This window comes from Nycticebus coucang, chromosome 7 (genome assembly GCF_027406575.1).
Source record: "Nycticebus coucang isolate mNycCou1 chromosome 7, mNycCou1.pri, whole genome shotgun sequence".
In the NCBI taxonomy this organism is placed as follows: Eukaryota; Metazoa; Chordata; class Mammalia; order Primates; family Lorisidae; genus Nycticebus; species Nycticebus coucang.
The window spans coordinates 135,029,810-135,152,895 of record NC_069786.1 but is presented as its reverse complement, the minus strand read 5'-3'; the positions used below and the strand labels follow the sequence as shown (position 1 = coordinate 135,152,895).

The window sequence follows — 123,086 nt, the reverse complement described above, 5'->3', positions numbered from 1 at the left end:
GGGTCAGAGTGGACCTCTGCATGCTGGATGCTAAGATTAGTGCCTCATCTGTGCTTTGGCACTGAGGTGTTTGCATCCAATCCTGTGAGTGCTGTCAGGGCCTGTCCCTGCTATCCAGGCCTTCACTGGTCCTGGAGTTGCTCGTGCAGCTCACATGGCCCATCAAGGTTGGGGCAGCGAGGCTAGGCTCTGTGTACAGAGTGCCAGACTCGTCTCACCCCAAGCTAAGGGTCTAAGTGGGAGGTAGAGCAAGGACGATGGCCCCAGCAGGGCCGTGGCAAGCTGTGTGCCCTGCCTCTCTGCCTCCTGCCATCCAGGGCTGCTCTGCCAGCCCTCCTCTTGCAATGGCCCTGACCTCTGGCAACACAATGTCCTCATTTTAGTCAGTGGGTTGAAGGCATTGCCAGGGTCCGGGTGAGCTCACGTGAGACGGCCTGCAGAGGTATTCACCGGGTTCAAGGAGTGCCAGGGTCCAGGGTGAGCCCATGTGTGGCGGCCTGCAGAGGTATTCACCAGGTTCAAGGCATTGCCAAGGTCCAGGGTGAGCCCGTGTGTGGCGGTCTGCAGAGGTATTCACCGGGTTCAAGGAGTGCCAGGGTCCAGGGTGAGCCCGTGTGTGGTGGCCTGCAGAGGTATTCATCAGGTTCAAGGCATTGCCAAGGTCCAGGGTGAGCCCATGTGAGATGGCCTGCAGAGGTATTCACCAGGTTCAAGGCATTGCCAAAGTCCAGGGTGAGCCCGTGTGTGGTGGCCTGCAGAGGTATTCACCAGGTTCAAGGCATTGCCAGGGTCCAAGGTGAGCCCTTGTGTGGCAGCCTGCAGAACGGGTAGCACATTTAAGTATGCCATTTCCGGTGACAGAAATAGCCTTTCTCAAGAGCCCCCGGGGTGATACAGGACAAGACTCCACCCAGGCTGTGCCTGCAGCTCTAGCCTCTTCCCCAGGGTCCCTCTTCATACAGGGGAAGACCCACCAGGCTAGCCCATGCCTGTCCTCTCCAGATAGCAGGTCCTTGCTCTGAGCATCCAGCCAGGGTGACTATCCCCAGGGAGGGCCACCCACCTCCTCCTGGGCACCGGGGCACACCTCCCACTAAAGCTGCAGACTTCCTCTGGTCTCTGTCAACCCATGAGGCTCTGGGCCCATCCCCTATGCATGTCAGTGGCTGCCGACCCCAGTGAGCCCCCTATGATTGCACTGAGTCTTGTTGGTCTTGCCTGGTACCCCAGCCTGAGGCCATGTTGCCTACTTGAGGCTGCCATCCTGTCGAGGAACCCCTCCTGGATGGAAACCCAAACCCAGGGCTCTGCCTGGCCTGCCCGGACACCTTTCCACACTGGCCTTGAATGCTAAAGCCTGGTGGACATAGGGGTCTTGCTGGTGCCAGCTGTCCCACAGGCCTGCCCCCCATCTGCACCCAGGACACCCTACCGGACAGGGTGAGAGTGATGTGGGTTTGGGGTGGGTTTTTCCCTCAGCTGTCCCAAGAACACTCCTGTTCTGAGGACCCACAGGCCTGCTGACCAGAGATGTGTCCTGGACACTTATTCACTTCATTCCCTGTGGGTCTGTTCTCAGGGTCACCACTGGCAAAGGCCCTAGCTGATCCCAGGAGCATCCTTGAAGCCCCAGTACAGGAGCTACCCCAGGGTAGCTGCCCCACAACAGCCCAGGTGAGGAGGGGCCGCCCAGCAGAGCTGAAGCTACAGTCCTGCCGCCGGGACCCAGTGGGTCATTACAAAAGCGTTTACACACCCACACAGGCCTACATGAGTGTGTGCACACACCTGCCTATGTATTCCAGGAAGCCAAGCTCTCTCTGCGCCCATCCAGGGGTGGAAGCAGGACCTGAGTTCACCATTTGTGGCCTTGCATTTCCACACGACCCGAGGCTGCTGACCAGCTCCAGGAACTCCCACAGTCAGAGATAAAGCCTCAGGAGAGACCCCAGGAGAGGCTGGCGCTGGAGGGGATGAGGCCTGGATGTGCTGCCCCGGGCGTGTAGCAGGTGGGCCAGGAGCAGGCAGCAGCTCAGACACCCAGAAGTGAGGCAGCTTCAGGGAGGCTGCGTGCTGACCCCGTGGACAGGGTGAGGGTGAGACTCCCCTCGAGTGTGCAGTGGGGGAAGGGAGCGAGTAGAGAGGAGGGTGTAAAGCCCAGGGACAGCTCTGCTCTTAACTTGGCCTTTGGCCTGGGTGTCACTTTGGTGGCCCACTGACCTCCATCCTTGACGCTCATATGAGGCCAGGGTGTCCACTCACTGCATGGGGACATGGGGGTGTGGCCTGGGGTGGGCTCCCACAGGGCCCATGGTGGAGACAGGCTATCCTCGGCAGGGATCCAGGCTCAGGGCACTGGGAGGAGGAAGGGATTTTGCAAAGCGTCGAAGTCAAGAAAGAGGCTCTTCCTGGCCCTCCTCTCAGAGGTTTCCCGTTGCATGACTCGGTGGAGTTTCCATGTGAGTCACTTCCGGAGGGAGGCAGCTGTGACCTCTGTCTTCTCATGACCTCCAAAGGCCTCCAGAGGAGCCCAAGGGACGGTGAAAGGCAGGGCTGGAACTCTCCCTTCCCGGGCTACAGCCGCCCCATTCCATCTTCCTAGTGTCTCTGCAAAGGGCTTAGGTGTGTTTCCCTGTGTGTGCACAAGAGTGCAGGTGTTCCTGTGTGTGCTGTGAGTGTTCGTGTGTGAGGTGTGTGCACGTACAATGTGCATGCAGTGGGGTCTATGCTGTAGGGAGCTGTCCTCTAGGTGGTGTGCAAGTCCCTTCTAGCTGGTCCCAGCCCCAGGGGTGGCCAGTGCTGCATCACAGAAGGTGCTGCCAGGTGGTGGGCGTCGAGCCCAGGCTGGCATTTCTGGGTTCCTGCCTTTGCAGATGTGGGCCTAGAAGCGGGCGTGGAAGGGGTCAAGAGGGCTTTCAGGCCACCGTGGGCTTGCAGAGGCCTCTCTCTCAAGACTCCTGTCTGGGAGCTGGGGATTGGGTCTTTGTTTCCCCTGTTCCAGGGGGAGCCACATCCAGACGCTGGCTCCAGGTGGCCCCCAGAAGATATGCCTCTGGGGGTTCAGGGTAGTGAGCTGGTAACTTGTGGGAAGCCCCCACCCTGGGGGTCATGGCAAGTCCTGGTGCCGTGGGTACCAGTGTGGCAGAGGCAGTGGCAGGTATAGAAGTCCTTGTCCTGGTGCAGAGGGGCCTCCTGGACCAGACCCTGCCTGACTGTCCTTCCTGGCTGGGCGGGAACCCACACTTACCCCACCCCCCACCATTCCCCCACGTCCAGCCCCCCATCCTCAGACAGGTGCCTGGGGCCTCCTGATCAGCATGGAGCAGCCGTGTTCACAGCAGACCCTGATGGGTTTGGAGAAGGGGACAGGGTGAGGTGTTCGTTCAAGCTGGAGTAAGGGTGCAGAGGGCAGAGGGCATTCATTCAAGCCAGGGTGAAGGTGCAGAGGTGTAGGGGGTGGCATTCATTCAAGCCGGGCTGAGGGTGCAGAGGGCTCTTGGAGCAGGCATGAGGTCAGGGCCAGCTAGGGCCGGCACACAGTGCGGGCATGTGTGGATGTCCAGGGAAGGGAATAGTCTCCAGACCAGAAGTCTCTGCAGCTGAGCCTGTGGTGGGCTGGGCAGAGGTCAGGGTTGGCTGGGAGGGGCTGAGACCACCACTGCCTCCCCAGGCCTGGGGCTGTTAACACTCAAACCATGTCAGAATTGGCAGTTTCTGGAAATTCCTATAAGTGTGCACAGCTCACAGTGCCTTACACCCTTTCTTGTTCCCTTTAAAGTGAGGGGCAGCACTTTCCGGCCTGCTCTGACTCTCTGGCGGCTCCTTGAGCTTTGAGCAGTGATGAGAAGAGAGGGGGAGACCAGGCTGCGTGGATGTCTTTATTGTTCTGGGCGGGGCAGCGTACACAGCCACATGGCAGTCACTTAGCTCGTAAAAATATCTCAATAAATAAGACAAATAAGCAACATATACACTGAAACAGAAAATATAAAAACAATGGTAGTCGAGCAAATCGTGGCGAGAGTAGAAGGAGAGCAGTGAGAGAAATCCAGGCAGAGGCTGGGGGCGGGGAGGGCTGGGTTCCTTTTCTCAGAGCCTTGGTCCAGTTTCAACAGAATTGTACAGAATGCATTTCTGTTTTATTTAAAAAAATACATTTAAAAAGGCACTTTGAGGGAAATACAAATCCAAATCCTCATCAATGTGTTCCTGAATCTAGAGATTTCCAGAAAGAATAAAACCTCCCCCCAGACATAAAACCCAGAGGAAAAGTCCAGACAGTGACGTGGACGACGATGACGGTGTCATTGGCAAGAGGGGCCGTGAGTGCCCTTCCGGTCTGGCCATCCGTGGGAGGAGGCTGGAGTCCGGGTCCTCAGGTGCCGCCGGAGCCACGGCTGGCCCTGCGCTGGGGAGCAGAGGTGGGGCCTCCTTGAGGTTGCTCAGGTTTCAGAAGTTACAGGCTTGGCTTCGCTCCAACTCCACCGCGCCTTGGCGCACGGGACAGTCTGAAAGGTAAGGCGGAGAGGAGATGAGAGCCCAGACTGGACAGAGGAGTCCTGGACGGCATAGGACAGCACAGACAGTTGGGGCTCTGTCCTCGCTCAGACCCTTCTGTCCCCCTGCGGAAACAGGACAACCTGCTGCTGAAGTGCCCAGGCCAAACTCCCAGTGCCCACCCCCCGGGCCACTGCCCTGTCCCACAGCCTCCAGCCCCGTCCGTGCTCAAGCCCAGGCCGCCTGCACACTGGGCAGCCCACAGGGGGCCTTGTGCAGGCCTGTAGGCCAGGGGGTTTGGCAGCCACAAGCTGGCCAGGCCGAAGAGGGACCAGCTGTGGGGTCTGTCGAGGGAGGGTGGGTTTTAAGTTGTGCTTTTGATGTAATTACAGAGTCACAGGAAGACAAGACTTAACACAGAGAAGCTGCCCAGTTTCCCCCACGGCCTCACCTCACAGACACTAGTGCACATCACACCCTGTCCAGCGCGGACTCACCGGTCACTCGGGAGCCGAGGGTGTGTGTGGTCTGGAGGGTATGTAGTGTGTATATGAGTTGTGTATGCTAGTGCATGGTGTGTGTGCTGTGTATGTGTGGTATGAGCATATACACATGGTGTGCATTTGTGGTGTGTGCATGTGGGGCGGGTGTGTGTATGTGGTGTCTATATGTGGTGTGTATGTGGTGTGTCTGTGCTGTGTATGTGGGGGACCCTGGTCTCAGCAGGGACCCTCAGGTGTGCCGTGGCCCGTCCCCTCCCGCCCGCAGGCAGGTGGTGAGCGCTCCATCCCACGACTGCTGAGCCGGGATGGGGCAGGCGGCCGTCTGTGAGAACGTGCTGGCCCCTCGCTGTGCCTGTGTATGGCAGCTGTGCGCCAAGGGCACACTGACCAATGAGCAACATACACACTGAAACAGAAAATATGAAAACAATGGAAGTCGAGCAAATCCTGGAGAGAGAGAACTGCCTCCCCAGAGAAGCTGGCAGTGGCGGTGGCACCAGCCACCAACCCTGGCACGGAGAAGGATCTGTGGGGGTGGGGCAGCAGGGCGGGCTGTTGGGAGTGGCCTCCCTGGGGGGTCCCTCCACAAGGCTGCCGGGGGAACCTGCGGCTGAAGAGAGGTCGAGGGAAGCCCCCAGGGACGGGTGAGGGCATGTGAGGCACGGGGAGGTGGGTGACTTCGTGTGTGCACATCAGTGTGTCTGGGTGCGTATTCATGTGAGCACGTGCATCAGAGGGCGAGTGTGCAAATCCATGAGGGAGTTCAGTGTGCATCCATTAGAAGGTATTTGTGTCAGTGTGAGTATGCACATCCTTGTGGGAGTGTGTGTCCATGTGAGAATGTGTCCTCCACGGTGTTGGTGCGTGTCCGTGTCACTGCTCTGTGTGTGAACATCTGTGTCCTCCGTGTGTCATTGTGTGTCCACAGGTGAGTGCATCAGGCTGTGTCATGTGAAAGTGCACGGCAGCCTCCCCAGCAGTAGGGTGGGGCAACGTGTGACCCCCACCCCCGCACCCTTCCATGCCCAGCTCCACACTTGACCCCGAAGTCCTTTGTCCTCAGAGAACTCTAGAAACTTTCACTGAATCCGGACACAGGTCTAAAAGGCTAAGGTGCGTTTTCCCTAAAACTCATGTGCAGGGAAACACACATGCGCGCGCGCACACACACACACACTTCTTTTTTCACGTCACAGCACTTCAAATACTGAAGCCTTTTTAAGTGGCCCTGGGCAGAGTGTCAAAGGCTGCTCTCTTGGAGAATGTGGTTGTAATTAGATAATTAATAAGGCGGGTGGACAGAGAGCTCAATGGAACCTTCTTTGGGGGGAGGAAGTAATTACAGCAGCGTCTGATACATGAGCTGAACCAGCACTCGAGGGGAAACATGGGATCATCCATGAAAAGCCAGAAATGACAGAGGCCGACCCCCTGCCATGGTGGGTTTCAGGGTTTGCTTCATGTGCCAGAGGAGGCCAGGACTCAGGCAGGAACGCACAGCAGGTTCATTACTCTTCTGACTGAGGGTCCTCAGGCCTGGCCCCCTCCGTGTCAACCTGACCCCAGCTGTGTCTGCTGCCAAGGGCGGTGTTCTCTGCAGCAAATGTAAAACATCTGGGGCTCAAGACTGTCTCTTGCATATGAGGGCCACCTGGACCTATGTGCACTTGCCCGTGTCGGTCTTCCTGGCCCAGGAGCCGGTGGTGGGCAGAGCTGCAGGGCAGCAGCTGGACCAAGACAGAGGCGTCCTTCCATGGCTCTCCCACACTGCACCAGACTGTCAGCACTCTATGTTCCTGGGGCCCAGAAAAAGGCATGAAGGTCACTGAAAAGTCTCCAGAGAGAAAGGTAGGGATGGGCGTTAAGGGGAGAAGAGTTTCGTTATAGCTGTCTATCCACCCACTCACTCTCCCACCCATCCACTCACTCACTCATCCTCCCACCCATCCACTCACTCACTCATCCTCCCACCCATCCACTCACTCATCCTCCCATCCATCCACTCACTCACTCATCCTCCCATCCATCCACTCACTCACTTATCCTCCCATCCATCCACTCACTCACTCGTCCTCCCACCCATCCACTCACTCATGCTCCCATCCAACCACTCACTCACTCATCCTCCCATCCATCCACTCACTCACTCATCCTCCCATCCATCCACTCACTCACTCATCCTCCCATCCATCCACTCACTCACTCATCCTCCCATCCATCCACTCACTCACTCATCCTCCCACCCATCCACTCACTCACTCATCCTCACATCCATCCACTCACTCACTCATCCTCCCATCCATCCACTCACTCACTCATCCTCCCATCTATCCACTCACTCACTCATCCTCCCATCCATCCACTTACTCACTCCTCCTCCCATCCATGCACTCACTCACTCATCCTCACATCCATCCACTCACTCGCTCCTCCTCCCATCCATCCACTCACACCTATCCATCCTTGCATTGATCCTCCCCTCCCTCTACTCACCCATCTACTCACCCATCCACCCATCCATCCATCCATTCATCCACTCACCCACCCACCTATCCACTCACCACCCAGCCAGCCAGCCATCCACTTGCCCACCCACCTTCCCATCCAACCATCCATCCATCCACTCATCCATCCACCCACCTGCCCATCCATCCCTCTATCCACCCATCCATCAATCCATCCATTCATCCTTACATCCATGGATTTATTCATCCATAATCTACCTCTTTCTTCCTTCCAACCATTTATTCACCATCCTTCTTTCTCTCTCTCTCTTTCCCCCTCTTTCTTTCTTTTCTTTTTTTCCACCCATCCAGCCACTTATCCATGCATCCATCATTCGAGCCTGCCTACCTGCCTCTCTCCCTCCCTTCCTCCCTCCCTCCCTTCCTTCCTTCCTCCCTTCCTTCCTTCCTTCCTTCCAAAGCATCTCTCATGTGCCAGGAACGCTGCTCAGAAAACACTAAGAAGAATCAGAGAAATCTAGTGGAGCAGAAGAAGCATATCTGCAGACAGCTGGAGCACCACATGGGCCTGATAACTTCCCTGAATAAGTGCAAATCAGAGTCTGCAGCAAGATGGGGAAAGAATGCACTGTGGGCTTTGTCAGGCCTCTACATGGGAAAGGCTGGAGAGAGGCTGGAGTGGGGAGCAGGTTGGGGGTCTTCTCTAGTCACAGCCAGCGTCACTCTCAGACACACAACCCACATCACACACACCCCTCACTCCCGCATCGCACAGCCCACGTCACATGTGCACACGCCTCTGAGGTTCTCCTAGTGGGGCTCAAGGTCAGAGGTGTGGATCAGGAGACCAGGCACCAACCACAGACACATGGCTGTGGCCATTGTCTACAGCGCAGAGCAGACACCTGAGTTACCTCAGGTCTTAGCTGCCCCCTGCCAACCCGGCCCCAGCACAGGGGTGGAGAAGCCTTTGTTTCCACAGAACCCAAAAGCACCCTTTGCTCAAAGGGTTGCCACCTCCTGGGCCCTTTGTCCCCCATGTTGCCCCTGAACCTGCTGCAGAGACCCTCTCAGCCCCTGGGCTCTGGTCCCACTAGGCTGAGGTGAGCAGGGTACACGTGACAGCTGCCATCCACCTGGAGGGTCTGGATGTGTTGAGGCCCGCACTCTCTCCCAAGAGCACTTGCTGGGCCCCGTCCTGCAGCTGGGACTCACTGTCCCTCCCCTGGGTCTAGACACAGCCTCCTGTCATTCTGAGCACGACTCCTCAGACACCCACACTGGTCCCCATAGTTGACTACAGGGACAGAGCCGACTCCACGCCATGAAAAGACCATCCCAGAAATACAGGCTCACAGCAAACAAGACGTCGGGCAGCCTCCAGGTCCAACACCTGGCAAGTGGCCTTGGAACAAGGACCAACCTTCACGACAGCAGGACTTACCATCCAGGGAGACCCAGATAAAATGGGAACAGTCTGCATTGAAGGGACAACCAGGAAACACAAGGACTCTTGAGATACAGAATGTCTGGGAGGAGAAATTTTAAAAAAATAATGGAAGTAATAAATAGCAAACTAGACACTGGTAAAAAAAGAAAAAAAAAATCAGTCAGACACTGCTCACAGCAGAGCCCAGCACGCTGAGCAAAGACAAGGGAGATGGGATGGGGCAGAGTCTGTTGTGGAAAATAGGACTGAGAAACGTGTCCCCAGGTTTGAGAAAGGGCGGTGTCGGCAGAGAAAACAAACACCGAGTTCTGAGAAGGAAAACCGAAAAGACAGCTGCAGAGCTATAGCCCCAAGCACGTAATTCTAAGAGTAGACAGCCTTCTACCCCTTATCGGCTTAAAAATGACAGAAGACCAGACCCGTGGTGGCTTCCCATGAGCTCGCCCTGCCTATGCGGTGGCACACCCTGTTGCCCAGGTCTTTGATAGTGAAAGAGGGCGACCCTCCAAGTCTGTACCCAGTGAATCCATAGACTGTGAGGGGGCGAGAGGAGCCTGCTCAGGCGAGTGGGGCGAGGGGCCTCAGGACGTGCACCGCTCAGCTGCAACAGTGTCTCCATCCTCCAGAAACCAACTAGGGCACCTGTCTCTGCATGTGTGACAGCAAAATCCGATATTCCCCCCTCTGCAAAGCAAACCAGTACGAATGTCAGGGAAGGGAAAAGGGTGAGAGCTGCAAGGAGAGTCGCCGGACGCTGGGGCTGCAGCCATGCTGGGCACTCTGGGGGCCCCCCAGCATCCCCAAGCTTACGGCTGCCCAAAGTCACACAACGAGTGAGTGACGGTGCCAGGTCAAAACCAGACAGTCTGATTCATGGGCTTTTACTCCTAATTCTTGAGCTGTCTGGTTTACCAGACTCACCCAGGAAAGGTAGAAACTGGATTGCATCAACAACCATCAGAGAAAGGGACCAGGTTGCCGCGGGCCTGTATCCTCCCCACAGAGAGTAACAGACCAGACTGTTTTACAGGAGAATTAAATAGAACCTTCGATGAACGGATAATTCCTATCTACATTCCTAAAACTATTCTGGAATTTAACGATGATTTTATTACACTCCCTATTTTATTTATATTTACTTATTTATTTATTTTTAAAGGCTTTAATTTTTTTAACAGAAGTTTTAGGTCCCCGCTAAATTGAGAGGAAGGTACAGAGATTTCCCATCCTCCCTCTGCTCTAACCCTCCCGGCCCCCCAATAAAATATGGCACAACTCCAACACCCATCCAAATGGCCCCAGGACTGAAGGTTAGAAGGTCGTTGCCTCTGAATCTAAATGCAGAAATCCTAAGTAAGACATTAGCCAATCAAGTTGTGTATTTAAAGAATCAATTTCACGGGACCAAGAAGGGGCAATTCCAGGAACACAGAGCAGTGGGCACTCAGAAAGCTGTAGAAGGAACGGCGTTGAAGGCACACCTCTGTGCCACCCAATGGGCACGTGGCCTGCTGCAGAAGCTCTGGGAGACAGACAGGCTGGGCCCCAGAGCTGGGAGCCCAGCTGCAGCCTTGAGAAGATGGCTTCACCTGCTTTCAGACACTCTTGTGGGGATCACAGTAAGGCCTCCCGCATCTGTGCTATGAGGGTTAAATGGGCCATATCACAGGCTCAGCCTTTCCAGGTTTGTGGGGAGCCAGAAGGGTGGGGAGCTGTCTTCTTCCCCAGCAGGACGTTCAAGGTCTAGAGCAGTGCCTGGCACATAGTAGGTGCCGTCATACTGTGGTGAGGCACCAGGGACACCCTAACCGTCCAGAACTAGCAGGGTGCCTCTATCACCAGTGGGCATGGCCACTTAGCCAGGACTGGACAGACACGGACCAGGGGTGTAGACACTGACCATGGAGAGGGGAGTGTTGCTGGGCAGGGATGACCACTGAAAGGTGCAGGTGCTTACAGTCTGGGGGTGCAGTCATCAGTGACCCACACTGTGGGAGGCCAGCCAGGGGCAGGTGCAGCTGACCAAGCCTGGCCATAGAGAAAGGCCACAGACACGGAGACTTAGGCTGTCTGTCAACTTCCCCCTTGCCCCATCCATGGCTTTGCCAGTCCAGCCCCCACCCCAGAAGGAGCCTCAAGGGCCTCAGCACCAGAGCAGCCTGCAGAGATGGGCTGGCACCAGGGCCTCCTCCCAGCCAGTGGTCAGAGCTCTCACCCCAGGTCAGGGGAGGGAAAGAACAGGAGCCAGTCCAGGTCACCAGAGTTCACGCCAGCGTCACAGTAATCCTGAGTTGTGTCTGAGAGTCATGTGCAGTAACACACAGTACACCACACGCTGGGAACTTACTTTTTCTATAAATCAGAATAGTTGCACTCTCTGCAATCACGACTCTGATTCAAGTGCATTCTGAGTCTCTGCCACCCCAAAACTGTTTCCTGGACCAGCAGCAGAGTCGCCGGTGGCACAGCCTCACACCCTGAGAATGTAGAGATGTAGGCTTCCCCCTGAGCCTCCAAACCAATGTCTGCACTTTGGCAAAATCTTCAGCTCTTCCAAGATGCCTCAGAGCAGAATCAGCTGAGCACCGTGTCACCATGCACACCCTATGACAGCCCAGCCCTGCTCAGAGGCTGAGATGTACCACGTCACACACACCTGGGCACCCTGCTGCTCCCTGTCCAGACTGGCCCTCGGCTCCAGCCCTGTGACCGTGCCAGCAGGCTGCCGGTCTGCCCGAGAGCCTAGATGCACAGTCCCCAGTCCTCTCGGGATGGCTGTCGGCTGGCACGAAGGCTGGGGGCCGGCAGGACATGTAATGGACACAGCTGTGCAGCCAGGCCAAGTCCAGCCTTGGGGGTCACACCTTGACGATCACCTACTGAAGGATCAGTATTGGGGTGTCAGTGGCAGGGTCCGAGGGGTCTCTGAGAAGAGTCACCCCATTCTTGAAACCTCTGGGTGAGGGTTCAAAGAGACCATTGGCCACCGAGTGCTGGCTGCCAGGGCAGAGTCCACACTGCTGCCTACCAAACTGGACTCAACGGTGCCATCCCCACAGCCGGACCAGCCTCCAGCCCGCCTCCCCTCGCACTGCCCTCCCTGGGTGTGCTGTCTCTGATGGATGCCTTGTGCAGGGGCAGGGGAGAAAAGGCAGCGTCTGCTTTCAAAGTAAAGGATGTGAGTGTCCTGCCAGGCCAGACCCACGCAGCAAGCTCCCATCAGGGCAGGGGTGCCGGGAAGGATGAGCAGGCTGCAAACAGCCGGCTGGCCGGGCAGGGCCATCACCACAAGGGCATCCAGGCCAGGCTCACCTGGGTTGGCAGGGCCCTGGCTATCCTACCACCTCACTGGCCATGGGAGTGTCCCCCAGGGGACAAAAGCAGGTATCCTTGCCAGGCTCCCTCCCTCCTGCCAGCCTCTCTGCACCTTTCTCAGCTGTGAGCTGGTGCTGGGAGCCCTGGGCAAGGCCAACAGTGGAAGCTGCCTCAGCCCAGCCCACCACAGGCCTGTCTGAGATCAACTTCTAAACCTGGGTGAGCCATGGCAGGAAAGGCAGAGCGGCACTGTGCAGGCTGGACCCCACTGCTTCTGACTCCATTTTCGAAGGACTTTGAAGACGCTGTGACTGTGGGGACAGGAAGGAGGGACAGCAGGTAGCCTGACCTCTCTCTGAGGCAAACACACATCAAGAAACAACGGCACTGCTGAGATCCGCTGGCGTTAGGTCTTCCTCCAGACAGCTGTGCCAGTGCCCTTGGCCTGTGCCTCCTCCCCCCGGGTGTCCCAGCTCTTGAAGGGGCTGCCTGGCACACCCTCGCCGAAATGAAGCAGTGACTGTCACCGGCTGGGCCCTCTGCTCTCTCTTCCGGCTCCTGGGCCCTTTTTCATAGGGAAGGATGGAAACTTCACCCATGGGATTCTCAAGAGGTGAGTGGTGAGCGCACCACACCGCCCAGGAAGACCCATCACTCCTGTGTGCTAGGCCCCTCTCCTCTGCAGACTGGGCTTTCCCAAGAATAACACCCACAGCTCCAAGGGCCCCCACAGACTGACCTATGCCTGCTGCCCCAAGAGACACATGGCAGCTCTGCCCACTCTGGAGGCCCCTGCAGGACCTCAGTGTTTCCGGGGCTGGTGGCTCAGGACGTGGTCAGGTGCAGATGCAAGGCCAGCGAGCCGGCACAGGCTGCTCTGCCCCAGTGTTTGCTGCCAGTGCCAGGGACATCTTCTGCACCGGGTCCCTCTGCTTGGGTGGCACCCAGTGGGCTTTGGTCTGGAGGGTCATCAGGCAGAGTGGGGTTAACGATAACAGCGGGACCCCATCTCCCCAAGCCCTGCCCCTCTGTCCCAGCTCCACAACTGGAAGGGAGGAGGGCAGCCCTGCTGGGAATGGCCTGGATCCTCCAAGGAAGGGAGAGCCTCAGGCCAGCTGGAGCAGAGCTGTCCCTCACCCTGGGCTTGGCTTGGGGCACTCAGACCACGTGGCTGGAACACCTGCCTAGGGGAGCAGCTGGCTTTAGAGCAGAGCAAGGGAAGGTTGCGCTGGGGCCAAGTCAGCTCCCTCCTGCTTTGTGGCCCACATCACTGCCTTGAAGGGACCATCCTGTGGACAGAGCCACTGCCTTCCCACCCCTGCCACCCCATGGCTCCTGAGGTTGGCTATGCTGTGGCAGCAAGACCTAGCATTCTGCCGGTGGCCCTCAGGGCATGCTAATCCATCTGGACCTTCCTGGTTCTTCACGACACAAGGCTGTGTCTCAGAACGCTGCCAAGGGCACACCCAGGTTTCAGGGCTAGTGAGGACTGGCAAGGAGTAGCCAGGTGACTACTAAGGGAGTTGACCTCTTCTTGTTCCCTGGGGCGTCCAAATTCAGGAACTGCTTCCCCTCATGAGTTCTGACCTCCAGATGGCACCAAACTCAGCTTCCAAACAATACTGCGTGTGGAAGACGGTCAAATCAAAAATCACCCTACAGGGCCCCCTTTCAAGCTGATGGTGCCAGAAGTGCCTTCAGGGACCATTCAGTTGAGTGATGCCATTTCACAGAAGGAAGGACCAGGCCATAGGAGGGGCAGGGGTCTGACGCATCCCAGGTCACCAGGCAGTGCAGAGTGGCTGCTGGAACTTGGGTCTGCTAAGGCCTTTCTCATCCCTAGCACCTGATGCACGGGTCCATCCCCAGGGGTGTGAACTTCATAAGGGGAAAAGGGGGCCTGAGAATGGGCAATTGAGTAAGAGCCCCAGAAGGAGGATAAGCAGCACCCCGGCTAGAGGGTGGCCAGGGCTGGGACTTCAGGGATCGAGCAGTCAGGAGCATGCAGACTGGGGTGCGGTCAATGGGTCCCACAAATAGGATGGCAGACATGCCAGAAACCACAAATGATGGCGGCCACACCAGGCACTTCCTGCATGCCAGGCCCACCACACGCCATGTGTGGGATGGTGGGAGGCTTGAGCTCATCTAAAGTGGCACCCCCAAGCTTTAACATGAACATGTCAGGCTCTTCAAGGACAACTTCTCTGGTCACAGGGCAGAGAAAAAAGCTGGGCATTAAACCCGGGTGACGGGGCCCAGGGCCTGTCCCCCAAACGGTGCCACCACAGGCTGTGTTTCTGGGCAGACGAGGCCAGGAAGTGTGAGAGAACCAGGCTGCTTCTATTTCCCATGAACGGTTTATAAACGGGGGCTGTGAAACTGTCCCAGGTAATGAAAGGACTGTGATGGTGAACGTCATCCATCACCAGTGTCCAGTTCCCAAAGTTAGTCTGGAAAAAATAGGGAATTTTTAAGATGCCAAACTATTAACTGAAATAACTGTATCTCCATCTACTGTACTGGGCAATCTTTTTTGAATGACTCGGATAAAAAAAAGCTAGTTCTGAAATTAGAACTGCATACAAGCTCCTGTATTAAGAAGAAGGTATAGGCTTGGTGCCTGTGGCTCGAGCAGCTAAGGCACCAGCCACATACACCTGAGCTTGCGGGTTCGAATCCAGCCCGGGCCCGCCAAACAACAATGATGGCTGCAACCAAAAAAATAGCCAGGCATTGTGGCGGGTGCCTGTAGTTCCAGCTACTTGGGAGGCTGAGGCAGGAGAATTGCTTGAGCCCAGGAGTTGGAGGTTGCTGTGAGCTGTGATGCCACAGCACTCTACCCAGGGTGATAGCTTGAGGCTCTGTCTCAAAAAAAAAAAAAAGAAGGTTTAAACCTCACTAGGGATGGGAGAGCTGTGCTGTGACCCCCTACTCAGTCCCCCAAACTTCTGGGAACCCCAAGATCGGCAGACGTATGAGGAGAGGTGCAGGTGCCCTAAGGCACAGCAGAGGTTCTGCAGGACAGTGGGGGCTGTTTAACCTCAACCTCTAGCAACAAGAGGGCCTTTCTTCTCCCTCCTCTGGACTCAGTTACTTTTGGTCCATTTCAGATTCTCAAACTTCTGCCCCACGTGAGCAAAACTGATCTCTGTTGCGAAACATGATATTGAGAAATCAACCAAACACTCAGGGTTGAAGATTTTGCCTGAATTGAGGTGAAAACAGCTCATAGAATCTTGGAATGATGACTAAAAATAATAGAGGAAAAAGGAATTTCAGATGCAGGACGGGGTGCGTGAACCCCCGACAGACAGGCAGGCGGTGTGCAGGGGAGTGACAGGCCCGGGGAAGACGGGCTTTCCTGGTGGTTGCTGGCAACAGGCATGTGGAGTGGGGGTGCAGGGTCCCCGGAGCGGGGCTTAGTGGCCGCCACGGTGGGTCCCAGTCAACACTCCAGCACATAACAAGTGAAACAGGTGTGCACAGCTCGACAGCAGGTGAGCGCTGAATGAGAATGGGCAAGTGGTGGGCTGCTCCGTGAACAAACCCCGGGGTGAGTTTCAGCGTCCAACCGGACAGGTGCTTCAAGCACAGCTCTCCCCAGGTGGTCTGATTCTCCTGCATGCCATGGCTTCTACTCAGGTGGAAAGACATCTTAGTGATCTCCGTAGACAAGCACTTGGGTTTCTCCAAGGACAGAGAGAGCGGCTGAGGCAGCAAACACACCCAGACAGACTCAACATTCGTGTGGAAATGGTGCGAGCCCCTGATGTCCTGGCTCCCGGCTCCCAGACGGAGACCCAGGACAACTCCTGCCCTTCGAAGAGCCACGTTTTCTTATCTCGGGGCCTCTACATGCCTGTCAGGACCTCTGCCTCCCCCTTGCTCAAATACCTCAGAGATGTGCCAGGGAAGGACATTTGATAAACTGTTCCCCACCCTCTGGCTCACCCCACAGTGGGGCTCAGATGCCTGGGAGCCCCCACACAGGGACAGCACAGACAGAAGCAGAGGTCAAGGTTTAAACGCAGGCCCACGGTGAGGAAAACACACCGGACTCCAGTCGTCACCTGCCAGGACTGGGACGGAGAGGCCGCTGGATCCAGAGGGTGTTAACAAGCAAAGCTCTCCTCTCTGCTGACGAAGATTTACCAGGAGTTGAGTCCTCTGGATACGGTCAGGATTACCTAGCTGATCTTAAAAGCACCTGGAGCTGGTGTTTCCTCGGGAAAATGGATCAGGAGGTTCTCTCTCGGCAAAAGACGTCCTCCAGATGCCATCAGACAAGAAGCTGCAATTCCTGACCTTTCATTTTTGAGATTCCAACGTCTAATATCACAACCCACAAATCCGAAAGGCTGCCTTTGCCTGGAAGTGGTGGGCTGAGGAACTGAGGGGGCTGGACAGCAGGGAGTCTGGGAGGATCTGCCAGTTGCTGAGATCCCCGCAGTCCACAAAGGAGCTACAGTGGCACCTGCTTTGCCAGTAGGCCTGCACCGTGGCATCTGAGAACTTGAAGGAACTGAATGTTTTGGTGCTGTTTGCCATGGTGGTTCCAATGTGGGAAGGGTGGAAATGTCTCGCACTCTGTCCCTGACGCAGAATCTGGAGAGCAACCCTCTTGCCTCGGATGGCTCTCAGCCTCAAGGGCTGAGGAAAGAGATACAGAAATGTGTTCATTATTGCTCAGTTTTTTTTAACATCAAACATTCCCAGATTGGCACCTCACATTTATAAATTGTAGCACACTCAGATAATTTTTACAGCATTTATTTTATTTTCAAAGTGTTTCTGAAGAGGAATAAAAATACCCAAATTATTCTCCGTTTTCCTAAGCAGTGAATTTTTTCCAGAACATCTGCACATGTACACACATCTCTAGTCACATTCCTGGAAGAACAGAAACCCCTATACACCAGATAATTCCATTTCCTGGATTGTTTGGTATATAGAATGTGCTTTATCTTTTAGAAAGCTTTGTGAGAGTGTGGGCTCATAATAACCAACTACTACACTAAAGACACAGGGGCAAAGCATCTGGAAACAAACACCTGTTCACATCCTGATGGAGAAGCCCTGACCCAAACAACAATCCAGACAGACCCGGCTGCTCCTCTAGATGTGACTTCTAAGATCGCCTTCATGACCTCTGCCGGGTCCCGGGCTCCAGACTGGCCACAGGCACAAGGGGTAGGTGGAGAGGGAGCCTCGTGCACTCTGGAGCCTGTGCCAGCCCTGGGAAGTGGGGGCTAGGAGGTGCCCAGGAGAGCATCAGAACTATTTTAATCGCTCATGTGTCCTCCTGTCTGGCAGAATCGGCCTGTATAGTTATTTGTGGGAATCATATATGCACATGTGACGCACATAGCTGTGTCTTTCCCCAAATACTCCCCAGTATTTTTTCATTGATTGCCTGAGTTTGGAACCCAGAAAAGACACTTTCACTCTAAAGACTGCAGAGCTAAGATCTAGAGTTCTTGAACAAGTCTCCAAATTTTGTTACAATATTTCTGACTAAAGTGAGGCTACTACTCCTTAAGCGGGAACAATCTTTCCCTCGACTTCCCATTTTAGTGCATGTAATTAGGATTGAACTCCATCTTAGCATTTCAAGGTAACTTCTTTTGCCAAGACACACCCCATGAATATGCAAAGTGGGCATCAGAGTCCATGCTTAGCCTACGAGGGAATTCAGCCAGAAATCTGCCTCCCCTTCCAGGCTCTCTTTAATCAAGTTTTGTCAATAAGTACATGTGGTGCCGATGTCTGCACAGCTTTAAAAAACTCAGGTTGAATCCACTTTAAAACAAAACACTACTCTGCAACCAAATAAAAAGTATGAAAGTAAGCGGAAGACGATGTGGACAAAACCCAAAGTGGAGGCAGAAGTCTGAAAACACGGGATCAGACCTGAGCCAGTAAGGAATGCAAACGATGCCAGGGGAAGTGCACAAAGATCAAAACTGCCCCACATCCTACCACGAGGGCTGCAGCGAGACTGGTAAACAAGTAATCAAAGCCATGGTTACACCCTAGAAGAGTTTTATCATTTGTGAAGAAGCTTTAGTGAAAAGTGCCTTCAGAAACTGAGCTCCTCTGGTGTGAATTTTTAATAACTCACTCATGCGGTTTTCCCAAGGAAATACCCACTTCATGAAACCAAGCGCACCTGCGTGAGCTGTCATGACAACCCCAGAGGCAGCTGTGACTGTCTTCTTACAGGGTCCTGTTTCGGGTAGAATGCGCCAGGCTTTGTGGCAACAGCACATAGCCCCTCAGTCTCCAGGGTCTGATGCGGCTCTTGTTTCTTGCTCATTCTGATTGGCAGGGGCTCTGCCCTGCGTGGTCACCACGGGCCTTCCTGGGGCTGGCAGAGCCTCCCTGCCTGGCCGCTGCACAGCACAGTGGGGAGTCTTCTCAGCATCTGGGGCAGCGGCAGGGAGGTGGGTGCCCTGCTGGTGCGTCTTCTCTCTTCCTCCCCAACCTCGCCGGTGGGACCAGGTTGTGTGGCCCTGCCTCACCAAGGGGCCTGGGGGGGTGTGAAGAAGCCATTTGGCTTCGGGTAGACCCCTGAGTCTGCCTCCAAGTGCCAAAGCAAGTGTTTTAAATAAAGAATTGCCTAAACAAAAAGAAAGCATAGGTAGTATTTGAAAAACTGATAATTTAATCACTCCAACTTCAGCCAAATGCTGGAATTAGATTCTTAGAAGTGCACAGTGCGGCAGAATCATGGGGGAGGGTCCCCCATTGAGATGGAAGCGTGGTACTGAATGAGCCCCAGGAAAACAACTCAGTAAGAGCAGCAATAAGGAGAGTGTAACAACATTTATGCATCTTAAATTAGTTACAGTGGAGTTCCAGCCATGGGTCACAGAGACTGTGGTGGGAAAGAAGAGAGGAAGGTGGGTTGTTATTGGGCTGGGAGATGCCCCTTCTCTGTCCTCATCCTGCCTCTAGGACAGGACAGCGCCAGTGTGACAAAGGCTTCTTGGGGCACTGGTGGCTTCAGGGGCTGTTTGATGTGGGGCAAGCGTCAGCCACTGCTCAATGGTCCCAGGCAGGTGGGGAGCCTGCAGCCTTTAGGCCACACACATGGCCTTCCAGGTCCTTAAAGTGTTGTCTTTTGAGTAAACACAAATTTTACAGAACAAATCCTTTTATTTTTATTAACACATTTCGTTCAACTTTCATATTTTGATTTTATTTTTAAAAGGAACATATTTAAAAAAGCAAAGAATAAAATAAGTTTCAACAAAATAATCCTCTCAGATTGGCCAGGCCAAAACAATGGCCGCTACCTTCATGATTCAGTCCCCTGCGCAAGCTGACTGGCACCGCTGCTGCAGGAGGCTGGCAGGGAAGGGTTTGTGGGGTGGAGCACGGCAGGCTCCCATCATCTTTGGACAGCAGTGCACTGTGATTCTGTTTGAAGTAGAATTTGTGAAAGGTGCACCACTTGACGACATCACTTCCTCCTCATTATCATCATTTGAGACACAGTCTTATTCTGTCGTCCCGGGTAGACTACAATGACTTCTTCACAGCTCACAGCAACCTCAACTCCTGGGCTCAAATGATCCTCTTGCCTCAGCCTCCCAAGTAGCCGGGACTATAGGCAGGTACCACAATGCCCAGCTAACGTTCATTTTTTTCTATTTTTAGTAAAGATGGGGTCTTGTCTTTGCTCAGGTGGTATTGAATCCCTGAACTCAAGAGACCCTCTTGCCTCAGGCTCCCAGAATGCTAGGATTACAGATGTGAGCTCCCAGGCCCAGCTGACAGTATTTTTCAATTCTGTCTGCTTAACAGCCCATCATGTTAAAGAAGACCAGGAAAACATGGAAGGAAGGAAGGAAATGAAGTTTTTAGTGAGGATTGTGAATTGCAGTATGATCTTGTCTCTGTTAAAGATAAGATGATTTGCTTCTGTGGGATATTGCAATATCGACATTAGAAAAATTCAGTGCTCATCAGCATTATAGCATTCATAAAGACACAAATATTTTAAATTAGAGGGAGAGGCACAAAAGATCGTATTGTAGGAATTAAGAAATGAAAAGCAAAAGCAAAGACAATTCTTTTTTTTTTTTTTGCAGTTTTTGGACGGGGCTGGGTTTGAACCCACCACCTCTGGTATATGGGGCTTGCACCCCACCCCTTTGAGCCACAGACGCCTCCCAGCAAACGCAATTCTTTAAGTGGCAATAAGACCTAGAAATAATGTCACTGAAGCAACTTATAAAGTAGCTTATATACTCAAAAATAAAGAAAACCCATTCAGTGATATAGAAATCATGAAAGACTACACTGTCAGTGGTAGGATGCTGAGACCCCAAGAACATTTCAAAGTCCAGGCAACTGCCTTCTTCAAGGAGAACCATAACTGATCAGCAGCATGAATTAGCCTTCAACTTACTGGAACCACCTTATTCAATACTTAGAAAGGAAGATATGTATTATTCAGTTGCTTTGGATCAACGGATGCTGCTGACTCAGTGCAGGCTTCAGACTTCATTCAGGTCAAACAGAAGATTTTCTTTGCTATGGAGAGTTCCTCAGTTTGGGCACTCTTGCAAACAGAATACAAGCAATAGATACCTTGAACAACTTTCAAGATAAATGTCACGAAGTTGGACTGAATTTGGTAAAGTTAGTGAGGGTCTGTCTATACAGACAGTGCACCTTCCAAGACAGGAAAACAGGAAGGGTTTATTGGACAGATAAAAAAAGTACTAACAGATCCAGACGCTCTAATTTCTTTTCATTGTATTTTGTGCATCTGCAAAATCCCAGGCTAAGGCAAGAATTTTAAGTGACACTTTGCAACAAGTTATAACTATTGTTAACTGTGTTGCAACACAGCATCCTCAGTTTCAAACATGAGCTACTGGGAATGGCTCTGCAGTGCATGGGCTGTCTCAGAGTCAGGTGTGAGCCAAAACTTCATCTCTGGGAGAACAAACAGTAAAAATTTATGAAGAACAGAATCAGCCGTGTGAATTACTGAAGAAGGTGCTATAGAAATACAGCGTTTCTGTGTGATACCAGGTCAAATCCAAATGACCCGAATACTTCTTTGCAAGGTTAAAACTAAGCCTATATATGATATGTGGAAAAAAAAAATACAAGCATTTTGAAAAAGGATGTTGTGGCTCAATGAGTAGGGCGCCGGCCCCATATGCCGAGGGTGGTGGGTTCAAGCCCAACCCTGGCCAAACTGCAACAAAAAAATAGCCGGGTGTTGTGGCGGGCGCCTGTAGTCCCAGATGCTCGGGAGGTTGAGGCAGGAGAATCGCGTAAGCCCAGGAGCTGGAGGTTGCTGTGAGCTGTGTGACGTCACGGCACTCTACCGAGGGCGGTACAGTGAGACTCTGTCTCTACAAAAAAAAAAAAACACATTTTCTTTGAAAGGAAATTTCAGGTGAACGTTTTCCCCAGTTAGCAAAGGTAACGATTGACCAGGATGGTATGTGTCAATCATCTGAACATAAGTAGAGACCACAGTGAAAAGTTTCTCTGACTTTGAGAATCCTGACATCACACTCAAATTAGCATTTCAGCCTCGCCCAGTGGGTGTCACCAAGGCTCCCGGAGAACCACAGATGGAGTCGACTGAGCTGTTGATCGCTGCCATTTCAAAGTCATCGTTTGATGCTGAGAAGAACCAAGTGATATGGAAATATGGGAAAATTCAGTAGAATATCCCTGCCTTCAGCAATACACCTGCAAAAATATTTTCTTGTTTTTCAACCATTTACTGCTGCAAATCTACATTTTCCTACCTGACCCGAATCAGAACGCCCTTCAGGTCACAACTGACAGATACTCATGTAGAGAATCCACTGAAACCGTGGATCTCCACCCTGCCACCAAATATTCAAATGCTTTCCAACAAAAAGAAAACACAACAAAGTCATTAAAAGGCTAGTTAACTTTAAAATTAATAAATAGTTTTCATCTTTTAAATTATTAATGCATAGGACTTTGCTTTTTATAAAATAATGTATGTTTTTTAAGACTAACTGAAATTTCTTGAATGAAGGCTTACTTTATCACAGCTAAATCAATGTTAGCTTGCAACAAGAAGAGGTCCCCACCCCTGGTCCAGACGCCAGTGGCCTGGCCTTTCACTGACGCCCTCCCGGTCCTCTGCCATGGCTGCTGCAATCATTCAAGCTGTTCTCAGACTTTGCTAATATGCTTTCTTGGGCCAGGTCCTCAGGGCTGCCCTGACCACATGCAACTCCTCTGTCCCCTTTGCTGTCTTCAGCAGCTGCACTTCTGCCATAAGAAGATCTGGTAGTGGGAGCAGTGGCTTGCGTCTCCTCAGCAGGAGTGTCTCCTACTAAGGACATCTGTGCTGAGAACAGATCCCTTGCTGACCAAGAAGAGGACACTTACAAGGTTGCACCTGCCCTCCTGCTCAGCTCACAGAGTCCCCTGCCCTCCTGCCCAGTTCAAGGACATCCCTGCCCTCCTGCCCAGTTCAAGGACATCCCTGCCCTCCCCCTCAGCTCACAGAATCCCTGCCCTCCTGCTCAGTTCAAGGACATCTCCTGCCCTCCTCCCCAGTTCAAGGACATCCCTGCCCTCCTCCCCAGTTCAAGAACATCCCTGCCCTTCCCTTCAGCTCACAGAATCCCTGCCCTCCTCCCCAGTTCAAGGACATCCCTGCCCTCCCCCTCAGCTCACAGCATCCCTGCCCTCCTGCTCAGCTCAAAGCATCATCCAGACTCACCTGTGGCTGAATGTTCACAGCACAAGGTGGTGACATGGAGTCTCCAACATGCAGCATCCCTGGACCTCCAGAAAATGGCCCAGAAGTTTTCTCAGATTTTGGGGTCAAGCAAGCTCACAGTTGGGAGGGACAATGCTGTGTACACGTGTGCTCATCTTAAAGCCCTGGCAACCCAACGATGTCCTCTGGGGAAACGTTTGAATTCTCCCCCGTACTGTGAACAGCAGCTACACAATCATAGTGAAATGTTCTAGTGAACCGAAAGGACGCGGAAGGAAACCTCTCTCCCTTCAAACAGTCCATCTCGAGTTTCAGGCATTTGAATTGTTGGGCTGAAAGTGTAGTTAATGCTCAGTAGAGCTGTGCCCCGGACACCTACTGTTGGCTGCAGCCTGAACCCGCACCCAGGAGAGGGTCTGGGCAGGTCATACACGTGGCAGCCATCCTGTTGGTCTATAGAATAAAGTTCACAGCACATTTTATGTCTTAGTGGGAAGATGATTAGTAATGGGACTTTAAAGTTCAGATCACAAATATACTTTAAAATGTCAAAAAGAAAAAAATGGTTCCCTTTAGGCTGTGATCCTGGGAAGCATCCCAGTCACAGTCCCTTCTTCTCATTCACTGTGCCATTTGCTGGGTTCTTGGATGTCTCCAGGGTAAATACATACCCTCTTCTGAGCACCACCTGGGGTGCTGCAGGCCCTGGCGCCACCCGGAAGACACTGGCCCAAAGTGAAGAAGGTCCTCCCCGCCCAGGGCCGACCCTGGTCCCTCTGTGGTGCTCTCGCAGGGAGGAAGCTCCACGCACCAGCCTCCTCTCCAACCTCTCACCCGGGGGGCTGGAGTGGGAGGTTTGGGGAGAATAAGTGGGGTGTGCACAGCTCAGCCCAAACCGGCATTTGGCTTCCAGAAGGCTCCCTCCACTCTCCACACTGGGGGTGCACTCAGTCCAGTTGTTTGGCCCCTGGGGAGGTGAGTCTGCTGGACTGTGGGACCCTTCATCTGAGCCCTTATCCATAATAAAGAGGGTGCTCTCATCAGCCCTCCCATTGCCACCTGTCCCAGCACCAGGTAGGCACCAAGGTCACATTCTCTTCCCAACCTCACCCCCCAGCCTGTACCATGCCATGGCCTGTGCCACAAGGACAGCCACACCCCTCGATCCAGGCCTAGAATCTTCCTCTGGGGCTTGAGCCTGGACACCTAAGGCATGATGGGGGCACATGGACCCGAGAACCCCACACTGAGAAGTTTGCAGGTTTAGGATGTGCCCATGAGGGTAGGGGACTTGCACAGTGATCTTCCCCAGGGCCAGGCTGAGCCCTCTGCTCTCACCTAGGCCACGTCCCAGCCCCTTCTCCAGGTGGAGGTAGAGGGACCTGCCCTGGGCCTCCTGGTTTCTGGCGGAGACCCAAGATCTCACTCACACATCCTGCGTGGGCACAGTCTGCGTCTGGCAAGTCTGCCCCAAAGAACTGGCTTCTAGGCATGGAACGGACTCTCCCAGGAGATGTGGGGCCTTGTGCCTTCTGGGGAGGGGCCCGCAGCTCATGGAAGTTTTCAGGGTCGGAGGACTCCCAGGAGCACGGACTGGGGACTGAGCTCTTACTGGCCCGGACCTGGCTGGCTGAAACCAGAGCGGGGCTCGCCGACCACACCTCTGCCATTGCTCACTGAAGCCTCCCGCCGCACCAGGAGGGAAAAGCCACAGTTATGTGCATCTGACAGCCGGGAAACCAGCGAAAACAAAACCCTGTCCGCTTTTCATTCCTGAAAACCACCTCCCTCTCCACAGGGCACAGATTCAACATGTCCCTCCACAGTGTCCTCTCAGGGTCCGTGTGGCTGGGAATGCATCTCACTCAACTGCCTCAGCGTGCTCACAGCTCCTCCCCCTCCAGGCTTCTAGAAAATTCTTTTGCACAGATGCTAGATGCTAAATGCTTTCCCTGATCTGTCTTCAAAACCCCAGTCCTTTCCTTCTGTTGGAAGTAAGGGAGCGGAGAGGGAGGCCAGCCCAGGCCCTCTCCACCCCGTGTCGTGGCTCTTGTGTCTGCTGTCCCTTCTCCCTTCATGTTCTGGTTTTTCTCTCCTTATTTTTTCTGTTTAATGTCAAGTAAGCCAGCCCAGCCCCTCAGAGACAAGCAGCTGTAGAAATGAATGCGAGAGGATTTTCAATCAGCAGAGAATTAAAAACTGAGTAACACAGTAAAAGGGACCGTCTCCAGCACCCGGGGCTCCGGCAGCTCCCACTGTGTGAGGGGCGCTGCTCCTCTCCGTGAGGAAACACAGTCCTCTAGGGGCAACTTCCACAGAGGAAGGGCCCGTAGCCAGCCCAGCCCGAGGAATAAAATAAGTCGCATAAATCCCGGGGCTCCTCTGGGCGTGCTTAGAGCACTCCCCAAGTGAGTAACAAAGCAGAAAAGGGACGGCCAGAAACGCAGAGGCCTCGCTCAGGTTTCTAGAACAATTAGCAGAAAAACAGAGCAGGGGGAAATCATGGAAGGAATGTTCACATCCATCTCCCCAGAACTGGAGGGAGCTGTGTTAAAACCCAGAGGGGCTCAGACACTGGCCTGCAGGATGGCCGCTCCCCTGAGCCCTACTGTCCTGGGGGGTGCACAGCTGCATCCCACCTACCTGTGCTCAGCTCTGAGCAGCCGGGACCACCCGGGTTTGCCAGGAGAGCAACTCAGAAATACTGTTCTATCCTGTTATGGGAAGCTGTGTTCTTGGAGGAAGACAGCTGAAATCAACTCATCACGCCCAGGACTCCAAACAGATGGACTCCTAGGAGTCCCTCATCCTGGGGCAAAATGACTAAGTTACAAGCAAAGTTGCCCCTTTCAAGAAAGAGTTTTTCTCATAAATTTAAGTATTTTTACAGATCATTAACTCCTGGCCAGGAAGCCAGGGCACAGAGACAGCTAAGCGGGCGTGTTGGTGGCTGCAGCCTGGGAGACCAATGGGAGTCAGGATGACAAGGCCCAAATGATCATAGCAGGAGGCAACGTCACCCCAGATTAAATTCACACATGCTCGGCAGGGCCGTCTGTGCCACGGGCCGGGCACCCTGGCACAGCAAGGGACACAGGGTTTTGCATTTCTGTTTGGGCTGCAGCATAAAAGGGGAACAGAAGCACTGACCTGTTTTCCAGGCGCCACCTCATTTAACAGTCTCCGTGCCTCTGAGAAGGCAGTTAGCACAGGTAGGCACCTGGGGGCGGGAAGGAGGCTCGGGACTCCCACACTTCTGGGAAAGATGGTGTCTGCCCCCCACCCTTGGGCTTGGGAGACCCAGGCCACTGCCGGGAGAGGAGGGAAAAGAGTCCCCCAGGAAGAGGGGGTTAGTGGGCCTCAGAGTACAAACAGGAACCTGGGAGCCAGAGAGGCCCAGACTGATACCCTGACTCAGACTCTGCCCCTTACACAGGACAATGGGGCACAGAGAGAGACAGAGGAGAAAGACAGGCAGAGAGACGGGAGATACTCGGTCCTTTCGTGGTAGGGCTGCTGTGTACCCAGGGCTCAAGTGCACGGGAAGCCCAGGCCCAAGATGGGGACACCAGCTCCTCCCTGCAGCCCTGTGATGCCCGGGCTCCTATCTGAGGGCCAGTGGCTCCTCTGGAAAACGTCTCCTTGCCTCAGTGCTCTCAGACACAGGACTCCTACTGCGACGTGAGCAGGGCAGTGGGAGAGACTCCCCAGAGCAGCTGAGATAGAGACCACGCACCCTCGTAACAAACACTTTGGGCAGCATCCTCTGAACCAGGCTCAGGCAGGAGCCCTGCTAGGGGATGTCCTTGCTGCTGGGACGCCTCTCTGGGGGCCTGGGCAGGCTGAGGGCCCGCGTGAGGGAATGCCTGAATGAGTGGGAGGAGGGGCAGTGAGGGGCACCGAGATGGCAGTAGAAATAACCCTCTCCGAGACCCCCCACAGGATGACGTGAGCACAGTCAGCCCGAGCTGGCGGGAAGGACACAGCGCCCTTGCGCCGCCCGTCTTGACGTGGCCACACGCTCACTTCATACGTGCGCTAATGGCCAAAATGGCCTGAAAACTTGGTGGGCCACAGCTCTGTCCGAGGTCCCTCCTCCAACCATAGGGCATGAATTCTCCATTGGGAAGTCATTCCCTCTGGGCCTTGACTCACACCCTGCCCAGCGATTGCAGTGGGTCCCTCACAAGTGAAAGCCACACAAACCTCTCTGCTTCTCCTGCCTCTGGGAGCATGGCCTCTCTGCCTGTCCTTCTCCTCTGTCTCTCTCTGTGCCCACTGTCCTGTGTAAGGGGCAGTGACTCAGGCGCGGCCTCTCTGGCTCCCAGGTTCCTGTTTGTACACTGAGGCCCACTCACCCCCTCTTCCTGGGGGGTCTCTTTTCTCTCCTCTCCCGGCAGTGGCCTGGGTCTCCCAAGCCTGGGGTGGGGAGCAGACACCTCCTCTAGGCAGCCCTTCCCGCCCTGCAGCACACCAGCACGGCCACCCCCTCTACATGTCCAGAAGCTCCCAAGGGTGCTGCCTGGTCAGGCAGGGTCCCACAGAGCTGTGCATGCCCACAGCCCAGGCTGGGGCCTGACACAGGACAGCAGAGCATTCCAGGACAACCACAGCCTAACGCCAGAGTCCCGTGTGCAGGGGAGTGGTCTTTGGCACATGTCTTCCTAGCTGGGCGTGTTGGGTCAGGGCAGGGCAAGGAGGGGTATTTTAGAAAACTCCACAAGTGATTCTCCCTACACTGTAGCAGGTATGGCGGAGGTGGGGTAGCCCCAGGAGGACGGCGTGTAAGTGTCAGACTGTGCAGCTCATTACGTAAAGTGGGACTCTTTGGGACTGAAAGGGGTACTATTAGTAATGACACTTGCAGAACAGAAGGAAATCAGGACAGGCCTGGCTAGCAGGCTGGGATAGCATTTGGTTAACAGGCCATCACTTCTGATGCTCTACCCATCCCTACTTGGCCCAGCACAGCCCTGATTCCTGAGTGCTCAGAGGTCCCCACCCCATGCCTCTCTGTCACACAATGGTGCAGGTCTGGACCCCCACCCAGGAGAAGTGCAGTCCCAGTGGGAGACCTCCAGGAACACTGTGGGTCCACCCAAGACGGCCGAGGCAACCCCTTCTTGCTCTTTTGTGCTCACTAGCGTTCCTCTCACTGCAATTTGATACTTTACAATTAGAATTTTCCTTAATTATGGTCTCATTTTCATTACTTAGGGTTTTAGCCCTTTTGCAAGATCACATGTCCTCACTTGGAAACCCACGAGGCGAGTTCTCCCCACAACCTCTGGGGTGTTAACACTTAACAAAACATTTTGAAGGAAAGTCACCCCTGGAGGTGTTTTAGGAAGAGGGAAGCCTGACGTGTCCAGCCAGAGCCCAGGCCCTACCACTGGGCTGCACTCAGTCGGCCTCCACAGTTGGGCAGCTCCTGGGGCCTGTGTTCCAGAACTAGACCCACCTGCCACAGCTGCTCTTGGGGAATGTTTTTGTCCTGGGTTATCGCCTGAAGGAACAGACTCCAGATTAGAATGGAGAGCACAAACTTACAAGGAAAAAAGATGGGGCCCGTGCCACACTGTGTCAGTCCCACGGCGAGTGGCCAGGAGTGACCTGGGTCCCCACAGGCTGGCCTGAGGATTGCCAACACCCGGACACTGAGCACGTCCGTGGATTCCATAGCCTCCGCATGCTGGGAGGCCCTGCAGGCCGGGCGAGGCGCTGCCCTCTTCTCTCTGATGCGCTGGGCTTTACCCTCTTTGACTGCTGTTTACCTCTAGATCAGAAAACTGCAGGGGAAAGTCAAGGGCAACAGTGATGGTGGAAAGCAGACGCGGCTGCTGCTCACAGGCTCCGACAAGTGGACACAGCAGCATCCTGAGCCCCACTGTGCATCCTGAGAGATCCGGGCATCGGCTGTGTAGCTATGGCCACAGACACAGGAGGCTGCAGCTGGGCTACGCCATTGACCAACTAAGAGAATTTCAACCTTCTGACAACCTCCTTGGCTGTTCTTGGGTAGACCCACTCCACGCCAGCCTGTGTGAAGTTATGCTCCGAGTGATCCCCTAACCTCCTCATGGGCACCATTCCCTCTACCCTGTGTCTGAGCAGGACAAATGTCAGGGCTGTTCCCGAGCTCGTTCCCCAGCTGTGCCCCCGGGATCTCAACGCCAATGCTCTGAAATGCCGTCTCTGGAGCACAGGACCATCCGCCTCTAGTCTTTTTCATAAGTTTCCTGAATGTGTCTGCTGTCTGAGTCCTCCATGTGCAATTGAGAATAATTATGTCGAATTAAAATTTTATTAAATATGAGAATTAACTTGGGAAAGAAATGCTGTGTTCACATCCCATGTATTTCCAAATAGCCCAATAGCAAATAGAGCTCCTCATTCAAAAAAATATCATAGCAGGTTTCCCAGCGGAGAGATTTTTCTTCGTAAAAGTCCTCCACATTCCTCAGGAAGCAAATGCAGGTATGATACATTTTTTGTTTTTCTTCCTGGTGTGATTGAATCTGTTATTGCTAGCGTGTGAGAATGTTTTTACAACATTATTTTCCCTTTTTGATCAGCTTCTATTCTAAATTGTTTCATTAGTTCTAATGATTTTGAAATGATGTCTTTTTGTGATCGTGGGATGAGGAACTTAAAGTATCATCTACAAATAACAATTGTTTTAACTCCTGATTACCAATAGTCCTGTGTCAATTTCTTTTTCTTGTTTTATAGAATCACTTTTGAACTTCAAAATAATGTTATAAATATTATGTTGGCAAGAATCCTGTTATAAAAATAACTTGAATGTTACATCAGGTTTTGGAATGGGTACTCTTTGTGAAGGAAGAACTTTTTTGTTGTTGTTTAGTAGGGCCAGGCCAGGTTCGAACCCACCAGCCCTGGTACGTGTGGCCGGCGCCCTAACCACTGCACCACGGGAGCTCCCCTGGAAGAACCTTTTTATTGTGAGTTATTAAGATTTTAAGTATCAGAAAAAGAGGTTTTAATATCAGAAATGTGTTAAATTTTTCTCAAATGCATTTTCAGTACCTATTGAGATAACTCTAGTTATTTCCTTTTTGCCTATAGATGTGCTTAATTACAAACCTGACTCAAAGGATCTCAGCCATATGAATGCTTTTGCTGCATATTGGCCAAAGTATGTCAAACCCCTGGCAAATGTCCTGCCTTATACTCCATAAACACACCCTCTTGTTCACTGTGCCCTATTCTTTAGAAATACTTCTGAATTTATTTTTCCTATAACTTACCTAGAATCTAATCTAAGCTCCTAACAAGCTCTGAGAGGTTTTCACATTTTCCTTCTTCCAACTGAGTTTCTGTCATGTTGGGGACTGTCCCCCAAAGCTGGGGCTTTGTCTCTGTGCCATCACTGCACCCCAGCCTGACACACGGGTGGTGCTTAGTTACTGAAAGTAGAAGGAAGGGACCCAAATGGAAAGCTTCGAGCTGGACATCTCTTTTGGAGGTAGTTCACAAGATATTTTGTAGTCATTTTTCCCCTGGGCTTTACTCTTCCCAGTTGCTAAATTCCTAGGAGAAAGGGAAGTTCTGAGCCACTGACAGTCCCCTACTGCCCATGGAAGACGCTGCCTTGATTTCACTCTAGTGAAGTTCAGAGTGAACCTCTGAGTGGCCACCCCCCCCCCCCCACCCAGGGGAGCAGGGGCCAGCAAGCCAGCAGGTTTCTGATGAGCACAACTTATTGCTACAGATTTTTTCCTGCCAGGGTCCTCCACATCCACAGCTAGCAAGTGGGGTGAGGCCTTGAACCCTGGTCTGGGGCCATGTGGCCTCAGGCCCCTGTGCCCTGGCTTTCCTCTCTTGCAGATAGCAGAGCCCACAGCAGCCGGCTCCCCGGCCTTATTTATTTTTTCTTTATTGCATCAGAATCTTCTGAAGTAAACTTTCACTCAGGACAAAGCTGGGCTTTCCAGGGGCTGTTGCCAAGGATCTGTGGAGTAACCTTTCCATCTATTTATTTTTTTGGTACTTGGGGACGGGGAGAGATGCACAGAGAGCCATGACCCCCAGAAACTCAGCTGGTGACTGACACCAGGGAATTCGCCTGCCTGATTCATGGCGTTCCCGTGACCCGGTCAGGGAGCTGAAGTTCACGGCACTTTCCTGGCTCCCTTCTGTTTGCAGACTTCCAGCCGTCGGAAGCCAACCTCTGTTACAAGGTGCTGCACAATCCCGCACAGTCTCCTAACAAGCCAACCAGTGCCAGCCACGTGCAAAATAAAGCAACACCCTCACAGGGCTGGCTGGCCAGCACCCAGTGTACTTCTAAATTTCCTCTTCTTTGATCTTTTGGCTGAATCCATTTCCCCCCAGGGAAGAAGCTGCTGGGGGCACAGCAGAGTCTATCCCAGGGGGCAGCACTGTTGGGGGTCTTGGACCGGCTGTCTCCTCAGCTGAGCCTGCAGGGCACCTGTCCTCTCATCTGCAGGCTCAGTGTTCACCAAGGATCACCCCGGAAGGAAGACAGAGCTGAGTCCTTGGTGGCCGGAGACAGCGATGGGCCGCAGATGTCTCATCTCCGAAGCCAGGGTTTGCCCAGTTGGGTCAAACCACGTAAGAGACGAGAAGCCCACAAATATATTTCCTGTTTTCTGTGTTGAGTCTTCTGGTAGCAAGAGAAAAATAAATCCGTTCAAGCTGTTCATGCTCTGCAGTCTGTCCAGTCCTCCAGCCAGCTGCTCCCTGGATCCCTGTCATTCCTTCTGTTCCCTCACGCTTTCCACATGAAATCATCAGCACAGCCTGAAAGGGGACAGGTGATCTGCAGGGAAGGGTCCATAGAGAAAGAAACCTCGACGCAGAGCACAGCTTCATTCGTGAGGACTCAGTCGCACCTGGAGGACAAATCAGGTGCTTCCAGGAGCCCAGGGCAGGTCCCTCTCCTCCCGGAATCCCCAGCAGACATCCACAGGACGCTCACCTTGGCACATCAGGGAGGGCGCCACTGCGGACTCCAGGGAAAGGCGCAAAGCTCCAGAAAAGCACCTGCCGCCTTCTGATAGGGTGCCAACCTCTCCGGAAGTTCAGCGGCCTACTGTGGAAGCCTGGGCACAGGGCAAGGCCACATGGGTCTGCGTCCTGCACATTCTTTCTATTCTTTTGTATAAGAAGAACATTAAGTAACTAAATTGCATGTTTTAAGGCCCAATAATGTAAAATTAAAGAGAAATACAGCATGTAAAATTTAAATACCCACAGCAGGAAAGTTGAGTTTTTAAGCAAATTCGATTTTCATTTCCTGGACTTAGTAATGCAGGAGGATTGAATGACAGCATCTGGGCGCTCTGTTCCCTGAGAGCTGGATTTCCTTTGAGTCCTGGTGGCTGCAAATCTCCCCGAGTGACCTCCCTGAGCTCCCTGGCCTCTGCCCCCTCAGGAGGGTGTGGCCCACATCCCGCAGGGGTGGGCTCTACTACATTTATAGAGAATTCCCCCTCCATCTGTCACCTTGCATGGGGCCCACCTTCTCCTGCCCCAGGGTCTTCCAAACAGGTCCCTAATTCCTCCAAGACATAGACTGTGGCCTGGGGAGGGCACTGCAAGCGATGGGATTTTTCCCCAATAAAACATAGACCAGCAAGTTTAGACTGAGTTGCCAATCTGGCTCTGAGCCAGGGCCCGGCAACCGTCCAGTTTCCAGACTGGCTCTGGGGTCAGGGATGGCAGAGGAGGATCACAGGCTCCAGGTTCTCCTGAGCGAGACGTGAGCAAACTTTTTTTGTTATTTTGCTTCTGGCATTGAGAAGTTCCAGAGCATCCTTCATGGGCCCACTTGTCAAATCTTTCCAAGACAAGTGTGACTTTTGAGCCAGCTTTGCTCCTGTCCTCCCCTGGCGTGGAGCATTCAGGCCCAAATTTGCCTTCCCGTGGTGTGTTCCTTGCACATGGCGTGCACGTCCTGAGAATGTCACACCACAGGACTCGTGCCTGTGCGCACTGAGCCCTCTCCAGCCAACCCGCTGCCACGCCCTGCTCTCCATGCCCAGTCCTCCACCCGGTCAGGACGCCCCTGCACTTTCTCTCAGCTGAAGCATTTCCTTCCTCTGAGAAACCTCGCATGCTCACCAGGACACCTGCCTCCTGCTTTCCTCATCCTCTGACCTCCTCTCTGCTCCTGTGGTCCCCGACCCCACATGTGCTCTGTCCTCCCCTCTCCCGGCAAGCTTCCCAGCGACAGCAAGTGCCCCCACTTCCTCCCTTCTGCATCCCAGCCTCTGATCTGCAGCCCAGCATGGGGGACAAACGGCAAATCCACGAAAGCACCACTGCTGGGTGTGGCCTTCCTCCCTGTGTCCAGGGAACTAACCCATCTCTTCTTTGTCTGCAAACCACTGTGGCACAGCCCCTATGTGCAGCTGTGACAGGAGCTTGCTCTCCTCTCTGTCTCCCTCTTCTCTGTGGGAAAGAGAAGATCACAGTCATCTTTACATCTCCAGCACCAAAGACAGAACTGCAAATAGTCAGTGCTCAATAAATGTGTGCATAGCCTAAAGGAAGGGCTCTGAGCCCACAGCACCACCACATAATCGGACCAGCTACTCTACAGCACGCTGTGGAGAATGTACTTCTGGACCATGTGACCATGACCTCCAGATTTTCCATCTGTAGAATGGGGACACTAGACATCTGTTCAGCAAATGGTCCAGATGCCAGGAGTCCAGTGGGCCCCTGCCGGCCCCAGGGCCTGTGCCTGGCTAGGCCTAGTATCCCCATGGGTAGATGCTATTTAATAACTCACAGTTCCAAAAGTGTCTGAAACTTTTTATCTGAATTACCTTGAAGACGAGTATCTGTATCAAATTAATAGACATTTAGCTCAATTCTTAGAAAAGAAAGTGTATTACCCTTTCCTCCACAGCATTGGCCAAATGTTGGTGGATTTAAATGCAGATAAACCAAAGGACAGTCCCAGGGTCCAATTTCCAAAAAGATCCGGACTCAACCCTCTTGGAAGTCTGTAAGCATCTTTTCCAAGTGGAATATGCTGGAAGCTTTAACACACACTCCTCTGACCCACCAAGCCCCTGCTGCTGGCCTGGCCCTCGCCCTGGCCTACGCACAGGCCACTGTCCCACCCAGACCTCATCACGGCATGGTGATCTGGAACACCCACCCTGCTGCGTTAAGCGTCAAATGAGTAACATGTCTAAGGGCATAAAAGTTTGCCCTAAGCAGCCGGAACCATCCCAAGACACCATCCGGTCCTGTCAGAGGATGTGACACCACCAGCTCACAGAGCAGGTGGACGTGGGGCAATAGGACCATGGCTGGACCCCTGCCCAAGTTACTCTGCTTCCAGTTGACATGGCGGAAACAACTTCTGAAAATGTTTTGGGTTCCGTTGTAGCAAAACACACACACACGTCGTAACCATTCTTAAGTGCACAGTTCGGGGCCTTCATTTACATCCCCGCAGTTGTACAGAATTAGGTCAATCCATCTCCAGAGCGCCTTCGTCTTCTCGACTGAAACCCTGTCTCCATTAAACATTAACTCCCCAACCTCTAATGCCTGGCAGCTGCCACCCTGCCTGTCTCTGAACTCGATGACTCTGGGGACCTCACACATGCAGAATCCCACAGTGCTTGTCTTTCAGTAACCACCTCATTTCACTGACGTGACGTCCTCCAGCGCTCATCACATTCATTGCTGTCAGAATCTCCCTTCTTTATAAGGCCGAAAGAGGTTTCCTACGTCAACCACACTGGGTCTGACTTTTCAGCGACCAGGAACAATGCTGCTACAAGCATGGGTGTGACTCTGGCTTATTTGGGGGGTGCATGTCCAGAAGTGGGGTTTCTGCATCACTTGGTGATTCAGGGTTTCATATTTGAAGGCCTCCACACAGCTTACCTTCCTACCAGCAGTGCTCTGGGGCTCCAGTTCCCCCACGTCCTCACCGGCTCTGCTTTCCTCTGTTCCCGTGTGTGTGTTTGCAGCAGTTGTCCTCACGACGTGTGTCAAATTGCGGTTTGGACCTGTTTCTCTGACACTCGGTGACACCGAGCATCTTTTCATGGTTTTGGCCATTTGTGTGTCATCTTTAAAGAAATGTCTCTCAAGCCCTGGTCCATTTTTTATTCAAGTTATCTGATTTTGTTGTTAAACTGTGGGAGTTCTTTGTGTATTCTGGATATTAATCTCAGATGTGTGATCTGCAAGTATTTCTCCCACTCCATAGGTCACCTCTCCACCGCTGATGTCCTTTGATGCACAGAAGGTTTCAGGTCTGGTGTGGCCCTGTCTGCCCATTTTGCTTTTGCTGCCTATCTTCTGAAGGATCCCAGCTTGTTCCTTTTGAAAGCACAGAATTCCGTCTCTGCAGCAGCAAATAAGCACTTTCTGTGAAATTCCTTCTTTAAAAATGCTCGTTGCTGCCCTGGAACTGCTCCCCACTCCTTGCAAATACGTCCCCAGTGCTCACTTTTTAAGTGAGCTTTGCACGAGTTGATTTTGTCCTCTCAGTGGGGTCCTCCCTGACTGCCTCCTCTTGCCAAGCATTTGCGTGAGCCAGCTACTGCCTACCACGGACATGGACAACAGGGTCTGCCACAGCCTCATTCCTCCTCGGTACCTTGGCCCTTCCCTCCATCCCCATAGCCAGCCCCAACAGAGCTGCTCTTGGTGGTCAGGCCCAAGGCACAGTGTCCAGCCCAGGCTGTGCTGGGCCACCAGATTTGTTCCTTAACTTCCACATCTCCAAACCAGCCAGGGCCGTGCAGACACCAGACACCCCTGGGGACACGGGACAGTACCATCCTCTCTTCATGAGCTTCAAGGCTGGGAGAAAGCGCTGATGGGACAGAAGGCCCAGGCTGGCTCCACACCCAGCCGCTGGGCACCTACTGACCCTCTGAAACCCACTTTCTGCCTCTAGAAAATGCAGGTGAATGACCCTGCCTGGTCACCGTGCAGTCCTGGGGATTGAACAGATATAAATGTTCACAATGTGCTCAGCACACAAGGTTCCCTCCATCTTTGCTGAGCTATGAGAATGAGTCCTGGTTCCACCACACAGGGCCCGGCCAGCAAGGTCTGAGTGTGTGATGACAAAGGCCAGCATCTGTGTGTGGGCGGGGAAGGGGGGCCGGCACAGCCTGGGAGAATCATCAGCCTTGGAACATGGCTTGCTCCACTAGCACTGTCAGGGCCACTCAGAGCTTCGATGCTTAGGGAACAGGTTTCCTGCGGTCTAATCGAATGAGGGTGACTAGACCCACCCCTTGCCGAGACCCACAGCCCTGCCTCTGAACCAAAGTGGATGCGTCTGGGTTTTGTGCAGAATCTGGGTGGGAGCCCAATGTCTACCAGAGTGGAGGTAGGGGGCTCCCAGCAGAGGGATGGGCAAGGCTGAGGCCTGGAGCCAGGCAGCTCCAGCCTGCAGCCGAGGGAAGGCCTGGGGCTCCACGGGGCTCTGTTCTGAACGGCCCGATGATGTCCAGGTGCTGCCCCAAGCCCACCAGGAGCCAATGTAGGCAGCCAACTCGCTGGGCAGGTGTGCCCGGGGGTCCAGAAGCAGGGAGCTGATGTCTGAGGGATATAGTCTTTGTTGGTCATGGCACTGGTCAGGGAGGTGAATCAAGCACACAGCCACGTTCTTAGACTGCAGTTTTCCTTTGAACTTCCATTACACTTCATTCATCTGTTCATATCCTGTGCTAACCTAACGTCCTCAGCTCCTCTTCCTGCCTGGCCCTGGCACCAACTGACCCATCCCACCCTTCGGTTCCACTTGTCCTCCTCTGATGCCCTGAAGGGCTGCTCCATCCCAGCCCTTGGCCTGCTTTCCCACCAGAACAGTTCAACATTTTCTACTTCTGAAATGGAGAGTTACATGCAGCACACACCTGGTGTCTGGCCAGTGTCCGGCCTCAGCCTCCCCTCCACGTGGTTGTCTGCTGGTGGTCAGGCCCTTGCAGGCACCACCACTAGGCAGGCAGGGTGCCCTCCAGCCTGGGGAAGGGGCTCTGCCCTGCTTAGTGAAGGCCATGGGTCTCCCTCCCCCACCCAGGGGCCAGGCAGGGCATCTCTTTACTGTGCCCACAGCCCCAAAGCCATGAAAAAAAGCCTACTGAGATACGTGTACACGTGCGTGCGTGTGTGCAGGTGTCCATGTGGGTGTACGTGTATGTGTGTGTGCACACACATTCACAGGGAAAATAAGAACAGACATTCTACAACTTGCACTCCTCCAAACCAACCCCCAGCCCAGATCCAGAAAGCCCCCCCCCCCGAGTATCTCCCCTGCCAGCTGATGCTGTGGCGTGAGTGACTGTCTCTACCTCTTGTCTCTCACAGACAGCAGTGTGGGGCTGTAGCACCTTAACTTTAAGCCTCCTTCCCTCTAACAGCCACTGGCTCTTCTGTCCTCAGTGAACACAGATCCGGGCTGCCAGGAGTGTTCTCAGAACGCAGCTAGGGAACCATACATCACAGATAATGGCTTTGGAACTGAGAAAATGTGCCTTCACATCAGACACAGATATTTCTTTGTGTACTTGGTGGAAAAACAGAGGGGCCCCCAGAACCCCCACCCACCTTGGGCATAGGCTGGGCCAGGCACAAGGACCAGGGTGCAGCGCTGAAGGTGCTCGTGGGGTAACACCAGACAGATGTGCACTCGCCCTCCAGGGGATGTAACAGGGACCGGGAGCTGGCCTTGCTCCAGGTGCCAGCAGGGTTGTGAAGCACAGACACAGTCGCCCTGGGAGCACTGTGGCACCATGCAAGAGGGTGCCAGGATTCAGAGGACAGCAGGCGGAGTCCGTGGCCACAAGGGAACTGGGGGTGGCACCAGACAGCAGCAGCCACCCTGCTGGCAGTAGGTGGCGAGTGTGACAGTTCCGGGTCCTGCCAGACACCGTATGGGGCACATCAGTCACCACACTGTTCATGGCCTAGGGGATTGGGGAAAGGTGACCCAGACTGACAGCATGAGATGTGGCCTAGAGAGGGGCACAGGGTTCCGTCAGGGAGATGGGACCAGCATGAAGGGTTTCTGTCCCCTGCTGGGGGCCACAGTGCAATGCTGGAGGTGGTCCCTCACGGGGAGTGACATCTGATCACACAAGCTGACCTTGTGTAGACAGAGTGAACTTGTGTACCCCGAGAGAACTTACATCAGCTTATTGTTTACACCACACGTTTAAAAAAGACCTTCATGATGGAGGGCGGGGGTTCTCCAGTTAGGAGGGAGGTGGTTCTGACAGGGCAGCAGGGCGACAAGCCGCAAGGCTCAGACCCTGAGTGCAGCTCCAAGCACCTCTGCCCCGGGCCCTGTGAGCTCACAGGCTGGTTCTGCAGAATATGGGAGGTCAGTCACCAGAGCCAGGAGCACAGGCATGGGGACCTGTTTGATAGGCCACCCAGACCTAGAGGCTCTGTTGCCCAGGCAAACAGCACCTGGTCTGTCAAGGTGAATCCTGGCACAGACACAGAAGGGCTGCCCGCCATACAGCATCAGCCTCACAGGCAGATGGCAAGTCGGGTCACCCAAAGTGGCCGGTAGGGGTGCAGGAAATGCCACAGGTGCCCAGTGGCACCCAGACCTCCCTCGCTCTGCAGAAGGAGCCTGTCTCTAACATCCTGTGAAACTGACGGTGGCTCCAGGGCCAGGACAAGTCTCAGCAGCTGCTGGACCGTGTTGGAATGGAGGGGAATCTCATGTTTTAGACTTCACAGGAAGTACAGGACCCCTGGACTCTCTTCCTGGCTCTGCCCACTGCTGGCTTGATAACCTCTGCCCAGTGACTGAGGCCCTCAGTTTCCCCATCTGGGAAACGAAAGTAAAAAGATTAAAATAATCACACCCGCCCAGTCCTCGTCATGCCTGCTGGGCGGACATTTCCTCTGCCCGGGTTTCACTAACCCTTAACACCAGTTTGCCGGAGGAGAGAACAGGCCCTACGGATGGCTTTGCCTCTAGGCCCGGGGGTGGCAGGGCCCACTGGGCCACCACGCTGACACATCCCCCTCTGAGCCCATAGCTGCATGCGCAGGGCCTTCTGGAGCCCTCTGCTCCCCAGTAGATCAGGAGGCCTGGCCCTGACACACACCCTGCACTCGGGACCTTCTAGAGGATGCCAAGGAGGGGGAAACCCCTGAAGACCCTTCATAGGCACTCAAAGAAGGGGACAGCCCCATCGGGCATTTCCCAGGGGGTGGGGGTGTAAGGGGTGGGGAATTGGGCGGGGCTCCTCCTGTGTCCAGGCAGGCGGGCCAGGCAGACCCTGCCCCAAGTGGACATCAGAGCAATGTCTCCACCAGCTGCCCACACCTGCCCCCTGGCTGCTGGGCCCCTGGGCCACTAGCCTGTCCACCCCTGTACAGGCTAGTCTCCCTCTGCAGCTGACCTGCCCCTGGGGCCCAGTGGGGTGCACCCTGGAGCTAGGAACTGCCTCTCTCCTGCTGCGATCTGGGCCTGGCCCGTTCAAACCTTCCTGCTCTCTCCGTTTACTTGCAAAGCCAGAAGACAAAAAGCCACGGCTCTGAGTCACTCGGCTCCCAGTCGGCTCTGATTCATGCGGGGGCCCGTGGAAGGGGGATGAACCTGGCCGTTAACCTCTTGGTTTCTTTATGTCTCACAGCAAAAGGCATCTGTGGTTTCGAATTGAGAATTAGGCAGATGGCGGCTTACAGTCGTGCACTGTGGTGTTGCCTGGAGCAGAGAGAGGCTGAAGGGCTCCCAGGCCGGGCCCACGTGCTGATGGAAACTTACAGATATTTCAGCCATGTCTCCGAGAAAGATTCGGTCATCTGGCAAGTGTGGTCTTAGACTCTGCCAAAGTATGCATCACATGCAGCCCAGGGTGTGAAGGAAGACAGGCCTAACAGAAATTAGATTATGGCTGAGAACCCAAAAGAAAACACAGATCAGTCCCTGGTGGGTCCCCAGCCCTGGGAGGCATAGGCTGGTGATTCCTCCCTCCAGGACACAGATCAGTCCCTGGTGGGTCCCGGCCCCCAGGAGGCACAGCCTGGTGATTCCCCTCTCCAGGAGGCTGCAAATAGCTGGGACAGGAGCCTAGAGAATGTGGCACACCAGGGGCCCCGGGAATGTGGGGTGACTCCATGGCACAGAGGACCCCTCCCCAGCCCGGGACATTTGCCATCCACCACAGATGCCAGAGCGAGGGGCGGAGGGAGCACTAGGCCCGCAGAGTCTGGGAAGGGCCCCACGACAGCACCTCTTCTTCAGGGGTTAACTGTACTTTTTGAACTTGCTTCCCCAAATCTGAAGTAGTTTATGATTAAGACTATAAAATATAGAGAGAGGAGTTAAAAAAAAAAAAAAAAGACAAGTGAGGACGCTGAATCGTGAGCGTGTGGGATGAGCACACCGTCCCTATCAGCATCGCTCACAGGGGATGCCTGGCTGGCAAGGGCAGTACCAGCTACAGACGCACAGGCCACTGGATCTACACCCCTAGGCAGCCCAGGGGCTGTCAGACACATTCTGCACACATTTCTTGCAAGTTATCCTAATCTTGCAGACACTGGGTGAAAATGACAGGGTCTCTACTAGTAGACTGCAGAGACACAAACTTTTGTTTTGTTAAGACAAGAACCCAAGACCTAATATTGAGTGAAAAGTTCGAGTGAGGACCTTCAGGCCGTGTTCTGAGCCCACTGGTGGGTGGGACGGCGGACCCCGCCAGAGAAGGGGTTGCTGGTGTCTTTAGAAACCATCCATCGTCTCTGTTTTCTCAAGTTGCCAAAGTGGTAAAGGTAAATTGAGAAAGTAAAGAAAACTGTAAGAAGGAAAGGATGATCTTTCTTTCATATCATGGCCCAGGGGCATTTGTTCTCACCACTCTCACCAGGGACACAGGCCTGTGTAAGCCACACACTTCAGCTTTCTAATCTGAAAGCTAATGGACTCAGCGTTCATCTTCTCATCCGATACCCTCCCCCTTCACATTATTAAACATTCTCTTACAACACAAAATTTCCTGGCTGTATCGCATTCCAGCATGTGGATGAACCACGATTTATCCCAACAATTTCCCAGGACATTTGAAATATTTCATTAATGTTAATGAAGTTGATAGGAATTTCTTTGTTGCTATGCAAATCTGTCATTATCCACTTAAATAATTCCTAGAAGTGGAAATCACTCACTCAAAGGGTATCTCCAATCTTAAATCTTTCCTTGCCTACTGTCCATGGCCCTGAAGACAAACTGGACCTTCCTACCGTCAGGGAAAAGATGGCCTAGTTCCTTACACCTTTCTCAACACTGGGGATTATAATTATATTTTTTCCAATCCAGAGACAAATTATATTTATTGCCTTGTTTTATTTCAAGTTTCTTGGATTATTGTTGAAGTTCAGCACCTTTCAGATGTTTATTGGCCAAATGAATTTCTCCTTTTGTGAATTCATGTTTGTTGCCCATGTTTTCTGCAAGGTAATTGTCTTTTAAAAATTGGGGTTCTTTGGGCAGTGCCTGTGGCTCAAAGGAGTAGAGCGCTGGCCCCATATTCCGGAAGTGGCGGGTTCAAACCTGGCCAGGCCAGAAACTGCAAAAAAAGTCGGGGTTCTTTGTCTAGTGAGATTATTGACCCATTATAAAAATAGATTGCAAATATTTTTTTCGGGTTAATTTTAAATTTTTGATTATCATAGTTTCTTGGAATATAGAAGTTTAGAATTTTAATTTCATCAGAGTTATTTTTTTCTTTATGATTGGTGCTTCCTATACTTTGAATGATCAGTTTTAGGAATCAGATTCTACAAAGGGCCTACATTAGCAAAAATCGCTTCAGGTCACTGTGAGTTCAATGTTAGGATCCACAGGACTGTTCTGAACGTTACCTCTGTACTCCACCCACGGTATGCTGCAGTTGTAGGCGACTGTCTTAGCTGTATCTGGGACCTCAGTGTGACAAACTTATAGTCATCTCCCTTTATCCATGGGATATGTTTCCAGACCCCGGGTGGATGCCTAGACCCTCAGATGGTAGCAAGCCTACATCTACCCTGCCTTCTTCATCTGATAACAGGGAGAGCAACAGGGAGAGTTGGTGGTGGCTAGAGGGCGAGCTGCGCCCCTGGTGGGGATGAGCTGGACAAAGACGTGATTCACATCCTAGGTGGAATGATGAGACTGCATCACATGACTCAGAACAGTGCACAATTTCAAAGTTATCATTGTTTATTTCTGGAATTTTCCATTTAATATTTTCAGACCCTGGTTGACTGTGTGTAACTGAAACCACAGAAACTGGAACACCGGCCAGTTGGGGACCACTGCAGTGCATCCCTCAGGAAGCCTGACTTTTCCATCAGTTCTGGGGACAGGTGTGCTCACAGGGATGCTGAGTTGGTACACGTACTGACCCCAGGGCCTGACCAGCTCCAGGGACAGTAAGACGGACTGGGCGGGAGGTGCCCTCTGTGCTGTACGCCCACAGGAGGCAGCTGAGCTCATGGAACCTGGGCAGTGTTTCTGAAAACCAGTTGTAAAGCCAAAAGATCCCCCTTCAGTTTAACCCTGACCAGGGTGCTGGAAGCAGTGACATGACAGAGCCCCTGGGACAGTTACTAGGAAGCAGCAGTGGCCAGAAAGAATAGCTGCGTGACCCCAAGGAAAAGCAAGTGGGTCATGTTGCAAATATGAACACCGCACTAAGGGATCAAAGTGGGTCCACTCCACCGCTGGGCTATTGTGAATAGCATCACTCTGAACATCCATGGGCAAGCTTTTGTTTTAACATCTGCTTTCAATGTTTGGGACATATACCTAACAGTGGAGTCCTGGGTCATCTTAGCTCTTAGCATTTTGGTAGCTGAGGGACTATGGGAAGCTTAGTCCATCATTTTAAAGAAGGGGAAGTTGAGGTCCAGAGAAGGCACAACTCACCTAGGACCACATGGAGAACTGCAAGGCTGACAGCAGAGACCAACCGTCCACTCCAGGGTCGGCCTCGGTAAGGCCTGAGTCCCGACCATGGATGCCGCTGATTCCAGACCACTAGACACAAGACAATGGGTTTTGCCCAAGAGGTTCACTTGGGAACCCAGCCTGCCTCCTACCAAAGCAACAGCGTTCACTTTCTGTCTAATTAAAATTTCCCAAATTAGAAGGTTACCGAGGAAAAGACTAACATGTGATTTATTCTGGAAATAATGACTTAAATTAATTGCAAAATCCATTATACGGAGTCACAGTGGTCATATATGCTCCCAAACATTTAGCAGTTCTCAGAATTGACTAATAATGGCTCCATGTGGTGAAGCACAGAGCAGGCGGCCCGGCTGCGCCCAGGGTGCCAGAAACCCAGCCAGCCTCACTTTGTCTCCTCACTTTCCCTCTCCTTCTTTCTGGTCAGAAAAAGCAAAATTATGTAATTCACATCGAACCACACTTCTGTAACTTTGAGAACACAGAACAGCACAGGCTGCCTGGCTATGGGAGGGACTGGCTCGGAAGGTCCCCACATTGGCGGGCTTCTGGGGAATGCCCGGGAGGGTAGAGTCATCACCTGTTAAACATCACATTTTGTCACAGTTCAAAGTTCCATTGTTTGCACAGAACGACGCTTAGTGACACAGTAGTGTGGTCATTTGGTCCACAAGGACAGGGCTGGTTCTGCTTCATCTGCAGACCTCCAAGGCTGCTGGGTGCACTCTGCTCCTGGAAGCTGTCTCTAGAGGGGATGAGGCTCTGAAAGTAGCATCTGACTGTAGGGTCACATCAATAGCTATTAAATCTAGTGGGGAGAGATGCAAAATCACCACTTCCTTTCATTGACCATGCTGGGCTCACACACACAGGTTCCCCAGTGCAGCCCAGTAGGTGACGGTGCCTCAGTGACCAGCCTGGAGGGCCAGGGAAGAGGGATAGCAGCCTGCAAACAGCCAGCAGCTCCCTCCCGCTGCTCCTCTCCTCTCTCCAAGGCTCACAGGCACACATGCCCATGGGGCCCTCCCCAAGCAGCCAGGCTCATACAGCACCCTCCTCCCGCGCCCTCACCCCTGCACACAGCAGGCCACGCCAACCGTCCTGCTCTGGGGCCTCTGCTTTCTTTGGCATCTGAAGCGCCTGTGGCTGTCACAGGCTGGTAGGAGGCAGAGCCACCTTTGATGCTCCTGGAGGGGCAGTGCTGGTGCCTGGAGCAGACAAGGGGCAGAGGGGCTGCAGGTCCTGCTGAGTCCCCTTGTCCAGACAGCCTCTGCCTGCGGCATCATTGCAGCAGGGCTGGGGTTACTCTGCTGGATTTTTTCCAAAGTGTGAGTGTTCTGGGAAAGCAGGCAGGGCATTTTTTTTTTTTTCTGATAAAGTGCTGACTTCTAGGTCTCCGAGGGCCCCTGAGGGAAGAGGTGAAGGGTCTCCCACAGCGGGTAGTGGAGACGGGCGCGTGGCCCAGACACAAAGCTGGAGGCTTCTGTGTTGCTCAGAGGATCCCACATCCCCTCCCCTGCCCCGACACCTTGTGGAACTCATATATTTGTATATCATTTGTCCTGTTCACATCCTAGCTTTCTCTTTTACTTTGTCATTCCTGAAAAAGTTAACTATTTCAAATGGTAAATTACAAATGATAGGTTAAGATACGCAGAGTTGCTGGGGAGACTCCAGGGAATTAGATTGCTCAGCAGTGAAACTACATGGAATTATTCATTTTGGACACGGAGTCAAAGAAGGAAGGAGATGACACACCAGTGACAAGGTCAGCAACAAGCCCAGAAGTTAATAACCGGTGCATACTTGTTGCTCTGTTAGAAGAAAATCTCTATTCACAAAGAAATAATCTAAGAGGAAGTTCTGGGATTGGCAATAATTTAATATCCAGCAAAATAATCTGAATTAATGCTACTCTTAACACACCGCCTGCTTGCATGGCCCTGTGGACTCCTCATAACCCTTTAGCGATCACACCTGAGGGCTCTGCCAGACACAGTGTCTCCTGGTCCCGTCTCACAGGACGCTCTGCCACAGCCACCACACGGTCCCCATGCAGTTTGCGGGTAGTTGAAGCAGGCTATTTTTCATGAGAGAAATCAGCGAAAACAGGACACGTCAGGATTTTTAGGGTACAGATATCTGTTGGGGGCACTTCTGTTCCAATATCAATGAAATAATATTTTTAGACAACAGTAGTGACAGCCAACTGAGGGGGTGTCACCAAGCACACAAGCTGAGGGTGAGGAGGGAGCACATCTCTGAGCTGCACTAAACCTCCAGAATGTAATTCTGCATTTATTCCCTGTGTGATTGTGCCATCTCAGGGACCCAATGGTGGCCTTTTGGTTTCTCCTGTGCTACTTTTTATTTTATTTTATTTTATTTCATTTCATTTTATTTTATTTCTTTTTGAGACAGAGTCTCACTTGTCACCCTCGATGGGGTGTTGTGACATCACAGCTCACAGCAACCTCCAACTCTTGGGCTTAAGCGATTCTTTTGCCTCAGCCTCCCAAGTAGCTGAGACAACAGGCACCTGCCACAACACCTGGGTATATTTTGGTTGCAGTTGTCATTGTTTGGCAGGCCTGGGCCGGGTTCGAACCCACCAGCTCTGGTGTCTGTGACTGTTGCCCTAGCTGCTGAGCTACCAGTGCTGAGCTCCTGTGCTGCTTTTTATAAAGTGAAACCTCACATGGACTCCAGTGAATCACTTTAAAAAGATGACATCTCCACTGAAGAATAAACTCAAGAGGGTAGGCTGGATTGGGGGAAGAGGTAGGAGAGAGCTGCCAGAGAAGAAATGTTCACCAGACAGAAAAAAAAATGATCAAATCTTCCTCTGTTAGGTCTCCATCTACACACACAGATCACCACACAAGAGAGAAAACGCCGATGGCTGGGCACAGGCTGAGACTTTGCAGTTAGAAACTAGTATACATGTGGTATGCAACTTGGAGTTACTTGATTTCAGGAAAATTAATCCTCAGTGAAGATGTCAGTCATAAATCAAAGCCGATTGTGTGAACAGAGACATACTGATGTTTGGCTTGAGAAAGGAAATTTTGCCTTTTCCTTCCTTTTTCCCTTTCAATTTCCAGTATTTTAGACATTCCCCAAAGAAGTGATAACTGCCTTATCATGTTATTTATCAAGGTGAAAGATCTCTTTGAGATGAGCAATTCACACAAACTGTCCAGAAGAGACCCATGAAGTGTGGGTTTTGCCAACCTGCAGGCCAGCTCAGGTGCCTGCCCCCTGTGCGCTGCTCCACAGAGGTTTAAAGCCGGAGGCACAGAGGGGAAGGCAGGTGACAAGCACATTCCCACCCTCAGGTCCGAACAGTCAAGCAGGCAACTGGCTTTTGACTTCTGACCCCTCTGCACACCCTTTAAACTGAATCTATTGAATGAACTGAGATGAATGAAGGGAAAATTCATTTCTCGACCTCACGATTGAAAGAAAATACTGCCTGCTGCAGTTTCACTTGCAGAATATTAAATCAAAATAGAACAGACACAGAAACCCACCATGGCAGCTGACTGGGACTACAAACAATTGGCCTGTGTTTTCTTTTAGGAAGTTTATTTATTCTGCACGCTGCCCCTCATGGAGCACCCCTGCCTCGGAAGCAGGCAAAAATCTCTCCAAACGTATAGAGAATTTAATAGAAAGGTCTGAGTGGCAAGGGGTACAGCAATGGGAAAATAGCATTGTCAATGGAGCTTTGAGCATTTTCTCCACAGGGAAGATGACAAAAGGTCCCCTAACTTTCCCCAGGGCAGCAAAAGGCTGAAAACCTGCCCTAGGTTTTCCCGGCCTGAGCGACTGTGCTCGGCCCTCCAGAAAGGTTTCAGTTGTGACCACACCACCAACCTCAACCTGATGTGTAGTCCATGTCAAATGGTTAATAAGTCAGGAGCTTTGTCCAAACCCTTTCCCATCTGTCACACACCAGACCTGCCACCCAGAAACACAGGGGGACACTGCCAATTATACGGTGAGAGGCCCCAATCCAGTGCCAGGCGACACAACCAGATTTACTATTTCCTCCCCAAGGAGGCTGAGGGATGTATTTTTGAAGGCAGAATGTGAGCTGAAAAGATAGAAGTATTTTTCAAAGTAATTGAATTTGATAATGGAAAGCTCTCGGAGTTCAAGGAACAGAAAATTCTGAACTAAAGAAAGGAAGGATTTGCCTCTTTTTAAAGGCGCCGCTCTTCGGATCTGAGAAGTAAAACTACAATTCCGCATGAGGTTTCAAAAGAAGCTGGATCATCTAAACCTTTCCCTGGTCAAATAACAGAGGAGAACAATATTAGGAGGGGAAATAGCACAGGAACAGCCTCAGAGGACACTGCACTCGGCTCCCAAAATCAAGTTCCCGCTCACTGGTCCTCACAGGACGGTCCCGTGGCCCCCGCAGTGGACCTGTGGATGAAACCCTTCAGGAAGCTTGCACACTGTTTGGGTTCAAACTGACTCTATTTTCAGCTAACCACTAAAAGCCATCATACAGTTACCAGGCTTTTTCGGTTTCAGATTGAATCTCCTTTTGATGAGATAGCCGTTAGTAATCACTAAGGAAATATCCCCTGGTGCCTCAGTTTACAGCAGTGTGAAAATCACATCGTTAATGTCCCTGACCTCATTTAAAATAAGCATTCGATGAAGGTATAGTTCAATATAACTAAACCTCATTCAAAGGTTTCCTACTGATCAAAAACACGAAATATGTTTCTAAGACAAATATTAATTTAAAATAACCACAACTGAGTTTAGGATTTGATCCCCTCTGTGTCTGTGTCTCCCTATACCCCTCCCTCTCATTACCGTCGGCTCCAAATTCTTTTTTTTTTAAATTTCAGATTAACCAAAGGGCACCTATGATCAGGGTATTATTTTCCTTTGTCAGGAAAAGTATGCGTTGTATTTGAGTCCTTCACCAAATTCTAAAACTTCAGTCTCTAAACTTCTTGGTGGATAATTTTTATAAATCATTGGCTTTATAATTTAATTGTTATAAATTATTGTGTGTGTGTGTGATGGAAGTAAGCATAAAATTAGTGTCTTAGAAAGCAAACGTAATACTCAAAATGTATTATGAGTTTATATAGGAAATAGTTAAGGTAAATATTTCCCAAAGCTTTCTTTGAAAAATAAATTTTATTTTTAATAAAATAAATGTATTTTTAATAAATGTAGAAATAGGAATTAAAACTGGCATTGTGCTCCTCTCAGATTTCTGGGATACGCTCTCTAGGAATTGTAAGGAACCAGCTCTGATTAATCACACACTGGAAATACTTTGATATCCCTCATCTTCTGAAGAAAAGCACAATACCAATGGTGTCAGGAACGACAAGGTGTGGGTTTCTGCTCAAAGCACATTTTGAGTTTATTACTCTGAAATAAACATAGTAATAATTTCTTTTATAATTTGCTCATTTAAGTATAGAGATTCAAAATTTTGTGGAATATCTTTTTTGCTTTGTCGATTTACATTAAGTTGTAAGAGATATTATGCAGATTCCCTGATGTCTCCAATCATTACCCCCAATGAAGACATTTTGCAAAACTCTTACATGAACATGACCAGGAAACTGGCTGGATACAGTCCCGAACCTCATGCAGTGCACTTGTGTGTGTGCACACACACGTGTGTGTATCCCCAGTTTCAGATGCACTTGTGTGTGTGTGCATGTGTGTGTATCCCCAGTTTCACATGCACTTGTGTGTACATGTGTGTATACGTGTTTTAGTTCCACGCAACTGTATCCCCGGTGTAGACTCAGGTGACCACGTGGAATATCTTTTTAATCAGTTTCTGGTTTTTTGTTTCATCTCGGCCTTTCTTTTGCAAACATCCGTGCCTGTGCCTCTCACATTCTGCGGCTTCTTTATGGCTCTCCATTGCTTGGCCACAGTAACTTACTCATCTCTTCTCTGAATTTTATTGCCTCGTTGGGTTGAACTCTTTGCTAGCAGAGAGGTTTGTGTTTGGTTTGCTTTCTGTAGCACATTGACCCTTTCCCAGGAAAAGACACAAACATAAACAGACATTCCAGTGTTTCCAGCATGCATTCACAGGGTTTTAAAGACACCAGCGAGAACAGATTAATATAAATACTAAGCTTAAAAACTGTCATAAAAATTCAGCCTTTAAAATTGGCTTATTAAAATATTTGTTTTTTTTAAAGCCCAGATTTAAACTAAAGTTATGAGTTACAGTGCTCTGCTCAGAAAGAGTTTACTTTATGGTCTTTTTTCCAGGCAAAAGGCATCCAGCGTCTGTGCTGTCTAGAATACAGTGGAGCAGGGATGACAAAAACACAATTCTTTTAGCCCGAGACCTGTCTGAAAATAGATTTTCAGAAAACCTCAATGAAGTGCTATATTTCAAACAATCTCAAACAGCCCTGAAAAAAGCCTATTCCTGGCTGGACGAGTAGCAAGATGTCCTTTACGGGAGGTTGAAAGAGCACCAGTGATATTTAAGAGCACAGATCCGCACAACAGCGGTCAGATAGCTACATCTCATTTTACTGATGAGTACTTTATAAGAGAACATGACTTGATTTCAGGTAGTTCAGCTTTCATTCTCCTTCTAACCAACCCAAAGCTTTACTGGGATTCTACATTTCTGTTCTCCTCCAGGAGGAATTAATTTTCTTTTGAAACCAGCTATATCCCAAATGTAGCGGTCAACAAACACCTTCAAGAACTAGATTTTCTGGAGGAAGGAAAAGGCTGACACACACCACCTATCAGATGGTGAAGAAAGTCACATACTTTCTCCAAAGCAACTAGTTCTCAGAAAGAAAAAAAGTTTATAGAGCAACGCAACCCACTGAAAATCTGCGCACCCTTGACAGAAGTTAGAGAAGACATAATTCTCTTTGACCACGTAACACAGAACAGCGTGAATGGCGATAAGCAGTGGTCACCTTCCCCACACTCCAAGCCAGGTGGCTCAGAACCTGCTCGGAAGGCTCAAGCATCTAATGAGAATACTTAAAACTCCCGTTCAGATTGTGCCATTAGATGAATCCAGCTGACTGGACAAAGATGCCTGATTTATTGTCTAGTTGTGTTTTTAAATACCAGGCCAAAAAAGAAAGGATAAATATCAGCGCCGTCATACTCCACCATCTCGTCCTTCTTTCGAAGGACAATTTCAGCTCTTTTTTGTTGTTACTGTTAATCTAAACTCAATTTTTTCCCTAATATGTAAAAGTACCTCACATTAGACATAAGAATCACATACAATTTAGTGAGATGTCCAGGAAATTTTTGCTAATACAAATAATTCATGCTTCTTAGAAATAGTACAAATAAATAACAAATGCTACTTAGCAACACTGTCAGGAAATCAAATCCATTATGATTATATTTATACTAATGGGGACCAATGAGTTAAAAAAAAAAACGAATACAAATATGTCTGCCTAACATGCCTGATGGATAAAAACAGGGTGTCCAGAATCAATGGTGTATCAAAAATTCCCACATTTCCTTTCTCCTCTTAGAGAGAATATCTGTCTATGTAAGGAAACTGACTTATCTGAACCACCCAGTAATATTCAGGTTTATAAAAATAAGAATAAATAGGCCCCATATATATCATTTGGTTCACAATTGTGTTACCTATCATATTTAAAAAAAAATTCCAAATAAGCTCTTAACAGTTTTCATTTACTTATTATAAATATTGCATTTTATTTTTATATGATGTTTAATTATTGTCTATGGCTGATTCCCTATGTTTTAAGAAGTACCACGTTTTAATTATTATTATATTGAGTTTTAAATGTTGGATACTCTCTCCTGGTATTTGTGGTTGGTGATTTTCTGGGGCTCAGTCTTAACAATAATTCTGTTGACATTTTTCTTAAACAAAGTTATATGTGTGTGTTTTAAAAGATGACATCTCTCATCTGCTGGTCCTTTTTTCAGATGTAAACCATGTAAACTGCGGATGGCATAAAGTTTAAATGGAAGTAACTAATGGAAGCTCATAATTTAGGCAGCAAAACCAGAATTAACATATTATCCCACTGCAGCGTTTAGTCCGCAGCCAATCCAAACTTTCTTTCCTAGAGAAATATGTGATTGAGACATTTTCCATCTGTTTCTGACAAAGGCAGGAGAAGATTCTCACAAGTCAGTCTCGGCTAAAAATTATTTTTAAAAAAAACTGTAAAATAGTCGCTATCTTCGGAGGCTATTGCATTAAAAGAATTTCCAGGGACACCAAAATAAAAGCTAAGAAACCAAAGCCCACCTGGGCTGCATGAGCCTTCCGGCTGCAGCAACAATATTCGCGGATATTACAGAACCACATAAAAAGAAATAGATAAGTTTGGGGGAACGGGTGGCCGCGGGCTCTTGATTCATCTGAATTCCTTCTATGTGAAGTAGAGGCTTTTGTAAACACACAGAGAGATGTGGGAGAAACTAAAGCATACTGAATAAGAAGCATTTTTAACCCGGCCCCAGCAAAAATCATCTGGCGCCCTTCCCTTCCCCCGGACGGCCGCGGAGCAGAGGCGCTCGCCGCGCGGGACCGGAGGGGCGGACGGAGCCTCCGCCGCCGGAGCGCGTCTGAAGGGACCTGGACCGGGTCTGGTGAAAAGGCGCCGGTGCAGGGCGCCCTCATGGCTCTTCGAGAGACGACCAGAACTCCGAATGCTCCTGGCAGCTGCGTCCCCCGCGCCTTCACCCCCAGAGAGTCCGGCGCGCACCGCCTGCCTTCCCCGCTGTTGCCCATGCTGGACCCCTCGCGCTGCCCCCACGCCCGGACGCGGCGCGGCCCTCCCGGGAGCTCCAGGTTCAAGGCTGGGGCCTGAGGCTCCCAGCTCCTAGGTCGGCTCCACCTGCCTGCGGGTAGCCCGGGGCTCCCAGAGGCTGTCTGTGCCCAGACTCGGCGCCCTCGACCCGGGCCAGCCTGCGGGGCTCCCGGAGCCCCAAGCGCGGCGTCCTCCCAACATCGCCCTGGGCCAGCACCTCGATGCCCCCTGGGGCGGCCAGGGCGCCCAGGGCGCCGATGACAGGGCACCCGAGGCGGGGCCGCGCATTTCCCGCGTGAACAGCCGGGAGATCTAAGTGCCTGTTGGACAAACACGCCCTGCCTCTCCCAGCACGAGCCCGGCACAAGCCGGTCACGCAGCTTCGCGGGCGGCCTCTGCTACCCCGGACGCAAAGGGCAACTGGTCTCCATCCCCAGGCCTGCCCCGTAAGACTTTTTTCTGAGCCTACTACCCCACGGTCACCCAGAGAGACCCCCATAGCACAGTGAATGGAAAATGCGACCTTTTGTGTAAGAAGCGCCTTCGGACCCTGCTGGTTCCCGACTGCCACCCCTGCATGGGAGGGTGATAAAGTCCTCAGGGACGCCCTCGGGATACTGGAGCTTCCACGCCGCCACGCAGACCCGGCCTCTCTGCGGTCCTGGCCGCCCCACCCCGCCCCGCAACACTCGGCACCTACCCTGGCGCGCCGGTCTGGAGGTGGGTGGCCCGGCGCTAGTGGGAGGCGGACATGGACCATGCGCCTTCCATGCGCCACACGGAGAAGGCGTAGCTGAGGCGCTCGTGGGCCACGTAGCTGCAGCTGGTCATCTTATTGTCCATCTCGTCGCTCTGCAGGACCTGGTAGAGGAAGTCAATGTACCTGGCGGCCAGCTTGAGCGTCTGGATCTTGCTGAGCTTGTCTGAGGGCAGCGTGGGGATGATCTTGCGCAGCGCGGCGAAGGCCTCGTTGAGCGACTGCGTGCGCTGGCGCTCGCGCACGTTGGCCAGGATGCGCTGGCTCTGCAGCTCCTCGAAGGACTGCGCGCTGGGGCTGCCTTTCTTGCCGCGCTTGCCCGGGGTCGGGCTGCCATCTTCGCTCGACTTCTTGCTGTAGCGCCGCTTCCGGCCGAAGCGCTTGGGCTGCCGCTCCAGCTCCTCCTCACTGGTGCCCAGGCTGTCCACTGGGGACACGGGCGAGCTGGAGCCCTCCTCCATGGCGCCCGCCCGGCGCGCGTGGGGCTGGAGGCGCCGGGGCGCCGAACGCGCAGCGCTGGCCAAGCACCGCTCCCGGAGTTGCACGAAGGGCTCTGGTTTCAAGGCCGGCTTGTGCAAAACCGAGGTCTCCCGGAGAGGAAGTTATTCTAACTTTTTTGGAAACTCTAGCCGGGCTGGGTTGCTAAATAGTTGTCAGGAGCGAGGGCGGCGCGCTGATTGGCCGCGGTGGCCGGGGGCAGGACAAGTTCTGGGGCCTTCGCCGGTCGCCCCCGCCCCCGGCGCGGCACTTTCAGTTTTGTCTACCCCTTCGGCCTGGGCCGCGGCGGGCACCCGGAGGCCGGGACCTCGCCTGCCACCCACACCCCCAGCCCTATCGCTGGCCACTCTTTGGCCGCCTTGAGCCCCCGGCCGGTCGGAACCCGGCTTTGTCTGTACCTTAACGGGGAGAATGGGCCCCTCCCGGCGGCAAGGTCTCTCCCTGGTTGTAACGGGATCCAGAGGCCAGGCCGACCCCAGATGCTCTCCCCGGAGATGAGGACGCAGACGGTTGCTTCCTGGGGCACCCGGACCTGTGTGTGCCTTGGCTGCTCCTGGGCGCCCTGCAAGCCTGCACCATGGCCCGCACACTCCGGCCTGGGATGGGTGGAGCAGCGCTGACAGCGCCCTCCGCGCCCCTATCGCGGGCGTGTGGACACTCGGGGGCCCTGAAGACGCCACCCTACGGACGCGCCCATGAGATCGGTGGAGCTGCCTCACGCTTGGGCCAGTCTTCATGCCAGGAACTGTCTCACCCCGACTTGCTGGACGCACCGGCACTGACGCCCTCCCGGAGCGTTCCTGCTAAGTGCTTTAAAACTTGAGCGTCATAGCCAGCGAGCCTCTGCGGGAGCGCCCAGTGGCCGCCGCGCCCTCAAACCTGTCCCTGAGGATGCTGGGCGCCGGCTGCGTCGCCCGCATGGCCCAACTTTTCCGGCCCCAGTCTCTGCGCTCCCCCTTCGCTTCGTGGGTCGGTAGTGGACGGCGGGCGCTGCCCGGTGCTGGTCTCTCCTGCACTGGGCGCCCACGGGCGGCTCCGGGCCGGAGAGCGGCTGGGGCGCCGGAGCTGGGCCTGGTGCGCAGCACCAGGTCCCCGCGCCATCTGGATGCCGAGCGCTAGCGCGTTTGAAGTGGTTTGGGGGCTCTTTGTTCGCCAGGCCGCTCTGGCTCTGGGCCTGGAGGTAGTTTACGGCTTTGATGCCTTTGAACCTATTCCCAGGTGACCCGGGCTCAATTAGGCCCCGGCCTGCGCAGGGCTGTCAGGCAAACCTGGAGATCAAGGGCGAGCTGGGCCCTGTTATTGAAGCTGAACCCCGACCGGGAGCGCTGGCCTCCACTGCTCCTTGGGCCTGCTGGGCCGCGAGGTGGGGCCCGTGGGCCACCACCACCACCTTAGGATCCCGAAGGCCTCGTGGGCCTTCCGCGCCCAGCGCCTAAGGCTCTGATTCTGGGCCGCTCTCGCGGATGTTTTCCCTAACACGCGAATTCTGTGGAAAGCAGGCCCTTCCCAGGGCTGACTACACAACAGCGCTGGGAGAAGTTTCTTCCCGGGGTCACAATCCCCTGAGTAATGGCCCCTCCAGGGTCGCGCGCCCAGCCCCACCCACCTGACTCTCTCCTTTCTCCTCCAGAAGCAGCAAAATAGCTTTCCATATGCCTTTCTTTGAAATCCCACCCTTCCAAAAAAATATAAGGAAGGAAAGAGAGAGCAGGCAGGCCCCGGCTGTCCTGTGGGCCCTGGGCCTTTCTGGGTGGGCGGGAAGGACCGGCCTGCCGGATGACAGGCCTTCCGCTGTCTGCTCTGCCCACAGCAGCAACAGCAGAGATTTGCGATCATTTTATATTTTTTTAATTTTTTTTGATTTGCTGATCTTTTGACCACTTCCAGCCAGGCTTAACGAACCCGCTGCTGTCTCCTCCTTCTCCAACCTGGTGGGGCATCTACCCAGGGCAGTAATCTGCCTGGTAGGCTGCGGGCCCCTCTGTCCCCCTCTGGGTGTGCCCCTGTGTCATCCTCTGTCTCTGGAACTGTGTTTCTGTGTCTCTCTCCATCATATCCCTTTTCCCTCTCCCTCTCTCTCCTCCCCTTCCCTTCATAGTTTTGTTTGAAAGGAAAACAGCTTAGCTGGGAAGTCTGGTTAGGTCCTGAGCAGCAGAGCTAGGGCCAGCCCCAAGAACTGGAAGAGCTCCAGGGGTGCCCTGGAAAGGGTCTCAACAGGCTGCACACTGGTGGGCATAGAGGACTCTACGGGGAATGGTCCTAGTCCAGTAGCTTGGATAAAATTTCTTTGGTGTCATATCTTTCTATTCTAAAATATCTTAACAATAAATTCAAATAGCAGAGTGGGTGATACTGGTATTGGCTGAGGAAAACCTTTGCTGACAGAACTTGGAACACCTTCCTCGTGCTATTACCCAGGTGGTGAGCTTCTGAGTCTTTACCTGGGCTGTGACCCACGTTCATAGGACAAAGTAAGGCACTGTGACATTTGGCAGTATTTCTGATGTCACCTGCAGGTTGGCAGGGGAAGTGGTGCTCAGTATTTCTCAGTTTGGGGAGAGGGGAAGAAATTGGCTGAACTGGAACCCCAATGAAGGAGTAATCGATTTAGGAAAGCATACTCAAGTTATTGATGTAGCATGAAATTTTTCTTTTCAAAATCATGTCAGTGATAAGGCTAATAAAACCAACTTATTAATAACCTACATGACAAAATGTACTTGTATGTGAATATCTGTTGCAAGACCATCCAGGCTCACTTGGACTTGTGTTAAATACCACTCCCTGAGGATTCACGGAAGTAAATACAGCCCTTGGTATATTTATTCATTATTGGGTATAGAAAATCATTTCAATGCTTCTTTTCACATATGTAAAAAATGTGCTTTGTTTCTTTAAAAAATGACCTGGAGTTCTGAAAGATTCTTCTATTGCGTGTTTTCTTTAAGGCAGCAAGTAAGAGAAGGTGGTATGTTCACACAGGGAATCCGAGGGCTAGCAGCTTGGTGTTAATCCTGCTGCAGTAGAATGTGACTGCTGGGATTGTCACCTGGGGATGGTCTTTCATAACAGGACACGGTTATACTGTCCCTGGACTTCATTGGCATAATAAAATGGGTACTTGCTTAGATCTGAAAAAATCTGTGACAAGCACTTAGGAGGTATATTAAACAAATTCGTATATTCAGTTACCATTGCTGCTACCTTCTGTCAAAATGCCTGCAGAGATGAGCCCACCTGTGCCACCGGGCAGCCACCTATGCCACTCCCTGAAGCCCTACGAAGTCCCTAGTGGAGCACAGAGTTGGAAAACAGATGTTAAGAAGGCTCCAGTGCACATACCCTAATGACTTGGGGAGTCATCTCCACTTGAATTTAGCAAACTAAAGCTTGAGCAGATGACCAAGCAGTCCATATTTGTGTGACAGAATCGCTCAAATCAATTAATGAATCAATGACATTAATCAAGAGGTTGATAATGGCCCACATCACAAACCCTCAAAGCTGCAGATGCTGGCGTGGATGTGGGGAGAAGGGAACAATCTACACCGCTGGTCAGGCTGCAAACTAATCAGCCTTTCTGGAAGGAAGTATGGAGAAGCCACAAAGAACTCAAATTAGACCTCCCATTTGATCCTGCATTCCCATTAGTCCCAGAAGAAAAACAATCCTTTTGTCATAAGGACACTTGCACTAGACTATTTATTGCAGCATAATTTGCAATCAGCAAAATGTGGAAACAAAACCTAAATGCCCACCAACCCAGGAATGAATTAACAAGCTGTGGTATATGTATACCATGGAATATTATTCAGCCATTAAAAAGATGGAGACTTTACATCTTTTGTATTAATCTGGATGGAAGTGGAACACATTCTTTTTAGGAAAGCATCATAAGAATGGAGAAGCAAGAATCCAGTGTACTCAATTCTAATATGAAGGCAGTAGATGAGCTAATACAAGGTAAGGGGAGGGGGAGGATGGAGAGGGGAGGAGGTCACAGTGTAAAAAAATAATAATAATAATAATAACAAAAAAAGAGGTTGATAACCACATCTTCCAGTCAAACAGCAGTTTCCTATCAGCAAAGCACGCCTCTCTGCAGCAGCAGCAGCAGCAGAGTCCTGCCCAAACCCAGCACCACGGGTCACGCCTGTCAAGATTGTTTTGGTACCTTCATTATGAATTATTCTATCTTAGGTGTGGGTGAAAGTGAATGTGACCCATTACTTTCAGAAGCCCCAGATTTCACAAGTGGGCTCTTTAAAATCATCTGACAAAATCATGACATTTCCGTGGAAATCATAGGGGTCTTTGCTGAATGATAGAAACACATCGTCACAGGAACAGAGCTGCCACAGGACTGCTGAAGGCTGACTCTATTTCAGGCTATGTTCATGCCTCCTCCTGACACCCTGTCCCACTAGGATTTCAATGACCCAGCACACTCCCCAGTGTGACATCACAGCTGGAAGGCCTGAAGGTAACTGAAAAGGCTTCGTTTTCAGTCTCAAACCCCAGGGTTTAAGATGCTTCTGAAATCTTAAATACAGTTTATTCTGATGATGGACATCACTATGTAGACCTTTGGGATGTCAAGTCCAAGAGCCATCGTCTGCCTTGACCACAGCAATGACACCGTCGGGGGGCTCCATACCTACAAAGGGAACCTCACGTCCTAGGTGCACATCACGTGCAGGCAAGATTCCCCTTTACGAAGTCCCCACTACTGGCGGGGGTGTAGAGTAGCGCAGCCACTTTGGAAAGCAGCTTAGAGGTTCCTCAAAAAAAGATTGATTGAAGCAGAACCACCATATGACCCAGCAATCCCACTGCTGGGTGTACACCCCAAGAAAGGAGATCAGGATATCCAAAAGCTGTCTCCTCCCCTGCTACTGCTACACTGTTCACAACAACCAAGATGGGGACTCAACCTAAATGTCCATCGATGAATGGGTGACCGGATGAAGAAACATGTCATTTAGCCATGAAATCCTATCATTTTTGGCAACATGGATGGAACTGGAGGTCGTTACATCAAGCAAAAAGGAGAACAGTGGTCACCAGGCATCAGGAAGAGCAGGGAGGAGGGCATGAGGAGAAGTTGTTTACGGGGTACGGACTAGTCAGAAGGAATAAGTTCTAGTGTTTGATAGTACATTAGGGAAATTCCAGGTACAAATAATTTATTTTATATTAAGACAGCTAAGGAGCATTTGTAATGTTCCCAACACAAAGGAAAGATAAATGTTTGAGGCGATGGTTAACCCACTCACCATGATCTGGCCGTTACATGTTGTGTACAGGCACCAAAATAGGACATGTCCCCCCTAAATATGTGCCACTAATATATCAGATTAAAAAAAGAGAAACGACATGGATTCTAATCATGTTAGTTCTAACTCATGTTAGTTCTAACCCATGTTAGTATGGGTTAGAGAACTAACCCATATAGACCTACACATACGCCCACAAACACACACTCATACACACCTACATGCACTGCACCCTGAGCTGCGATGCCACGGCACTCTGCCCAAGGTGACATAGTGAGAAATTTTTTTTTTAATTTTTTTTTTATTGTTGGGGATTCATTGAGGGTACAATAAGCCAGGTTACACTGATTACTGATTGCAATTGTTAGGCAAAGTCCCTCTTGCAATCATGTCTTGCCCCCCTACTGAAGAACTCCCTCTTGAAAAACCGCTGGTTAGGGCATGTGGCAAAACTCCATTGTACCGTGGGACGATTCTCCCAGGAGCACCGGTGCCCCACCCCACCCCCAAGCAGTGTTTGATTGCACCCTTCTCTGGGAGCACCATTCCTCCCATGTGTGTGCTGGGTGAGCGAATTTATCTTCTGGAGATGCAGTCTGGGCATCCCTTTTCTAGAGAGGAGCACAGCAAAATAGGCATGACTTGGGGGTTGGCAGCTATGGTGGCAGCAGCTTCTTGGTCCCAGTTGGTCTGGGATCCCTGTTTTCCTGATGAGAAGAGGCAGGTGCCCCAGTTTTGCAGTGCAGTTAGGAAGTCAGTCTCTAAAGTTCTACCTTCAGCCTGTTTATTCAGCTCCACAAATGATTACGTTGCAGCCTCAGTCTAATAAGTCGTTTCCTGCTTGAAATGGCCAATGAGACTTCCCCTCTCTCTAGTGGACGCTTGTGGGAACACCCATACGTCTGGGCTGTGATCTGAAAAGTGGACACTGGGGCGTCCACCCCCTTGCCTTGCTGACATCACTAACGCTCACTCACAGCATGGAAGTAACACTGACCTTTGGCCCACATTTACAAATGCCTTTCAGGGCTAATCAAAATTGTTCTTGTGACAAACTCATGTGTTTTTTTCTAACTTGTACTATATACCAAATTTCAGTTAAAAAATAAAAATGGAGAGATGAAATAAAATATAAATAGAATGGGAGAGAGGATGGGGTGTAGGGGCTGGGATGGCAGCCAGGCTCTTCTGAATAAGCTTTGTTTTAAAGATTTGACTTTGGAATTCTGTGCATGTTTTATATAATCATTAAAAAATGCAGTCAAAATGAAAAAAAAATGGAAATCCCTAAAATGTCAAAAGCAAAAATCAAACAAATGCACCTTATCAAATTTGTATCACATTGATGGTTTAACTGTGTGGACGTGACTTATTGAAGGTAGCTTTAAAACACCATAATGTGACTTGCATCCCGATGGGATAGACTCTAAAGGCAAAAGATCAGCAAAAACAGCTTAAACCTGGGTGGCGCCTGTGGCTCAAAGGAGTAGGGCACTGGCCCCATAAGGCAGAGGTGGTGGGTTCAAGCCTAGCCCTGACCAAAAACTTCAAAAAAAAAAAAAAAGGCTCAAACTTTTTAGTGTCCATATTTCTAGTAATAAAATGGCCATTGTTATTCCAAAACTATACTGTAAGCTAAACCAAATGAGTAATTATGTTCATGTTTTTGGGAATTAAGAGATACAAATGTAAAACAAAAGTTAAATAATCCCAACTCCATTGGAAATACCAGTTATGGACTCAGGATATGTTTTCTGGCCCCAAAGACTAAAAAGATCTAGAAATGTTGTCACACCCAGGGGCAGCAGGCGCTGCAAGTGCCCAGATGTGGTCTCTCTTTGAAGATATGTTTGACTTAAGGTCTGGGGTAAACATAAAGAAGATAAGCCTGAAATATTCCTTATAGGTGAGCACCAGGGTCATGTCTCACAGGACTCAGGAAGGACCTAAAAATGTCTCCACACTCTCATGCATTACAAGAATAAGTGCAAAGGGTGGGAAAATATCAAATATGACATATTCAGGAGCTCACAATGTCCATCAAATACAAAGCTTATTGGTCACCTTTGGCTGATGCTGGGGAATTGACTCATGAGTCTAAAGCTTAGTAAGTAAAGACAAAGAACCAGGTGTGGAACCAGACCATATCCCCACGTAAGAGTTGATGAGAACACACTCCCCTCTCGGAAGCGTCTAGCCAGTGGCTGCAGGCAGATCTGTAGGTAGAATTGCAGCATCACTATTTTGCAAACACTGATGTAAGGGTGGATTTCGGTGCTGCTGAGCCATGCTAGCTACTATAGAGAGGTGTGCCGCCTGGCAGTAGGTCCCGTGCCACCTACGAAGCATTGCACCTCCCTGCTCAGTCCCCCCAAGGGCACATCTCACTTTGCCAGGCTGTGTCAGGCCCGCCCCACCAGCCAGGAGCACACTCAAGAGGTTAGCACCTAACCTCTGGTCCCAGGGCTCTAGCTCTGGTCACATGGGCAGCTCTTCCCCTCTTCAATGTGTGACCCCATTAGAGCCTATGGAACTTTCTGCCCCTCGGTAGCCAGGGGGCTGACTTCTTCTGTCCTTCAAGTATGTCTCAGATATCTGTCGTCACATAATAAACCGCCTCCTAATTTAGTGCCTTAAAATACTAGCCATTGTGTTTGGTCACAATTTCATAGGACAGAAGTTTGTGTGGTACCAGTCGTTGTCGAGGGGAACAGACAGGCCTACCCATGTCACTCATGTGACTGAGATGCCCTCGGTCAGAGACCCGGGGTGGCAGCAATCAGCAGGTGTGTGTTGGTGCCCCTCCCCGTGGCCTCTCTGGCAGACTAGATGGAGTTCATTCACTCACAGCTCGAGGCATGCCGCCTCTCTGCACAGCGCTGTCCAAGCTTTTGCTAATGTCCATGACTGCCTGAGTAACAGGCTGAAGCCAGATTCAGGAGTTTGGCATTAAAAAGCTGGTTGGTAGACTCAGGGTCCGTAGCTAAGTGGTTAAGGTGCCCCGGCCACACGCACCGGGGCTGGAGGGTTCAGACCCGGCCTGGGCCTGCTAAACAACAATGACAACAACAAAAAAATATCCAGGCATTGTGGCGGGAGCCGATAGTCCCAGCTACTTGGGAGGCTGAGGCAAGAGAATCACTTAAGCCCAAGAGTTTAAGGTTGCTGTGAGCTGTGAGGACACGGCACTCTACTGAGGTTGACATAGTAAGACTCTGTCTCAAAAAAAAATAAATAAATAACTGGTTGGCAGCTCTAGATTGAGAAAGAGAGAGAGAGTGTGTGTGTGTGTGTGTGTGGGGGGTATATATGCATGTGTGCAGTGTGTGTATGTGTGTATGACTGTGTATATTGGTGTATGTGTGTGCATGTGTGTGCACGTGTGAGTGTGTGTGCTGGTGAGAAGAGGCCCCTTGTCATTCTCTCACAGGCTTATTTTAGGCTGATCAGCTGGGGATTGAGTCACATTTGAGGAGAGGATTGTTACTATTTGTTGATCTTTTATTGTGGCTGGCCACCACCTCCAGAGAGTTCTCCCACCTCCTGCCCTGGGGCATCGACTCGGGTTCCAGGGCTCTGGGAAGACAGGAGTGGACGACTGGGCCCTTTTCCACACCCACCCTGCTCCCCATGAGGCCTGGCTCTCCCAGCCCCAACCCTTTCTGGCTCAAATTCCCAGAGCACTTCACCAGCTCCTTCCAGGACTGGGGGAATGCTTGGCACCTGGCCTCCTGGAGGGGGGTGGGCACGCTGGCACCCTCTGCTGCAGCACCAGCTGGGGATGGTTCTGCAGGGGGCACTGGGCTCAACCCCTGCACTGTGCAGGTCAGTGTCTGCTGTTGACTTTTCTGTTCTCTCTGAATTTGGGGGTTTTGCTTTTCCGGCTCCTTTAGTCCAGTTTAGAAGGATTTGGGGAAGGAAGCAGAGTTTACAGTAACCCACCATATTAATCAGAAGTCACCTGAACTTATCTGAAAAAGCTAAAATGAACTCAGAGGTCACGTTGGTGGCTTGGAGCTCTCCCTACAGCCCTGGGGGCTGCAGATACACCTGACGAGGGCCAAGCTGCCGTTGGCCTCCCCCAGCTGCACAGTTCTGGTGACAGCTATGCATGGCTGATCCCTCAGGGCAAGGTTCTCAGGCCACACAAGGCTTTGGGAAACTGAGGCTGCAAAAGCCCAAGCTCTTCTCTCTCCTTCCCCTGACAGGCGCTCCCTGAGAGCTCTCCAGGCGGGAGCGCTGGGGACTCCCCACACTTTGTCCTAGGAGTGGGTGGGTGTAACTCAGCATACCTTTAACCATGAATCAGGAAGACCTGTTTTCTCTCCTCCCACCAGCCCCATGTAAGAAAGGCAACAAACAAAAGCAAGCCCGGGGTTCACCAAGCAAGTTCTCCAAGTCCTATTCCAATCTTCAGCTCTGTCATTTGCCCTGCCCCCACCTCCCCACTCTCAAGCACTTGCTCATCTAATGTCTCCAAAGTGCACTCGAGTGAAGGCCAAATGTGGGGGAGTCCACAACCACAGCTCACCTCTGCTCACCACACACAGTGGTCACACAGTGATGAAAGAATGCACTTCAGTGTACCCTGTGGGGAGAAGTTAATGGAATACAGCAAATTATAAATGCAGTGTCTTGTCACTAATCCCCACTCACCGTGAGTTTGACATGGTGCTCAGAAGTGGGGTGGGTGCCACCCGAACAGATACGTAATGACGGCGCTGAGGGATGCACCCTAGTTCGCCCCCAAGCTGAGAAGAGTGTGGAGGGCATGTCCTGCAGGGGCCGGGACTCTGGGAACCACCCTGGGTGAGTACGTCCCCAGCAGAGGAGGGAGGAAGCTCATTCAAGCAAAGAGAGGAGACTGTGTCGAGACCCAAAGCACAGCAAAGGCCCTCATGTCCCTGTGATGGGAGGTCCCAAGCCTGGGAGCTCAGGGCCAGTGGTCAGCACTCGTGAGGTTGCAGATAATAAAAATTCAGCCAGAACCTAATGAGCAGAAAAGGAATTTATTGGCCATGACTTGGGCAGTTCAGGGTCATGCTGGGTTCAGGTTTGGCTGGATCCAGGAGTTTCCCTGGTGTTGTACCCCTCCTCTTCCTCTCCACCCTTCGGCCCTACTTCCTCTGGTGGAGGGTACGGGGTGTGGCACTCAGGATCCCCTCCTCCAGGAACAGCTTCCCTCTTGCTCAGCTGAGATAGTGGACCTGGCACCCTGCTGGCTGTCTATGTTGAGTGACTGCCTGGGTTGTGTGCTTGCTCCTGTGTTGTGCGGGGAAAGAAGGTGGGTGCTGTGAGAATGAGGAGGTTCCCCCTAGCACAGACTCTGGGCAGATGAACAAGGTGCATCTGTAGGGTGTGGCTCTGGTGACACTGTGGGGAAGAAGGGGGCAGGCTCCTGAGGGTCACGCAGGACAAGTTACAGAGTTTTAATGTCCTCCTGGAGGCAACTGGAAGCAAAGCAGAGGTCTAAGCTGGCAGCTAAGGAGAAGGCCAGCCCAGTGCCCAGCCAGCCAAGGACCACCAGCGTAGGGGAGTCCAGAGGGAGAAACTGGACTGCGAGTGCCCTGGGGGGAGGGTTGGGGATAACTAGGAGCCACCAGCCCGTTTCCTCCAGCTGCAGCCATGGTCTTCATTTTTAGATATACCAGAGAGTTGAGAGTGGGAAGACCTGTGGTTTAAATGATTTTTTATAACAGAAGGCCAGAAATTAGCAAAACTCAGCACAGCACCCGGCCGGGAGGAAGAGAGAGAAAGAGCCCTTCCCTGCCCTGGGCCTCAGTTTCCTCTCTGTGAAATGATCCCTATGGCTCCCTCAGTGTGACAACGTCTCACTTCTGTTTTCAGAAACTGGAATCCTTGCTCAGGATGCAGCTCTACATCACACCCCTGCTTGGTGGCGCTTTAGAAAGAGTGGACACCGCAGGAGGTGGGTGTGGTCTTAGTCACGTGCAGGGGATCCTGGGGTGGCCGTATGAACGTACCCCAGCCCTCCATAAAGCCCCTGCCCTGTAAACTTTCGCAAAAAGGTCATGTGAATTTATCACCCCCAATACTTTATAATTAGAAGTTATGGTCTCTCTTCCCCCATGACACTTTTGAGCTTTAGCAGATCTTAAATTAAAATTATATTTATGTTTTAAAATGTTCTTCAGAAACCTTAAACTCAGAGTTGAAAATTTGACTTAAAAAGTCCTGAACACTTATCTAAATAAACACTTAGGTCTGACCTAACATGTATTAAGCAATAAACTTGGAATTAGGCTTGTGTGTTAAAACTGATTATATCTTGAATAGGAAAACACATCAAAGAAGGCTTCTAGGGGGACACTTCTGGGTGTATGGCAAATTTCTCTTTTATAGAGGTCACCAGAGCAGTTGGGAGCAGGTGACAGGCCTCTCCCAAGTGACTGGAAGAGTGCAACAAGATGTCCCTGTTCAGAGAAGAAAGTGTGGGGGGAGAGGTGGGGTCATGTGTCACTTCTCTAGGCTGTCCGTTTTTTGTTTTTTTTTTTTCAAGTTTTTAATTCTTCCCTTTGATTCCATCTCCCTCCTTCATTTCTTTATCTCCTGCCAGGGAAGATGAATGAATATCACCCCAGGAGCATCCAGCTCCCCATCACTGATGAGATGGAGGGCTCTGGGTTTCCTCTGGCTGGAAGCCCCCAGGGCGTGGAGCCTGCCCACTCCAGGCTCCCTCTTGCAGTCTGGCATTCCTCTTCCACTCCTGATGATTTTCCTTCCTTCTCTTGAAAAGGCCTCATTCCTTCCCTCCAAGCAGATGCCATCTGAACTCTGAGAATAAAGTGAAACTACTTTTTTTTACACACACTTCCCCATGCCCTCAGGAAAAGTTCATGAACAGAAACATCAAAGGATGAGAGTGTCACCTGTGTCCCTGGGCCACAGCGTGTGTGTAGACCAGGGGGTATTACTCCAGGAACTTCAATGCATGACCCAGCATTTTGCCTGGAAGATACCATGGAGATATCTTATGTAGAAGTAGTAAGTTTGAAAATTTAAAAAGAAGATGTTTTCACTAAATTTTCATTTTTTAAAAAAATTACTTGTGTAAGGATTCTGGGGTGTTGCATTTTCTTCTAGGAAGTTTCCGCCAGCAGTATTTCAGTATGTGATTGGTAACAATGCAAATAGTACAGCTCTCCAAACACTACAGCAGGTGCGCGCTTCACGCTCAGATTAAGAAAAGGAAGAAGGGATGGGAAAGAGAAAGGGAAGGAGAAGGAGCGATAACACCTATTTAAAAACAAACAGCTCTGAGTACTTGTTGCTGACATCAGTGGGAGACTGACTCAGTTTCCCCCACATTCACATCTTCCTCCGACTCCCCTGCTGTATGTCTTCAGACGCTGGGAGCCCTGCAGCCAGCAAACCAGCTTTCCTATTACTTCATTTACCAACGCAGCAGAGCAGAGCTTCATCAAGCATTGTGTGAAGAACCAGGTCTCTTTTGTTGATCAACCATTTTTATGTTTACACATTATTATTCTCTGTTGAGACAGAGTCCCACTGTGTTGCCCTGGCTAGGGTGCTGTGGCATCATCACAGCTCACAGCAACCTCAAACTCTTGGATTCAAGCCATCCTCTTGCCTCAGCCTCCCAAGTAACTGGGACTACAGGTGCCCACCATGACGCCTGGCTAGTTTTTTCTGTTTTTAGTAGAGATAGAGTCTCACTCTTGCTCAGGCTGGTCTCAAACTCCTGAGCTCAAGCAATCCACCCACTTCAGCCTCCCAGAGGGCTAGGATTACAGGTCTGAACCACTGCAACCAGCCTGATTAACCATTTTTAAAAGGGACAATGGCTTACACCTATAATCCCAGCACTCTGGGAGGCTGACTTGGATGGATCACCTGAGCTCAGGAATTCGAAACCAGCCTGAGCAAGAGCAAGACCCTATCTCTGCTAAAGATAGGAAAACTAGCCAGGTGCTGTGGTGGGAGCCTATAGTCCAAGCTACTCAGCAGGCTGAGGCAAGAGGCTCTCTTGAGCCCAAGAATTTGAGGTTGCTATGAGCTAGGATGCCATGGCACTCTACCCGGGGCGACCAAGTGGAGACTCTGTCTTAAAAATAAGTAAATAAAAAATAAAAGTATACTTTATATGCAATAAAATTCATCAGTTTTAAGTTTAAAATTTGATACATTTTGACAAATGTGGAGCGATCTGCACAATAGAGAACACATCCATCACTCCAAACGGTTACCGTAAGCCCCTTTTCAGTTCATTTCCTCCCCCTCCCCAGCCACTGGCAACCACTGATCTGATTTCTGTTCCAGTTTTGCTTTTTCCAGAATATCCTAAAAATGGAATCCCACAGGACATCACCTTTGGTGTCTGCCTTCTCACGCTGGAATCATGCTCTCGAGATTCACTGATGCTGCTGCATACGCCCAGAGCTTGTTTCTTTCTGTTGCTGAGTTTCCCGTCCTGCAATATGTAGACGCCACCGTCTGTGGGTTCGTCGGCTAATGGTCATTAGGGTTGTTCCCAGTTTTTGGTGATTTTGAATAAAGCTGCCTTCAGGTCTTTCATCTCTCTCTGGTCTCTCTCCATCATTAGGAGTGGGATTCCTGGGCCCCGTGTAAGTGCGTGCTCAGCTGGAGAAGAAACTGCTAAACTATTTTCTAGAATGGTTGGCCCATTTTGCACTGTAGCAAATAAAATAAGAAAATAAGTTTTGGCAAGAATGTGGAGAAATTGAGATCATTAAACCCTGTTGGAGGGAATGTAAAATGGGCAGCTACTGTGAGTGACCATCTGCAGGTCCTCACTAATTTAAATGGAGTGACCATCTGATCCAGCAATCTGCTCTTGGGCGGGTACAAAGAAGAACTCAGAACAGCTGTTCAGACAAAACCCTGTACACGAGTGTTCCTGGGAGCATTATTCACATTTGCTGAAATGTGAAAACCACCTAAATACTCACAGCTGGCTGGATAGAAGAACGAAACATGGCGCGGCCAAAACGGAGTATTAGTCACCCATGTAGAGGAAAAAGGCGCTGACGCACACCCCAGCCGGGCCTCGAGTGTGTCGCACAGGGATAGAAGCCAGAAACAAAAGGCCACCTATCACCCAGCTCCATTCATGTGCAGCATCCGGAGCAGGCAAGTCCACAGACAGAAAGGAGAATAGTGGTTGCCGGGGGTTGGAAAGAGAGGGGCCATAGTAATCATGCTTTTAATTTTCTGTATTTCATGACCTCTTGGGTCCTTGCAGACCCAGACAGGGGCGACCTACCCATTCGTTTATTCAATCGTTTATTCACACCAGTGTTGGCTGAGGGATGCTCACGTCACACCACGGGTCATAATCCAACATTATCATCACTAATTCTCTTGCTCTAGTTGCTCCAGTTTTGGTCATTGTGGCTCCTTTCGGTTGGTTCCTGTGCACTTTCAATAAGCCCTTATTGGTTTTTTTAAATTAATTATTTTTATTAAATAAAAACTTCGTACATTGATGCATTTAGGGGGTCCAGGGTACTGCTTTGATATACAATGTGAAATGTTTACATGGACTAAATAACACATCCATCACAATTATACTCATTTCTTAATAGTTTTGAAATGTACCGTTGCATCATGCACATTAGGCGAGGTTCCCCCAAATGCCCTCCCTCCTCCCATATCCCCCTCCACTCCCCTCTCTCTCCTCTTCCCTTCTACTTTCTTGACTATAGTTATGTTTTGCCATTCATATGGGTGTGTAGGTGGTTATATATTGATTTCATAGTAGTATTGAGCACATTGGATACTTTTTTTTCCATTCTTGAGATACTTTACTAAGAAAAATATGTTCCAGCTCCATCCAGGTAAACAATAAAAGATGTGAAGTCTCCATCTTTTTATGGCTGCATAGTATTCCATGGTGTACATATGCCACAATTTGTTAATCCATTTGTGGGTTGATGGGCACTTGGGCTGTTTCCATGTCTTGGCGATTATGAATTGGGCTGCAATTCTGATGCAAATGTCTTTGTTGTAAACTAATTTTTGATCATCTGGGTATATACCTAGTAGAGGAATTGCAGGATCGAACAGTAGGTCTACTTTTAGTTCCGTGAGTGTTCTCCAAACTTCTTTCCAAAAAGGTTGTATTAGCTTGCATTCCCACCAGCAGTGTACAAGTGTTCCCTTCTCTCCACATTCAGGCCAACATCTGTAGTTTTGGGATTTTGTGATGTGGGCTAATCTTTCTGGAGTTAGATGATATCTCAAAGTGGTTTTGATTTGCATTTCTCTGGTGATTAAGGATGATGAGCATTTTTTCATGTGTTTGTAGGCCATGTGCCTGTCTTCATCAGAGAAGTTTCTGTTCAAGTCCTTACTGTTTTTGAATGCACTTTTCTCTTTGGAATTACAAGAATTTTCAGTCATATGACATCTTTTAATATACTTATTTGAGACATAGATATAGATATGAGGTTGAACAATTAAATTCAGGAACTCGCCCTAGAAAAAGGGCTGCATACCTCGTTGCTGAATATCCCTGCGGTCACGGTGAGGCGCTGCCCTTGGGAGCCTGCATACTGGGGCCAGCACCTGGTTCACCTTTCAAAGCAGTTTTGGAACTCTTTTTCTGAATGGCCATCAGAGCTATTTTCATACAAAGGGCTGACAATTAAGTTCGTGAACTCGTCCTAGAAAAAGTGAATAAGTACCTCTGAGGTATTCCCCTCGGCCTTCTGGTGACCACAGTAATAGTTAGCAATGAGGTAGGTAACATTTTTCCAGGATGAGTTCTTGAATTTAATGGTCTGAGTTTGTAGTGTTTATTGCTTTGCTGAAATTTCTCATGCTCTCATACATGTCCATATTTATTATCTTTGGTCTTTTATTATATTTCTAATAGTTATTTTATTTTTTCCCTGTCTGATATTTCCAAACATCTTGATCATCTCTGGGTCTGATATTGCTGATTGCTTTCATCCCTGATGGCCTTTTTATGTATCTCATTTTTTTAATTGAATATGGAAAATCCTATATAAAATAACAGTTGAGACTAATGTAAACAGTATTCATGCCTGGGAATGAGTACATGTCTCCACATAGGTTGCTGGTATGGGAGACAAGTCCACCGGCTCATAGTTGAGTTGGTGTGGAGTTTTTGTTGCTAGAAGTTACTTCTGTGACTAGAGACGTCTATTTCTTCTTCAGAGGGCTGCTCCTTCTCCCTATTTACTTGGGCCTGGAACATTCTATGGTTTTCCTCTGTATTTCTGCTATACCTTCAGCTCCCAGTCTGCCTATAAATCTCCTCCTCAGAGAGGGGCTTTCTCCACTTCTTGACCCTCTCCCAGTTATTCGGTGCAAGCCTCATGGTGGGGTCAGGAGAGGCCCCTCAATTCTCTTGTTCCAGGCCCAGTCGTAGCAGGTGTGCGTCTGGTACCCACGGTGAGACTTTGGCAGCATCCCTGCCTGTCGCCCATGACTGACAAATTCAGCTCTGATAGAGTCTGCAAGCACAGCGGGTGGGAGAATTTCCTGATCCTCTTCCTCTGAGCTGTGAGTAGCAGACTTCTGCTCACCTCAGTGCTTGAGCTGGCAGCTTCCAGGGGAGATGACTTTTGCTTCTCCCCTCCCCAAGAGGTAGAGCATCCCTTCCTGGGACCTGGGGCTGCCCCCTCAGCCAAACCTCCACCACAATTCTTGCTCCATAGGGTCTGTGAAGTGGGCAGGGTTTCACGTCTAAGCACCACTGAGGTAGACTCTCTTGGGCTTCCTTCCCTGTTCCTGATCTTCTTTCTAAAAGAAGTTAGCATGTGTCTAGAATTGCCAGGGATTCTAAGTTGTCATGCCAGCCCATTGTATTAGTTTATTATGGTTGCTATAATAAATTACTGCACACTTAGAGCTTTAGAACAACAGAAGTTTCTTCTCTCACAGTCCTGGAGGGCAGAAGTCTGGAATCAAGATGTGGGCAGGGCTCTACTCCCTGTGAAGGCTGGAGGGCGGGACCCGTCCCTTGCCTCCTGTAGGTGCTAGCATTTGCCGGCTCCCTCGGCATGTGGCCACACTGCCCAGTGTCTGCACCTGCCTTCACGGCACCTTTTCCTGTCTCCTCCTGAGTGTGTTCTCAGGGCACTTGATAGATTTAGGGTCCACTTAAATAATCCAGGATGGTCTCCTCCTTTCAAAATCTTTGATTACATCTGCAAAGACTCTTTCTCCAAATATGGTCACAAGTTCCAAGGATTAGGATGTGAATGTGCCTTTTGGGGGTCCACCACTCAACCCAGCACACCCATACTCAGCATTTAAGAAATCATTAAATTACAGCTGTTTCTTTTTTGCTGCTTTTATGGTGACCACATCTTCTTATGCTTTGCCAAACATGAAATAATCCATGTGTGCTTCTCAGAAGGCTTGTCACCCTTTGGAATTCAGTTCATCTGTCTGCCTTGTGACCTCAGCTATCTAAGGGGCTCAGGAAAACTGCAGTGTTACACATTATCTGGCTTCTTCTCGTGGGTAGAGGAGGCTGCAGTTTTCAGCAGCCTAAGCAGAAACAGAGCTCCCCTCGTTCTGCTTGGAGAACCTTTCCCACGGCAGCCTCATTGCACCCGTCTCCCCGTTGGTCACTGTTTCAGACATGTGATGACGTGGCCCGGGGGCCTCTCCAGGCCAGGGCTCTGGGCAGCAGAAACACTTTCATTGTCTTTTAGGTCCTTCACGACTCGCAAATCACTTTGACTTGCAGCCGATGGGTCTCTGTCAAAATGATGTTTCTAGTCTTCCAAGTTTTGGGGGGAAACTAGTTGTGAATTCTCAAAGGTGGGACCACCAGGGTTTTCCGAGTGTGAACACTTTTCCCTGTGTAAAATCTTACATCATAAAGGGCATCCTTCCGTGAGCCTGGGGAACTACCTGGCTGGTGGGTGAGCCGCAGGGACTCAGCAGGGCTGCCCGGTGGGGTCCTGTCTCCTCCACTCTGCCCGCAGCATCCTTCTTCTGTGGGCACTGTGAACCGCACGTCCACTGTGAATATTATAGTGCTCCCCCTTGTCCTCACTAGTATCATGTTTTTGGACAGTGAATTAAACAGGTACGTACCCCTGGGGGCTCAGCTACCCAGCATGGCCAAAGCTCCTTGGGGGGCTGCAAATCTGCCTTCTGAATTGTTCCTGTGCTTTCAGCCCCCCGGTGTCTTTCATGCCCCACTCTCCCCCAGAGTGGTGGCTGCTCAGGCCTAAGGACTGACCCTCACTCTTCTCATCCACATCTTTGCCCTTGGAAAGCAGCCCCAAGAGAAGCCTTCTGCGTGGCCCACCCGGCCCCCAAGGTCCTTCCATGGCACCAGCTCCTGGCCAGGCTGCCCCCAGACATGGCCCTGGACAAGCTCAGTGGTCAGTGATGGACCAGCCAGCAAGGCAGGGCTCCTAGAGATGTAGCCTGCATGCAGCAGGGCAGCCCCACACTGTGGATTGACCCTCAAGTTCCTACTTGTTTGGGGTCAAGAGCAGCTCTGAGCTGGGTCTGCACAGATCCCGGAGCCCCTGGTATATTCACGCCCCCATGAGCACAGAGGCGAGGCCAGCGCTGGTCACCCTGAAGCTCATGCTGGTGCCCCTGAGCACAGAGGCGAGGCCAGAGCTGGCCACCCTGCAGCTGTTGACATGCTCTCGACCGGGCCTCATCCCAGACACTCAGCCTAGGCACACGCCAGTCATGATGCAGGGAACAGTTCCCAGGGCATTGCTGGGCCCACGTGGGGGAAGCTTCAGCCTCTCTCACCACAGAGAAATCTAATGGGCTTGTTGTTAATTTAGAAATCATGTTGAATTGCTGTAGCTTTGACAGTCACAGCTGCTATCTGATGTGCAATATTAAGGAAAAACCGGTCTAACTTAAGAAGAAGCTGGAAATTCAGTTAGAACAATAATGGAAACCAACCGGGCATAAAAAATGGTCTCAGTCAGAGTCTTGGTTCCAGAGAGATCGGGTGGCCAAAGTCTGACAGGTCTCCGTGACTGCCCGAGGGTGAACATCACGCCACATGGGCCTTGAAGAAGTTAAAAGTGCACGTGGTTGGCGTGTTCTTTATCAAGGCCAAGAGGCTGTGCATTCCCATTAGGCTGCAAAGGTGCCTGGTCCCAAAATGGAAGGCAGATGCTCGCCAGAGGTGAACTCCTGCGGAACTGCCGCCTGAGGAGTTAAAGCGCCCTGGTGGTGAGGCTATTCTGGGAGGGCTCCCCAGTGGAGCTGCTTCCTCCCCTCTCCAGGGCTCAGATGATATTTTAGTTCTTGTCAGTCACTAGTCAAATCAGGACCGTCCCCTTCCAAGGACACCGAACACTCATAGAGTCTGATGGAACAAAAACCAATGTTTCTTGATAAAATCCTGTGTGTCAAGCACCAGGCTTATACACAGTTCGTGCCCAATAAATGTCAGCTGCAGTTTTCACTCAGATTATGATGATCACTCCCAGTGAGCACATGTGAGGTCGTCCCGTCTCCATAGTAAGACTGGCTGCTCCCTGCAGGGCACAGCCTCACTCACACACGTGTGCCCCACGCCGGCACCTCCACCACCCAACTGAGCAGAGCCAAACATTCCCCGCACATAGATGCTCATTAAACTCTCCTTTACTTGAAAGGGAGTCAGTCGCACATTCTTAAAAAGCCTGCAGTGTGGACTGCAAGCGTCTGTGCAGAGCAGAATGACAGAGGTCCTGCCAACCAGCGTCCACTTGCCATTAGCACACATGTGCGTGTTTAATGGGCTTTGTTACCAAGGAGCTCCTTTACTCTCCCCACTGACCCCAAAGTGAACTCATAACTCTGGGCCTAATTGGATCACTCTTTCCACTCTGGGCAAATAAAGATGTTCAAAAAAACCCTTCTCTTCAAAGTTCACTTTGAAGACTCAGGGAGAGAGGTGGGCAGCGGACGAGGATGGGACCCTCAGTCACTTGTGACTTCCTGCCTTGCTTCTCAAACTCCTGATGTGCTGCTATCTGTAGAAGCCTTGGGTACTGATGGACACCTTGGTTGGCAGAGAGATTGGAAATAAGAGTGTGGGATGCAAAGAGGGTGTGGGCCGGCATCTCACACCACCCCTTCCCCGTGTCACGGCTCAGCGTCAGGTGAGCTGGTCAGGGTCCCTCTACTGAAAGGCTGAAGATACCAGGCTACCTTCCCACGACCCCAGAGGCAAGGAAAGTTAGAATAGGTTTGAACTAATATCTCCTGACTACTGAGCTTCTTCCACAATTTTGGAAGTGAAAAAATACATGTGTGTATATGTGGGGTGGGGTCCGGTCCAACTCCTGAGCTTTGTGGAAGAGACAGGCAGGTCCTGCAGCTGCAGACCAGCCTCCCGTCCCTGGGCAAAGTCCTGTCCTACAATTCTCTCTGTGGGCTACAATTTCTCCTGGCCTCAGACATGGTGACTCCCGGCCACATAAAGACAGGGGGCCCTGTGTCACAGCACTTCTGAGTTCTGACAGGCACCACAGGTCCAAGATCTGACCCGAGGGACCAAGGTGGGTTCATTTTGAATCAAGTGGAGCTGGGAGGTAGGCATCTTTGCATGAAACTCTCATTTTAATGAGAGTTAAATATGGTATTTAACCATATTTAATAAATATGGTCAGGGTCCCTCTACCATAAATGGTATTTGGAATAATTAATCCCAAGTTAGGGATTTTAATTCCAAGCCATTGTGAAAAAATTCATCATATGTTTAAGCCCAGGTCAGCTACAAATACAGCGGAAGTCAGCCAGCTAGCTGTGCCTACACCACTCGTCTCCCTTCACTAGGGAGGGTTGCACAGGGCACAGGAGGACAACTGGGAGCCAGACTGTGAATGTTGCCTGTTCCGTCTGGAGGATCCCAGACAGGTGGGGGCAGGGAGAAGACAGAGCATGAAATGCCAACGTAAGGACAGACGCTCCAGCTCGCTCTAAAGGAGAAAAGGGAATAAGTTAAGAATAAAAAATACCCTGACAAATAATTGTGTCTTCACAGTGAGAAGATAAATTTCATCTTTGAAACAAGAACAAGATGATACCAAAAAGGAACAGAAGGAAGGTGAAACCTTAGAAAATCAAAGAAGAAACCAGCCAACACACGAAATAAAAAAAAATCTCCATGGAGTATTTGGGAGATAAAAGTTGAGAAAGTACAATATGACAAAGGAACAGATAAGCAAGCACCAGCAGCAGGACTGACCCCAGATGTCCTGAGTCAGCTCGCCCTAAAAGAGGGAGCCTGAGTCGGTGTCCACACCCCCAGCCCCTGGAGACTTCTCTGGCAGCTAAGCCCCAAATGTGATCAAAATCATCCTTCTTCACCCAGTGTGACTTCCATCACCAATGAGTTTTATCTCAAGTCTAAACATTGTTCCTTAAGTTCCAAAGAAAAGCCCAATCTTGGGCATGATATTCTTGTTCACCCCACTCACTGTTTATATTTCCAACTTCATCCCAACTCATGTCATCAGACCCTCAGCCGACCCTGGTGCCAAGGGCACGTGTGTCTCTCTGGCTCACAGCCTTGGCAAGGAATCCTACGTCAAGCTGAGGATGACATGGTCCAAACAGGGCCTGAGCAGAGGAGGTGGGCCAAGGTGGCATCATCAAAGAGGCAGTGTGCAGGCTCTGAGGTCACTGGGCTCAGAGGGGGTGCCTGAGGCTGGCTGTTTGCAGCCCCTGGCACAGAGTGAGCACTCAGAAATCACCTTATTCCTCTGTCCTGGGGTGTCCCACTGCTAAATGTCCCAGTGGAAGAGGCACCAGTGCTGAGGGCTCAGCAGCAGGGCCCTGGACCTGCCTGCAGCTGGCTCAGGGTTCTTGCCAAGGACATGCTGTGGCCTTCTTGGGTAGGAGGGGCAGACAGAGAAGCTGAGGCCAGTCTCCACAGGTTCATCTGTCCTGCGAAGCTTCTACCCATGCCCTGGTAGTGTCCATCCTCACAGCATCCTTTGGGAGGGATGATACTCTCTCTGGTACCCAGCTGGGGAACAGTTCCCTGAGGACCACAGACAGTGCAAGAGGCAGAACCGGGATTCAGACCAGGCCCCCTGCCCAGAGAGGCCCACCACTGCTCAGTGTTTGCAGTGGACAAGCTGGGCCTGGGCAGGTGCCTTGGCCCCATCCGTCCATTCACAGGACCCAAAAGTGTGCAGAAGGCTGTGGAGGTTACTGAGACAGGAGAGGTGAGAGCTAGCCAGCGTGTCCCAGAGAAGGGAAGGTGCTGAGGGTGTGGGAGTAGAAGCGGGAGGGTCTAGTTAGTCAAATAAAGAGCCCAGAAATCACTTCAGGGAGACCAAGAGGAGGATGCTGGTCTAGTTGTGGAGAAAAGACAGAGGACTCAGGGAGCCACCTCCAGTGCTGTAAGAGTGATGTGGACAGTGGCTGCAGAGCCCCTAGGTCCTGGGCACTCAGGGGAGATTCTGGAACGAATCCTGGTTCCAGGGTGGGCAGCAGGAAGGCATGTGGGGGAGTCCTCAGGTGCGAGGTGGGGGTACCCCGGGGATGAGGAGGGGTGTCCTAGAAAGGGGCTGGAGAGAAGGTTTAGAGAGGGCAGGATGGGCGCCTGGCTAAAGCTTTCGAACCCACTCACTTGAAGACTGAGGAGGGATTGCTTCTGGAGATGGTGAGTGGAGGGTTTAGACTTGGGGACAGAGGCATGGTTGGAAGGCACTGTGCTGGCCAGGGAGAGCCAAGTGGGCCCAGAGGCCATGTAGGCCAGGCAACGAGGGCGAGGGAAGAGAAACCTTGGCCCCAACATGTTCCTTTTCTACATTTCAATGCAAACAGCCCCACTGCGCGAGCTCCAGTTTTCTAGCCCTGGAAATGCAGGTATGGTCTCCCCCATCCTGCCACGCAGGAGCTGTGGGCAAGGGCCCAAAACAGGGGCTGGCACTGGCGATGTGTGCAGTGACATCAGGCCTCAGAGCAGTCTAGAGACTGATGGGCTGTGAGGCTGAAAGAGGAGTAAGGCGGATGCAGGACAGAAACTGCCTCGCTGGAGGCTGGGCAAGGGGTGCCGTGACCTCCACTGCCTGGGGAGGAGGGAGAGTCTGCTGGGCAGCAACCAAACCTGGGCCCCTCACATCTCTCCCAGGTGCCATCCCATTTGCTCCAGCTTCTGTAAAACAGAAAGAGCCTGGAGAGCTGGTCGCCGTGTCCCAAACCTGCCCTCTGCCAGGCAGGGGCCTGTCTCCTCTTGGAAGGCTCCTATTGGGACTTTCAGGTGCAGACAGATGAACACAAGAGCCATGAGCAAGAGCCCTCCGTCCAGGGCTGCTGACCCAGGGCCCCAGCCCCAGGAAGGTGGCAGAAAGCCCACAGGGTGTGTTGCGGGATGAGAAGCTCCAGGCACCGTCCTCATCCAACGGGCCTGACTGAAAAAAAGACCCAGGGGAGAGGGCAGACAGGGTCTCCCACACCTGAGACGCTGAGAGGCTGAGATGAGAACCCGGCTGGCTTGGCAATGTGGACTCACAGAGTGTGTTGTTTGAATTAAAGACGGTTTTAAAAATTGTATTGTCAAGATCATTTAAGAATTTAGAGTGAGCGTCATAAGGTAATATCAAGCTGTGGCTCTTTAATTTGTTTCCTTTCTGTTTGACCCTGGAGGTTCTAATGTGGCGATTTGGAGTTGGAAATTGAAGTTAAGGATGAATAGAAGGAAGAAGATTCATTACAAAATGAACATAGCCCAGGATAACGCTGGTCTAGTGTTGTCCCTGGGCTCTGCCGGTCGCCAGCGCACATCAACGGCTCCTCAGGCCCTGCCTCCCGCGCCTGGTGTCTCCTGTTTTCCCTCAGCCCATATTCAGAAATATTTGAGAAGATTCACAGATGTGGTTCTATCTCTGTTTCTCTTTGTTATTCAAATTAGGGAGGAAAGCAAAATTTTAGGGAAATGGTTTTAATTAGGAAATAAAATAACAACATTTTATCCTTGCAGACCAGTAGATCTGAAATTGATTTGCGAATAGGAATTTGTTAATCCTTCCAATGTTTCCTAAGATATGGTTGTGGAAAATGTTATTGCGCTTTTAAATGAAGAGGTGGGCCCTGGGAGAAGCAAGTGGCTGTTATAGTAAAGGATTCTTTGAGAGGCAATGGCTTAAACGCCTTGTAAACATCACTCAAAATGAAAACCAGAACGCGGCCACTGCTTGTGCATCACTGGCACTCACATGTGGCAAAGCTAACTGGGGAAGTTTCTACTTCTGACTTCCAGATGACTTGGAAAAAAAGTGTCTTTATCACTGGAGTGTTTCATATCATTCTCAGGTAGGTCAAAACTCACTGCTACATGGGGGCAGTGTCAGAGTGAACGGAACAGACCTCCATTCCTGCGGGGAGGTCCTCAGTACAGTTCTTGGCAGGGAATGGAACAAGCTAAACCCCGATCATGAAATTCCGGAGAACAGACAGCAGCACTGGAGGAACGATTGAGAGCCGACACTCTGGGTCCAGAGTGGACGTGCAGCAAGCTCCTTCTGAGGCTCCTCCATGTGGCCCTCAAAGATACATCCCCATGGTAATGCCAAAACCCATGAATATTCATATTCGGTATTCGGGGTTTAGCAGGTTGTAATTAAATTAAAAATATCAAGATGAGATATTATTATTCAGATGGGCCCTAAATCCAATGACAAGTGTCCTTGTAAGAGACAGAAGAGACACACAGAGGGAGCGGAGACGGAGTGAAGGTGGAGTGGAGATGTAACCGAGCAAGCCAGGGGCCCAGAGGGAGCGGAGATGGAGGTAAAGTCTCCATCTTTCTTTAAGGCTGCCTAATATTCCATGGTATACATGTACCACAATTTGCTAGTCCATTCGTGGGTCGATGGGCACTTGGGCTTCTTCTATGACTTAGCAATTATGAATTGGGCTGCAATAAACATTCTGGTACAGATGTCTTTATTATATTGTGATTTTTGGTCTTCTGGGTATATACCTAGTAAAGGAATTATAGGATTGAATGGCAGGTCTAAAAAATAGTCCAAACGTCCTTCCAAAAGGAACATATTAGTGTTCATTCCCACCAACAGTGTAGAAGTGTGCCCTTTTCTCTGCGTCCATGCCAACATCTCTTGTTTGGGGATTTTGTTATGTGGGCTCTTACTGGGGTTAGGTGATATCTTAAAGTAGTTTTGATTTGTATTTCTCTGATGATTAAGAATGATGAGCTTTTTTTCATGTGTTTGTAGATCGACCAGGGAGTGGAGACGGAGTGAAGGTGGAGTGGAGATGTAACTCAGCCAGCCGGGGGCCCCCAGGGAGCGCAGATGAAGTGAAGATGGAGTGGAGATGTAACCCAGCAAGCCAGGGGCACCCCCAGGGAGCAGAGCCCACAATGGCCTCCAGTACTGAGAGAGCATATACTTCTGTTGTTGGAAGACACCAAATTTCTGGTACTTAGTTATGGCATCTAAGAAGGTCAGCACATGCCTCAACGCAGAGAACGCAGAGAGCTCTGTCCACACTCCAGTCCCTAAGGATATATGGAGGTGAGGAGGGAGAGGCTGGGTTGAAGAGGGAGGGTTAGGGTGAGGGTGAGGAAGGAGGGGCTGGGGAGAGGAGGGTAAGTTTGGGTGAGGGTGAAGAGGGCAGGTTAGGGTGAGGAGGGAGGGGGTGGGCGTGAAGAAGGAAGGTTGGGGTGAGCAGAGAGGATTGGGGGTGAGGAGGGAAAGACTGGGAGGAGGGGGAGGGTTACAGTGAGGAGGGAGGGGTGGGGATGAAGAGGGAGGGTGGGGGTGAGGAGAGAAGGGGTGGGGTGAGGAGGAAAGGACTGGGGAGTGTTGGGGTGAGGAGGGAGGGGCTTAGTGTGATGACAGAAGAGGTGGGGGTGAGGAGGGAGGGGGTGGAGGTGAGGAGGAAAGGACTGGGAGGAGGGGGAGTGTTGGGGTGAGGAGGAAGGGTTGGGGTGAGAAGGGAGGGGGTGGGAGTGAGGATGGAGAGTTGGGGGTGAGGACGGAGTGTTGGGTTGAGAAGGGAAGGACTGGGAGGAGGAGGGAGTGTTGGGGTAAGGAGGGAGGGGGTGGGAGTGAGGAGGGAGGGGTGGAGGTGAGGAGGAAAGGACTGGGAGGAGGGGGAGTGTTGGGGTGAGGAGGGAGGGTTGGTGTGAGAAGGGAGGGGGTGGGAGTGAGGATGGAGAGTTGGGGGTGAGGAGGGAGGGGGTGGGAGTGAGGAGGGAGGGGTGGAGGTGAGGAGGAAAGGACTGGGAGGAGGGGGAGTATTGGGGTGAGGATGAAGAGTTGGGGGCGAGGAGGGAGGGTTGGGGTGAGGAGGGAGGGGTGCCACCTCTTGCCACTGCAATAAACAAAGGACAAATAAGATGTGCTTGAATGAGGAAAGCTAAGAGCATGAGTTGCCAGCAAGCCTTCTCTAAAAGAAAGCCTAAAGAAAGGTCATGAAACAAAAAGAAAAGGAAAGACTGTCGAAAGCTCAGGAAGGAAGAACAATGGAAAGTGTGAAAATACGGAACATGCTGCTTTGGGCCATGAGTCACCACATGCGAGCACAGCTGCTCTGAGCCCCGTTGCTGCAGAGACGGCATGGGGATAGAAAGAGGGGACCAGGGGACTCCCGTGTGGCTTCCATGAGCCCGCACTCAGTCTCCACACTGTAGGATACCCTTTTCCTGACAATGGGTGGGATCTGTTGGAAGGGACACAATCTGAGCTAATCAGGTGACCCTATAAAGATGGTTCAGAGGTCAGAGACCGCCTCCTGCTGACCTTGAAGACGCCAGTGGCCACCTCGTGAACTGCAGTGGAGACGGACAGCCTCTAGCACCCAAGGGTCTCAGTCCTACAACTACAGGGACCTGAATTCTGTCAACAATTTGAATAAGCTTTGACCAGGACCCCAAATTCCATATGAGCAGTCAGCCTGGCAGAGAGGATTCAGTTAAGCCATGTCCCAATTCCTGGCTCACAGTAACTGAGATAACCAGTGCACATTGCTTTTAATCTCTCTCTCTCTCTCACGCACACATAAGCGAGACAAATATTTATTTTATTGTAAATGAAGATATGATCCATGTCAATCGATGATGTATTACATGTAGGTCATCATTTTGTGTCAATAAGACAATTTGGTAATTTCAACTCAATGGAAACATTTTATTCATCAGCTCTTGCACAGGGAATCAAAATTTGCAATTTACATTTATTTATTTTTAAACAGTAAAAGGTTAAGTTGTATGAACATTATTATTAGAGAGTAATTAAACTATTCGAGTGCCCACCACTGTATAAACTGTGATATACTCACCCAGACAGCATAGTAAGCTGGGACAAGGAACATCCCTCCCTCACGTGAGATGCATCCCATGAACATCACACTGAGTGAATGAAGCCAGGAGGAAAGCCTGTGTGCCACACAATTCAATTTACATACAGTACAAAAACAAATCCATGGCAGCACAAATTGACGTCATTAACAGGATCATGGTCATCCTAGGAGAGGGATGATGACTGGAAGCTGCCCCCAGGGGGACTTCTGGAGTGTTGGTAATTCTGGGAGCAGCTTTCAGGTGTGTTTAGTTTGCCAACATTTATGTGTGCACCTTTCTGTGTTTGTACTATATGTCACTAAAAGCTTTAAATGACAAGGAAACATCTTTCGATGTAAAAGTAAGGGGAGTTTTTATTTGCTAGGGAGCGTTCTTGCTCACCCTCAACTGCAGACCTCGGCATTACACACATATTGCATCTGGAATGTGGCATAACACACATATTGCACCTGGAATGCTGCCGGTCTGCAGGCTGTGGACAATGGATTTAGCTAAGTTGCTTCAGGGGAGAAGTGAAAGGACATCTGGATGGAGTGCACCAGTCACCTGCCTGTGTTCTGATCCTGTCCCCACCCTGCCTCTGCTGGTTACAAGCAGTGGGGGAAGTCCTCTGTGGATTCTGGCCAATGTCTGGAGCATGGAGAGTGGAAGGAAGAAAGAGCTTGGGAATGTCCATCACCCCTTCAAGGGGCATTTCTAGTAGCAGCTGTGCTGCACCCCCAAAATCTACTGGCGCCCTTGAACTCTGGAGCCTACATTTCAGTGTTGACACTTAGGGTGTGGTTGCCCACTGACATTCTTTTGCTTATTTCCCTGACTTCTGACTTGGTGCCTTGGCAGTGAGATTGCTGTGCCCCCAAGCCAGATCTCCCCTTGTCTGGCACTGTGGGCACTGGGCCTCCGTCAATAATCTCAGCACCCTGGACACGGAGCAACTTGGGAATTTTTTATAGGGGCTGGGGAGTGGGATAGAGGTATCCTATATGCCATCTAAATGCCAGAGAGGGCTCCAGGCAGAAGCTGGCATCTCAGGGGTAGCCTTGCTGTGGGCCCAGGCTCAGGTGACCTCCAGGAAGGCTGCAGCCCCAGGCACACTCAGGAGCTGCAAATGCCAACAGCCTCTTCTGCCGCCCAGGGGCTTGCTAGGCCCTCAGGACACTTCAGGAAAGCCCACGGGTCACAGACCTCTCCAAGGTTGTTCACTGAACACCGAGCTCCTGGAGATGTGGAATCACACAACTGGGAGGGGGTTTGAATATGACCATGCCCATGTGAGCAGCTGTGCCACCGAGACAGGTGGCAGTCATCCACAGGTGCTCCCTCCTCCTCCCCTGGACGAACAGAGGTCAGAGGAGAACTGCTGTCAGTGGGGGTGATGCTTCACTTTACAGAAAGTTAACCATCGAATTTTCAGGTAGTGATTTCTTCTCATTCCTTTAGCCTTCCTTAGATGTTTTATTTAGAAGAACCACCACCACAGAGTGCTTAGTAACTGCTCGGGGAATGGGCTTGACCTCCATTTGCATCCTGGAAGGGAAACTGGACGAGAGAGAAGGACCAAAGCCCCCTCAGCACATGTGGCTTAGCTGATGTGGGGGTGAAATGGACAGGGCCAGGATGTCCTTTTTCTAAAGGTCCCTCTAAAAACTGAAATTAAAAATTTGCTTATTTGAGATCCTTTCAGGCTTCTAGATTTTTCTCATCTGTTTCAAACAGCAGGACTACCATATGTTGAAGCTCCTTTTACTTCCTTTTTATAAAGCAGCGGCGGACACAGATTAGCCTTTAGGGTTTGTAGGAGAACCACCATTTCTATTTTCATGACTTAGTGGATCTGATCCCATCCCTGAGAGATCCGGCCGGTAAGGACTTGGTCTGTCCATATATATATATTGCAGTTTTGGCCAAGGCTCGAACCCACCACCCCCAGTATACGAGGCCAGCGCCCGAGTCCTTGACCCACAGGCACTGCCCCTCTAAATATTTTTTTTTAATTGAAAAAGATGACACAATTAGTGAGAAGAGACTTTCAAAAACTTCTTGAGGAAGCTGATATGCCATTGTTAAAACAACAAAATTAACTTTAAATTTCAAAACATGTTGGGTAACCTGTTTCTCTCTGGTGTTTTAATTTCAGGGTTAAAGAGGCAGCGGTTTTTTCTGAGGGAGGACTATCTTTTCAATTAGTTCAGAATAATTTTACAGTCACTGTTCTTGTCTCATCAGCTACTGCCTGCTACTCTTACCGTATCAGTTACCTTTTTCTTAATTTTACCCAAATGCTAATCATGATATGTGCAAAGATAGGCCTAGAAAATTGTGTGAGAGAAACATCATGTTAAATTTTCAAACTCCTAGCTGTTCCCAGGTGTCACAGGCAGCCTGTCTGCTCTGTGCAGAGGTAAGTTCTCGAGAAGGCTCCTGGAGAAACGTGTCTTTGCTGGAGAAATCACTGGCACAGTCTGGGAGATGGTTTCTCTAACTGTTGTTATCTCTGAGACAGGAAAGTCATTGGTGAACAAACCGGGGGCACAGAGATTTGCAGGTAGCTTTGGCACAGCAGCGGAGGGACCTGGGCACACGATAGCAAGCCTTTACCAGGAAAACACCCTGCCTTATTTTCCTCTCAAAAGTGCCTCCCACAAACGGTGGGGATCTTATAAATATCCCCTCCATGGATCCGTTGGAGGAAGACACAGCCGCAGGGGTTGGGGGGAGTTGTGCAGCTTGTGGTGGAGTGGAATTCCTCAGCCCTAATTCAGAGCCATTCCCCACGGATCCTCCTGCTTTAAAGTGGACCCTGCATGGGGCTCCTGCAGCACCCCAGTCCAGTGCCAAGCTGATTATCTCTGCTTTTTATCTACAGACGGAAATAGGAGCAGTACACACAAAATTAGCTCCATAAATAAATGGTGAGGCCTAATTGCCCAGTCGGCCCTGGCCCAGGAGGCTGTGGGGATGTCTCTTTCATCTCAGGCTGTGGCTGGCCCGGGATGTCGGAAACCTTCTTGTGTTTTCTGCCATCAGAGAAGTGCTCTGGTGGCCTGCTTCCATTTTCCCTGGGGGAGAAATATTTACTTTGTACTAATTGGTCTCCTCCTGGCAATACCAGTGCAGTCGTCACCATTCTGAGAGTTGAGTCTGAGTTCTCTGTGGAAAGCCGGACGGGCAGCTTGGCTCAAGGATGCAGAGCTAAGAGATAAGGGCCTGTGCTCTTCTGGAAACTTCTCACCATGTGGCTGGGCCCAGAGCCAAGACTGGCCTCGAAGTCACTCACTCATGGCTGCTCTGCGAGGCGACTCCTCCCCGGATGCTGCTTCTGACACCTGGTGGCCCAGGGACGGAGGGCAAGGTGATCGCCCCTCTTTAAAGCACAGTGTAATTTTAAGTCAATGGATTTTATTTCTATCAGGTATTTAAAATTTTTAAGTAATCATTTCCACTTTTGTTGTGCTCATAAGTCATACCTACAATGGTAAACTTGAAAAGGGTCAGGACGGCAGTAGAGGTCACCAATAATTTACCGCTCAGGGAAGCCACCTCCAAGGCTGGGCAGCACAGCTCTGCAAGGGCCTCGGGGTGGTTTTTATATGCAGTAATGTAATCTGCTTTTTAAATTTAACATTATCCCATATACATTTTCTACTGTTATTAAAAACTTTTGGGAAACAGTTTATACTGCTGGTATAATGTTTCACCACTTAATTTTCTATTATTTATTTGAAGACATGGCGCTGATGACGGACACTGTGGCTGTTTTCAGATTTCATTATTATAAACGAGGTGGTGATGGACATTTTGGTGCACACAATGTTGTCTCCATTCTTCATTGTTCCCTTAAAACAAATGATTCATCATGACATTACAGGGTCAAAGGTAATGCACAATCATTTTTTTATTAAATCATAGGTTTGTATATTAATGCAATCATGGGGTACAATATGCTGGTTTTATATACAATTTGAAACGTTTTCATCAAACTGGTTGACATAGCCTTCACGGCATTTTCTTAGTTATTGTGTTAAGACATTTATATTCTACACCTAGTAAATTTCACATGTACCCAGTTAATTTAAAAATAATAATAATAAAACATGTAGTGTGAACAAAGTTTTAAAAAATGCGTTTTATGTTTACAATGGTCAAGGAAATGCAGATCAAAGCAATAAGTTTTCCTGAGCAGAGATTTGTAAAAATGTGAGCGCCCGGTGCTGGGAGTCAGGTGGAAAGTGACCAGGTGTTCTCAGGGGTTGTTGACGGGGTGGGAGTGAGGAGTCACGCTTCTGGAATGGCCTGGGAAAGTGATTTGAAAATATGCGTTAAAAATGATTGTGTAATCGTTTTTAATGCATATTTTTTCAAATTCATATTTTCAAACTCATATTCACACTTCATGTTTTCATAAGCGTGAATCCTCACCTCCACCCCACCAACAGCCCATGAGAGCACCTGTCACTTCCCACCTGACTCCCAGCACCAGGTGCTCACATTTTTACAAATCTCTGCTTAGGAAAACTATTGCTTTGATCTGTATTTCTTTAACCATCATAAACAATAAATACTTTTTAAAAAAATTTACTCACACTACATTTTTTACTATTATTATTTTAAAATTAACTCTTTATTTTTAATTTTTATTTTATTTATTATTTTTTGAGACAGAGTCTCACTTTGTCACCCTCGGTAGAGTGCCATGGAATCACAGCTCACAGCAACCTCAAACAGCTGGGCTCAAGTGATCCTCTTGCCTCAGTCTCCCAAGTGGCTGGGACTACAGGTGCCTGCCACAACGCCCAGCTGTTTTTAGAGACCAGGTCTGCTCTGACTCAGGCTGGTCTCCAACTCATGAGCTCAAGTGATCCACCCATCTCGGCCTCCCAGAGTGCTGGGATTACAGGTGTGAGCCACAGTTCCTGGCCTTAAATTAACTCTTTAATCTTAATAGTGGTGCTTGTATGAAAGAGATAGTGTGCTTGCCTAAACAGCCAACCAATTTTATGAACACTGCTTATTGACTAATCCTCCCAGGCTTCCTTGCTTTGTGGTGCCTCCCTTATCAAACATTTACTTCTTTCTCTCTCTCCATGTTATCTGTTTTGTTAAGTTTGTCTGTCCTTGAACAAGACCAATATAATGATTGTGGGTATAATTTCACTGGAGTCTGACATTCAGCCTTACTTATGAGATGTGCAGACTATCTCCCTATCATTCTTCAACTCATATTTGTGGTTGTACGAGGTCTAACAATTCAGTTTGTGAACTTGTCCTAGAAAAAATGCTACATACCTCGTTGCTGAATATCACTCCAGTCACCTTCAAAGTGTTCCCCTTGGGAAGCTATGCCAGATCCTAGTTTATCCTTCAAAGCAATTTTGGAACTTTTTTTCTGGAATGACCATAAAAGCTGTCATTGCATTACACCTGATGTCCTGAATGTCATCAAAATGTCTTTCTTTCAGTATTTATTTTATCTTCAGATAAAGAAAAAAGTCATGTGGGCCACATCAGGCAAGTAGGGTGGGTTCCAATTCAGTAATTTCTTTACTGGCTAAAAACTCCCCCACAGACAGTGCTATGTGAGCTGGTGCATTATTGTGATGCAAGAGCCATGAGTTGTTGGCCAAGTTTTCAGTTAAGATTTTCCTGTTTCTCTGTCAATGTTCACTTGGTCTGCTATGCTTCTCACAGCCAACTGATGGTTTGGATGCACAATTTGATGAATTTTTGCAATGTTTTCATCAGTTCTGCTTGTTACTGGCCACCCTGACCTGTCTTCATTAGTGAGGCTTTCTCTCCCTCAGAAAAATGTTTAATCCATTTGTACACTGCTGTTTTCTTCATGGAATTATCCCCATAAACTTGGACTAACATGTCCCCGATTCACTTCCACTCTTGTTAAGTTTAATAAGAAATTTAATATTTGTTCATTGCTCTAATTCAAGTTACAACACTTTGGGGACAACACACAAAAACATAAAAACATTAATAAATACCACTCAGCAGGACCCCTCCACATGTCAACATGAACACAACATGAGAAACTTATACACCAAGGTTATGAAACCTTACCGAGTTGTTTGTACAGTGCTGCCAATATAAGCACACAGAGGCAAGTTCATGAACTTAACTGTCAAATGTTGTAGTTTTTTATCCCTGGTAGCTTTTTGCATGAATGTGAAGGCCTAGGACATAACTGTATACTACTACAGACTTTTAAACACTGCACACTTATGGGACACTAAATTTATAACAAATTTCTTCAATGATTAATTCATCTTAGCTTACTATAATATTTTTCCTTTGCAAACTTTTTAATTTTTTCACTTTTGACCCTTGTAATAATAATTAGATTAAAACAAAAATATTATACAGTTGTACAAAAGTATTTTCTTTCTTTATATATGTATCCTTATTCCATAAGATCTTTCCTATTAAATTTTTTTTATCTTTTTTCTCTTGTTAAAAACTAGGACACACACACACAAGCACACACATGAGCGTAGGCCTACATGGGGTCAGAATCATCAATATCACTGTCTTCACCTCCACGTCTTGTCCCACTGGAAAGTCTTCAGAGCAGCACCAGGTGTGGAGCTGTCACCTCCTATGATAACAATGCCTTGTCCAGCCTTCTGAAGGACTTGCCTGGCGCTGTTTTACAGCTAACTTCTTCTTTTTTTTTTTTTCACCTTACAGTGAAGAGGTTTTTTTATTACTATTGCTTAATCATAGCTGTGTACATTAGTGCAATCAAGGGTACAATGTACTGGTTTCATGTACAATCTGAAATATTCTCATCAAACTGTCCAACGTAGCCTTCATGGCATTTTCTTAGTTATTGTATGTAGACATTTGTATTCTGTATTTAGTAAGTTTCGCCTGTACCCATTCTAAGATGCACCGTAAGTGTGGCCCTACCCATTATCCTCCCTCCACTCTAACCTTCCATCTCCCTTCCCCTTCCTTGGCCCTATCCCCATATTCTTGTGCTATAGTTCGGTTATAACCTTCATATGAAAGCTATAAATTAGCTTCATAGTAGGGCTGAGTACATTGGATACTTTTTCTTCCATTCCTGAGATACTTTGCTAAGAAGAATATGTTCCAGCTCCATCCATGTAAACATGAAAGAGGTAAAGTCTCCATCTTTCTTTAAAGCTGCATAATATTCCATAGTATACATGTACCACAATTTGCTAGTACAGTCGTGGGTCAGTGGGCACTTGGGCTTCTTCCATGACTTAGCAATTGTGAATTGGGCTGCAATAAACATTCTGGTACAGATATCTTTGTTATATTGTGATTTTTGGTCTGCTGGGTATAAACTTAGTAAAGGAATTATAAGATTGAATGGCAGGTCTATTTTTAAGTCCCTAAGTATTCTCCAAACATCCTTCCAGAAGGAATGTATTAGTATGCATTCCCAACAGCAGTGTAGAAGTGCTACAGCAGTGCCCTTTTCTCCACATCCATGCCAACATCTCTGGTTTTGGGATTTTGTCATGTGGGCTACTCTTACTGGGGTTAGGTGATATCTCAAAGTAGTTTTGATTTGCATTTCTCTAATGATTAACGGAGATGAGCTTTTTTTTCATGTGTTGATAGATCGTGCATCTGTCTTCCTTAGAGAAGTTTCTCTTCAAGTCCCTTGCCCACCCTGAGATGAGATCACTTGTTCTTTTGTTGCTAATACGTTTGAGTTCTCTGTGGATTCTGGTTATTAAACCTTTATCGGAGATATAACCTGCAAATATTTTCTCCCATTCTGAGAGCTGTCTGCCTGCTTTACTTACTATATTCTTGGCTGAGCAGAAGCTTTTTAGTTTCTTCAGGTCCCAGTAATGTATTATTGATACTGCTTCAATTGCCTGGGGAGTCCTCCTCATAAAATATTCACCCAGGCCGATTCCTTCAAGAGTTTTCCCTGCACTTTCTTCAAGTATTTTTATAGTTTCATGTCTTAAGTTTAAATCTTTAATCCAGTGAGAGTCTATCTTAGTTAATGGTGAAAGGTGTGGGTCCAGTTTCAGTCTTCTGCAGGTTGCCAGCCAGTTCACCCAGCACCATTTGTTAAATAGGGAATCTTTTCCCCACTGAATGTTTTTAATTGGCTTTTCAAAGATCAAATAATGGTAAGTAGCTGGATTCATCTCTTGGTTCTCTATTCTGTTCCAGACATCTACTTCTCTGTTTTTGTGCCAATACGATGCTGTTTTGATCACTATGGATTTATAGTTCAATCTCAGGTCTGGTAGCGTGATTCCTCCTGCTGTGTTTTTATTTCTGAGTAATGTTTTGGCTATTTGAGGTTTTTTCTGATTCCATATAAAATGAAGTATTATTTTTTCAAGATCTTTAAAATATGACAATGGAGCTTTTATAGGAATTGCATTAAAATTATATATTGCTCTGGGTAGTATAGACATTTTAACTATATTGATTTTTCCCAGCCATGAGCATGGTATGTTCTTCCATTTGTTAACATCTTCAGCTATTTCTTTTCTTAAAGTTTCATAGTTCTCTTTGTAGAGATCTTTCACATCCTTTGTTAGGTATACTCCCAAATATTTCATCTTCTTTGGCACTACTGTGAAAGGAGTAGAGTCCTTGACTGGTTTTTTTTTTTTTGGCTTGGTTATTGTTGGTTTTGTTGGCTTGGTATTGTTGGTATATATAAAGGCTACAGATTTATGGGTGTTGTTTTGTAGCCTGAGACATTGCTGTATTCCTTGATCACTTCTAAAAGTTTTGTAGTAGAATCTCTAGTGTTTTCTAGATATACAATCATATCATCTGCGAAGAGTGAAAGTTTCATCTCTTCTGACCCTATGTGGATACCCTTGATTGCCTTTTATTCCTAATTGCAATGGCTAAAACTTCCATTACAATGTTAAAGAGCAATGGAGACAATGGGCAACCTTGCCTGGTTCCTGATCTAAATGGAAATGATTTCAATTTAACTCCATTCAATACGATATTGCTGTAGGTTTGCTGTAGATGGCCTCTATTGGTTTAAGAAATGTCCCTTCTATACCAATTTTCTTAAGTGCTCTGATCATGAAGGGATGCTGGATATTATCAAAAGCTTTTTCTGCATCAATTGAGAGAATCATATGGTCTTAATTTTTAGTTTGTTTATTTGCTGAATTACATTTATAGATTTACGTATATTGAACCAGCCTTGAGACCCTGGGATAAATCCCACTTGGTCATGGTGTATAATTTTTTTAACGTGTTGTTGGATTCTGTTCTTGAGGATCTTATTGAGTATTTTTGCATCAATATTCATTAGTGATATTGGTCTATAATTTTCTTTTCTTGTTGGGTCTTTCCCTGGTTTGGGGATCAAGGTGATGTTTGCTTCATAGAATATGTTGGGTAATATTCCTTCTTTTTCTATATTTTGGAAGAGGTTTAGTAATTTACATACTAGTTCTTCTTTAAAGGTTTGGTAGAATTCTGACATAAAGCCATCTGGTCCTGGGCTTTTCTTTTTAGGGAGATTTTGTATAGATGATGCTATTTCAGAATTTGATATAGCCCTGTTCAACATTTCCACTTCATTCTGAATAAGTCTTGGTAGGTAGCATACTTCTAGGTATTGGTTGATTTCTTTCAGATTTTCATATTTCTGAGAGTAGAGTTTCTTGTAGTATTCGTTAAGGATTTTTTGAATTTCTGAGGGGTCTGTTGCTATTTCATCGTTACCATTTCTGATTGATGATATTAGGGATTTTACTCTTTTATTCCTGGTTAGGTTGGCCAAAGGTTTATCTATTTTATTGATCTTTTCAAGAAACCAACTTTTGGATTTATTGATCTGTTGTATAATTCTTTTGTTTTCAATTTCATTTAATTCTGCTCTGATTTTGGTTATTTCTTTACTTCTGCTGGGTTTGGGGTTGAAATGTTCTTCCTTCTCCAGTTGCTTGAGATGTCCCAGTAAGTTATTAACTTCCTCTCTTTCCATTTTCTTGAGGAAGGCTTGCAGTGCTATAAATTTCCCTCATAGGACTGCCTTTGCAGTATCCCAGAGGTTTTGATAATTCGTGTCTTCATTGTTGTTTTGTTCCAAAAATTTGATAATTTCCTTCTTAATCTCATCTATAACCCATTTATCCTTCAGCATAAGGTTGTTTAGCTTCCATGTTTTTGTATGGGTATGCAGATTCCTGTTGTTAGTGAGTTCAACTTTTATTCCATAATGGTCTGAGAAGATGCAAGGAATAATTTCTATTTTTTTAAGTTGCTGAGGTTAGATTTGTGGCCTAGGATTTGGTCAATTTTGGAGTATGTTCCATAGGCTGATGAGAAGAATGTGTATTCAGTTTTGTTGGGATGAAATGTTTTAGAGATGTCTGTTAAGTCCAGATGTTGAATGGTTAAGTTTAAATCTAAAATTTCTTTGCTAAGCTTCTTTTTGGAGGATCTATCTAGCACTCCTAAAGGGGTGTTAAAATCTCCAACTACTATGGAACTGGAGGAAATCAAGTTGCTCATGTCTGTTAGAGTTTCTCTTATAAATTGAGGTACATTCTGTTTGGGTGCATAAATATTAATAATTGAAATTTCATCATATTGAGTATTACCTTTAACAAATATGAAGTGTCCATCCTTACCCTTCCTTATTTTGGTTGGTTTAAAGCCTATTGCATTTGTGAATAGGATTACAATGCCTGCTTTTTTCTGCTTTCCATTTGCCTGGAGTATAGATGACCATCCCTTCACCTTGGGTCTATATTTGTCTTTTAATGTAAGATGAGATTCTTGTATGCGGCAGATATCTGGCTTGAGTTTTTGTATCCAGTCAGCCAACCTATGCCTCTTTAGAGGACAATTTAAACCATTCACATTAATTGAGAATATTGATAAGCCTTTTGTGGGTCTGGTGGACATTTTTAATCCTTTTGTGACTGTGGATGTTAGAGTTTGATCAAAATTTTCTGGGTGGGTTTACTTTTGTGGTGGAGGGTTACGCTGGTCTTTATGAAGGATAGGTCTGAGAATATTCTGGAGAGCTGGTTTAGTTATGGCAAATTTCTTCAACATGTGAATGTTGTTAAAGTATTTAATTTCTCCATCATAAATGAAACTCAGTTTAGTTGGGTACAGGATCGTGGATTGAAAGTTATTTTGTTTTAGATTAAAAGTTGATGATCATCCTCTTCTAGTTTGAAAGGTTTCAGCAGAGAGATCTGCAGTTATTCTAATATTCTTCCCCTTGTAGGTGATGGTTTTCTTTCATCTGTCTGCTTTCAGAATTTTCTTCTTCATATTAACTTTAGTGAAATTGATTAAATGTTCTGGGGGATCTTATTTGGGTTAAGTCATGCTGGAGTTCTGAAACCGTCTGCTATCTGAATTTCAGAATCTCTTGGCATGTCTGGAAAGTTCTCCTTCATAATCTCATGGAGAAGAGACTCTGTGCCTTGTGAAGCCACTTTGTTGCTTTTGGGGATCCCTATAAGACAAATATTGGTTTTCTTTGAATTATCCCAGAGCTCTCTGAGAGAGTGATCTGGTTTTGCCCTCCATTTCTCTTCCTCTTTGATAGTTTGGGAGCATTCAAAAGTTTTGTCTTCAATGTCAGAAATCCTTTCTTCTGCTTGCTCCATTCTGTTACTGAGGGATTCTACTATGTTTCTCAGATCGTTGAGGGCTGCAACTTCTTGTCTCAATGTGTCAACATCTTTGGTCATTTGGTCTTTGAATTCATTGAATTCTTAAGATATATTTTGGGTTACTGCTTGGAATTCTAATTTGATCTTATTTGCTATCCAGATTCTGAATTCAATTTTTGACATCTCAGCTATTTGTTTGTGCATGGGATCTTGTGCTGTGTCTGCCCCATTGATCCTTGGGGGAGTTGATCTACTCTGATTATTCATATTGCCACAGTTTTTCTGTTGATTTTTCCTCATGATTATTTTTCACCATTGCCCCTGGCTGTCCTCAGAGTTGGGGAGGTGTCTCTCCAAGATTAGACCCCAGCGGGATCACTCTATTATTGCTGGATCTTTGTAGGGAGTGACCCTATGTAGTTCCTCTGGGGCTGCCCCAGCCAGGGAGTTCTGGTTGTGGAAGCAACTCTGGAGTGTGACACACCCAGATCCAGCAACAGGGTGGTGGGTGGTGCACACGGCTCTGGAAGTGCCTGGCACCCAGTGACTTTGGCACAGAGCACCCAAGGCTCCAGCAGTCTCTGGCCAGGAGAAGGGCTCCGTGCAGAGGCAGGGAGGGCTCCAGAGGGCACGTGGCTACCACAGTCCCTGGCCAGATGAGCGGGCCAGTGTGGTGGCAAGGAGGGTACAGGAGGGAGGACACGGGGGGGGAGCTGCCTCCCACAGTTCCTGGTCAGGGTGTGCTGAGGCCTGGCGGGTGTGGGTTGAGGGTTGGGGGTTGTGGCGCAACTCTTACAGAGGTCGGGGCAGGCGCCGGTCATGGTGGCAGCACAGTTCTTATGGTGCTCTGGGTGGTAACCGATCGCAGTTGTGGCGCAGCTCTTACGGAGGTCCAGGTGGCACAGCTCTTACAGAGGTCCAGGCCAGCTAACTTCTTTTTAAGTAAGTGGAAGGAGTATATTCCAAAATAATGATAAAAAGTATAGAGGTAAACACATAAACCAGTCATGTAGTCATTTCTTATTATTGGGTCTTATAGTGTAACATACACAATGGCAGAGCAATAGGCTGGTTTACACTAGCACCCTGCACACAGGTGAGTACTGTATTGTGTTATGACATTATGATGTTACTCATTGATAGGAATTTTCCAGTTCCATTATCATCTCATGGGACCACTGGCCCATGCTGTCTGTCATTGGTAGAAACATGTGGTGTGTGACCACATTTCTCCCTTCAGCCTCCTCATGTCTACTATTGGAGATTTATTTTTTAATTTTAGAAACTCAAGGTTTCTACTTGATCATTTTTCACATTTGCTTAGTCTGGTTTCATAATTGCCTATTCTTGTTTTAAGGAATTTTTATGGCTTGAATATATGTATCCCTCAAAAATTCATGTGTTGGAACTTAACTCCCAAAGTGATCGTGTTAAGAGATGGGGCCTTTGGAGGTGGTTAGGCCATGAGGGCCCCGCTCTCCTGAATGGGATTGATGTTCTTATAAAAAAGGCTTTAGAGAACCACCCCTGTTTCTGCTCTTTGGCCTTCCATCCCTGCCATGTGAAGGCACAGCACTCGCCCTGGGAGGACACAGCAGCAAGGTGCTGTCTTGGAGGCAGAGAGTGGCCATCACCAGATGTTATCTCTGCAGCTGCCTTGATTCTGGACTTCCAGCCTCCAGAGCTGTAAGAAATAAATTTATTTGGTTTATAAACTACCCAATGAATAGTATTTTGTTATAGCAGCAGGAATGGACCAAGGAAAGGATTCTTTCCCTTTCTTTAGCTCTTTGAATATTTCAAGTATTTTCAGTTTACAGCTCCATTCAAATTATTCTTTTAACTCTAGTTCTTGGATGTCAGTCCTCCCATTTTAGGGTGGTGGATTCTGTGGTCTACCTTAGCCAACACTAAACTTCCCTATAGCTAATTCTCATCTGTGAGCTGCTTGGTTTTGGGTGTGGTGTGTCCACACCCTGGGAGGAGAAGTGTGAGTTGGGCCCCACACCTGCATCCAGCACAGGCCAAGTGTCTTCTCACTTCATAGGCTTTTTAAGGACACTTGTTTCCAGTCCATGACCTGGAACCAAAACAAGAATTTTTCTGGTCTCTGCTCATGCATGGTGTAGAACTTTCCAAATTATCATCTTCTAGATGCAAATAAGAAGAGAAATTCTAGATTCTTGCTGATCATGGTCACTGGTAGCCTCTGCCACTGTGCAAACTCCAAACCTCCCCTACATGACCTGCTTACTGCTTTGGCTATGATCTTCTATTGGCTTCTGGGAATGCAGATCGCCATTTCTTGCTCAATATTTTAAATTGAAAACAGCAGTTCTAAGTGTTTGAAACAGACATGGACAGGTTTCATGGCTGCAGGTCCTTTGTAATGAGAAGAAATTGACTGAATTTCTATGGATTCAGCATAGAAAGCTGGGCTGGTCCCTGATATTCTCTTTCCCTCCCATTCTTCCCTTCCTTTTCCTTTCTCTCATTTCCTTTCCTTATTTGTTGAGTTGAAGCCATTTTCATATGACTTCTTCCACAGGCACTTATTTTTATGAAGTTAGAGAAATCCAATAGAAATTTCAACTTGAATTAACTTAGAAGGAATTTCCATTTTTATGATATTTAGTCTTCTTATCTAGAAGCATGGTGTAATCGATCATAGGTTTCACATTCACTCTTTTGTCATCTCCACACTCTTGTTTCCTACTTTCCTTCTTCTTCCCTCCCTCCCTCCTTTCTTTCTTTCCTTCCTTCCTTCCCCATTTTCACTAGAATATGAACAAGGTGAGTAATGAGTTGATGAATCCTCTTGACTTGTATACTCTGACACAGTCATCCCTCAGTGTCCTCAGGAGATGGGTTCCAGGATCCCCTCAGACACCAAAATCCAAGGATACTCAATATAAAATGGTGCAGTATTTACACATAGCCTATGTACATCCTCCATATACTTTAAATCATCTCTAGATTAGCTATAATACCTAATGCAATGCAATGCTACATAAATAGCTGTTATACTGTATTTTTTGCATTATTTTCATCATTCTTTGTTTTTGTGTTTTTTTGTTTTCTTTTTAAAAATTAGAATATTATGGGGGTGCCCCCATTTGGGTTACATAAATTGCTTTTTACAGTTTGAGTTGAAGTTGTAAGTGTGCCCATTACCCAGATAGTGTATATTAAACCCATTAGGTGTGAATTTACCCATTCCCTCTTCCTCTCTCCCACCTGTTTGATTTCTCATGAGTGTTTTCCCATATGTACACATCTGTGTTGATTGATTAGTTCCAATCTAAGAGTGAATAGATGTGGTGCTTGTTTTTCCATCTTTGTGATACTTCATTAGAAGAATAGTCTCCAGTTCCAGCCAGGTTAATACAAGAAGAGTTAGTTCACCACTTTTTAAGGCTGAGTAGTACTCCAGGGTATACATATGCTACATTTTATTAATTCACTCATGTATTGATGGGTACTTGTGTTGTTTCCATATCTTTGCAGTTGTTAATTATGCTGCTATAAACATTTGAGTGCAGGTGTCTTTTTTATAAAACGTTTTTTCCTGTGGGTAAATACCCAGTACTGGAGTTGCTGGATCAAATGGTAGGCCTACCTTTAGTTATTTGGGGGTATCTTTATACTCTTCCTCATACAGGTTATACTAATCTGCAGTCCCAGTAACAGTCTATAAGTGTTCCTGTCTCTCCACATCCACACCAACACTTGACTTTTTGATAAAAACCATACTTAAAGCCATTCTCAAAGCCACTCTCACTGGAGTAAGGTGATGTCTCATTATGATTTTGATTTGCATTTCCCTGATGATTAGTGATGTTGAGCATTATTTCATATGTTTATTGGCCATTTGTCTATTTCTTCTTGAAAAGTTTTTGTTCATGCCCTTTGCCCACTTTTTAATGGGGTTGTTTGATTTTTTTTTCTTGCTGATTTGCCTGAGTTCCTTGTAGATTCTCGTTATCAGTCCTTTGCTGGATGTATAGCATGAAAATATCTTCTCCCACTCTGTAGGTTGTCTGTCCTCTCTATGGATTGTTTCCTTGGCTGTACAGAAGCTTTTTAATTTGATCAGGTCCCATTCATTTATTTTTATTGTTGCTGTGATTGCTTTTGGGGTCTTCTTTACAAATCCTTTGCCTAGGACAACATCTACAAGAGTTTTTCTAACCTCTTCTTTTAGCATTCTTATAGTTTTGTGCCTTAGGTTTAAGTATGTTATCCATTGTGAATTAATTTTTGTGAGAGGTGAGATATGTGGATCCTGTTTCAGTCTTCTACATGTGGCTATCTAGTTTTCCCACCACCATTTATTGAATAGATTTTCTTTTCCCCAGTGTATTTTTATTTTTTTGTCTACTTTGTCAAATATCAGATGGCAAGATGAGGATGGTTTTATCTCTGAGTTCTCTTTTTTAATCCATGGTCTGTGTCTCTGTTCTTGTGCCAGTACCAGGCTGTTTTGGGGGCTATCGGCTTATGGTATAGCTTGAAGTCTAGTAAATGGATGGCTCCCTCTTTGTTATTTTTGCTTAATGTTGTTTTGGGTATATAGGGTCTTTTATGCTTCCATAAGAAGTGTAAAATTATTTTTTAGATGTATGAAAAATGGCATTGGTAATTTAATGGGGATTGTATTGAATCTGAAAATCACTTTGGGTAGTATAGATATTTTAACAATGTTGGTTCTGCCTATCCATGAGCACAATATGTGTGTGCTTTTTCATTTGTTTACATCGGATTTCCTTCCTCGGTGTTTTGTAGTTCTCCTTCTAGAGGTCTTTCACATCCTTGGTTAAATATTTTCCCAGTTCTTTTATTTTCTGTGTTGCTATTGTGAAAGGTATTGAGTCTTTGATTTGATTCTCCACTTGAGTATTACAGGCATATAGGAATGATAATGATTTGTGTACATTGATTTTGTAATCTGAGCTTTTGCTGAATTTATCAATCCCAGGAGTCTGTTGGCAGCATATTTGTTGATATATATATATATATATATATAATGGTATTGTCATCAAAGAGCAATAGTTTTACCTCTTTTTTCACCATGTGGATACCCTTGATTTCCTTCTCTTGCCTGATTACTCTGGCTAGAACTTCCAGAACTATGTTGAACTGAAGTGGTGACAGTGGGCAACCTTGTCTGGTTCAAATTCATAGCCTTAAATGCCTATATCCAAAAAAACAGAAAGATCACAAATCAATAATCTAATGAATGATCTCAAGGAACTGGAAAAGAAGTAGCAAACCAATCTCAAACCCAGTAGAAGAAAAGAAATAACTAAAGTCAGAACAGAACTAAATGGAACTGATTGCAAATGAATTATACAGAAGATTAAGAAAACAAATAGTTAGTTCATTGAAAATCGACAGGCCTCTCGCTAGATTAACCAAAAGCAGAAAAGAAAGGACCCAAATAAGCTTAACCAGAAATAAAAAAGGAGATATTACAACTGATACCAGAGAAATACAAAATATCATCTCTGAATACTGTAAAAATCTCTATGCATGCAAATTTGCAAACATTGAGGAAGTGGATGAATTCTTGGATACACACAACCTCCCTAGGCTCACTCAGGAAGAAATGGGATTCCTGAACTGACGAATATTAAGTAACTAAATTGAAGCAGCAATAAAAGTCTTCCAGCAAAAAAGTCCTGGACCAGATGGTTTCACAGCCAAATTTTGCCAGACCTATGAAAAAGAACTGGTACCTACACTGTAGAAATTATTTCATAACATCGAGAAGGGAGGAATCTCCCCCCAACTTATTCTACAAAGCCAATATCACCCTGATAAAGCCAAGAAAGAACACAGCAAAAAAAGAAAAATATAGACCAATATCCCCTATGAATACAGATGCAAAAATTTTCAGTAAAATCCTAGCAAATTGCATTCAGCTGCACATCAAAAAAATGATCCACTCTGACCATGTGGGCGTCACCCCAGTGATGCAATGATGGTTCAACATACGTAAATTTATAAATGTGATTCACCACATAAATAGAAGCAAAAACAAATAACATATGATCCTTTCAATAGATGCAGAAAAGGCATTCAACAAAATTCTGCACCCTTTTATGATAAGAACTCTTAACAGAATAAGCACAGATGGAACATACCTGAAGATGATAAAAGCCATGTATGACAAATCCACAGCCAACATCATACTGAACGGAGAAAAGTTGAGAGCATTCTTGTTTTTTATTGTGTTTTGTGTTTTTTGTTTTTTTTTAATTTGATCCATGGTGGGCTGAATCCAGAGATTTCAAACCAGACTACAGAGGGCCAACTGGTATTTTCAAATAGCTCAGGAGAATTTTCTTTTATTACAATTTAGAGTTAGTTGCCTTCTCTTTTCTCTTTTTCTTTGTAGAAGTTACTATTTTTCATGAGTTAAGTTTGTCATTATCTTTCTCATCATTTTCTTATTTTTTCTTCGTTGTATCTGCATTTCAAGATGATGTTTTAAAAGCTTGGTTTCTTCCCTATGAATTTAATTTTCTGCCCCCAAGTATGGGCTATGGCCCTCGTGGCTTCTGCGTGGTCTCCCCTGCTCCAGCAAGCATCTGGCCTCGGTCTTGTCACCCTAGCTGCTCCCACCTGAGGCTCCGCTTTCGCATGGTTGGTGCAGACTCAGAGCTGGGCATGGGTGGGTGAACAGTGGCCATGGAATGTCTGTCCACCCCCTTCCTTCATCACAGCCCCGAGGGGAAGCTTTGACCACCTTTCTCATCCACATTGTTCATCACTAAGGTCATTGCGTGGTCCTCCTTGCTCTGGTGTCCCTTCTCCACCCACCTGCTGCTGTGTTCAGGGCTACGGGAGTAACCATAACCTCAATGAAAACAATCTCACTGTGCAGATGTCTCCAGTGCCTGGTCTCTGTTAGAGGATGGATAAAAGCATTTCTTCCTGTTTCTGATAAAGCATCTTTTAATCTTAGAATTGCCTAGGTGGGCCTCCCAGAGCTGCATCTGAGCTGCGCCCTCTATTGGTGTTCACCTGACCTCACCCACTTCCCTCCTGCTACCCTGGACTCAGACCTTTGTCTGTGCTCCATTTAGGGTGAGGGTGTAGACAAGCCCATGTGAACACAACTTCAAAACTGGGGATAACCTTAGTCCTCTGACCTTTATCAAATGGGGGTTAGTTCCCCCAAAAGAAGGAAAAGGCTTCCTAGTAAAGGAGGCGAGACGGGAGGATGGAGGACAGTGTGTGCCCAACCTGGTCAGATCTGAAATTGGACTTGCTTCCTTACCCAAGGACCCCCCAATCAGCCTAGAAAGTGAAACATATCAGTCCTGTGTGACCGTGTCATGTGACTCGAACATCTGTTGAATCTATTGAATTCTTCATTTTGCAAACTATTGTTTTTCCATTTTTATTAAGGCATAGTTTCTGTTCAGTAAAATTTGCCCTTTTTTAGTCTTGACAAATGTATACTGTTATGTAATCACCAGCATGCTTTAGATACATCATAACATAATTCCACACCTTCTGACCACCAAACCACCTTTCTAACCACCTTCCTAACCACTTCTCCTTCAGGTCAAGGAGACATAGGCAGAGGTTCATTGAAAATGAAATTTGGTTTGAAAATACTTAATATGGAAAGCAATTCTCATGGTCACCTTCCATCCCAGTTACACTGAATTCGTTCAAAATGTGGAAACAGCAGAAAGAATGTGTGTATGTGTTTAATGCCAGCAACACTGATTCAACAAAATTGACTTCAAAAGCCACCCAAGTATTCTGTCTGTTGCCAATGTGCACGTCACAGCCCCACATCTTTGTAATGCCCACCCAGGTTGAGTTGAGAGCCCCTTCCCAGGACAGCAGAGTGAAGTGGGAGTTACTGTGAGCAGGGAAGGCACAGGAGGAGGGTCACAGGGTGACAGGAGAGAGCCGGACGAGCTTACTGAGAAGCCAGCACAGAGCAGGGCTCCGGCAGCCCAGGGGTGGTCCAGGGACAGAGGCCGGCACAGGACACAGAGGGAACCTGTGACCCAGGACAGGGGCTGCATAGGTGTGCTGGGGAGGCATCTCCTCAAGGGAGGCAGAGCCCTTTGCCGCCTTCTTTAGGCCTTTCTCCAGCACACACGTGTGATCATTCACGAGTCTCTTCTCTGCAAATGTCACATAAAGCGAGAGTACAGACACTTCCAGAATATAACTGTGGTACTAGAGACCTCTCAGGCTACCTTAACTTAAGCTGAACCAAAATTCAATGACAACTTCATGATTCTCAAAGAGAGCAGGGTGCGGAAGCTAGCAGAGCCCCGAGCCCGAGGGCTGTGGTGACAGAGCTTGGTGGGCTCAGGATGAAGGTGGGCAGGGTGCTGCCTCCCAGCTCCCCGCTGGCCACCTCCAGGCTAGATGTGCAGAGTCAGCTCGTTTGACTGGGAGGGCCCAGCCAGCCTGGCATCTGCTGTCTCCACATGGATTCTCCCCCAGACACACCCTGTTCCAGGAAACGCTGAGGTTGCCAAGTCTACAAAGTGACTCTTTGACAAAATCGACTTCTAACTGCCTCTTGACTTTGTGACCATATTAACAACAGAATAAGTATCACTAAAATGACTAAACCAAAAAAAGAATGTTTGTGCAAACTCAGGAACATACTGTAGACTATTTTCCCCATTTTTTTATTAAAAGCAAAGCTTGCATTCAGTGCAATTCATCCTTTGTCAAAAGTGACATAACCACCACCACAATCAAGATCTAAATTTTGGCACATCACACAGTAAAGTTTGAGGTCATGATGGCTCTTCAGTCCCATCATGGCCATGCCCTTGGCAGCTGAGTGGCTCTGGACAGTGACTTGACCTTTCTAAGGTTTTAATTTTCTCAGCCACAAATGTACTTGACAATATTACTGACCTAAGAGGGGTTGTATGTAGACAGGCTGAGCTGACAGGGAGGAGGCTGGGCAGTGCTCCAGGTCCAGAGACAGGTCAGCTCCTGTCAGCCTTGTAAGTGGACATCAGAGGCTCTCACCCGTCTGTCTGTATGACCAGCAGCCCCTCTTCCCTAGAGATCCTGCTAGGTCCCCTCACTAGGACTGAGTCTTCCTGCCTGGAGTGAGGGATGGCAACAGCCGCTATGATAAAGCTCACGCTGCCACGGTGCTCTGTGTCCAGGCAGGGTGCCGAGGGTTCCATGCAGATTAATGTGAACAGTGAGAGTTACCAAGTCTCTGTACTATCACAAGAAAGCCAACAGACAGGGACGGCTGCCTTCCCAGGGATTCTCAGTAGCTCAAGGTGGTGCTTGGGTCTGAGTCAGGGTCCACATCTCAGCCATGACACACGCCCCTGTTCAGGAGTGAGAGTGTGGCAGGGAGGGAGAAAATCAGGCTGGAAACCAGGACCCTAGACCCTCATTTGTCTACCGGGTAGGAGGTCAGAAGAGCCCTTTAAGAGTATCTCTAGAAAACAACAAAAAAATCAAATGCCTCTGTTAAGAAATGGACAAAGGACTTGAAAAAACAACTTCTCCAAAGAAGACCTGGAAAGGTCCCAGATGGAAAGGTGCTCAGCTGATTGGCACTTAGGGAAATAGAAATCAAAACCACAGTGTGACACTGCTTCCCATCCACAATGATGACTGATACATGTGTATTAAAAAAAAAAAACAGAAATCATATGTGCCAGCAAGGATGTGGAGAAATCGGAGCCCTTGTGCACCACTAGCGGGAGGGGAACATGGCGCAACTGCTGTGGGAGACACCAGACGCTCCTCAGAGAGTGAAACGTGGAGTTACCACATGCTGTGGCTGTCCCCTTCCTGGTTATGTCCCCCGAAGAATCAAAAGCAGAAGCTGGAACAGATGTGTGTGCACCTGCGTCCACAAGAGCGTCGTGCACCACAGCTGAGAGGCAGGAGCAACCGCTGAATGAATGAACACACAGAATGTGTGTGCTCACGAGGTGAGATGGGGCCCGGCCTTAAAACAGAAAGGCAGCCTGGCACGCTGCAGCCCAGGCAAGCCAGCCACAGAAAGACAGCATTGTGCGATTCCTTCTGTACAAGGGCCCTCGGGTGGTGAGAGTCACAGAGACAGCAAGCAGAATGCTGGGGCCAGGCCTGGGGGACAAGGGCTGGGGACTCAGTGGCTAAGGGGGACAGACTTCAGCTTTCCAAGATGAAAAAGAGATGGAGAGGGATGGTGCTCATAGTTTCACCATGAGGTCAATACCCCTAATACTATTATACACTACAATTCAAATGGCTCAAATGGTAAATTTTGTGTTATATATTAATATATTTTGTCACAATAAAAAAACTCTTTATCATGAGTCCACTTGCCAGTGAGTGAGGGAGAGGAAAGGGGAGAGATTGCTATGTGCTCTCCCTGGGTTCTGCTGGGTTAGAAATTGCCATTATGTTCTCCTTTACATGTTTCTGCATTTTCTAAAGCACCTTTACGACAACCACTTGTTAGTTTCACTATTAAAAAAAAGCAAGAAGGGCAATTACTGATGTCCCCTTACCTCCCACCGCTCCTCCTCCCCCCGACAGGCCAGGGGTCCCCTTCTTCCCTTGCCCTTGGAGGAAGACAGGTATTAAGCCTGTTTGCAGAGGAGAAAACAGAGGCTCTAAGAGGCAAAACGACTCACCCAAGCTCATCAGCTGGAACAAAGCCCACCTCTGCTGGGGTCCCCAGAACCCTCCCCTCTGACCCCCACAGCCTTCCTGCAAAATGCCCAACTCCTCATCTCCACTGGAGATACATTTAAGTAGCCAGCGCCTTGGCCACCCAGAGGCACGGTGAAACAAGGGCAGGGTGCTCACACCTGGGCGTGTCCTGCACAGCCGGCTACCAGGGCACCTGGGGTGGGGGCTGCGCTGATCTCACCACAAATGTCCAAAACAGTAAGCTGTCTAACTTACACACATCCCAGCCTCGCCCTCCTCCGTGGACACAGACAGCCAGGAGAGTCAGCAGGAGTGGCCAGCTATGCCCCAGGCTCTCTGCCGGGCTGCAATTTCCAGGGAAGTTGTGTTGCCTTTGTGTTGACTAAAGTCCACCCGCCCTGCACTGTCCCCTCTGGACCCTGCAGAAGCCCCAGGCCTGTGGTCAGGATCCCATAGGGAAATGGTGCCCGCGGCCAGCACATGCTGCCTCGAGGCCATGGCTCTCAGCATCAGGCTGGCTCCATGTCCCCCAAATGTGCCCTTTTTGGTTCGGCCCCTAGAGTGTCTGAATTAGCCCCATTTTCCTCTTACAGATACTTTGACCACAAACCGCACTCATTCATAATCATTGTTACACTTGATTCTCTTCGGTTCTTATTTGCAATTCTAAGAGATTTTGTGATAACTTCAGTAAGCCATTTCTACACGGACTTGCCACAGCACTGGGAGCCAAGATGCCACCATGGGGTCCTGCTTGGGCTCCACGTGGCTCTGGGTGGCATGGCCAGGCCAGCCTGCCGGCTGTGTCTGAAGCTGTCTGCAGGTCACACGGCATTCTCCAGCTGCCAGAGACAAAGGCCAGCGGGGCCAAGAGCAGACAGGCAGGGTCACCCTTGTCTGGGCTGTGGCCTCCTTCAAATTCTGCTCCTCCTCGGACCTTGGGTAGCAGCAGCACCTCCCCGAGTGGAGAGGGCTGGGCCCCACAGCGGCTTCCTGTGTCAGTGGCTCTGTCCTGCAGGCTCCTGCCGTGCATCCCTGTGACTTTCTGGAGAGCCCTCTGACCACATTCCGTTTCTGTATATCTGGCAGACTTGTGGAGTTCTCCTCTTCTTTTTTTTTAAGTTGCAAATACTTAACAATCTGCCAGCTTTTGAGTTCCCAAGGGGATCCCCCCATCTCCAGCCCCTGTGTGCCGTTGCCATGGTGATCCCCCCTTTCCTTTAAAGTCTGGAATGCCACATTCCATAAGATCTGCACAGAGAGCCGCTTGATCACACGCGGAGGCCTGTCTGTCCGTCTCCAACATCCTGTATCAATAAACACACTGAGACCCTCCCTCAGCCTTCCACCCGCATCTGAAGGACTCTGGAGGAGCCCAGGATGAGAAAAGCCCCAGCCTGGTGTCCCCTGGATTGTCCCTGGCTCCTTTTCCTCTGCACTTTAGCATTTTACGCTGTGATCACGAGAACACCAGCGTTCATTACAGAGCAGTGATAAAATTAGACGTGTCAGGGATGCAACACCAGGCTCCAAACACTGGGTTTTTACATAGGTACCGAGGGCACATAAAATGTTGACGTGCCTATAAGTCATCAAATAAATAAGTAACTTTAACTACACAAAGAACTAGATGTCAAGGAAATTATAGTTATTTTCTATAGGAAAATAACCTCTAAGTCATGTTTACAACTTAATGGTTAGTCATTTTGAAAGGAATACTCTCATCTTTAAGTCCGTATGTTTAATCATTTTCCGAAACGGGAAAAGAACTAATTGCTGTTGAGTAAAAGATTGTTGCATATTTTGTCTCAGATAAAATGGATGAAAATAAACAAAAGAATCAGTGTTTGCTTGTGCAGAGAAATTGCTTTGTGAAAAAGAAAAGAGAGAGAGAGAAAGAAAATGAAAAGAATTCCCACAACCAGAATAAAGCACCAGGAACAGGACTGAATTTTTTTCACAGTGAAACAAAATTTTTCTGTATTAAAAGATGGATTTGATGTTTGTTACTAAGCAGAGTTTTTAAAAATTATTTCAAGAGTACTTCCTTCACTGTTTATAACTGTGCTTGCCGTGATATTAAACAGCAAGGAGGTGTTAGCATCTGATTAAAGGAGAGAAAGGAACTCTGCTAATTACATCACGACCTTGGCATCAGTTTCTCTGGCTGGACTCAGTGACAGTGAACACACCTGCAGAACTTTACAATCAGCAGCAGTGCGGCACCCAACTCAGGCAGCTAACCCCGGTAATGAAGCCGGAAAACGTACACACACTTGTTTTCTTCCAAAGATAGAGACAATGTGGCCGGGTCTTCAGATGTGGCCAAGTGTGGCCAGCACATGAATCTGGTGGGAGCACTTATGTCATAAAATCAAAGACAGCATCACCCGCCTCAGTCAGACGCCCACAGGAAACTGCAGAGATGGGATGAGGCTTGTGCCCCCCTGTGGGGACGGCTGGCTTCCGCATGCCTGGAGATGGGACCCCAGTTTTCCTGCAAACATCCAGGGCTACTGGAAGGCAGAGGTCAGCGTGGGTGTGGGTGAGTATGAGCCTTTTACCTCCCGAGCGGTGGACGTCACGAGAAACATTGAATTAAATTAACTCCAGTGAATGTGCCTCTCTTGCTATATCGTTTTCTAATTATGAGATACACTCCCCATAGCAAGGCTCAGAAAAGAACCAAGAACCCCAAGCCTGATTTTTTAATGAAATCTGTATCCTATACCAAGTTGACGGGCCAAACATTCATTTTTAAATACAATGGGCCTGTATTTTAGAAAAGGGTGCTACTTTGCAATGACTGTGTCTGTGCATTTGTTTACGAGTATGGGCAAAAGGTTGTATGAAAATACACACATTCCAGAATTAGAGAAAAGAAGTAATTCCTAATTCTAGATGTGTTAGAGACAGAGAATACCAAATGCAGATTTTAAAAATGTTTTATAACTTTAAAAAATTACAGATGGGAAAGATTTTTGTCTTTCTTCTTTATCTAGACAAATTCAGGAAAGCCTGAAGGTCTGGTAGAGGCACTTTCATCAAAAAGTTCACTGAACTGTATCGGAGACGCTGCTGTGAAAATTGGGAAATAGAATTTAATACCATCTCCTTTTTTCCTCTGAGAAAGACTTTTCAAGAAGATATACTCAAAATCACCAATATTTCTACTAAAATGTAAGGTGTAAAGAGAACCTTCCATTAAACCAAAGATTTGCTTTTTAAAAGGAAAAAAGATCAACATAATGAGAGTAAAATTGCTCCGAGGCTAACATTAGATTTGCCATATTTTACTCCGAGGTTTCATTCATTTTAATAGTTGCATAAAAGAGTTTAGAATATTCAAATCTTATCCAGCTATAGCAAACAGGAAAGTTGTGTGATTTAAATGGTATCTTTTCCTGAACAATTTTAAATTAGTTTTTCTTTTTAATTAAATGTGAAATTGCTTGGTAAGGCTTTCTGCCTTCTTAACTGCAACAAAGACCAAATTCATTTAAGCTTCCGTTTAGCAATCTGCAGCTTTCTAAGAGCTCAAATAAGTGAAAATTAAAAAGTAATTTTAGAAAAGAATTTCATTAGCTACAAAATGGTCTATATCAAGTGTATTAGAAATTATGGAATTGCTATAAGAACACATTTTTAGTTTTACGAATTGGTTTTAAAAGACTTAAGCAGAGTACAATGTAGACAGAAAAATTGGAAGTTTGTTGAAAAAAGAAATCTTGTTCTAATTAACCTAACTGAGGGTATAGCTTAAAAAGTATTCAAAGCTTTAAAGCTTCTTCATCCAGAAGATTTCTGTGTGACCATTTGATGCAGGGCACCCAGCTCCCAACGGAAATATTTCTTTTACAGCACTTGCATTTTCTCAAGCAATTTACTAGCGTTCATAAAAAGAGAATAACAGCTTCATGTTTCATGGTCCAGGGTTTTGCTTCATGTAACGTTTGCTCATTTCACTGAGTTGCTGGACTGAACTCTAGGTAACCTCCTTGGTTGTGCCTGTTGGATTTGGGGGACCAGCAACTGCCTGAGGGCAGGGTGTTGTGGAGGGGGCTCCTGTCCCACCCTGCTCACTCCCTGCTGCTCGGGGGTTGGGGGCAGACGACAGGCCTCTGCCACCATCAGACAGGGCTGTTCAGGAGGACTCCTTTACCTGCGACTCCTTACACCTTCAATCACCCAGAAGGACATAGCCTCCGGGTTCTGTTGTAGGACTTGAAAGAGGGAGTTTGCTGAGAGCTGGGAAAGAGCAGCGGCAACTGCTTCATACTGTGATTTTTGGTTGGGAAAGGGCTGCTGTGGGCAGAGTACTTCAGCATCAGCAGAGATTCTAGAACCCAGTGGACGCAGACACAAACAGAAAGCAGGTGATTGATTTCATAAAAATGAAATCGTAAAAAACTCCCTTCCTTGGCATCAGCTATAAGCAGACATTAATTTCAGAGACTTTTAGAGGTCCCTGCCTGCCATCATGTCCCTCCCTGGGAACGTGGAGAGAGGTCCCGGGGCTGCTTTGGAGACCACTGAGAATAAGCACAAGTGGTTACGGGCGGTGTTTTTGGATTTTGCCTTTAAAGAAAATTAAAGCAATGTGGAATGACAGGGAGAAGGGGGAGGCACCCGCCAGGAGCCCCTGTATGTGAGAACTTCACGATAATGTCTGAGGCTCGCCCGTGCTGCCCTCCTGATATTTCTGCCTGATGCATTTAGAAATTGATAATTTGAGAACTGACTTTTCAGCAAACCAGCAAGTTTCCTGTGTTTTTCAGATCAATAGAAAAGATATTGATTTTCAGGCTCCTGATCCTCCTGAATGAAATTCCAATTTTCAGATATCATCTGATCCCAGGCGGGAGCCTGAACCGGGGCCAGGGCAGGAGAGCTCTGTGAATGGAAGGAAGGAATCGGGGTTCCCAAAATACTGTCACCCCAGGGGACAGCAGAGGGCTGCTTGAGGGGCCTTGGGCCCTGTGGGTGCCTTGCCCTGCGTGGACACACACCCCCTCCTGGGAAGAGAGGCCCCAGTCCTGTTACTCAGCTCGTCACTGTCCATCGGAGGTGACGGGTCCCACTGCCAGGCCTCAGGAAACCACATGTGGAAACAACCGTGGACCTGTCAGCAGATGATGGTAAACAAGATGTGGGGTGTACAGACAGGATGTCACTCAGCCCTCAAAAGAAGGAAACTCTGGCACGTGCTACAGCATCATGGAGTGTGGGGACATTTTGCTAAGTGAAATAAGCCAGCCACAAAAAGAAAATGTGTGATTCCTCTGTATGAGGTCCCTGGAAGAGTCAAATTTGTTGAGTCAAAAGTAGAATCATGGGTGCGGGGAGGGAGGTGGCCTGTCCTCCGTGTTCTGTGGGGACAGTCTCAGACTGTGATGATGAACATGTTCTGGAGACAGAGGGAGGGTGGGGTGATGTGAGGGCTCAGTGCCCCTGAACTGCACACTTAGAAATGGCTAAAATGGTTAATTTTATGTTACGTATCTTTTACCACAATAATAAAAAGAAAGAAATTTTGCTCCAAACTAAAACAAAAGGAAAATCCAGGATCTGCTTCATGAGGCCACAAAGCAGTCACCCTGGGCCACTTGGTGAGGGGGGAGGGGCCAGAGAAGCCAGGAGAAAAAGGGTCAGGAGGGAGGCCAGGCCCTGCCCTTCCTGTGCCGGCTGGTGCCCCACGGTGCACTCCCCTCACACCAGCCTCTGTCCCCCAGTGCCTGCCCAGGAAGAGGCTGGACATACAGGGGAGAATCACCCACTGCTCAGGGCACCAGCACTCAGCTCTCAGGGCCCCCCTGTGGGTCCCTCACTGTGGGTCAGTCTCCCGCTGTGTCCACTGAGGGGCCAGAGGGGCCTGATCCCCGGTGACTGCCAGCCATGCACTGTGTGACCTCAGGGGAGTCACTCCACACCTCTGGATTCCAGACTCTCCCGATTTTTACAGAAGGGGGATTTGAACAAGATGTCAAGAGACTCTTTCCAGTCTGGAAACCAAGTGATTTTGGAATCTCCATCTATAGTTCTGAGATTTAAAAAAAAACAACCTTGATGTTCATGTTATTTCCTTAGGACAGAAGAGAACAATTCCAAGTAAGCTCCCACTTGCTTGCAGCGGGCTGTGCGCACACGCGGGAAGGAGCCGGGACGCGGTTCCCTGCAGAGCGCGGCTGGCCCGGCCCTCCACGCGCGCGTCTGCCGGCGACCACGAGAGGGCGCGCGCGCAGCGGATCTGTCCGCGGGCAGCGCTGGACTCCGCTCAGGGCCGGTCCTTTCCGGAGGCTCGCAGGGCCTTTCTCTGGGCTCAGCGCCTTCCACATCCCCTTCAAGGGATGGAGCACACCCGGAGACAGCGGGAGAACCGAGACTGTCCCCAAACAGAACATTCTGGAACCAGCAAGTAGCACCCATTCAGCAGTGAAACTCGCTGGGAAATAACGTCAGGTGTCCCCTGCGCTGCGGCGCGTCCGAGTGAGGACCCGGGTCGGACAGTAGTTCCTGGCGCCGCCGCCGCCACCGAGGCTGGAACCTGGGGCTGGAAGACGGAGGCCAGACTGCCCCCCTTTCCCCACACAGGGCCGCCGGCAGCTTCATCTGGTCACGGGGGACCCACGACCTGTGCGCTGCTGGCCCCCCGCTGCTACCGGAAGAAAATAGGCAGAATTACTCTGAAAGGGGAGAAAAATGGAAAAGTTAAGGAACTTAACTGAACACCGCCCCTTTTTTTTCATGGCCCCTGGTTGGTCCAGCCAGAGTAATTATTTGTACCCTCAGGTCCGGGTGGACATGGTGTCCTGCACTCTGGCCTGGGCACCTCCATCGGGGTCCACACCTGCCGCCTTCAGGCCCCACCGGGCGCGCTGCTGTCACCGCCTCGGCCTTGTGCGCGGCTGAGCCACCCAGTGACAGACCCTGCTCGCAGCCGTGCCCGGGGAACCGCCAGGCTCCTGAGCAGATGCTGTGGCCACGCCGCCCTGGGGCTTGCGTCTCTGATGACTGTTTTCCAGTTAACTTGCACGGTAACTTTATTTGATTTTCAGTCGTAGCTTTAGCTTTCTCTGACCCCTCACTTTTCTATCCTACAGTGAGCTGAAATCCTTGGAGAGACTATGTTGCCAGGTAGGAGATGCTACCATGGACTTCAGGTCTCTCAACCACCCCTTTGTCCTGGGATGGGAGGCAAGAGGCTGCCCACGGTTGGTGGAGCAGAGGACAGAGACCTGGCAGTGCCAGGGTGACAGGCAAAAGTGTTATTTCTGCAGGGAAACCTCCCTAGCTGACCAGCTCCCTGCACTGACCTCGTTTAAGTTGACCTAATTTTCACGGACTGGACACGCACCACATGTGTGTGTCGGTACGGTCGGCCTCGTTCCTTGTAGAGACCACCTCTGCACGTTGACCAGTTTGTTACAGTCCCTGTAGAGACCACCTCTGCACGGTGACCAGTTTGTTACGGTCCCTTGGGTGGTAAACTTACAGAGGCTCTGCTACAGTTCAACCCAAGTTCATCACACACAGGTGTAAATGGCTACTGAATTATTCATTGAACAAACTCATATTAAAGCCCATGGTGTTCAAGACAGTTGCTAACCCTTTACGGTGTCATAAAAATGCATTCCATAGGCTCCTTGGCCTCAAGACTGTCACCCGTGAGAAACAAGACTCCCATACCAGTAAGTGCAGAAGACGGCAGTGGTACTCCCAAGGCCATGACGATGCCTTTGGCCTCTTTCTCACTCCCCAGTTAAATGCATTTGCTCACCTATCTGCATAACCCTCATGTATCCAGCATCCATGGAGTGCCAGGCAGCATTCCAGGTGTCATGGTGCTGACATGAGGAAGACAGACCCAGTGGGGACAAAGGGAGCTGCAGTAAGGCCAAGGCCAGCCGCTTCCCTTCTGGTCCACATGGAGTAACAGAGACCAAAGTTACCCTCCACTTGTAACAAACAAAACCAGACCAGATACACAAAAGACCATCTTCGAAACACCAGAGTTGGGTGGTGAATAATGGTGATCCATGTGGGCTGCAAAGGAACATGGTGACCACTATGGCAGCCCAGTTCACTGCCTTGAGTGTTTAGGCCACAGCACAGGGAGGGTGAACCCAGGCAGAGTCCCCAGATCCCTTGAGTTGAGAGTTTGGGGAGAATAATGCAACTACGTTTTCAGGGCAGACCTCCAGGGAGGAGAGAACCCGCAGATCTGCAAATCACACCACACATGGCCAGCAGACGTGTGTGAGGAAACTGCCATCACTGAGAAAGCATCCGTGGAAACGAGAAAACAGTGCCTGGCGCTTGTGGGTCTTGGAGCAGTGCCTGTTCCTAAGAGGCAAACTGGAAGCCTCAGATGGCATCAGGTAGAGTGCTCACCACTTGCCTCTGTGATGGAGAATACATTCTCCTAGATTAAATGAGGCTCTTCTCCCACCCAACAATCTTAAAAGCAAGACCCAAGAGGATCAAGGAACTCAATCACATCCTAGAACAAAGCTCAAGAATATTTACAGAAATACAAAAACACCCAGCACCAATCCAAACAAAATTTGAGGTATCCATCACCCAAAGATTACCAGCATGTAGAGGAACAGTAAAATAAAACCTGCAGTGGGGAGAGAAATCAGTCAATCAAAACCAACCCAAAACCACTGCAGATGTTAGAACCAGCAGACAAAGGAATTAAAAGTTACTGTAACTGTATCCCACATGCTTAAAAGGTTAAGTAAAGATGTGAAAGATAGAAAAAGGACAAACTGAACTTCTAGAGACGAAAACTAAAATGTCTGAAATGAAAACCACACTGGAAGGACTAATGGCGGATTACATGTTACAGAAGAAAATACCCACGAACTTGAAGATGTAGAAACTCTTCAGAATGAAGCACATAGAGGAAAAAAGAGATTTTGTGTTTTGTTTTTTTTTAAGTGACAAGAGTATCAATGTGGTACGAGACAGCTCCAAGTGCCCTAACCTGTGTAACTGGGGTCCTTCATCAGTGTGGTACGAGACAGCTCCAAGTGCCCTAACCTGTGTAACTGGGGTCCTTGAAGGAGAGGAGAAAAGGGGGTAAGAAATACATTTGAAGAAATAATGGGCAAGAATTTTTTCAAATCTGATGAAAACTATAAACTGATAGGCCCAAGAAGCTCAATGAGGCTTAATTAGGGGGAAACCAACACAATGCCCCAACCACATTGCCCCAAACCAGTGAATGCCAGAGAACCCATAACACGGCAGAGACAAGAGACTCTTCACATGCCGAGAAACAAGGCGGGTGAGAAGTGCGGGGTCTCGTAGTTAAATCACAGAAACAAAAAGCTACCAACCAAAAACTCTATGCCTGCCTGCAATAGCTTCCAAATGTAAAGGTAAAACAAGGTCTGGTCTGTTTTTTTGGAGAAACACAAACTAAAGAAATTTTCACAAACAGGTTCACACTGTAAGAAATGATTGAGAAAGTTCATCAGAAGGAAAAATGACACCACGTGGAAATATGGGTCCACGCAAACAAATGAACAGTACCAGAATGGTAACCACCCTAAATGTCTTTAAAATAAAATTGACTGTTTAAATACAAATAGCAACACAGTATGATGCTTACAGCATACGTGCAAGTAAAATGAATAATAATCTTAGCATAACGGGCAGGAGAGAAGGAATGGAGGTAGCCATTACTGTAAGGTTTTTATACCTCAAGTCGTCATTCATGGTAGACGGTGACGACTTAGAGATGTATTAGATATGTCTCAAGGCGGCCACTAAAATAACACAACAATGGGTTATAGGTAATAAGCCAGATGAGGGGATAAAACGGAATTGTAAAAACTGTCCAATTAATCTGAAAGAGGGCTAAAAAAGGGAACAAAGAACAGATGGGACAAATAGGAAAAACAATAGCGTGATAGACTATGCTGAACCTTATCAGTAATCACATTAAATGTAAATCATAGGAACGTCTCCATTAAAAGACAGATGTTGTCAGATCAGATAAAAAGCGAGTCTTTGTTGCTTACAGGAAACCTGCTCTATGCAGGACACAATTACATGAAGAGTGAAAAGATGAGAAAAAGAGAAAAAAGAGAAAAAGATGCACCATTAAGACCAAGCAGCCCTGAATCTGGAGTGGTGATGCTAACACCAGGCGCAGGAGACATCAGAGCCAAGACCTTGACCAGGGATGAAGGTCATTTTGTGATGAAAAAGAGGTCAACTCATCAAAAGGACATAACAATCCTGATGTGCCTGCCTCTTATGACACAGCCTCAAAATACATGGAGCAAAAGCTCGTAGAACTGCAAGAAGAAAGAGACAAATTCATAATGATTAACAGAGATTCCACACCCCTGTGTCGATGAGTGATAGAACACACGGGAAGTCGGTGCCAAAGGCCTGGATGGCACCGTCCTCTGCGCAGAGCACGCCACACGGCAACTGAGTGCACACGGGGCGTTCACCGTCGTGAGTCAGAAAACAAGCTTCAAAAAAAGATAAAAAAAAAAAACTCAAAGAATGTATTGTATTGTGTTGAACAATACACCAATAAATCCAATGGTTTAGATGAAGTGGACCAATTCCTGGAAAGACAGTCAAGAATTCCTTGTCCAACAACACACTCAGCTGAAGAAAGGCGGTCAGTCAGTGGGCAGCCACCAGGGCTGGCGTGGGATGGACGCCCAGTGGCGGGGTGAAGTCTGGAGTTCCTCATTTGCTGTCTCTGGAAAAGGAGCCCTGGAGACCTGAGAGCTGGGCTGGGATTTGTATTAGCTAGAAATGAAGCTCCCTCCTCACAGTAGGAGAAGCGAGCCACCGAAACAAGAAGTGTCACTCAGCCCAGACACTCTGTGACGTCGAGCAGCACACACAGGTGACGGACGGATGGCAACCACCAGCAGTTCTTAACCATGGGGGCTCAGAAAACATCTGCCAGCAGAACAGGAGAAAAGGTGGTCTGAGATGAAGATAAAGAACGTGCCTTTGGAAACCATTTACTACGGGACATATAAATTAATCTTAGGACGTGTCCTCTGCAGTCTCAACATTGTTCAGGAAGATAGAGTTTGTAAAATGAAGGGTGAAAAATTCCACAATACACAGTCATCACACCTTCCTGCGTCCCCTTCAAGGAGGAGGACCGATGCCAGATCCAGGTGAGCTCCTCAGTCTGTCACCTGTTCTGGCATCTTGAACTCTGACCTTGGCTGTCTTCTCCAATTGTTGTGTCTTCTGCCAGCTCCTGCGAGCTCAACCTGCAGCCTCCCCAGATCTGCCTCTGGGGCTGTCTGCATCTGGGTTCCACTGTCCCCACGCCAGCTGCAGTCCCACTTCTTTATTCTCACACAGGACATTTCTGCCCGCAGCAGCCTCCTACCTGGTCTCCAGGAATTCAAAGACCAGGTCATCCTCACAGCTCCTTACTGGGAATTGGGTCTTCATTTGAGGAGGTACAACCCAGGGACTGGCTCAGGCTGCATGGCTGCATGTGCTGGGCGGACATCCAGACTCAGCAACATATGTCTGAGCCTGATGCCCAAGCCCCAGGGGTCCCTGCTGTCACTGGGGGCAGCATTCCAGTTCCTAGGGACAGGGTAGGACCACTATTCAGCCCCCACATCTGTGAGACCCACTGAGTCCAAGGCACCGGGGCTGTGCCAAGCCAGCATTTGTAAATGAAGAAGGCACTGGCTCTGAGCTGGTCTTGGCTCAGGTAAAATTAGAACTCTGTTCTTTGGGGGGTCCTCTTCCATTCCCATGACTGTGCTGAGCTTCAGTCCCCCAGAGCAGCCTGTGGGGTGTCCTAGAAAGCCCTCCCCACTGTGTGAGTCTCCAGGTGGGAGCACATGAAGATTCCTGGGCTTACGGGAGGGTGTCCCTCTGCAGTCCATTATGAGCGTGGGGTGTGCGTGTAGCTGGGGGTCAGGTGCACATGTAGCTGGAGAGTGGGCACACACCTCTCAACCCATCTGAGTCATGTCAGAGGTTTGCTCCGAGTGCAGGAAGATGAAAGTCTCAGGCAAAGCTATGAGAATGTGGAGTGGCCATGCTGAGCCTCTGTGGAGGCCCCGGCAGTGGGCTGGTGCTTCCCAGGGGAGCTGAGGGGCCTGGTATCCAGAGCAGGAACTCCCTTTCCCTTCCTCTGTTAGCAGAGCTACTGATGTTACCAAGCAGAGCTGCCTGGTGTGATTGCTGCCATACAGAGGATGTGGCAATCCTCCCCATGTCGGCCCTGTGGCTGGGCTGGGGCTTCAGCCTCAGAGACCAAAGGGCCAGCCATGTTGCCCCCGGAAAGGGGGCCACTTGGGCTAATTTGTCTTGGCTGGAAACACCAGGCATGTTCTTTATTAACCACGCTGGGCCCCGCAGAGGCCGGAGTGGGCTGTGGGGGAGGAGCCCAACTCTCTGGTGCGGGCTACTGTGTCCTCTCCTCTCCTGCTTCCTTCTGCACAAACGTGACAGGTGACACAGTCTGCTGACACCTGCTGAGCACCTTCTGACACACATTCCCCCTCTTTGTAGGTGGGACTTTTCCTCTTGGAGTCTGAATCCGGCTGTGTTTCTGGGAGTCAGGAGCGAGGCTCCAGGGCAGGAAACCTTCAATGACTTCAGCCCCTGCAGCTCCCTGAGCACCAGGGGGAGAGGGAGGCGGAATTCAGACTGGGGCTTGGTGACCTTTAAGGGTCAGTCAGCAGAGGGCTCACCTTCTCCCCCTCTCTGGCCCTCCTCCTCTGGGCCACCCACCCTAGTGCTCAGTCCTGGAACCCCCAGGTGACTCCGAGTCACCCGTCTCAGGTTCCCAGGCCCCTCCACCATTTGGCATCTCCACTCGGATGGGCCAAGTGCATCTCAAACCCCACGTGCCCTCAACTTCCACACCTCGGAGGGCCCATTACCCACCAGCTGCTTGGGACAGAAGTTGGGGATGGCGGGGCGGGGGAGGCAGCAACTCTTTTTTTTTTTTTGTGTGTGGTTTTGGCTGGGGCTGGGTTTGAACCCACCACCGCCGGTATATAGGGCCAGCGCCCTACTCTTTGAGCCACAGGCACCACCCAGGCAGCAACTCTCCTTCCTCACCCTCCTCCAGCCCATCTGCCGTCCTGCCACCATCCTCTGAAACTTCTCTGTAGCCCATTGCTTCTCTCCACACCCAGCACGCCCCTCCATTCCGGGCCGTCCCACCAGGCTCTGGCTGCCCTCCCGTGTGGTCATGGTCCAAGTCCATGCAGCCAGGTGGGATGCCACCATGGCTGTGCTGACAGCCTGCCGCAGAGATGCGTCCGTGAGGTCCCCCCACCTGGCTCCATGCCTGGCTTTCCCTGGGACACTCTGGCACCTCCCGTCCCTGGGATCTTGCTGCACCTTGGTTACCTCTGTGGATGCCCTCCTCATCCTCCTCCTGTCCCATCATTCCTGCTCTCATTGTTGTTAGCTGCTGGTCATGTGCTAACTGACCTGCCTCATTGTCCCCAGCACTGGCCGTGCGCACAGCCTGCTCTGGGCACTGAAAGAGACACACTGACAGAAGGAAGGAATCCCTGTTCGTGCCCACGGAGAACTTTGTGTGGCTCACACTGATTTCTCCCCACGGTTCTCTGCTACCTGGAATTCTTCTCAGATCACCTGCTCTAGAAGGTCCTCCAGGTCGTCCCCCACTCCCTCGGGTCACTGTTCTGCTCTTCTGTGGAGCACGGGGAACAGAAACGGGACCTTATCCAGTTCCTACTGGAGAGAGCCCCACCTCCAGATGGAATCCAGTGTCTCTTACTGCCCAGACCCAGAGGCCAGGGAACAGGGTGTGAGGCCCCCTCAGGCCTCTTCTGGGCTGTGGTTGACTCTACTTTGGGGCCATTGGACAGTCCAGGGGAGGCAGAGTAGATGCTTGCTTTCTGGAGTGGTGACAGAGGGCATGTCCAGCACAGTCCCCCTGCACAGAAACACAGGCCAAGGGGCCTGGGGATGGTGGCAACGTGTCCAAGACACAAAGGCAAGCCCTGAAGAAGGCAGGTAGGAGCCCTGCAGTGTCCTGCCCAGCCGCCACTGCTTGGGACAGAGCTAGAGAGGGGATGCTGTTACAGTGGTTCTTCACATGTGATGCTTCTCAGCTGATGGCCTCTGTGTATGGTTTCCTGATTGGCTATGATTTCTTCTGAAAACATTTATGGTCTTTTGAAGTATTTATAATTGTAATAGGGAGGGTGAGGGACTCCCCTTTGGCAGAGGTTCCCAGTTTCTGAGGCTGAAATTAGAACTTGGCAGGACTGCCGTGGTGGGTGGAGTTCAAGGTCAGAGGTGAAATTCCACTTGTTTCATAATGAACATTAATGAAGTGATTGGCTTCATGTTACCCAAGAGCCCAGCGAGCTTGGGGGGTCCCTACTGGAGAGAGAATGAATGGGAGGCATTCTGTGCAGCAGGTGACGGCAGCGCGCGTCTTCCTCCCTCGAGAAAGCTGCCAGGTTATGCATCACGTCTGATTTCGCAGGCAGGGTAGGTGACACATGGAAGTCATGAAGCAAATGGTCTACTTTCAAAAATGTATGAAAATCTCCTACTTAACACCTTTCTTTAAAGAGATGAAGTGCAGGGAAGAGATCTCGAGGCAAACACATCCCATCCCAGAGCCTGGTTCCTCAGAGGGAGACGGGTCTGACGATGCTGCCCTCACATTGCCCCACCCCCCACCTGCTCCGCTGGGGGCTGGGCAGCCCAGGAAGGTGGAAGGTGTGGAAGCAAGTTCCTAGGCAGGGGACGGGCAAGATGCTTCAAAGAGTCAAAGCAACATTCCCAGGCCAGAAACACCACCCATGACAGGCAGAACTGTGTCCCCCCAAAAGCAGAGGTGGAAGTCCTAGCCACACAGTATCTCAGACTGTGCAGATGTGGTTAGTTACCGTGGGTCCTCCTGAATGCACTGGGCCCTGATCCAACACGCCTGGTGTTCTCGCGAGAAGACGGGCATGTGGACAGATGCAGGTGGAAAGCAGGAGAGCTGGACGCAGAATGAAGTGCCTAGTGGCCACAGAGCACCAAAGACCCACAGCAACCCCAGAAGCTGGAGAGAGGCCGGGGCGCAGTCTCCCCATAGCCTCAGAAGGAGCCTCCCTGCTGACCCCCTGCTTCTGTTGATGCCACCCAGCCTGTGAGGCTTCACCACAGCAGCCGCGGGACGGATCCACCCCTGCGAGGCTGTGTCCAGGAGAGATCAGCTCTCCTGGGTCTCCTGAGCTAAAGAGGAGGGCGTATGAGCAAGTGCTGGAGAAGGGAAAGGCTCATCCGGCCGGGCTCCAGCCTCCCTCAGGGGACAGAGGAAACAGAAGGCCAAACATGGTCAGGAAGGGGCAAGCCCTGGAGGGGAGTTTCATCCTCTGCAGTGCCAGGGCCAGCAGCGTCACCTGCTCTCCAGGTCTGTAGCCTGGCCTGGGCATTGTTTATCACACAAAGTCCCCACAGATGCACTGGTTGGGGGCATAGTCATTGTGACACACCCCTCTGCCCCATGGGTCCACCTGTGTGCAGGTGATGGGGCTGCCCCTAAGTGGGAGGCTGTGGGTCCCTTACGTGCCAGGAGCCCCACGCATGGGGCTGCTTTCAGGGCACTTGTGTGGGTCCATTGCACCAAGCTTTGGATTGAGCAGACAAGCTTTCTCATCATGGCTGGGGTTCAGACCAGACCCACTCAAAGTCTCTCCAGGGCGCAGCTCTCCCCACAGAGAGAATCCTGGCCTAACCTCCCTGTCCCATGCACCCCCCTCCTTCCTTGCACAGAGACCCCCACTGGGGCTGTGCCTGGACCCACAAACCCATCCCAGACTCCGGCTCAGAGCAGCCCACAGCAGATCACCCTCCACAGGCATCACAGCACCCGACCTTGGCACCTTCTGGTCACCAGAGTCAAGTCACTGAAACCTGAGCCCCAGTGACATGCCAGCTGTCCTAGTGTCACCACAGCCTTCTGCTCATGGAACACTTGGTAGGATGAAGGCATTGTTGGGCTGTGAGCTCACTGAGCTCACATAACAACATTTACCATCTTAACCAATTTTGAGTGCAGTCGGTGGCACTAAACACCTGCAGCCATCACTGCTGTTGGTCTCCAGGACTTCCAGCCTGAAACTCATTCCCCATCAAGTGCTAACTCCCGATCCCGCTCCCCAGTCCCCCACAGCATCATTCTGCTTCTGTCTCTGTGACTGTCGGGACTTTGGGGACCCCATATCAGTGCAGTCACCTGGCTTCTGTCTCGGGTATGCTAAGCTTATTTCAGCATGATGTTCCCACAGGTCATCCACATTGTAGTGTGCAGCAGAATCTCCTTCTTTTCAGGGCTGAGAGCTACTCCCTCACATTTTATTTATCCATTTGTCTGTTAGGGGAGGGGTGGGCTGCTTCCCCTGGGGGCTATTGTGAACCATGAAGCTCTGGACTTGGAGGCGCAGGTGTCTGGGATGCTCTGGACATGGAGGTGCAGGCGTCCTTCCAGTCCCAGCTTTCAGTTCTTTGGGGTTTATACCAAGAAGTGCTATTGCTGAGCCATCTGATAAATTCTCTCTTTAATATTTTGAGGAATCCCCACACTGTTTTCCACAGTGGCTGCTCCATTTCATCGTGGCCTTAATTCTTGATTTATACCTCAGTATATTCTGTTAGGATGTTGTTATTAAGCAATTCATGTGAATAAGTTAAAAGTTTCATCTCTTTATATTACCCATTTTAGTTTAATGGCTACCAAATCAATTTTTATAAATATTAATAATCCAGCAAAAATTATGTATAAACATGGAGTGTACTTTGATTTATAATTTATTTTTCCTGACCAATTTTCACTGTGAATTTTTTATATAATATGTTCCAAGATTCGTCCCCCAAAATTAATTTTATAGGGCTGTTTTTATGTGTCAAGGCTTATTTACTATAAGAAATTTGGTTTATTTAAATCACAGTAAACATTGTCATTGCGAGATCGTTACTACTTTCATAACTTGACTCAGTTTATAATTTTGACCTTCTTGTTCTTAGGATATGCTTTGAATTATCATCTTTAGGATTTCGTCTTCAGTAGGTTCCTGGTCTCGGTGATTCGAAGAATGAATCCGCGGGACCACAGACCAGTGGTAAGACAGGATTTATTTACAGAAAAGAAAACAAAAACACCAAACCGCCTGGCAGGGAGAGAAAACCCAAGTCTGGAGAGAAAAGCTCTCTCTGTGTCTGTCTGTCTGTCCCTCTCACTGACTGTGGGCTCTTTGTCTAGGGGTATATACAGTCACATAAGGTCCTCAGTAGTTATATTTAGTGTATCTGGGACGTCTGTAGTTACATTTAGCTTGTTTGGGACCCTCAGTAGTTACATTTAGCATGTCTGGGACAATGTGTCTGGGACTCGTCTGGGTGGCAAATGAATGGCTACAATCCCTTTCATTCCCAGGCCTAGGAAATTTACATGAAATTGACCAGGCCTAGAAAATGGGGGTTCCCTGTTTAGCCTTAAGTGCAAGGGGAGGGAAACCTAAGGTGCTGGTTTCTCCCCAGCAGTTGTCTGACCCCTCCAGCTACTGGAGCCTCCTCCGGGGCCCCCTGCCTACCCTCCAGCCTGCTGGTTCCTCTGCTCACTGCCACAGCACCAACACCGCCAAGGCGGAGGCAGCTGGTCCACCCCCGCCCCCCGCACCAGCTCCACCAAGCTGGCTGGGATGCCACTTGTCCTGTATCATTTAGGGTTCTTGGAATTTTTTGCAGCACGTAATTTAAGATCAAATCCATAGAAATTAAAACAGTAGGTCAGATTTCTGCTTCCAACCAAAGTGAAGTAGGAAAAAATAAATTTATTCTCCTATATAAATAATTAAAATATCAGACAAAATATTTGAAAAAGTGGTTTCAAGGCACTAAACACCAGGCAACAAAAATGATGACCCCTGAGATGGGAAATAAATGAGATAGGCCCACGGTTGCCTCAGTTTACAGTCTGGAGAAAATTTGCAGAGCCCAGTTTTCTCCAAATTGAGGAGACAGAGCAGGAAGTTGGAGAATCCCGGGCAGCCCAGGCATGCAGGGCAGAGCGCTGTGCGGGGAGGGCTGCAGAGCCAGGCAAGCACCAGGCAGCTGCGGCAGCCCTCAGTGTCCAGCGGAGGAGAAAAGCACCAGAGGCCAGGTTTAGAGGAAAGCAACGTGGGGCTTACACAGAGCCAGAAACAGTTCCTGTGACCAGCAGCCAAATGGTGGAAAAATCAAAATTCACAGGGAATTAGGGCAAGCACCAGAGGGGTTTATCTCAGTAATGGTGCAAAATTAGCCTCCAACTAAGTGTCCATCTGGTCCTGTCTAGCAAAGCTCAAAAACCAGATTTAAACATAGCGGACTGTTTGCAAATAACTAAACATCAGGACAAAACTTAACAGTATTTACAGGAATACACAACAAGGTAAAATTCACAAGGTAGGGTGTCCAACCAAAGGTTGCCAAGTGTGCAAAAAAGTGGAAGAACCGACCCGTTAATAAGGAGAATAATAGATCAAAAGTGACTTAGAAACAACACAGCTAGATAATCACTAGATAAGAACTTAGACCAGTGATTTTCAACTTCAAAGGAAATTCAAGGCACAGTAAGTATATTCCTTTTTTTACTCTTTTTGTTTCTGATCAACATAATATAAATGTGCCATGGAAGTTTAATTAGAGGTTCAAGTGTGCTGGGAGATAACAAATGGTGAAAAATGCCGACTTAGACGTTATTATAACTGTATTCCACATATTCAAGGAGCTAAAGGAAAAGTGGACCATGTTAAGTAGAGACGCGGAAGATACAGAAAAAATAAAAAGTGGATTCCAGACATAAAAACAGCAATCTGAGCTAGAAGATGCCCTGGCTGGGTGGGGAGCAGATGGGCTCCAGCTCAAGGCACAGAGAAACACAGGGAGCGTCGCGGGGCTGTGGGCAAGCGTCACACACCAGATGAACCTGCAGCGGAGCCCCCAGCACAGTGGGCTTAGGAGGGGGGAATAGGAGAAAGATGTGAAGAAATAATGGCCGAAGTTTTTCCAAATTCACTTAAAACTATAAACCCAAAGATGCAAGAAACTTGAACCACAAGCATGAGAAACGTGAAGAAAATTACAAATCACCTAAAACCAATGAAAAGAGGAAAGAGGGAAAAGACCAGGGCAAGTGGAGGGAGGAAGGGCAGAGTGGCAGGGTCTTCCAGCGAGGGTGCAACGCGTGACCCTGCAGCAGACGGGCTGCGCTGGAAGTTACACCAGCAAATCCTGTACCTGGGGAAAAGAGCTTCCAAAGACACGGGTGAAATCAAGATTCCTGTTAACCTACAAAAGCTTTATTTATCCCAGGAGAGCTGAGCAGCCTTTCAGGCGAAGAAAATGACACCAGGTGGAAACACGGGCCTGTGACAGGGAGGAGAGGCGCCCACAAAGGGAGTGAGATGAGCAAATAGGAAACACTTCTCAGGTTGTTTTAATGTCTTAAGTTTAAAAAAATCACACTGCACTGTGGGTTCGCAACACAGGTAGATGTGGAGAGCAGGGGGACGAGAGTGCCGAGGCCTGGGGAGAGACACGGAGTCTCCCGCCTGAGGCTCTCATGTTAACATATTGCTGACTGGTTATGAGTTACTTGGTAACAGGGATAGTTTCTGCGTAAAATTGCTAATCAACAATGTGTTAACACAGCGGCTGTTCCCTGCTCCATTTCTCTCAGTCTCAAGTCCCAGTTGTCCCAAATTCGGCCTATTTTATTCTTCCTTCCCTCCTTGTCTCTCAGCTGCTTACAATACAGCGTCACTCAGCGCCACTAACATCTTAACACGTTAGTGCCCGTGTTACTAGGTAACTCGGGACACATGTATTAATACTGTACAAGCAGTGCTCAAATATCACCTAAAGATGGAGTGCGAGAAATGATAAACTCTAAAATAATCACCACAGGGACATAATCTGGACTCGCAGCAAATAGGGCAACAAGGCAGGTAAAACTGAGTCACCCCAGCCTGGAAGGAGAGGATCAGGTGTGGACTGTGGCTGGAGGAAGTTCTCTCCTGACACTCCCACTTTCCCAGAACTGGGCAGCTTCTTCCTGATGTTGAGTGCACAGTGTACCTGCGTGCACAGGGACACACTGCCTCCTGCTGCTCTAGCAGCAGGGTGACAGTGGTCCATGACAGATAAGGGCCTTCCCTCATGGAGCACACATTCCAGAGAGTGACCGGACACAGCAGGGAGGTGACAGTCCATGAAGGCAG

General features: G+C 49.2%; 1 protein-coding gene and 1 pseudogene across 1 annotated transcript; one reads left to right on the top strand and one right to left on the bottom strand.

Moving 5' to 3' along the window:
* Positions 1–4,117: 4,117 nt before the first annotated feature.
* Positions 4,118–53,096, bottom strand: TWIST2 (twist family bHLH transcription factor 2). The gene is made up of 2 exons (XM_053598212.1): positions 52,415–53,096; positions 4,118–4,508 (listed from the first exon to the last, which is right to left on the bottom strand). The coding sequence occupies exon 1, from the start codon at positions 52,930–52,932 to the stop codon at positions 52,450–52,452; it is 483 nt and encodes a 160-aa protein (XP_053454187.1). The 5' UTR covers positions 52,933–53,096; the 3' UTR covers positions 4,118–4,508; positions 52,415–52,449.
* On the top strand, positions 52,931–55,859 carry LOC128589792 (uncharacterized; annotated as a pseudogene).
* The last annotated feature ends 67,227 nt before the right edge of the window (positions 55,860–123,086 follow it).

Bases quoted from the DNA above. Each gene is read 5' to 3' on its own strand.
- TWIST2 (XM_053598212.1), bottom strand. From the start codon at position 52,932: ATGGAGGAGGGCTCCAGCTCGCCCGTGTCCCCAGTGGACAGCCTGGGC.